General features: G+C 42.8%; 1 protein-coding gene across 1 annotated transcript; it reads left to right on the forward strand.

Moving 5' to 3' along the window:
• The first annotated feature begins 48,018 nt into the window (after positions 1-48,018).
• Positions 48,019-113,254, forward strand: KLHL14 (kelch like family member 14). The gene is made up of 9 exons (XM_005241403.3): positions 48,019-48,078; positions 49,730-50,712; positions 66,848-66,969; positions 95,650-95,739; positions 100,251-100,329; positions 106,673-106,863; positions 107,015-107,173; positions 109,904-110,061; positions 110,539-113,254. The coding sequence occupies exons 2-9, from the start codon at positions 49,775-49,777 to the stop codon at positions 110,677-110,679; spliced, it is 1,878 nt and encodes a 625-aa protein (XP_005241460.2). The 5' UTR covers positions 48,019-48,078; positions 49,730-49,774; the 3' UTR covers positions 110,680-113,254.
• Positions 113,255-134,594: the final 21,340 nt, after the last annotated feature.

Consider the following 134,594-nt stretch of genomic DNA (forward strand, 5'->3'; position numbering starts at 1 on the left):
TGGGGTTAGGGTTTTGGGGTTGGTTGGTTGTTGGTTTGGGGTTTTTTTTGTAAATTACACGTATTCAACTCTATATGATTTGGATTTAAAAACAACATCACCCATGGCCAGTTCATTACCTCATCACTCAGGCCAGCTGAGGGTGCAGGAGGGTGTCTTTGTGCTCTAGCAATTTTCCTATTCTACCAAATCTCCTGTAAGCAAGCAGGAGTGACCCTCTTGTAACAGGTTGTTAGCGATTGTAGAGATCTTAGAGATGGCAGAGATTATGTTTGAGGTGGTAAGTGGCCCCGAGGTGTTTAAGAGTGCCATATACTAGCTATCCTGTCCACCTGAAGCTCAATTCCATCACTTGCTCCCTCCACATTTTTTTACAGCTGAACTTGATGCAAGTAAAGGATAGGGCTGGTTTGTGACAGAGGCTGAGGAAAGCTTGAAAGGCTGTGTGGAAAGACATGAAGACAGCTGTATTCTAAATAAACAGGACATGAGCTGTTCTCAGTCCCAGAGCCATGTAGCGTGGCACAGCTTGCATCTGCACACCTGGGTTCTCTCCACTCTCTTGTCCATCCAGGACAGCATAGCTGTACCCAGGAATGGCCTCTGGCTCATGATGCCACCTCATCTGTGCTGGGGGACTGACTGCCTGGGAGAGCACTCGCTGGCACTACCCTCATGCCAGAGAACAGCGAAACAGTATGGACAGGAGTGGGTAGTGTTGAGCCAACACCCTGGCGCTGATTTAATTACCAGTATAGACATGGCTGAAGCACTACTGTGGAGGCTTTCTTGGTCTCTGCACGGTGGCAATGGGTAGTTTAGATGAGTGAAACTAATGGTATCGGAGGGTAAGATGGCTAGAGCTCTTGGTAATGGGGTAGACTAAGTAAGCATCATCATGGTGTGCTGTTGCTCTTCTCCCTCCTGGCCCAAAGCACTAAAACAGCAGCTGCCCAGCTGTGCAGCAGGTCAGTGTGCTACACCTGTGCTTGTCATCCTTGAAGTCTGTTAGCTTTTTCATATGCTGGTGAGAACATCCACCCTATATTTCCTGTTTCCTGATATCTGCCCCCCCCCCCCCCCCCAGTACAGGAAAAACATCACCAAACTGGAGCAAGTTCAGTGGAGGTCAGCAGGAGGGCTGGGGCTGGAGCACTTGTCCGGTGATGAGAGGCTGCAGGACCAGTGCTTGTTCAGCCTGGAAATGAGACAGCTTTAAGGGCACCTAGCAGCAGCCCTCCTGTACCCTTGGGGAAGTCATGAAGAAGATGGAGCTGGTTTCTTTATAACAGGGCATGATGAGAAGACAAGAGACAACCGGCACAAGTTAAAAGTATGACATCTTCACACTGATATAAGGAGAAAAATTTCCCCAGGAACACAGCAAGACAGTGCCAGAGGCTGTCTGGGGAGGTTGTGCAGTCTCCATCCTCGGAGCTTTTCAAGACTTGAACACAGAAATCCCCAAGCACCTATCTGAGCTTGTGCCTGGGCCTAATTGAAGAAGAAGGTTGGATTAGAGATCTCCTGAGGTCCCTTCTGATCTGAATTATCCTATAGAAAACTTCCTGGCCAAAGCAGTAATATAACTGCAGCAATAATCACGGCTAAACAGACCGCCACGTCATGTTTCCCAAAAAATGTTTTCCAGGATCAGGAAGATTCCAGAATAATTTTCTTTCTAAAACCCCCTTTTTTGACTTGTCCAAACTTTCTAAAAAAAATTTTGCATGGGGTGAAATGGAAACTCTTAAGAAATTGGTTTGCATGGAAAGATGGGGCAGTTAGAAGAAAATCAAACATCAAGCTCAGCAGGTACTAATTGGGTGGTTAGTTGTGAAGAAACTGCTTCCCCCAGGTATTGGGATAAGGCAGCATAGAAATGACTTGAAATATGGATGTGACCCAATACATCCCTTTTAATTCAATCTTTTTCCAGCCCATCGCTGGAATTTACACAACGTTTTATTGACTATGGTATCAGAAGCTATCAATTTGCTGCAGCCTCATAAAAATAAAATAGTGATACAGAAGAGAAACTGCTGTGTCAGACACACTTCAGCTATTACCAGCTTTCCTCGACCCCTTCATCTACCCTCTCATCATAAACATCATTATTCCATTTGCCTCTTGCTTCTCCTAACCATTAAAACAGGGAAACAAAAACATAGTCCAGAAGCTGCTAACACAAGACCTAGAAACGTGTCAGATATTTGCTGTCTGAAATATTTGTTGGCACCTACTAGTAGGAAGGAATGAACAAACAAGCAAGCAAACAGCATAAACCCAGGTGTGTCTGTGGGTAAGGGTGATAAAAGCAGGGCTATATATTTAAAATGGAGCAAGAGTGTTATCTCATTCTATGATTGCTGTGGTAATTGCCCATTTTAACGCATATTAGTGCAAACAGCTGTGCAAAATTCATATAAATGGTGGAACACGAGTGATACTCTTTAATTAAAAAAATTACAAGGTTTTTTTTTTTTAAGGAGTTAAATGCATTTTGCTCATTGTGCTTGATGCCTTATGACACGAATATCTCCCAAGGAATAGTAACGGGGGTGCATAGTAACTGTTTATCTGTTGGTTTAATTCCACATGTATTAAAGAGACCTTGGTATGGTGAATTCAATAGTATGTTTTGGAATAACACCTTTATTTTGGCTCTGAAGGTCACAGACCTTCTGCAATACCAATGCTGTTTACCGTACTCTATACACAGTCACATGTCAAAGGCAGAGCATCTACCAAAAAAATAAAATAGCTTCGAATCAGGAGACTTAAAAGGCTTCTGCTGTAACATGCAGAGTGGCTCTGGTAAAATAAATTTACTAGCGAGAGCTGCAGCTATTTGGGTGAAATCTATGGGACTGGGTGACTTGAAGCCATGAGGAATCACAACATATTGTTTTCCATAAAGGTACAAAAATGTTTAGGACAAAATATAAGATAAGAACCTAGTATTGTATTTTAGGGTCTGTGCCTAATAACAGCTTGAGGAGAAGCCCTGGAGCGTGGAGCCCCTGTTAACCTCATCGCTCAAACGCTGGGGCTTGCAACCTTCCCCAGAAAGTTTCCAGTTCTTCAGTACATACATTTGCTGATGAGAATTGTTCCCTTAAGTATATACCCAAAGAGATAAACTTTATGCTGTATGCCAACTTTATGATGTGATAAAAGTTTGTGTTTGAGGTACCTTACTGATTATCTATTAGGTGGAAGAAAAAGAATAAAACAACCAATTAAACAGTGGCTCTCGTATCTGTATTTTAGCTAACCTGGTAATTGAAAAATGGCCCCCATTTTTCCCTCCCACACACATTTCAATGTAGTATTTCAAGAACTCTGTCCAAGAATATCACTATGTGAAAAAAACATCATCTCAAAATTATTAAAATCTCTGTGGGAATTTATGATTAATTTTAAGGCCTGGCAGATTAAAATACATTATTATGTACACTCTAGTGCATCCTTTCAGATATTTTCAGAATCTGATTTTGCTCTCTTGATACACACCAATGATTCTACATGTATCTAGTAGATTGCAAGGAATAGATTAGCATTAAAGAGGCAGTATTGTGTTGTTAGGTTGTTATGTGTAACTTGTGCTCATACATTAAGAAAAATGTAGCTGGCATTCCCTTGGACATGACCAGACCCCTTAAAAAAGGAGAGAATTATTAGTAGTTGGTTGTAATGCATTTGTAGAGCACTTCTGAAATTTTGACCTTTACTGCATTAACTGGCTGTTTTTATCCAGCTCCCAGGCAGAGTAAGATCTACAGTAGCCTGCTTAGGAAATGGAAATAATGGGCTTATTAGTAGGACTTGTTAAACCTTCATTTCCTGAATGTTCTACCTTTAGCACTGGACCTGGTTTTGCTATGAATCTATCACTCTAAATAGCAAAATCAACAGCATTCAAGAAGACAGACAAAAGAATGTTTTTTATTTAGGACAGGCTGACCAAATTGATCATTACTGCAAAGTCATTCACTCAGAGTTTCGCTCTATCCATGTTAAGGTTCCAGCTTCAGCCCAGAAGCTGCTGTATTTCTGACTAGAAGTCTGAGGACCCATCTAACATCAACTTTCCATCATTCAGAAACATCTTTGCGCTCCGTCCTGACAAGGTAAATATGTGGAGCTCCATAAGCCTTTTTCTTTTAAGGCATGTTTTCTCATGTAATTCTAATGTAATTATCTTTGAAACTCTTCCATGTTTTGCTTACAGCTTGGTATCAACCTGTCTGAATTGTGGGCACATAAACAGGACAAAGGGCTTTGACAGCATTATGGCTGGCATAACCAAATCCCTCTGTCACTGCATGGTCTCCTCTTTATATGCTCAGAGACCACACCAGGTGCAGGACCAGGCTGGAGTGCACACCCAGTAGACCAGTCACCATGATTCCTGTCCTTTTCACCACCTCTGTTATGAAGATGTCCCCTCTCTTTCAAGTATTTTTCATCCAGATACTGCACATGCAGCTTTACTGAAATCATACTGTTTGTTTGTGGCCAATGTCCTAGCAGTCAGACCCTCCTCCAGTAGAGATCTCTCCAGGCCATGGACCCAAATGTCACATCATCTGCAAGCTTGGTTTTATGTCTTCTTCCATGTCACTGATAATGTTAAATGACATACAGCCAAGAACCAACCCCTGCAGAACCCCACTAACAACAGTCAGTGGGGATTGCTGCTTATAACTACATTTTGAGACCTAGATTTTAACCAGTTTTAATGCATTTAACAAGTGCCACATTGGTTTTGTATTGCTGTAGTGTGTTAATCAAAATACTTGGAAGTACCAGGTCAAATACATTACAAAAATTGAAGTATTCTATGATGACATAATTTTCAACCAAATTAATAATCTCATAAACATGTTATGAAGTTAGTTTTATGGGAACTGTTTTCTATAAAACCATGTTAATTGTCACTAATTACACTACATTATCTATTAATCAAATCCTCCGTCAATGATCCTATTTCAAAGCCCTGGTCGGACATTAGTCTGAGAGGCCTGGAGCTAAGGGAACTTACGCTTTTCTAAGCACTGGCACAAAGTCGCCTTTCTGTTCCTCCTCTGCAACATCTGGATTGTTTCAAAAATTATTGAAAATCAATGATAACAATTTAGAGAGCTCCTTGGATAGCTCTAAATAAAACATGATTATTTTGAACATCTAACCTTGGTAATGGCTGCCTTACACGCTGTTGGGAATGCTGGGAAATAGTTCAGCAGCGGTTTCACATCATATGAATGTAGATATACTTTTTTCCCAAAATTAAAAAGCGAGAGATTTCTTGATTCCTTCCACCCTTTTATACTATAAATGTTTATTCTGACATTTTCATCTTCTTCTTTAAAAACACCCTTCGGTTCAGACCTTCTGTTATTCTAAGTCTAAAATTATTCTTTTTTCATTTTTCTCTTAACTCCTTTATCGGTAAATTTTCTCTTCATGTCTATTAGTTTTATTATTCAATTTTCTGTGTTTTTCTGCTTTTAATGTATACTCATAGCTATTGGCATCTCATTTAACATTGTCTTTTTGTTTTGGTGATTGTAGATCTCTATTTCCATGCTTTCTCAGCTTGTACAGCCTTTCTTCTGGACTTATGTGAATTTTGTGGGGAAACTATTTCTCAAACAGTTTACAGTTCTTATTCATATTTTTTCTGTTTAAATTATGTGGCTCAGATATTTTAGGCTGTGTAAAATATACCTTTTCTAAAGCACTAGACAGATGTATTGGGGATTCGGGCTGTATCCTGTTTTCACGTAACAAACACAGCCAATTTACAGTCCTGAGCACTTGTCAGATTTTATTTCAGACATAAATTTCTCTTCTTTTGTTAGATGAATTCCAGTATAACTTTTACCATGTTGGATAAAACCGGCATGGTTTGTTTTAGGTTTTTTGAAGTTATGAAGTTGTCATCCATGCTTATAAAAAATTCCAAGGACATTTTAGTTTTGCCAGGCAGACACTTCCTGCACATGTCAATCAGATTGAAATCTGTTCTTCTAATACAGACTATTTATCCCTACACCTTGTATATACAAAGATGTTCAAAGGACTGTCCACCCTATTCTCTTGTGTGATTTGGTAGCCCAGAATAGTTATTAATTGTGACTTCAGTTTGTTCCTTATCTGCTAAACTTTTGATCATGAGTATTTGAGAACATTTCCTTTAGAGCCGCCAAAGACTCAGAAGCAAGTACTAGTGTTGCTGATGTAGTGTTTTTCTTTCTATTCCTTTGCTCACCTGGTTCTTATAAAAAAAAAAAAAAATCTTAACATACCAAGCATGAAGTTCTTTCTCATTCATAATAACCACTACATCAAATAAAGGTGTTATTTGGTAAGAGGACTGGGATTTAAAATCACAGGTTCTCTTACTATTGATTCACAGAAACATTTTCTACATAGCTTTACTTATAGACTCAGGACATTCCCAAACCAGGGGGACTGTCCAACATGTGCTTTGGTCTCATTGAGCAAAGACCTAAGTAAACAGCAAAGCGTAAGGCAATGCAGAATCAAGCTAAAGTGAGGGTAAATTACACACAGCATTATTTTCAAAGGTAGCTCCCTCTCTGCATGCCTCAGTCCTTGGTATCTGAGCAGTATGAAGGTATCTGCACTATCAGTGGCATCATACATCCCATTCCCACAGTGACTTATTAAGAGCTCTGAAGTGCAAACTCTTGGTCTGGACCTCGTTCCCTCCTTTCTCAACCTTAGGTGTCCCGGAGGTAGAAGTCAAACACCGGCTGTGTGAACTCCACCTCCAAGCCCTACTCATAAACCCAGACTAGAGACTGTTTTTGCTAGTGTGGCTATTTTCCTCCCTACACTTCGATGCACCTGCTTCTATGAAGCAGATTTAAAAGGCGATGATAGTGGGTGTGGAGGGAGAGCACTGTAAGGGCTCTGGAATCCAAAGGGAAGAACACTGCAGAAGTAAGATTATGGGATGTGCTCCTGCAGCTCCAGTGGTACCTTCTGAAAAAATGTATGTCACCTGCTGAAGGTCAGGAGCACTGATGGCACTTAGCATCTTGCAGGACCTGCTGTTACCCACTGGCTCTTCCCCCCCACCCCCCCACCCCCCTTCCCCACTTTCCATTACCTTGTAGACAAGCAATGTTTGTGTCTTACCTACTGCAGCTCTGAAGAAAATCTCTCCCTCCTCTGCCTTCCTGATTGCCTGAAACTTGGAGTTCAGCTGGGTAGCCCGAGCGTTTTGGTTGATTCCCACAGCTGAGCAGATAGAAGGGGAACGGCAGCTTTATATCCTGTCACCTTCCCATAATGACCAGGTTGACTCCGTGGACAAAAGGAGGGAAATAACCTATACCTCTCCAATTAGAGAAATAATGTATGTATCCTTAAATGGGGGTTGGAAAAGCTACTCTACAAGGCATCAGGTCTTGGGTTAGAACAAATCTGTGACACTCACTCGCTACCCAGATCTGAGACTTGCATCCTTACTACAGTTGTTAAATGAAAGACAGAACAACAGGTTGAAAGGCTGATGTGGTATCCTGCACCACAGTGCTCATCTCCTCACCAGCAACCACAGGAGAGCTAGGGAGCCAGGAAAATTGATGAAAGGGTAGGGTTGTGCCACAATCTAGACACAGGAAAGAAAACAGAATAAAATCAACAATCAGGTGCAGCGGTCACTACTGAGATGTATCTGAAGGTTTGCTTTTGAACTATACTGCAACTGAACTGAAAAGGTTTTTTTTTATTATTATTTTCTTGGTTATGTGGGTCAGACTGAAGAAATGTATGCAAAAAAAGTAAGAGGGAAAACTAAATGTAATCAGCCATGAAATGGAAATGAAGGTTTATAAAAGAATTACATGAGAATCTGCCAATAATTTTTACAATCACTTCAATTTATAAAAATAAATAATGAAAATATATAAGAATAAAATAAATAATCCTGGCATTTTATTGCCCTTGAAATATTGTGAAGATATTTTTTTTTCCTTTTTTATTTTTTAACAAAAAACCTGCAAGAATCAGTCTGCAGTCTGGATTCTTTCCTCCACGTTAAAAATGGCTGTTCTATTTTTTTTCTGTGTAGAAAACCCCAAACTGACATACTGCACCATCTATCTGTTGCATGGCCAGGACCCTCTCCACCTCAGGCAGACCTCATCTTCCTGTCAAACATGTGAGACCTCATCTTCACCAACCCGTCCATGCCTTGGTGGAAGGTACTGTTACTTTGTGCAGCTGCTTTGCACCAAATGTGAAGCCCAGTTTCATCTGCCAGGTGGGAAGAAATAAGTTTAAATATCCAGTGTCTGCAGTGACTCAATAGGTGCATTCAGTGCTTAGCAGCTTAAATATCTCCACAAGGAGTTTCATCCTGGGTACTTATCTGTCAGTGACCCAAATGGACTAGAGAGCAGGGATTTGGGCATCGAGGAGGTCAGGGTGTGAAAGTTATAGTACTCGTGTCAGGAGGTGATCAGAAAGCTGATGCTGTGCACTTTCCTGCTCCTCAGTGAACTGATTCACTTTGAATGGTTCATTTATTTATGTGACCATCTAGGGGAAAAAAGTCTTTAATTGCAGGCTCCATAATGTGTTCTTCACATTAAATTCCAAAGTGCTGATTTCAGTTGATTCTGTTTAGAGGTCCATATAGTTTCGTTGGTGAGCTGTGCTCATTCTTTAACTCTCTTGGTTTTGGTGACATTATATTCTTCATAACAACATAAATCACCTTTGGAAGGCAGCTGAATATTATTGACTCTTTTGTACAGGGGAAAAAGAAGTTATAACAATGTAAATTTGCCCCAGTATGATCAATGTAGGTGTAAATTATAACTAAATACATGAATGAGAAGTGAATTCTGTGTTTTGGAGTAGAGATCACTTTCTTAAGCCATAGTATTTGTGGAGAAAGATCCATATTTTGGCAAAGGTAGATACACCTTTAGGGCAACAAAGCTGGTGAAGGGTCTGGAGCATGGAGAAGCTGAGGGAACTGGGGTTTTTTAGTCTGGAGAAGACGAAACTCTGAGGGGACTTTATTGCTCTCTACAACCACCTGAAAGGAGGCTCTAGGCAGGTGGGGGTCAGTCTCTTCCAGATAACAGAGCAACAGGACAAGAGGAAACAGGCTAAGGTTGCACCACGGGAGGTTTAGATTGGATATTAGGAAAAATTTCTTCACCGAAAAGACTGTCAACCATTGGAACAGGCTGCCCAGGGATGTGGTGAAATCATTGTCCCTGGGGGTGTTTAAAAACATGCAGGTGTGTTGCTTAGGGACATGAGTAGTGGTGGACTTGGCAGTTAACAGTTGGACTTGATGATCTCAAAGGTCTTTTCCAACCAAAATGATGCTATGATTCTATGATATATTCCCTTCTCTTCCATGAGCCAAACTTGGACACAGCATGCAATACTTGTTTCTCAGAGGTCTTTTGTGATTAGTTGCTTTGAAATTCCTCCCTTGAGATCTTCAATATCCAGGAACTGTGCAGTGCTGTTTCCTCAACCCTCTTCCCACCCTTCAGCAAGCTGGTTTTTTGGCCCCCGAAGAGATTATCTTTACACATCTTTCCACTGATCTTGTAGCTGTTCTTTCAATAACCAGAACAACTGTGCAAAAAAGGCCGTCCAAATATTTACTGTCTTTCGCTGCAGCCAGAGATCAGTCTCCAGAGCACAGAGAGACCTTCATGAGGACTAAAAAGCAAAGATCAGTCTTGGAAGGTCAGCTTTCCCCAATGTTAGGGATCAGTTCCTCACAAAACAAACTTCTGCCAAGGATTGCTCTGACACAAGGGTGTTTATTATGTGAGCAAACTTGCTCACATCTCTTTTCCAGAAACCTAAATGTTGTATATGACACATGACCCATCTTCTAGGTTGTGAACTACATTTAACCCCCTTTCCAAGGTGCTAAACTCAACGGTAACAGAGAAAAAAACAGTAAGGTGATCTTGCCATGCAGCTTAAGATTTTAAAAGCATAATAACTGCACTTTTTAGATAGTCAGAACTTAGTGAACCATTTAAAGTGACCCAGTTCATTGAGCGGAGCTGAACAGATGGAATTCCAGCCTCGCCATGCTTGAGTGACTCTCTGAACAATACAAAATCTTCCTTCAAAGCCATCTCCACCAGGCTTCCTGCCTCACACATGTAACATTTGAGGATGTTCTGGTCACTTCCCAGTTCAGCTCACTACATCTTGGGGTAAAGTAGGTGACAGACTATTAGCATTAAGCTATCGTTTGAGTTTTTTTCATTAAGCCTTTTAAAACTTGTGCTGTTTTGTTTCAGAATTTAGAAAAGAAGAATCCTATAGTAAGATCTTTATTGGAAAATGTCTCACCAGGCTCTAGCCGCTGAAATGCAATGGCTATTTTTCCTTTTTTCAGTTGACTTGCCTACCACTGAATGCTGGCAAAACATATTTACTGCATTTTTGTGATTTACAGCAAGCCCCTTGGTCAGCAACTCTGACGGACATGGTGGCCATGTGGCTACCAGACAGAAACCACCAGCACCACCTGTGAGCTGGCTGCCACAGCAGGGAGAAGAGAGGGAAGATAAAGTAATTATGAGGACAGTAAGAGTAAATATGGTCAGAAAGCTGCCATCACTTCCTACGGGACAAGAGCAGAGAAGGATGATGGATGGAAGGCTTTGGGTAAGGTATTGATTTACTAAATCAAGGCTGAGCATTAGAGACCTCCTCTTAGAGCTGTAGTATTGGAAGTTCTCTTAAGAGCAAACTGTCCATGGCTCTGCTGCTCATGGACTGACAGCAAGAAGCAAGCTTGGGTGAGGCGGGCTTCAAGCTAAGTGCAGGAAAGTGTACACAGAAATACTGTAGGGTTTTAGTCTTACTGCATGCCTGAATACTTTAGAAAACGGGCTCTATTTCAGATTAATTTTGAAGTGCCTGTAGCAAGCTTTCCACTTCTCTTGGTTAGAAAGGTTTTAGTGTCTCAGTGTTGTTTTTTTCTTTTATAGTAAACTGGGAGTTCATTGGTTTGATATGGCTTGGGAAGAGAAGGACCTGTACTAGTTCATCAAAGAGTGACTATGAAAAACCAGTGTGCCGAAGCCATGCAACCTGGAACCTATCAGATCAAATAGCTGTGGCACAGATGGGGAAATACTCATTCACTGTGCAAGGCAAAGCCATCATCTGAAATAGTGAGGTGATTAAAACCCCAAAAAAGGAGCATGATCTGGGCAGATGCAGAGAAGGTCTGGGAGGCTGGCCAGGGGAATGAAGATCCTTTTGTATGTGAAACCAGAAGGTATTCATTTTTTTAAGAAATAAAGGCTTTTAAGAGATATTTTCCCTCTGGTTGTGCGCATCCACAAGGCAAGAAAAAAGATTAATATAGGGATGGAGAAGAGGTTTAATCTAAAGGACAGTGTAGGCAGAAGCACACATGGGTATAGGCTAGTTAGGAGGATTTCTAGCCAGCTAGAAGGCAGCTCTGAACCACTGAAGAAAGCTGACTGCCTTGCTGCTAAACCGAGGCAAGCAAGACCAAGTGGGGCTCAGTGGGTACATCTGGCATGGCTTCACATGACGGGGGCGCTCCCTGAACCCATGAGACCTTCCACTCAGGTCCTTGAATAAAGATGCCCACACCTGTAGCTAGCCCTTAGTATTTCTCCTAGTGGAGACATCTAGAAAAAAGAGACAGAATCTTCCCTCTTTTCCAGGTTGCTGTGATGGCCCACTCGAGAGGCAATGCAGGCTGGGTTTTGTCACCACCTTTGCCATAGCCCTTCAGAAGATGAAGGTCTGTTATTTAAATGCTTTTCTCCTGCACTCTGTTCACTGACTTTTCTTTAGGAACAGGTCCCTGAAGTCTATGTGGTAAGGGGAGACAGTAGAGGCACCTGTAATGTAACTGACCCCGGCACCAATAACAGTTGCTAATAAGCTTAACTAGGTCCTTTGCATGTGGGCAAATTCCTGTCTTCCTGGAAAGGTTTTAATCAACTTGCACAAGTCTCCTTCTCCTGTTCCACTTCATATGTACAACGGTTAGGTTACAGATAGCTCTGCTGCATGCAGACGGCTGCAGCCACATCTGTAGCAGCACTGTTCATCACACAGCCTTGGTCAGCATCCCCTCCTCGGACAAGCACCCAGTGCTGAGTCATGAGCACATCTGCTCTTTTTTGGGGAGCTGAAAAAAATAATTGCTGGCTGAACCTAGAAGGGAAATAAAATGCAATGAACTTAGTGACCATCAAAAATAGTAACTCACAGGAGAGGAGTTCTCTGGTAGCTGTCAGCTCAGACTGTAAAACATCAGAGGACGCTCCAGTGGCTGGGTGAGGTTTATATCCATCCCCTGAAGTCACAAAGTACTCCTGTTTGGGGTACTCTGGGACTGATAAATGCTAGGTGAGCCACACCGTAGCCCTGTGGTAAGCAAGGATCATACAGGTTTGTTACCATACACTGCTCCGTGGCAAAGCTGAGGGTAACATGGACAGATGGGATGCTGAGGTAGCATGACTACTGCCTCACAGCCCCATTTTCTGCCCTGTCAGAACTGGGATGCTTGACAGCAGGCTATCCTGGCTATGCTGCTCGATGCAGCCCCTGAACCTTGCAGCAGGCACCCTGCAGCCTAGGGGACAGCCATCACCTGCCCCCCACCATTGACACAGCTGGGGTTCAACTCGCTGGCTCGTAACCCCCCAGATGTACTTTCCTCACCAGACAGAGGGCAGGGGAGACGTTGCCCACCAGCCCTGCCCAGAGCACCTTCCCCTCTTGGTAGGCTGCAAATTCTTTTCTGGAGGCAAATAACAGTTGCTAAGCCTCAGCCCCAGCCACAGTGGCATCCATTTAACCAATAGAGAGATGCAAAAAGCAATCATCTTGTTTGATCCAGCGGGAAGCTGGACAAGGAGAAACTATCCCCAGTATATTAATGCCTGGCATGAACCTAGCAAGTGTTGTAATTAGGTAGCATTAATTAGTGCTGGAAAAGGTTGTCATGTTATGTATCAAGCCTTTGGTTAAAAGATAGGAGCAGAATACTTTTCTTGAAAAAATTCCATGTATATTTTCTTGTTTTACTAGTAGGGATTTTTAATCAGTTGAATGAACTTGTATGTACTAGTTAACTTTGCTGGAGTTTAGTGGTTGTATTTAAAGCAGATTTTATCCTAGAATGATATTAATTTGATAGGATCCCTGATCTGTAAAACCATTGGTTATCTTGGTCTCTCCTGATAAGAAAAAAAAAGTGCCGAGGGTTTCCAGTTGGTGAGCACATTTGGGCAGAATCTTTCACACGTCACAAATTGCAGATGGGAGGCAGTGATCTCGAACATGCAGTCACATTGCGTGACCATCTGACACCTTCCATTTAGAAAAATAATACTTTCCTCACAGCATACGCTCCCTGCTGCAACCAGCACCAAAAATTATGCCTGGGAGAGCTGTTCCTCCTAGACTAAGGTCTTAAATATTTCTTAGGCTGCTTTTAAAAGATTCATGCAGCAGCACCACCTCACTCACATCCTGCTAAACCAGAGAAAATACTGAAATTCTTCCCCAGACAGTGTTAATCACAAAATAGCTGAAAAGAACAAAAGGGGGGAAAAGACAGCAGGAAAATTATATACTCACACTAGCAAGGTGAACAATGGAAGGCTCTTGTATGTGTAATTGAAACAATTCCATGTAAAACACCGCATGGTGTCCTATTGCTACCAGTTCCTCAGCTGCATAAAATCCTACAACTGTGGGGAAGTTCAGCTTTCAAGTGCCCTGGTTTTGTGCATAATTCCTTTTGACAATGTAGTGTACTGACGCTCATTCATTTGAAATTGCAATGACCATTTCAGGGTGTCCTTTGCTATATATTGAGGTGTCAGTAGTGATAAAAAAAAGTCTTTACTGTTTAAGGACAAAGCCATGTGAATTTAAAGGCTGACATCTTGCACTAGCCTACTGCATCCTCTTTGTTACTATGTCCCAGTAAATAGAAGAATAAAAATTAACCAACACTCATTTTTTCTACCCAAATTACGAGACTGACTAGGAACACATTTTTTAACCCATGATATTATCAGCAGTAGGGTGGTGTGACCTGAAACAGGAGGCAGCTCCTGCTGTCCTACCTGACCTTACCAACTGTAGCTATCTTAAAGACTGGGCCATGGTTTCCCCTTCATTTGCCAAGCAGATGTGCCCCAGCAGCCATGTCAGCCAAGCACTTAATTTCTGCAGAGTGCCTTCCTCCCCACATCACACCGTCACCGTTTCAAGTCTGCCATCCTGTATCTCTGTTCAGTCTCTGTGTGCCCGAGTGCCACTGATATCCAGGAAAAAGAGGTGCCTGTGTAGCTGCTATAATGTGGGTGTCTTCCTAGAGAGTGGAGCAATGGCTGGTTGTTGTACAGGTGAAATTTATCAAACTGATGGTAGGGCAAACATCTCTCCCCGCTCTGTCCAGGAATATGCCTCTCTGGCTGCCGTGAGTGTGACGTGAGCTGCAGCACAGCCCTGCAAGAGTCTCTTACAGTCACCCCAGAGGGCTAAGTCCTGCCCCAGGGTATGTCTCCTCCTAACACCCTAGCAGGGGCTCCCCCAGCCTCTGGGAGTTTTGACAGTTGTGTCTCGCTGCAGATTGCTGGCCATTAGGGTTGGCCTGAGCCCACCAAGCAGCATTACAAACACCTGTCATGCAGAAATAACAATTAGCGTCTGCCACCATGGGCCAAGTTTGAACTCACAGACCAGAGAAGAAAGGTTGTATCTTCTCTGCTCTTTTCTGCCACATCTTTTCAACACCTTGAGCCCTGAACCAGCTCTTCAAGAAATTAACTTCTCCAAGGCCCTGTCTGGTATTTTCTGGCCCAGGCCCCCACAGACCTCCTTCTTCCCACAGCATCCTCTCTTGTGAGGTCCTTCTTGCCAAATAGATGTGATGCTGCAGCTGTGTGAAGGCTTTGTGCCACTTTCACAAGGCACACATGACAGGTAGGCACAGTGTTACCCCCTGCCTCGCTCCTGGCTGAGGATGGTGAGCTGAGGTTACCTATGCTGTGTAGGTGGTGTATCTGCACCAGGACCCATAGGCTAGGGAAGTATTGTGCATCAAAGCTGGGAGGACGGGAAAACACAGTTCATAGCAGACAGCCAAGATCAAAGTGAGGGAGACAAGCAACCACTTAATGGCTCCTCTAGTCCCTGTTGTGGATGCACACATCACCATGGCTGGTGCCAGCATGTCCCTGTGCACCCTTGCAGGTGGGTCTCACCTGTACGGTGTTTGTCTAGACAGAGCCCCCTTCTGCCCCTTCCACCAACAGCCATGCTGCTGCTTCCTAGCCCCATAATTAGCTCCTCCATTTACTTATGTGGTCATGGGACTGCCTCATCCAGCCTTCTTGTAGAGCAGGGCTTGCAGTTTTAGGGTGTTGCAGGACTAGTCTACTTTGGGTGCCAAGACAAAATTTCTCCCCTTGGAGCCAAAAGTGTCAGATCCTGATGTATCTCCCTTCTGGGACTATGTCAGCAGAATATGCACTTCAACGTTTGTTTTAACACTTTATAGGCACCTGTTTAGATCACTACAACCTGTGACCATTGCCTAGTAAGGACTACAGGACTCAGGTTTAGTTACCATAAGCAAAGAGCAAGTGGTGGTCCTAATGTTTGTTAGAGGGAAAAAAAGACCTAATGACTTCCCAGAATGAGCCCTCTTTCCCCACAGTGATAGTGCCTACAGCAGGGAGCCTGTGGGGACTCAGAATGAGACCCTAGTCCTCTCTGTGGCTTGGGACAAGCCTATGTTATTTTGGGGCAGACAGTTGGATACCCAAAACCCAGACTTTTCCCCCTTGAATTTCCCACATTTCTGATCTGTTAGCTTAAAAGTTGTGACCTGCTGCTTATATCTCATCCTTGTGCTTGCCAGGAGTCATTGCCGTGTCTGGATCAGTAAGAATGAGCCAACTGGTGAACTTGTCTCATTATCTCCTTCCCAAAAACTTACAAGCATTACTCATTCTTGGATACTTGTAGTGTTTATGCTTTCCCTACCCAGAAGATTAGCTCAGGCATAGCAGAGCTCAGAGCACAAACCCATCTTTTGGCATTAACTTAGCCTCGGCTGGCTGTCATTTTACAGTAGTTGCACAAAAAGAGTAACTAGCAACAACACTTACAAATGATAGATTATATTGTATTGGTTTAGCTCATATTGTTTGCTTTAAATTTATATTGTGCTTTAAATGTCAGCCATTAAAATTATTAGGGCAATGTTTGCCCTCAAGTTTACAGCCCCTCTCTCCAGCAGTTCATAAGAGAAGCTGCCGCGCAGTTGTCCTCGTCTCTCTTTAGTTGTACAGTAGAAGTCAGAGGGAGTGCCCAGAAAGTCATAACAGCCCGGAGCTGTTTCACTTCCCGACATGATTTCCTTTTGGAAATCCAGGTACAGAACCAGACAAAGTGCATTAGAAAGCTGCATTTCATTTGAGAGACCTACTCACACCACCCTGACACCCACCCTAAATCCTTGACATCTGTCTGGGTGCAGTGATGCAAGAGGGGATAAGGGACTAAAGAGCCCCACCTTGCCTTTGGTGATGGGTTATTCTGAGTTGCCACCTAAGCAAGCCGAAGGAAGACCATTCCTTTCTGTAGGAGAGTACTTTATTAATACATCCTTTTTGACTGCTATTATTCTCTTTCATGTGTTGCTTTGCATTTTTCTAGTCTGTCCTCACATTTCCTGTAAAACACAGTTCTTAAATAGCTTCAGCTGTGCATACAGAACTTTCTGTGGATGTTCTTAATCTGTGAAAACAAGATCTGCAGCAGAGAAACTAATGCAGCCCTGAGCACAGAGATGCCAGTGACACTTCCTCAGGGCCTTTAAACTGGTGAATATGATCTTATTTTGGCTTGTGACAAATCCCTGTGATGAATGTCAGCAGTGTTAACACAGAAGTCTCCCTATCACAGACAGTGTAAAATTAACCCTTTCCAGCACCACTGTCAGCACAGAACAGAGATGTTGTGTTCTTCTGCAAGGGTCGGGCTGGAGGAAAAGAATGAAACAGGCATGGAAGTATTGCCAAACACTGACCTGGAGGGCAGAGACCCTGTGAAGCTGACCACACTCTGTGTGGCAAACTGGACAAGACATGAGTTGCTTGAGAGTTGTCCCAGGCAGAGTTTTCCAGGCACACTTAGTGAGGGCAGTGTCACAGTTTGTCCAGAATTCTTCAACAGATGTTTGAACCAAAATCACAGCTATCTTCCAGGCTCAGCTTTGCCATTACATACATGATGCCCAGGTCTCTCAGCTTCTGTAGGATAGTTTAGGTGTGAGACAAAGCTGGACAAAGTTTCAGTGGGAAACTTGAATTACGTTTTGCCACATAACCCTCGGACTGTGCATTAACAGCACACATGGTGGTGGAGGGACATAAAGGCAGACAGCCCATCTCAAGGAGCAGTCAGTGGAAAGGAAGCTAACAGTATCCTTCTGTTAAAGGTGCTGACTTTGTTGAACATTAGGTCTATGGTGTATATTATATCACTACAATGACTGAAAACATCCATGAGAGAAGCAGATCTGCAAGAGCAGGGAGTGGGTAGCCAGAGCTGAGTGTGCCGGCAGGCAGCAAGATGGGAGGAATACATGAGTCGTAGAAAAGCACTAACACTTCCTTCAGGAAGAAGCACATCAAAAAGGCCTAGGACAAAATGGGTCCCGAAGATGCAGTTGTAAAAGAACCAGTGGATGTGTCTAAATGCCGAGAGCTGAAGGTGTCTCCGCAGGGGGAAAGCAGCAGGTGACAGGTACAATGGTGTCCTACATGAGGTTAAGGTAAAGAGGGAGGCAGGAGAGGGGAAAACCAAAATGTTTTCTGAAGTCATGATGCAGATGAGAACTTTTTGTAACTGCAATTGCAGAAAAAGCATGAGTAAATAAGTGGATTTTAATAGCATCAGAGAAGGTAAAAGAGTGGAACTGGTCCCCACATGGATCTGGGGGAGCAGAGAGAGGACACTACAGGTTTGTGAGGTGGAGAAGCACAAGGAGATGGCAGGAGCCCAGGCACACTGATGAAAAACTCCTCTGTTGTCTTGCACCTCTTGCTGGAGATGGAGCTGGAGCTCTGGCAATAGCTTCGGCTGGAAACTGTGCTCTGAAACAGAGCCTTTCCTGCACTGCAGCAGGAGCAGTTCGTGAACTGTGTCACCCTGAGGTCAGGAGATACCAGAGGCACAGGGTGCCTTGAACAAAACAAGCAAACTTTGCGAGGCAGAAAGCCTTGTGCAAACCTGACATTTTATTGTTGCTAACTAAAATAGGTGTAAAGCTGAGTGGTAGGAATAGGTCAGCTTTGAGCTTATGTGGCAATACATATACAGGATTGCAGGCTTTGTTGCTTTTCTGTAGGCTTTGTTTGGGGTAAAGAGGAGTGCTAGCTGTGCCCAAGAAGCTGTGGTGATCTCCGCACTGCCAAGGGAGGAAAGTGTTAACAAGGAAAAAAAATTACTTAGTCAAAGCTATTATCCTGGCTCTTTCAAAGACTTTATTACAACATCAACATCTCTCTTCTTCCAGATGTGCTGAGCAATTCTAATTCCTCTGAAAGTTTAAGGTAGGTGCAGACATTTAGCTGCTTTGAAAATTATGTAGTATCATACTCACCATGTGAGCTCAGTCCTTAAATGCTGTATGGACACAACTGCCCTATGGCTCTTGATTCTGAAATGCAAGCTGAATTAAACATAACCATGAAGGACAGTTTAGATACAGCCTCTGTGTCTCAGCTCACGCTTTGGCAAAATGCAGGTACCTTTTACACACAGACAAGTATGATAAGGCATAAAGCTTCATACCTGATGCAAGACGCACTGAAAAGCCAAAAAACAGTGAAAAGAAAAAGAGCAATGGGAGGGCTGACAAAAAAAATGGGTGAGAGAAGTAGAATGAGTATCTTGGGAAAAGACATTTCCTGTATGGGGATGGAGGAGAGGCACAGATAAAGACAATCTGGTGCCAACAGGATCTTGTTGAAATCTCTCCCCAAGCGAGCAGGGAGCGGGCACTGCGGGGGCTGACGCCTGCCACAGGTGAGCAGGTCAGGAGCTCCAGGGCCATCACAGATCCTGGCTGCACCTGGCAGTCACCACACAGACCATGCTTTCCAACAGGGGTTAGCCAGGAGGCAATTCACTGACACAGGTTCATTAAATTGTGTGGTTGTGTATCAAAAACACTCAACAAATCCAGCCAGTTTTCTTTGTGCTGTGTGGTGCCACAAGCAAAAGTAGACAGAAATGTGGGCAGGAGGGGTCTGGATGTTCCTTTCCTGACACGCTTTTCCTCTTTTAGGGCTTTCAAATGCCCTTTATAGAGACAGAAACTGTAGTCCTGTTCCCAAGGCTTTTGAGTATCCAGACTCCTCTCTCCTTGCTTTTTGGTCACTGGTTGTGCTCCTCAGAGGCCATTTCATCATGTTGTAAGGTAAGACAAGGCTGTGACCCAGATTCTGGTCTCGTGGGTGCTGTGGCTCAGCTGTATATACTAATGTTGTTTGGGGTTTCACTGTTTCCACCCTTCCTACTGTTCTTGCAAATTTGATTTCCCACTGCAACACATAAAGAGCAACAATACATGCTCCGAGGCACCATCTCTTACTTCTTTGTCCTCAGCCATAAGAAAAAGTCCCTTTTAAAAGCTCTTTGCTTGTATTCATTTGCCTTCTGCTCTTTTTCATAGTATTCAATATTTTTGTTGCATTTTTTTCTATGATTCTTTCCCCAAGACCTTAGATAAACCACAGAACACTAAACAGAGCTGCAGTTACTTCCTGGGACAATAAAAGCTAAGGGTCAAATGAAGAAGAAAACATCACTTCAAGGTAGGCCTATAAAATCTTGTGCATTTCAGGGGCAGTGCGGGAGTCTGCGGTAGAAATGTCTGACTAACAGCTGGTTGCCATGTCCTACAAACACTTTTCCTGCTGCAAGCATGTTGGAAAGCATTTTAAGGCCGCTGCCAGTTAAGGAAAGTCAGCCCAACAGGCAGCACCAAAAAATTGTGGGAGTTCTGAATGCAGAATTATTCCCAAAGGAGCCTTTTTTGTTTCACATGCCATAGCATTCTTCAGAATTTTGTAGTGTTTTACACTAAATAACAGCATGTTGTGCATGTGTGGTATTCTACATTTCTCACTGGTTCCTTAGAGGGCCCTCTCTGTCCCTCTCCACTTGTTTACTCAAGGGCAAGCAACTGGAATTACATATCCCTTGCACTCATCAATCGAGAGAACAAATTCTTGCCTGCACCTCTTTCTGGTTACCTGTGGGGCAGAGAGACCAAACAAGCATAGTGTCAGGCATGGCTGGAGAGGAGAACCCCCTCTTCAGAGCCGTCGCCAACTTATTGTCATGAGAGGCAATAAGGAAGTAAAAGGTGAAACAGACAACACAGTCATGACAAGTTTATTCCTTGGAAAGGGAGAAAGGATTTTAAAAGCTTCTAAAACATTTTCCGAAGAGATCACTTTGCCCATGACAGAAATGTGGCGATTTAAGTGGTAGGACACCGCAGCTGGGGAATAACAGCCCAATGCTTCATTCCAGTTTCTGGAAGGGACATATGACCAACTGATTCCATTTCAGCAAATCATCTTCTATGCAAAGCTTGTGTCTATTTGTTGTTTCTTTCTTAACAGCAGAACAGAGGCTTCTGAATGCGTGCATCTGCCCCACACTAGTATTTTTTAAAGGCTTTAAGGTTTCTGCCCGACGTCTTCTCTGCGTGAAGTCCCCTTCTTCAGACAACTCAAGAATACTTTGCAAATATTTTTATTGTAATTCTGGTGGCCACAGCATAGGGAGCATTCAGAAGGATACGGCTCGCTGGACTGGAGCGATGAGGAGGGTGGAATTCAGCCCCCCACATGCTTCACCAGGCTGTGCCCTGCCAAGCTTTCTTCTGCTTTGCCTCCTTGGAGCTGCCCTGCGCTTATGAGTTAAAAGAAAACTGCAGCCACATTACAGAGGCCAGCAGCATGAAAGTACAGTGCGAGAAGGACTTGTCACCATGAATAAACAGTGAAATGCATTTTTTTTTAAAGTTGCTAATTCCACTTGGCATTTCTGAGCCCAGCGTTGGAAACATCCATCTTGTTAAAAAGTGATGTCATTTGTGACACTAGTAGTATTAGAAGAGACTGCAAACGAGTTTTCAACTTGCTTTAATAATGATTTAACAACCAGGAAAGTAATCAATATTTTAGGGATAAATTTTCCACTGTGCCTTTAGCAGACTCCATTTCTGCCCATACAGAACCATGTCTACAGATCTGCAGGTGAAAATACCTGAGTGTACATGTCAAAAACGTACACATGAAATATTACACCTGCAACACTTACTGCCCAACACCAAGTTTGTATTGTGAATTTATAAAGTGAATTAAAAATCTCTTTGTCTTCCCCCAGTCTCAGATAAAACCAATCCCACCTAACTCTCTGATTAATCTGTGAAAGAAATCTTTATACCTTTTTTCTCTTACATATTTTTTGTGTTTAAAAACAACAACAACAAGCTGGGGATTTTTTGATATAGTTCAATATCTAGCACAAGGCACCATAAGGTCATTTACTGATAGAATTGGATGACATTTGGATTTCACATCCTGGTCACAAAATGAGATTATGGCATTCTAAACTGCTTGGGTAATTGATGTGCAGATGCTTTTTAAAAAAGTGGATAATCCAAACTGATCGGTTTACAAAGGGGAAAAAAAAAAAAAAAAGAGATCAGGTTTCTTCCTTTTTTAATGCTGATTCATTCCATAGCTACACCACTGAAAGCAGAAGCCTTTCAAATGGTTTGGGGGTTTTGTTTGTTTGGTTGGTTTTGCCAAGTGAATATTTCTTATGCAATTCTACTCCTACATAAGAAATATTCTTAGAAGATTATTTGATCATAGGCAAAGTTCCTGAAGAAGTAAGTGTGAAATCTATGTCCTCCTTTCTTTAGAGTATCAGACTAATATTTCTGAACTAAATAGTTATTAAATTATTTAGTGTCTTAAATTAACTTTTTTTTTGGTGGGGGGGGGGGGGGTTACCAAATAGTGCTCTGAACTTCTAAACATGAGTCTTTCAAAACCACTACTGCCCCCAAAAATCTTGGTCCTGCAGCAAAATTCTGTGTATGACCTCATTTCCATAAGGATCTTTTTAATATATCAGCAAGCTAGATGACTTGACTTTAGACTCCAAAATACTCACGTTATTATTGACAGTAAGTCATACTCATGTTATTAGTAGCATAATGAATTTTGGTTGCTTTATGAGAAGCTTTAAGTAAAGATTATTTTAAAAAATCTTTTAGGTAATTAGAAAATAATTAGACAAAGTACATCCAAAGGGTCAATTTCTGAGGGCCTTGATCCACGTATGTCCAATGCATTGTCACATTCCCACTTTGAAGTTAATGGGAGTTATTTTACATATAGCATTATACCATTTGACCCAAGGTTGTGAACAGCACAATATGGATGAATAATTTTGCCAGCTTTTTTCTCACAATTAAAATCCTTGTGTGTATTTGGCCAGTAAATGACCCATGGTGGTAATGTTAAAAATCTTGTTTATGATTAGCGAGACCAATAGCTACATTTTCATTTTAGAGCACATGTGATAATCACACCTTTGGAAACCGATGCTTAGCTCACCTGGAGCTGAAGTAGTGACCATGATTAGTGGCCAGGCAATTGGATTATACCTCACAGGAGGTGTTCTGAACTTTAGCTCAAAACTTGTTATCGTATACAATAAAATGTAAAAAGAACCAAATGAACTTTTGCTTCTCTTTTTCTTCAGACCTTCTCAGTCTAGAGGTGAACCAGGGGTCATAAACCATACCTGGGGAAGCCACGACCACGCAGCCAGGTTTATGATGGAGAGGCTGGAGGGCAGGGAGGGGATGGCAGAGCTGCCAGGGAGCTGCTGGAGACCCCACCCTGGGACACTGGGCAGAAAGCCTGGTACAGACTGCAGGCTGCAGGTGGGCACTGCTGGGCCAGGCATGCTGGAAAGCTTCACGTGTGACAGGGAAGAGATGTGTGCTCAGGGTGGGAGCTGCGTGCCTCTCTGTCGCTGCATGGCAGCCAGCTTTACAAGGAGGTTGGGTGGGAAAAGAAGTGGTCCCTCACCTATAGGACAGGTGTTGGGTGGAGCAGCATTTCATAAAGTGGCAGAGATGACTAGGGCAGTGGTGACCAGCTGTGGATAGAGCACAGCATGAAATGGAGTCAGACTGCAAGTGACAAGTGAAAACTGGGACATCCCGACACTAGGATTTTGCTTAAATGATGTACTACAGAAAAAGTCAGCTCAGGTGGGGCACCTGAGATGGAAGTTGGAACTAGGAGTCCGAAAAATCAAAAATTTTTCTTTTCTCTAGTCTTTACTCGAAATTTTTCTCAGATCTTGTTTGAAAACGAAACGTTATGGAAAGGACTATCCTTTGTCTGACTACCTTTCACTAGTCCTCAGAAAACAACAGCTATGATGCTACTAGTCATCCGAGATATCATTGACTAGGAGGATTTGTGTGCCCATATACGTGTGTACATGTGTGTGACAGGTGTGTGAGATGACAGTGTGTAGTCCCATCCCTAGTACAAAGCACCAGCCCGATATTTCTAACCTGACAAATCTGGAAATCTGTGAAGTAGAGAAAATGTCTCCTTGTGCATGGTGCAGAGAGACCCTTTGGGGAAGCAGAGAGGTTTAACCAGGATGTCATAGGTATGAAGATAAATGTTTCAGTCATCCTTCTGAGCCTGTTTCCAGTTATTTAAGCAAGTGTTGACTTGTAATCTTGCAAAGAAAAACCTTCAGTACCTGAAGCAGGCAATGGCAGTTGCTCCTGGCAGAGAGGCTGATGCAGCTGCTGGGAGGTGCCACTGGTCCGTGGTGCAGGCTGCAGCACGGTGTCAGCTTGTCCTACCACCCAGACAGGCCCAGCAGCCAAGCAGAGGGGCCCAGTCCACACTCAGATGGGAGATGACTTGGGAATCCTCAGTGCACTGTGATGCTGAGGAAGCTCCAGTTTCCCACTGAATGGGAAAGCAATGCCAGGCATAGGGTGTTGCCCTGGTGAGCTATGCAAGCCGTGCACAAAAAGGAGATGGAAATGAATTGTGGCTGTCCACACTGGGCTGGTGGGGCTGTCCAGTCAACTTAATGCTGCAGTATGATGTTCCAGTCAGCCAGCAACGATGGAGTCTCATTTGTCCCATGAAGAAGTTATACTGAAATTAACCTGACCATAGCATCTACCAGAGCAGGTTTCCACTGCAATATATTATTTCCATGACATGACATCTTCCTACAAAAAATGTCCCAGAGGTTTTCACTAGCTTTTCCACCTTATTTTCTGAACATGTGAACCCACAGCTTCCCAAAGCTACCCATTTGCCCATGTTCTCTCAATCTAACAAGCAAAACATCTGCAAAGCACTTTGCTAAACCAGAACTTTTAAAAAAATTCTCTTCTGCAAGAAAAGAAACGACCCAATCCCACACCCCAGCAAGCACCTCAGTTTGGAATTTTTCATTTTTATTTGGAATAAGAAGTATTTTGTATACATAAGCATCCCTGCATGATTCTGTTGCTAACTTGGAGGCAAATGAGGATATTTCAGACATCACTATTCGTAATATTTCTATGACATATGTGTCCTAGAAAAGGGAGTGGGGATGAAGAGGAGGATCATGTCACACAGATCTAGAGGTTCACTAAACAGCAGAGAACACTGTGGAGAGTGGACAGCCACAAGACTACACAAACATAGACTAGTTAGAAGCTGCAAGGTTCATGATGAGCTTCATGTTTGATTTTGTTGAAGGTGTGCTCAGTCTTTGAAAGCCTGAAAAGTACAGGAGCAAGGGGTGACAAACGGTTTAATGATTATAGGATGGTACGCCGTATCACATGTTCTCAGTCCTTGGCCTGACCCGACTCCTGACCTGTTACATGATTGTAAACAAATTCTTTTACTGTTCCAGCCTAAATCCTGCAGTCTGCATCCAAGCAAAACAGTTGCTGCAATAAAATTATGTCTTGCTGAATGTTTTATGGGTAGCCACAGTAACACTGTTTCCTTCCTCTTGCCCGCAGCAAGCTCTCCTGGTACCATAGTCCCCTGAAGGACAAGGCTAAATGTGGCACAATTTGGCAACAGGCTGTGATCAAAATCAGATCTGAACACCAGTATACAGCAGTAGTGACCCACTTTCACTCTTTATTTCCTCCTCTCGTCTGTGGTTCTCGAAAATCACTTGCCTCTAGCATTGTCACTTCTTTAACTCCCAGCCTAGAAGATCTGCTGTGCCAGAGCACCCCATGACTCAGAGAGATCCAAAAAGCCTGAGCTTAGCAGCATGCCTACTGAACTGAGACAAATAAGATGAGCAGGTCAGTCTGACGAGCTAATCAGAACTCTCCTCTAGGAAAGATTATGCTTCCAGGACATACTCCACATATTGCAGAAAGCATGTGGAATAGAGCCAAGGCAGAGATACCAACCCCAGCATAACCCACGTTCCCTCAGTCTTGCACATCCTCAAGGACAGTTTGTCTTTTGACCTAACTCTCAGAACCTTTATAAGTAGAAAATATCTTCCCTTCCATTCCTTCTCAGTGGGAGAATGCTTCTTATCCCATCACTTTCTCTGGTCCCAACACTGGGGATTCTGCAGCTACTGAAAAAATGCTGCCAAGTGCCCAAGACAGAGGAGGTACAAGACAGACCCTCTGATATTCCTCACATCTCCATGTGAGTATTCAAGACCTATATTTGTGACCCTAGTGAGTCTTGGAAGGTTACTTTGCTATGATGATAGGACTGAAGTTACTACTTCACTTCTCTGTCTCAGGCAGGAAGAGCACATGCTGTGACAGAAGAGCTGTAGACGGTACCTATTGAGTCTACACAGCTTCACGAGTGTCACTTCAATTTCAGTTCCAGTAACACTGCTGAGGCAAACACCCTCAAGTCCGAAACTCATCATCCCTCTAATTTATTTTTTTTCTTAGACCACCCTACAGCACATTTCTCGGTCTTGAGAGCACAACAGGTCTCTGTTGAAGGAGCAAATAAACTGTTGAGTTACATTCCCGTATTTTCTAATCTGAACTCCTCTTACTTAGACAGCCATACCAACACTTACTGTTTATCTTATCTTGTTCAAATATAAAAAATATAGCATATTGGCTAAATGGCACTCTGGGTCTGACCCACCATTCAGACCTAGCAGCACTCATATCCATTCCGTGCACCGTTTGGCCTTCTGTGGCTTTGAGAGAACACAGATAACTGATGAACAGCAGCCCCCCGCTGCCATAGTGCATACTGACCCACATATGTGTGGCTAACACATTTGTGAACCTTTTGGAAAACAAAATCACACAGCCCTCTTAAGAAGAGCTATTAAATGAGGTGGCAAGGGTGGTTTTTTTTTGCTTTGCTTCCCTTATGTTTGGCTTAGGAGAATTAGCGCTAAGTCTCCATTTCAGAATTTCAAAGATTGCTATCTTGCTTTGGGTCACAAATTAAACAGTGTTTTTAGTTCCATTCTTCTTTATTATTTTTGCATTGGACAGGCATAGTAAGACTTTGCAGATCGACACACACATGCTAAGGCCAGATCTGTAAGAAAAATAATGCTGTTGTTATCTGCAATATGTCTTTTCAATAAGACTCACCTACCACTGCTCTTTAGTTGTTGTAGCACCAAATTCATATGCCAGTCTAACACTAAAAATAAATAATCAGTGACTTGTGTGTGCATGTGGTGTGTTTAGTACAGCAGATACTGGGGCAGATCGTCAGCTGGTGTAAATCAGCCTAGGTCCATTGACTTTAATGGAAACTTGCCAACTTACCCCAGCTGAGAATCTGATTATTGTTTTGCAAGTTCTTGCATTAAAGATAAGCGTTCACATTCTGCTTTGTTACACTGGTGTAAGCGGGAGTAACTTCACTCAGGTCTCTGGAGTCTTGCTAGATGTACCTTACCTGGAAAGCAGAATTCAGCTAGAAATCTTAATGACAGTTAAAGCAGTTTTTACCTCTACTACATTTCAACTCTTCTGTTTTCCTTAAAAAAAAAAAAAAAAAAAAGGCACCAAGAAGGGAAAAAAAAAAGAACTATCAAACTATCAGGATGTCATGGAAATTCTCAACTAAATCTTTTTTCTCCGACTCTCATTTCCAGGCTTTGTGCAAATAGTTTATTTGATTTGACACCTACTGCACAAAGGGTTGCCCCTTCTTTTCTATCAAGGCTGGTATCAAGAAAAGAGAGAGAAAAATCACACAGCTGGTAATACAGAGAACCCAAAAATATACAAAGACGTACCAGAGGGAATAGTCATCAACATAAAGTGAACAAGCACCCAGACTATTGATTACATGCTGCTCACAGAACACTAGGCATTTCTGCCAACTTCTTTCCACTCTTACACTGAGCTGCAGACAGCATGTTGTACTTTGCATCATCAGTTTTGATGAATAATGCACTGATAAACACTGCAGCCAATATTCTGGAGGAGCTGAGAAGCCAGATGTCATCTGGACCTCCAATAGTTTTAACCCTGGGTCTCTGACAGACACTGAAATAAACACTAGGCATGCACCGCAGAATAGGCGATGCCCAAATATGAGGTTAGGTACAATATTAAGCTGGCAGGCATATGAAAAATGAAGGGGCATTGCAAGCCTTTGATGAGCAACTTCCAGAGGTGCTGAGATAGTGAGAAAGCAGCACCCTGGAGTGAGCTGCTCACTGGAAACACCTGCCGGGTGCAGCATCCCTGTGCAAGTAAAGGCACGCAGGCAAAAGAAACACTGTTACCTGTGTCAGCTTGACCCCAGGAGTCGCTGCCCAGCTCCATTTTGGAGGGAGCGAGACAAGGGCTCAGCAGACGCAGCCCCATGGGGCAGCAGGATCCCCATCCAGAAGGGCAGATGCTCTTTTCCCATGGCTGTGGGCTGGATGTGTTAGGATGACAATCGGCCGGGCATCTTAGCGATACACCAGAGCCTTGCTGCTCATTGGCAGCAATGCATAGTGAGGTTTCTCAAGCCCTTAAAACTTGTTTGGTATTTATCTTACTTGTATTGTCACCAGTGAGGGCTGGCTTTTTTAAGCAACCTGTGGGGCCCCTAGGTCCCCCCATTGATAAGGTCAGTGCTCAGGGGACCTCAGGGCCTGTGAAGGTCTCATTTCAATGAGTCTCAGCAGCACCAGATACCCTTCAAAATCTCACACGGCTTAGCAATATCATCAGTGAGATTATGCAGCTTTGGAAGTAAACTATTCCACCCACCCATCTCAATAATCTAAGATCTCAGCATGCCACGTAAGAGTAAAACTTACTTTTTTAATAAATGAGGGGAAAGTCTCTACTTTCCCTAGAATTACAGTGTAACGGGCTCATTGCTAACTCAAAATTCTGTTTAAGGGAGATCTGCTTATATAAAAAGCCAAATTAGGCTCTCAAAGGCTGAGCGTATGCCTAAGCAACGGAAGAGTAGTTTCTCTTTGCTGGCACTGCAGCACTGCTAGGGTCAGGAAGCCCCCTCATGGTTTGCTCACCAGGAGGAGGGCTGTATTATTTGAAGCATCCTAAATGTTCTGCTTTATTTTACCTCCAGAATTTCCCAAGAAAAACTGCATGTAGAAAAGAATATATATGGCTTAAATATGGAGGGGAAATGTTTTCCCTCTATTTACTTTCTCCACTTTCATTTGCACCTGAGTAACCATTCTTGGAATAGTTGGCAAATGGTCTAAGACGTGCCCTACTCCCACGTTGAGGGGAAATCCAAAAATAGGTAACACGCTCCTTACAATGCTATTTCTTTTCCATTCAGCTTGTCAAATAACTGACAAATGTGAAGCATGAATAAGGACCTCTTAAAGGTATGAAACAATCCAAGAAGAAAACTGGCATGCACCTGGGAAGTGGTTAAAACAAAGTAGTAGATCAGGAAACGCTTACATAGATAAGGGGTAAGCTGTAAAAAGGCAGAGGCAGTGACTATAGTGGAATTTCAATTATACTGACATTGATGGGCATAGCAGTAGTGGAGTCATTAAGGATGGATGCATGTTTCTGAGTGCTGTACCAAACTGTTTTTTTTTGGTTTGAGGAGCAATCAACAAGACCACGGGCTATTTTGGACTTAGTCCAAGGAAATGAAACTAGGTGAAATGAATAATATAGAAGATAATAAACCCTTAGGGCTAGGTTATAATATCATCAAATTGGAAACACTTCTGAAAATATTTGTGAATGGTTATAAAAGTACAATTATTTTGAGGACAGAATGAGTTGAAGAAAGTTGATTGGAATCAACTGTTTGTGGACAATAATGGAAAAGCATGTAGTATTTAAGAAATGGGGAGACTGCTATTTCTGTTCAGTTTATTAGAATCAAAGTCAAAATGATAGCAAAAACAAGCTAATGTGGCCTCAAAAAATGTAATAAAGGTATCAAAATGCTTTCCTTATTTAAAAGGCCAGGCATCCTTGAAAAATGGGAAGGTTTGGCAGTTTTAAAATGAATGAGAACAACATCGAGAGAATACCAACAATGAATAATATCCATTAAATATTTCAATCAAGACTGAAGCCAAGTTGCTCAAGTGTATGCATGCAATGTAAATGGTAAAAAAGAAGAAGAAAAAAGAAAGATGATAATGAAACATGGAACACTCATTCGTATCTATTTCCACAAATAAAAGGACCAGTGCTCAGGCTTTCATTCAGAGCACAGCTCCTGTGGTGGCAGCAGACTGAGGGTGTGAGTGAGGGCTATTCAGGTAGTGCACCCTTAAGGAAACTGCCGGTAGCGGGAAATCAGGATAACAGCTTCCATGTGGAAGGCTCTGATCCCACTCTCGCGGTGCTGCAGACCACGTAGAAGTGGCTGTGTAAGAGCTGGTGCAGGGTCTATCCTGGCAACAGGGTATTCTCGTGGCGACAGCCTGGAAGATTCAAGAGGAAGAAGTACATCTTTATCCATACAAACTACTCCAAGGGCATGGTCAAGTGATCAGAGAGGTGGTTCAAGCACACGTATTTCATTTCTTAGAGATGCAGTTGGGTACTCTGCCTCTCCTGGGACAGCCACGGCTTCCAGCTGAGGGGGGCAGTAACCTCTCTCAGAAAGCTAACTCGGTCCTTCCCAGTTTACCTATGTTTTCAGCTGCCATTTCTGAGCAAACTATCTTCTCCCAAATGCCATAGTTCATCACACCAGAGAGGTTCCCTTTCGTTCTGCTCAGCTGGCGATGGGAGGGCCAGAGTCACCTGGCTAAATCTTAACCTGAGAAGGAACCAGAAGACATTGCCTAGTAAGAGTCTCAGCAGAGAGACGGACAGATGGCAGAAGCTTGTGAAAACAAGAGGCTGTGTGGTGGGTAAGGGGAATGTGCTGAGGGAGGTACTTTGCCTCTTCCTGAGGAGAAACAGGGTGTCCTTGGTGAGAGCGTGCTGCAGTCAGCAGAGAGCCTGGCCAGGCAGAGACGGGGCTGGCCATGCCTGGCTGAGCAGCACTTCGTGCCCCTGTAGGGATGTGTTGTTCAGCTGGCAGCATCTCCTGCTGCTGTACAGAGCCCGTGACAGGGATTGCTTCTTCTCCCAGGGACGGAGGTGCCAGAGCTTTCCTCCTTCCTTCCCCACAGCCATGTATTTCCCAGCCCACATCACTGGCCAGGCACGCCATGAAGCTGAACCCCCACCTTCTCCAGTACCCAGAAAGGCTGGAATTACTTATTTCGATTCAACCTTGCAAAGTGGAGAGATCAAGATGCCAGGGTGTGCTTTTTACACCCAAGACTTCAAGGTGCAGGCCTCAGGTCTAGCACTCAAGCTCCAAGACCACTCTTCTGATTTTCCAGTGTGCTTAAGCTGAGGAAAAAACGATAACTTTTCCTGTGCTGCACTGATGACTCACAAACAGCCCCAGAATCTAGAAAAGGACCAGTTTAAGTGGTTTTATTCTTCAGCTGCAAATTTTGTACTCCATTCTCACTGGGTACTTTCAGAACACAAGACCACTGTTAACAGAAAGAGGGCTTTTTGGGAGGCACCAGCTCTCACATATAAACCTCCTTGCAAAATGCTCAAATCAGGTGAATCCTGAAGACAGATGGTTTCTGGTTTTCATGGTCTGAAGGACCTCTCATCGCTGAATCACACAATAAACCCCATGTCCAGGTTTCCATGATGAAGGTCAAAGGCAAGAACAGACTGAGGAGGACCATGAATAGTTCCTGAACCACACTGCAATGGTTCAGTGTGAATTGGGAACAGCATTATAGTCAAGAGTTTTACACAGCAGTAAACATGACACAGGACAGAGAGGAATCAGACACAACCCACAGCCTGGTAGTAACTGGTTTTGGCTTCAAAGATAAAGATGAAAAGCAGCTGATTTTTTCCAGTTACATGTTGTGGAAACAGACCCAGCCCAAATTAAGCTTCCAAGTCCCCAAGCTGTAGATGGGGACCTTGCAGTTTTGGGTTGGGATGTGAAAGATGTCCAAATAAGAGCAAGATCAATCCTTTGCGTGCCACCCCTCACCCATCCGTGAGACTCCTTGGAGAGAGAGAGAATGGTCCTGAGTGAAACTGGAGTTTATTGCATGAATCCTCTCCCCTCAAACGCTTTGGCACCTATCAAGGACTGAACATCCCCCATCTCTCCCTGCAGCCTCCTCACCCTGTGGCTGCTGCACCACTGATTCACATGCCCCACCAGAGCTTGCAGGACCCCTACTAGCCTCTGCTGTAAGTTGGCCTGAGGAGATGGTTCACACTGTGCTCACAAAACCCACAAAGCTCAGTGGAAATTTCAGCCCTGTGATAATGATCCAAATTTCCATGAGCCCATAAAGAGCTCTAAAAAATTAGTGGTGAGAGTGCAAGATCATGCCTACCTGTGCAGAGAATTACTTGTCGTCTAGGCAGGGAAGCAGAGAGGAGGATGTAAAAGGAGCAGAAGCAAATGCAACAGCAAGGCTACATCTTTGTAGAAAATTCAGAACTACAGATGTGCAAACAACTGTTCCCAAAGAAAATGAACCCTTTGTTTAAAACTAAAGTCTAGAGAAAGCAAGTCTGAGGGTGATCCATAAAACCTTGGCAAGCTATAAAACCTTGGCAAGCTCAAATCAGGATGTCCTCCTTTTCTCAGAGCATCCATATAAAGTAAGGAACAAAGGCAGGATTGCACAAGTGTAGAAACCAGAGTGATTTTATTTTTTTTTTACCGCACAGCCTGGCCACAGAGAAGAGCAAGACCCAGCCTTTGTGGCGGTAGAACCTGCCACATATTTGCCCTGGGTAATGAGCTCAGAGGAGGAGATTTGAAAGAAGACTTTGCATTGTTCGAGGAGGCTCTGGAGCAGAGGGAGGGTGGAATTCCATCTGTTCACTTCCGCGCGGTTCAGTGAGCTGCTTCACTTTTAATGGTTCACTAGGCTGTGACACTTAGCAGAAATTACGGTAAATGTTTTTTAAAACCTTTACATTATCATTTAAGAAGCTGCATGACAAGATCACTGAAAAGCTAACCCTTTGATCTCTGCATCTTGTGAGGTTTTTTTGTCTGATAATGGAGACAACCTACCATGTGCCATTGAGGCTGGATAATGTGTTTGGTGTGCTTACTTCACTTTTCCCCCTGCCTTAATGGCACTCCGTATGGTGTTTTTTTCATGCCATTGCGAAAAAAGCAGATTGTTGCCCTTAAAATCTATAGTCACCTCAGCAGTTCCCATACAGCTCTTCACATGTTAGGAGAGCTGACAAACAGCTCGCATGCCAGCTCAGGTAGGAAGTACCCTATGTTACCGATCAGGTGGAATTCCACTTTGCCTGCTTGAGTGACTCTGTGAACAATGTAAATCATTAAGTAAGTCTTTGCAACGGTACAGAAAGGTGATGGGGGAAGGGATCTCTGTATCTGGTGCTTGTTCAATGTAATTTCACAGGAAGATTCTTTATTTTCAATAAACCTTTCAAGAAGACCAAGTGGTAGTCAAGAAGTTCAGTTTGACTTAAAGACAGGGATGGGAAGTCATTGTAAATTCCTGTGCACTTCTGTGTTCAATCAGCATTTAGGATGTTTTTTTCTCCCTACATTTTCTCCTTTCCATCAGAGTTTTCAGCACTTTCTTGCATAAATTGGTCTTTTCCATCTGGAGAAAAGTCTATGGAGTGTCTGGAAGACTTGGAGAAACTATTTGGATGTCTTCACTGCTCTGTAGAAATTGGTCTTTTAAGTACCAAGAGAAAAATCTTTATCTTTTTGCAGAAAAGAAGGGAAACACACACAAATGAAGCCAGACTCCCCACAGATCCATGGCTCGCAAAGCTTTCTGCTGCCTTTACTCTAGCCAAAGGAAATGGTTTGTACCTTCTTTAGATAGACCACACTCCTCCATCAACTACACTGCAGAGGCAGCATGTCATAAAAACAGGAAGCCTGCAAAACAAATTAAGGCTACAGATTCCATTAGAGATCATTCTTATCTTCTCTGATCTTCAAGAATTAAATACTAAAGGCTGTTTTGGTGTTAGGGGACAACTATGTACAGATTCAGAACTATTTTTTTCCTTTTATCTGTTGTGTCTGATCCAGGCCATGGGCATGAGTTCACAGCATGAGTTCAAGCCCTTCGCTATATGAAGAGAACCCATAGGAAATAGATATCTCAAAGATATAGATTCTGAACTGGGATGGTATCCACAGCACTGGCTTCATGGTGCTCACATTTTGCCAAGAAGCATGGTCAACACACTTTACAAATAGGATTTTAGCTGTCACAAAGGAAAATTCTGAAGTAAAATGTAGTTAAATAAACCCAGTGAGTTCTCAGTACAGCTCTGCTACTGTGTTGGCCCTCTTGATGAAAAAAATGCCCATTTTCCTTCTACAAGGTGGAATCAACCAGAAGACCAAAAGGACAGTCAGACTGTTTATAAGAAAGCTGACAACTACTTGCTGAGAAGAGACAGGGGTCATCAGAGAGGGAGAGGGAGAAGGAAGCAAGGACTACAGCTGAATTTCAGGTGGAAGAATAGGATACTTTGGACAAGCCAGTAGTAATCAAGAGGAAGGAGGTAGATGGGCTGGTTGGGATTCCAGCTATTGGAATCATATTGGCCCCTCTAGCTGCTGATTTGAGTAAGGCACTACTGACCTTGAGAATTTGCCTGACATCTAAACCACGACAAATAAATTAAAGCAAGGAGTTAAATATTGGCACCACAAGTCAGTTTTGCATTGCCCCTTGCATCATATCCATACTGCACTTTGCCCATGATCCCAGATCACAGCTTGGAGCATCCAGGCTGGGCAAGCCCTCACATCACACTGCTCATATGCCGGTTGCCTCTGGCTGTTTCTGACTTCTCAAACAGGCACAGAGACAGCGAGGCATTCCCCTCTGCCCCTCCCCCCCCCAAACTCTGCTGAAATGTAAGTCCAAATATTTCTTCTCAAGCAGTGCCCAAGCCTTTTTTTCTTCCCCTCTTGGGGATTTGCAAAATCTCATTTGAACTCCAGTGTCCCTGTATCGGTGCAGTGGCCAGTGAATGCTTTATGTTACAGGGACATGCTACCTCTCAATCTAAACATGGAACCCTTCCGGCAGAAATATCCATATCTCATGAAGCTGGAAAAGCATGGCCATATAGAGCAAATAAATCTATCTGCATGTGGACTTTGACTGGTATCAAACTGGCTCATTTATTGCCACAACTCTTTGCTGGGAGATTTTTGTTCTGCTGTAGAGCTGCTAAATTCCCCTTGAGTACTATTAGTGTTGCTGCTTTTTATGTCTCTCTCCATGACACTACTCAATGCAAGTTATAATTAACTCAGAGGAAGTAGAAGGGGATGGACTCTGTCTGTTTAGGGGGAGATAGGTATGGAATGGGAAAAGATGACAAATAACCTTTGGGCTTTCTAGCATCCCCTGAGCACTTGGACCTTGGTTATTTTCAGACCTCGCCTTTCTACTGAGAGGCAGCCCAAAGCCTGTTGTCAGCCGCAAACTGCAGCGATCAGGGCTGATTTTCAGGGCTGAGGGAGGACTTGAATAATTTGACTTGTAAGACCTTTGTACTGGCCTTTTGCACAAGACTGGTTTTAAGCCTTGAAGAACTACAAAAGCCACCCCTGACTGAGATCCTAGTATCAAAGGTGAAAGAGTGTCTGTTGTCCAGCAACACTGGACAATCCAGAGAACGATTTATTGCTTAACTATTAAAGATTTAAATGTCAAATGCAGGACCTATCCTGACTCCCCAAGACCCCCACATTTGTGTATTCACACACAGGTTGGAGGGCTAGTATGCAGCTGAGGCATGCAAAGACAGGCTGAGAATGGGTAGCAGAGCATTTCTGAAGGTGCGTGCACTTAAACAGTGTCCTGGCAAGGTTTCTTGCATTTTTTAAAGTACTGCATTGTGGAAGAAGACAAGGGTAGAAAAACTAGCAAACTAGTGATAGCCTTGCATGTGCTTTGGACACAGAAATTATTCCCTCAGCAGCAAATAGTAAATGCTAATAGGATCTTGGTGACCAGCTCACAGAATCTTTGGAAGTCGACAAAAAAAAAATATACTGACTTTGACATCTCTCCTGCAGGTACATACAGATGTAAGTAACTTTATACGCTGAGTAAACCTACTGATTTCAGCAGGACCACTCTCATGTACACCTTACTCACCTGGGTCTCAGTACTGTATGCTCACAGTCCAAATAGTGCATACTTTTGAACTATTCAGAAAGTGAGTTTCTGAACGAAGAAAACATTTGAATAACTAGTGTGCAATTTTGATCTGCATTCTAATTTGAAAACTCATCATTAGTTACATGATAAACATAAATGGTGCATTTGGAGTTGTTACAGTCCATCATGTAAATCCGTATTTAAGCATTATGAAAAAGAGGATTTGTGACTCAGTAGATCATATTAGCTGTAGAGCAGATATTCCTGTTGATCAAATCTGTTTTCTTCCTGCCCAACGTGCATCAAGTCTATGTGATAAAAAATCCTTATGACATATTTACTGCTGTGTGAAATGATGTGGTCATTTTTAATTTCTTTGTATTTTTCCTATAATAATCCAAGCAGTCTGGCATTCTCTGAGGAGAACAGCAGTCTTACTCTAGGTGATCTCAGCTAGGTGACTATGAGTGATGAGCTCCCAGTTTAACAAAGGTTCCCACAAACACTTTCCCTCTCACTCTGTGATGCCTGCGATGTTCAATGGGCATGTCCTCCTTGCAAAAAGCCATGCCAACCCCATATACTCTTTTCCCATCTAGCAAACATCAGGTCCATACTCTCCTTTCCCCTGTTTTGAGCCATTACCCCACTGATCCATCACACTTGCTCATCCCAATAACGTGGTAGCATTTAGAGCTGGTCTCCTTGCCCAGCAACTGTTTTGCAAAGCTGAATCAGTAGAAATGAGCTTGGTGGTCTCCTGCCACCACTGCTCCCTGGGACACTTAGTTCTCCTGCCAACACTAACCGTACAGTGGTGGCTCTGACAACCGCCAGGTCTGCCCTGCCACAGCAATAGGTATTCAAGAGGCAGACTCATTTTTCCTTCCATTCCTCAGGTTGATAGTGCCATGCAGACAGGTGAAGGCATCTCCCAAATGCCAGAAAGATCTCTACAGCTGATGCTGAAGGGAGAGGCAATAGCTCTTCTGTCTTGTACATAGTAGTACACACATTTTAAGTTCACTCCTCTTGCTGCTGCTGTCAATGCAGCATCAAACATGTGCATTCAGACAGGACTTTAAATGTAAACTAGAGAGATCTGCCTTAGTGTTTGGCCATGAGCTGGGAAATTTCCTTCTTGTTTTCATCCCAGGTGCCATCAGAGGATATATGCAATTACTGTGCCTTTCTATTGCACAAAGTTTTTAGGGACTGTTAATGACCTAATGTTTTTAGAATACTCTTAACTGCCACCATTTTGTATACATTCTTCATGTATGCTTGGAGGGGAGATGGAGGCAGATTTTAGTCCCCTCAGCCTTCTGTAGCTATTCTATTATAGCTATTATAGAACATAGCTAATATTCTATTATATATTCTATTAAACTAGTAGCTGTTCTGTAGCTTCTCTCTATTCTTTCCATTCTTTCTAAGTTAGATCACTTTTTCAAGGCTTGTTTTGCCATCTGAGGGGAAACAAACTTCAGATCATCAGATTTCTAGAAACCAGTATATTTAAGACAGCTGATGTTTTATTATTAAAACTGAGATTATCTTTACAAAGCCCCCAAGGTTGTTGCTGTTAGCCCAAGCTTGCAGAAGATCCCCACAAATCCTGTTTCTATCTCTGACAAGGACAGCAAACAGTGGGGTCCCACCCCATGTGCTGCTGTGCTTTTTGACCGTCTTGGGTGAAATCTACCACAGTCTAAAACTGGGAGATGAGTCAGAGGGAACTGAAGAAACAGGGAGATGGTAAGACAAATTAAATGGGAAAATAAGGGCAATGATCTGCCTAGCAGATATTCAGTATTCCTACAGTCTTGTTACTTTTGTTTAAATGTTTGAATCAATGCTCCTAGTTTAATAAACAAAACAGATGCAAAATCTGCAGCTAAGTGTTAGGAGTGAATGTCAAGGCACAGCGAGCAATCTGCATGTCCCCTGAGACTGTGTTTTTTGGTCCAGGGTGAGAAACCTGTTGTTAGAATTGTTCCCAGATTATATCCCACCGGCCCTGATTACCTTGATGTTGGAGAAATGTCTCGAGGGACGTAAATTGCCTAGAATCATTTGCAACAGCTGCCAGCAACTGCAATTCTATGTTATTACAAAAGCAATCTCCCTTCCTGGGAATTTGATTTGCAAAAATAGAAGAATTAATAGAAATAGAAAGAAAGGTTCTAAAATAAGATAAGTTTCCAAAAACCAGGCACCCTTTTTGACACAAGTATTCCTTATGTTCTCAAATGGGAGTAATTACAGAACTGACTGTCACAAGATGGTACCCTGCTTATGAAAAATAAATCTCTCCCCTGAATTTAGGCAGGCTCGAGTCAATATTTCTTGCAGAAGAAATCTCTCCTTTAAGCTCAGTATATTTTCTGGAACAATGGATATTGAATTGTGTCTGTTAATATAATCACTTGACATCTACCGTTTTGTATATTTCGTGTTCCAGTGAAACCTTCTCTGTATTGCTAATGAAATAATTTTTTTATGTTCTCAATAATCATTATTCTCTTTAATGAAAAGTTAGGGCAGATCTTTCAGTCCTTACATGTGGGAATAATTTCTATTCTCACATTACTTTCTTGAGTAACTTAAGCTGACTTGAGTGAATTAAAGTTTTGTAGGGATGGCTTGTTCATAACTTAAGTGCTAATTGACATCTATTTCAGAACATGACATTCTGGAATAAACCCTACTTTAGGACATTAATGCAATTATGGTTTTTATAACAATTAGTATAATTATGTTTTGGGTAATAACTAATAAGTCATTGCAGTGGAATGTAAGGTAATGTCTCCTGCCAGCTGCCTTCAAAAATCCGCTGCCAGAGACAGTGAGAAAGATCTGTCCTGAGTCACATGGAGCATCTCCCACAAACATGATGAAATGGAAGAACAGGAGACATAATACTTCTGCCTTTTAATTTTGAGGCATGACTAATACTAGTGCTTGGAAATTTTGGAGTTCTAGTGTCACAGACAAAACAAATTGTTTCATTTCAATGCCTTTGCATCAGAAAATGAGTTAGGTCCAGTCTAATAAGTGATTAATAGCTAAAGTGAGCCGCTGGTGCTTTATTTCCAATCCCCTGCTCTGCCTCCTCTTTAACACTCAGGTAACTGTCAGAAAGGGACCCGGCTATTACAGATGACAAGGGGTAAATGCCTTCATGTTGTCCTCCAGAGGTTAAGGTTTACCAACCTCAGTTGGAAGCCACAATCTCCAATAACCATTAATCCACTAAACTCCAGTACGAGTGAACATATTTATGGCTGCAGTCACTAAAGGGTGAAATAAAGATTAGTTTTTAGTTAGGAACGCAAAGCTTTTTAGATCAATACAGACCCACTGCTGAAATCAATCTAAAGTTTGGAATTTTTAAGTAAAGATTTACTGGGCTTCCTTATACAGTTAATTTTCCAAAGGGGGAATAGTCTCAGCAATGTTACATAGTAATCAAATTGAGTAAACACTAGTCAGTTCGTAAACTGACCTCAGTTATGCGCGTAGCAAATGAGTGTACAGCAATAAAAACACCCATAATGTGGATAGTAAATTTGCCAATAAACAGGTAAAGCCAAAATGCACATATAGACTAACATGATAAAATATTAGTAGCTACATTTGCCTATTTGAAAACATAAATAATCAATAGACATTAATAATGAAGTTGTTCGTGCGTTTCTTTATTACTGTGCATATTAAGTGTTTCAATTATTTCTACTTAGTTTGATAGATAAATGTATATGCACATTTTATGCCTTGAAAAGAATATAGGATTACTCTTCAAAACAAAAGCTACTGTTTAGATGAAAGAACAAGTGGACTGGAAATACACAGCTTGTTATACCCCTCTGCTGTTCATGTTTGATGCATGTATACAATTTATTATGCAATTTCTTGAGATTTGACAAAGTAATTGTCTGGCAAACCATAGCTTTAATGATGGTTTTTCTGCTTCATACAAAAGGTCTGAAGGTAGTGTAGGAAAATGACTTAATAGATCAGTGTCTATAAATGCTGTTAATGCGTATTATATATATGTATGCAATGGTAACCCAAGTTATTTTCTGAGTTACCGCACAATATGTTGTGAGATTCCATGTGGTAAATTCGTTTTTTTGTCATCAGAGCTACTGCATGAAATCTTATACATTGAGCTGTAACTTCCAAAATAACTTGGGTCATTGCCCTAGCTTTAGTCTTGGTATCTGTTACTGGGAGTTCTTGACGGTGGACCAAGGGCTGTGAAGAAGCCTAGATGTTATAATAGCACCATGGTAGCTTAAAAAAGACAGAATTTCCATTGTTAATCCCATTTTAAAGGGCTTGTCGCTTAGCACTTAAAATCCATTCAGGTCTGAAACCAAAGTCAGGGTGCAATATATAAATTTCCTTTTAATCATATTCATTTTAAATCATTGTGGCTATTCTTGAGATAAGGAGAACAGAAATCCTAAAATTTTATTATTTTGAACACTTTTGCAGTCTTTTGTAACTAAAATATGTCTAATTTTAAAAAATGAAATTTCTCAGCAGAGGGATGTTCTTCATTTTACCTGTCTCTCTGTTTTATCATCGGTAAAGACTATTGGCTAGATTCATAGCTTGTGTGAGCAAGCACTGGGTCCACTAGGACTGTCCCTTTACATTAGCAATGAGCCTTTGTCTGCTGATGAGCTGTACTCAAATGGAGTTGAAATGGAAACCTTTTCCATTTTTCTCTAGCGTCGATTCTCAGCCCATGGATATTTGGGATGTTTATTTATAACTTGGTTTAAATTAATATGAGGCATTGGGCATAAAGGAAGATGCTATCTTGTGAGTAATAAGTACCTGAAAATCACCCAGGCAATTTGAGCTAAAGAAAAAAAAAAAAAGAGATAAAGTTCTGTGACTGGGCTCCGACATCAAGTATCGCTTTATCCTATTTCATCTCCATTTTTTAGAATTAATTGTATCTACCCTCATACCTGCTTTTTTCCTGCCATATACAGCTCATGGATGAGGTTGTTGATAGCAGGGGGGACTAAAGTCTCCTTTTAATCCTCCGGTACAACAGAAATAGAGCTACTATTGATTTTCTCACACTCCTCATTTGGCACCATGCAAATATTTGAAAAGGTGAGGGGGGAACAATTTCCAGCTGTAAATGGTTGGCATATCCTTCACACCAAAGCAGACCACAGATAATCTTCTTGTATTCCAAGGCAATGTCACTCAGAGCCAAATACAAGGACATTTTTATTATGGGAACAAGATGCTGGCCTGACACAGCTGGCTGGTGACACATAGAGCCCTGCCAGCCATTTAGTGATGACTTCTTTTTGGTTTCTACTGCCTGGGCCAAATTTAAACCAGGAAGCTGGACACAACTGTCCACTTCGCTGAAAGGAAGAGAAACATTTCAGCAAAGGAAAAGGATTATTCTCCTGTTCCCATTTTCTCCACACTCAGGGTATCTGCTACTAAAGTTATATCTTCTCTGACAAAAAAAAAAAAAAAAAAAAAAAAAAAGTCCTTGTTTATCTGGGTACTTAGCTGGGTTAAGTCAGAGCCACAAGTGGGTTTCACCAAAATCACCCTCACCAACTAGTGAGGGTCAACACCAGTTAGGGGAATAAGGCTTGACCTTCACTGGCTACATAAAGTTAAAGATTACCTGGCTTTAATCTCATGAAGCTCTGTCTCAGTGTTTTGTGTCTGGGGTTTTTTTCTCTCAGCAAACTAGCTAACTTGACTTAGCAGGTTCTGACTTTTAAAATGCACTATGGAATAAGGGGTGAAGCAGCGTATTGACTATTTCACAATGGTGAATAGGTCTGGTTACTGAGCGAGCAATGATACGTGATCTCCACAGAGAGATCACCTTTTCCCCCTCTGCAGCAGAACAAGACTACTATTTAAAAACAGCCCTAGTATTTATGCAGCCAGGTCAGTTGGTGCTCTGTGTTATCTTAGAAAGATGGAGTAAAGCAAGGGGAGACCATAAACCTTAACTCGCATTTCCTTTGTCTTTTTATACTCATGTTTAACTTATGCCCCCAAAATTATGTTAATGAATAAGTATCCTGATAGTCAAAGTTAACACCACATTTTATTTTAAATTATTATTTCCTCACAAGGGAGTCGACATGCAATGAGTCCTCTCTGCTACATCCAAAGGGAGGAGACCATCTTGGGCAGCTGAAATGGAGCACTATGGGAGAGATTTCTGTCCCCACAACACTTAGATGTGATGGAGAACAAAAGTCTTTGTCAGCAGACTTTGCTTGAAAGGGAATTAAAAAATTTCTCGCAACTCTTCTCTCCCTTAAAAACTGTTAGTGCTCCCTTGGGGCTTGTGAGAGCCACGTTAAACCTATGGATTATGTATTACTTCAGTACAAAAATGTACTCAAAATCCAGCCATTGCAATTCAGCTAGTTCTTGACGTTCTGAAGCCTGCCCTTTCCCCTGTGTGTCTCAAAATGCTGCCTCAAGAAACCAAGCAACTGGGATGGAGCACTCTCCCACTTAGGGATGGCTCCTTAGAAAGTTTGACCATGACTTTAGAGCAATTGTTGTGCCATTTGCCACCAACATATCCTCCTCCTAGTTCTGCAATGAGTCTTGTGTGCACCAGGCTGGGAAAATTCAGCCAAACTGAACGGCGAATGCAGACGCATGTCCCATGTCAGGTAAGCATTCCCTTTCAAGACAGCACTTAAGAATATGCTTTAAGAAATGCTTAAATGCTTTCCTGAACAAAAATGGACTTAAGCACAAGAGAGTATCCTTTAATTGGGAGTACAGTGCAGACACAATCACTAAAGCTCGTATTATGTGCCTGAAAATCGAGTCCCAGAGCATAAGCTTTTCCAAGTGATGGTTAGAGGGTTCCTAGTTGTCGCATGGTTCTGTACAGAAGGATTTGCTTAATCCACCTTGCTTTTAGATTGCAATTTCCCCAAGCTTAGCTGCTTCTTTTAACAGTTTTGAGTTCTGCCCCCGCCCCCCCCCCAGTTATTTTAATAACTCTTTCAGAGGCAATACCTTATATTTTGATTTTTCAGAAGCTACTGGTTTTCTACAAACTTTATTCAAGTCATCTTGATTGCATAGCACTGCATTGAATGGGGTTTTTTTTATTTTTTATGTAGTTTACCCCATGGCCTTTTTGGGGACTGTGAGAAAAGGAAGAACAGTTTGTCTTTTGATGCTTTTAGGATCACTTATTTAAGGTCCTGTTCAGCAGCTCCCTGTCCACTCTCACCAGAGCTTTGGGTAAGCAGGGCAAAAGTCTGAATACTTAATGTGTTATATTATGACTGTTACTGAAAAAAATCTGTTCTATATACATTCAGGCGCAGAAACAATACTTCACAATATGTCTGTGTGTATAATTAAAACCAGTCAGCATTCCTGGAGGAATCTCAAAGCACTAGGCAAGCACGGATTAACCAGGACACAACCCAGGCCAATCAGAATGCCTGGACATCTCTGGGGGCAGTTGTGCCAGTCTCTAGAGGCACACGGCTGCAGCAGCCATTGGCATAGCAAGCGTAATATAAACATTCAAAAATACCCAGCTGGGGATGGAGCTGGGGCAGATGTGCTCAGCAGGGCCAACGGACCACAAGCCAGGAGAGCTTTGGACTGCACTAATGAAAACTCTTTTTAGCATTTGTTAACCAAAGCACAGAGATATTAAAGGATGTACCTGGGTCAAGGTTGTTACATCTATATTATTAGACCCAAGATAACTTTTGATTTCAGATCTCTTTCCCTCCCAGCTCCTTGCAAAGCCTCACATCTCCTCGGTTTCCAGGGAAAAGGCCCCCTCAGGTAACAACAAGGCACCTGCAGGCTTTGGATGGTTCCCAGGCCCTAATCCCAAAGTGTGCAAGCCGGCGTAGGTACAATCGCTGTGTGCCAGAGGTGGGAATCCAGACATCCAGACTTGTGGGCCTTGGCTCTAACAACCACCACCACAACCTCCTGAAATCTTCCACTCCTGTCCTACTCCTGGACTGACACTGGCAATGGATGAAGTGAACAGTTCACCTGTACTCCAGCAACAGTGCGGCTCTGCTTCCAGGTCTACCTTCAGAAGTGCGAGCTTACAGACTTACACGTCAGAAACTTCAAGGTGGGTTATACAACAATGTTCAGGACGAGGAACAACATTGCTGGTAACAGCTGACACAGCTGCTGGTCATCTATTTGTATAGTACTGGTACTACAGAAAGGACCTATGGGCTCAGATCTTTCCAAACAACTAGTATGGCATGTTGCCCAACAAAAATGATCCAAGTTTACCCATAGTCTTTACCTCCCTGGAAGGCCCCCCACGAGGACTTCCCTCTCCTGTGGTGAGAGATCCCATCCATGTACATAAGTGCTGTCATCTCTGTTCTACTATCTGAAATGCAGCAGTGACAGAAACGCAGACTGTTGAGAGAGTTCAGCAGGCCAGACAATGTGCACAAAGGCAATGTCTGTGCCCCAAACAGGGGAGCCAGCTGAAGCTCTGTTTCTGACAGCAGATTCAATGACAAAGGGGCAGGTCTTCAGAATTTACACTTACTTTTGTTCTTAATAATTAAGATATGGTGCATGTAACTTGATTTCTGAGCTGTGCCAGGATACCAGTGTATATTTCAACAACAAGATCTGCAAAAAATCTGCAAAACATCAGTTGTGCAGAGAGATATTTCATATTACAAGCATAGATAACAAAGGAGTTCTAGATTTCTCTTTTTGATATAATCATTGTTATGGAAAAGTATTTACATTGCTTATTTACTGAGGTTGTTCCCTGAGATTTTAATGACAATGCCTTATACTATCTTGACGAAGGTCTCCTCTGCATGAGGACCTCTTCCTTTAATCACAAGATGTGATCTGGTTCCTTGTGCAGTATTGACCTCCCTGCTACAAGCCTCGGCAATGAGGCTCCGGTAAGTTGAGGAGTCTGCATGGATGGAGAGAGATGAGCTAAAGGAAGACAAACAAAAGTACATCTATGAACCTCTTGCTTTAAAAAGATGAAAGCATGGGACACTGCCTGCTGTTCTTTGGAAATCCTGCTTAGAGATAGAGCCCTATAGCAATGCGGAAGGCTCAGGGAGTTGGTATGTGTTCTCATGCCTCAGGAGAGATGCTTTTTGCTCCCAGTAGTTTCCCTGAAGTCCGTGATGGCCTTAGGCTTATAAACTAGAGATGTGAAGTCCCTGCTTAAACCATGTGGCAATCACATCTAGTTGTGCTCCAAACTAAAAATACGGTTAATTTTACATGATGCAGGTCTAGGAGTAACTGCAGAAAACAGAAAAAACACGGTATCTTCTGCTGACAGCTGCCATTTGTAAGAGACGAACTTTAATTTTCTACTTTGCAGATAAAATGTGTAAAATCTTGAAAAGCACCCATGTGAGTTAGAAACTTTGAAGACTCCCTTCGAAAGTGTTTAAGCTCATTTAGAAAACACCATGCCCAGGACTTTCAGAAATATTTGTCCAAAGTAATTCACAATTGACCACAAATCATATACATAAGTAAGACTGAACTTTATTTCAACCTGGGTTGGTGTAGCAAAGTTAAATAAAAATTAACCAGGTCTTTTCACTAATGAGCAAAACATACCGGTGTGCTAGTCCCAGAAACTTGCTACACATTGGCACAGACATATTTTGGCAGTTTACAATGGTGTAAGAGTCTGTGACACATCAGTCAATGAAAACTGATACAAAACCCCATGGGGATTATTTACAGCCATTACAGCAGTAAAGTTCAGCAGCACAAGCATGATATAAAAATTGTTCTTTCCATCTACTACAGTTGGGAGACAACTCGCATCACTGAAGACACCAGCTACTATTGAAACTGAGATGTCTTATAATCCTTGTTTCTCTTCACCTGAACAGGGTCAAAATCTGGGTGGCCAACACGGTACAACTGGGAGGAAGGGGAGGCACAACAGGAGCAAAACAAAGAAAACGGTTTTTGAAGCAGCATATGGTGGTGTCATTCTTTTGGGAAGAATACCATGCCCTAAAACACCAGCTGCCTAATCTCTCTTGGAAAATTCTTGCAGAAATAATTGACATCCAAGGGAGGAGGAAGGGAGCTATCTGGTGAGGAAAAACAGAAAGGTATGGCAGAACTTCTTTTTTAAGGTCACCAGAAAATAAATAAAAGCAAAAACTGCCTTGATGCCTTTCAGTTCCAGTCCTTTGCATTCCTGAGCAATCTGACTCCAGCTCTGTAAATGCATTGGCATCCTTGGCCAAATCAAAGAGAGAGACCATGAGACCTGGCATTCAAAGTCCCACTCCTGGTGTGTATTTTAATTAACAGGAGCCTGAGTATTATCTGGGAAAGGGGATGGGGCTCATGGCTTTCACACCAGGTAAAACTTTCTGTAAGTGCTCGCTCCAGTCTCATGTGCATTTCACTCAAGGGCACACATTCCACCTTTTTTTTTTCTTTTCTTTTTCTTTTTTTTTCTTTTTTTTTTGTTTGTTTTTTGACAGTTGGAGGTTTGACAGCAGAAGAACAGAGCTATTAATGTGAGGGTGCAATATATCATGAGATAAAGTGTGGAGAATATGTCCTCTACCAAAATGCCCCTTGGTGGAAAGAAAAAGCCCAAAATGCCTACAATGAGAATTCCCTCTGCTTCTTACAACTATAAAGGAGCAAAACCCAAAACAAAGCCCCAACCCACAGGCTGTGCTGTGCACGTTTCTAGGGTATCAGCTCTGGCAGAAAGTTGAAAGGTTACGTTTGTGAAATAGCAGCTGCTTTCCTGCCATTTGATTCAGGCTTCTGCATTGCAAAGTCTCAAAACCGAAAGACAAATCTGACAATATGCTAATCTTCCAATAAAAAAAAAAAAAAAGTGACTTCTGAACCCTTATCTGTTGAAGAGCTGACAGTGAAGTTCAGAGACGGTTGTCTAACCAGACAAAACGATAGAGAAAATATGCCTTCAAACAAGATCATAAATCTTGAACAGTGCAGGAGAACAAATGTAAAGGGAACATTTTACCACTAACACCATTTAGTAGCCTCACTTTCTTTCTCTCCCTGCCACCCCTCCAGCCTCATCATACTTGCAAGGAAGGAGGATGTATCCCGTCAAAGCAATAATATGAATACAAGGCAGGGGGGGTGCGTGACAATATATCGGGTACCAAAATCAGACATTATTTCTATCACATGTGGGGTGCAGGGGGAGAGCAGAGACACAAAACAAATGCTGTGCGACCTGAATACAACAGACTTACCCCCCCACCCCCAGCAACACAGACACACACTCGCACACAAAAAGTTTGCATATTGCACAGGGCGCTTGAAGATCATAAATCTATGCATGAGAAAGATGTAGTGGAAATTTTTTGGGGGATTAGAGTTTATTTTTGTCATCTCTGTGAGACAGCTACTCATTCATCCAGATCACAGCTAAGAAAAAAGCTGGTCACAGAAATTAGCAGTTTCAGCTCAGCAGCAAAGTCGCCAGCCTGTGAAGGCAGAGAGAAATTGACTAATTAGCAATGCGCACTAAAACTTGACGGTTCTTTATAGAGAGAGAGAAGAGAGAGGGAGAGCGAGAGGGAGGGAGGCGGGGGGGGGGGGGGGGGGGGGGTCGCTTTTTCCCCTTCTTTCTTCCAAAGATGTTTGAAATCGCAGTCATTTACGCTCGACAATTTTTACAATAGCCTTGAGCCATAATTTTGCGAGTCTCTCCAGCATCCATCCCCCTGTATGGTCTCTCTCCACTGGCCATGCACGACCGTTTCTCTCCCCAACCGTGGATTTCCTATTACTCTCGTTACGACTCACTGAGCCCCAGGCCCAAGGATAATGATGTGTTGTTTCTTGGTAGCATAATTTGTCACACGTACATTTTTTCTTCTTCTTCTCTTGCAGAAAGCTCTGCGCTCTCTCTCTCTCTTTCTCTCTCTCTCCTTCTCTCTCTCTCTCGTACATTTTCTTGCTGTTGCTAATTCATGGTGATCAAATGATGTACGACAAAATAAATTGTAAAGAGTGACTGCTCCGAGTTGGGAACCAGAAGGTTTTTTTTTTTCTTTCTTTTCTCCCCCCCCCCCTTTTTTTTTTTTTTTTTTTGGAAGGAGCGAGCAAACCTTTAAAAAGGAAGGACAATTGATTTTTTTGGGGGGGAGCTTAAGTGAACCTTTACTTTGGCAGCTGGTTGTGGAGCAGGTAAGTTTCTGGCCTTGTGTCTAACCGTCTCTGTGCATTTTCTTGTGTCTCCTGATTTGTTTGTTGTTGGGGGAGAGGAAAGGGGTGTCTGTGTGTGCGGGGAGGGGGGGGGGCAGTTGTGTAACGAACGCGTTTGCAGAATAAACTCCGATTGCAAGAAATGGGCAAAACGAGGAAGAAAGAAGGGGAGGGGGAAAGAGGAGGAGTGTGTGTGTATGGTGTATGTGTATATATGTGTGTGTGCATGTATGTATGTGTCTGTGTGTGTGTCTGTGTGTGTGTGTGTGTGTGTGTGTGTCTGTGTGTGTGTGTCTGTGTGTGTGCGGTGGGGAGGGGGGGATTGACCGGGTCCACTTAAAGGGAGAGGCTCCGGGAGGTTTCTGTAGCCGGCGGCGGGGCGCGGAGCGGGGCTGAGCGGCGCCGGGGCAGGGGAAGCGGCTGGAGGGAGCCCCTCGCTGTGCCGATAAATGGGGCGAGGCAGGGGTGAAGGGAGGCAGAGGCAGCCCAGCGCTGGCGAGGAGCGACCGAGCGCGCTGCAATGGCAGGAGCAGGTCTCGGCGGGATCCCGCTGAGGAGGAGGAGGAACAGCGGCGGCGGCGCTCCGCGGGGCGGGATGCGGCCAGCGCGGGTCGGTGGCTGCGCAGCCCCCGCAGGTGCGGCCGCAGCTCGGGGCTGCCCGGCCGCCCCCCTCCCCGGGCTGGGCACGGGGGGCGCGGCGGGGCCCAGCCGGACCGAGGGGCGGCCGGGCAGGGCCCTGCTCCCCGCCGCCCCCTCCCGCCTCCCCCAACTTGAACTTCACGTAGTTACCGGAGTTACGGCAGCGGCGCCGCCGGCTGCGAGGAGAAGCGAGCTGGGCAGGACAGCAGCGGGCGGGCGGGCGGCCGGCCGCTCGCCGGGCCCAGGGCTGCCGCTTCCCCCCCGCCCCCCAGCTCTTCCTCCTCCGGGGTGCGAAGTATCGCAAACCCCCCGCGCTGGGCGGAGGAGAGGGGCTCAGCTTCGGTGCCGGCCAGCGCCGGGCCCCCGCCCCGAGCACGCCGGGCCCCCGCCCCGGGCAGGAAGCGGGTCCTGGCGCCGCCGAGTTGCCAAAGCGGCCGGAGAGGGCCGGGGGCGGGCGGCGGGCAGGGCGGCTCGCCCTCCCGGCACTTTCAGTCACTTGGTAGTTTCTCTGGGCATCGTGGAGTCGGGGCGGGGGGGGCTTATCTGGTGTGTGTTTGATCGCGTGGGTGGGTGGTAGGGGGTTTGTTTGGCGGGTAGCTCTCAGCTTTGGAAACGTCCCCGGGTTCCTCCCTCCCCTGGAGACCAGCCCGGTTTGCACCGAGGAGGGAGGAGAAGGGGCGGGGGGGGGGGGCGAAGAGTAAAAAAAAAAATAAAAAATCTCCTCCATCCCGCCCAAGTTGCGGCCTCTCCGACCGAGCACGGCCGTGCCCGGGGCGGGGGGGGCGGCTCGGCGGCCGGAGGGGAGCCCGTCCTCCGGCTGCTCCCCCCCCCACCCCCCCCGGCGCGGCTGCTCCCCCCCCCCCCCCCCCCCCCCCCGCGCCACCCGTGCGCACACGGCCGGGATGCGCCCTCCGGGCCTCTAAAGCTCTGTGTTTATTGTTGTGTCGTCCCGTGTGTCCCCCCACCCCGCTCTCCTCCCCACCCCTCTGCCCAGGTTGGAGGAGGGTTTAAAAGGCAGGTGTGTCGGAGGCCGCTCGCCATGTCCAGATCCGGGGACAGGACCTCCACCTTCGACCCCAGCCACAGCGACAACCTGCTGCACGGCCTCAACCTGCTGTGGAGGAAGCAGCTCTTCTGCGACGTGACCCTGACAGCCCAGGGCCAGCAGTTCCACTGCCACAAGGCCGTGCTGGCCTCCTGCTCCCAGTACTTCCGATCCCTCTTCTCCAGCGGCGGCGGGAGCGGCGGGCACCCCCACGCCCTGGGGCTGGGGCCCGGCGCCCAGGACGGGCTGGGGGGCCCGCCGAAGGAGCCGCCGCCGCCGCAGCCGCAGGAGGAGCCTGGCACCCCGTCCTCCTCCCCGGAGGACAAGCTGCTGGCCAGCCCGCGGGCCATCAACAACCTGGTGCTGCAGGGCTGCTCATCCATCGGGCTGCGGCTGGTGCTGGAGTACCTGTACACGGCCAACGTGACCCTGTCGCTGGACACGGTGGAGGAGGTGCTGTCGGTCAGCAAGATCCTGCACATCCCGCAGGTCACCAAGCTGTGCGTGCAGTTCCTCAACGACCAGATCTCGGTGCAGAACTACAAGCAGGTGTGCAAGATCGCCGCCCTACACGGCCTGGAGGAGACCAAGAAGCTGGCCAACAAGTACCTGGTGGAGGACGTGCTGCTGCTCAACTTCGAGGAGATGCGCGCCCTGCTCGACTCGCTGCCCCCCCCCGTCGAGTCGGAGCTGGCGCTCTTCCAGATGTCCGTGCTGTGGCTGGAGCACGACCGGGAGACCCGCATGCAGTACGCCCCGGACCTGATGAAGCGCCTCCGCTTCGCCCTCATCCCGGCGCCGGAGCTGGTGGAGCGGGTCCAGTCGGTGGATTTCATGCGCACCGACCCCGTCTGCCAGAAGCTGCTGCTGGACGCCATGAACTACCACCTGATGCCCTTCAGGCAGCACTGCCGGCAGAGCCTGGCCAGCAGGTGAGGGGAGCGCCGGGGGGCGGGGGGGGCTTCCCTCAGACGCCCCCTCGGCGGCGGCCGCTGCCCGCGGGAGGTCGAGCGGGGGGGAGACCCCGCAGGGCGCGGAGCCGAGGCGGCGACGGGCAGCGATCCCGCGGGGGCCGGGCCGGGCGCCCTCCGGCCGGGCAGGGGGCGGCGCGGCGGCTGCGGCCGCGGCCGGGCCGGGCGACGGGAGCCCGCCCGCGGCGGCGGCTGGAGGGCGGCGGCGGGGCCGAGCTGCCCGCCCCCAGCACCACCAAACTTCTCGTCCCCTCCCCTTGGCCCGGCGGGGCCGCTGCGGCCGGGAGCAGGGGAGGGCGGGGGGCGCCCGGCCGGCCGCCCAGCGGCGCGGGGGGAGGCAGTCCCGCGGCGAGTCGGCGCGGGCAGGGCCGGCCCCGCGGCGCCAGGCGTCGGGGGCCGGACCCTGGCAGGGCAGCGGCGGGGGCGGAGGCCGCGGCCGAGGGCGGGAGGCCTCCTCGGGGGCCGGCGGGGCGGGCGGGTGCGGGCCGCGGCGTGGGTGCCTGGGCTGGCCGCCCGGGGAGGCCGTGCCCGCCCCGCTGCTGGGCTCCCGCCGGTGCTGGCGCCGGCCGCGGGTGCCCCCGCCATCGCGCCGGGTCCGTGGGGGCGACGCGTGGATGTGCGGCTCCGCCGCCCGAGTGGAGCCCGCGCGTCGGAACCTGTTGTGATTATTTACTACAGGCCGTATTTATTTATTTTTTCCCCCGCGATGTTACTCCTTAACAAGGTGTTGCATCTTCGGGGCGTTTTAAGCTGTAACACTCGGAGTCCTAAATCGAATCGATTATTTTCGTAAATAACTGCGTTACCCACATACACCCCGGTATTGCTGATGTTGGAGTGGTGTCCACATTGTCCATGGAAACTTGGGACTTCATCGTCCTCACATCTATGATCTGCCAGTTATTTTTATTTAATGAGATAATGAATCATGATGTCAAAGATTGACAATACGAGTTTGGTGTTAGGAACCGAAAGCATGCTATGTAATTTAATGAGCAGTAAATATACCCAAAATGAAGGGGATGTTTTATTTTTCTCCGTTTAAAACATATGTTTATACTTAATTTCATTCAAAAATGGGAAGATAATACCATCTTCCAGTGGTATTATTGTACAGTAGCACAGTAGCGCAGAAATCAAAGCACACTTTGTATTTATTCAGCTTCTTAGAACTAATACGTGGATATTATTAATTACTTGAATGGCAGCAAGAAAAACTGGTACATTATTAAATATTTTAGATAATATGCTCTGTTAACATTAATGCAGAGGATTCTTTATATCTTCATGTAATGGGTACCCTAATGATTTAACTTCGGGAATGCTGTGCCTTCTTTTATTATCTCTGGCTAGCTCGCTCTGTTAGTGTTTTGTTGTGCTTATCACCTTGTTGTCTGATTCTAACTCCAAAATCTTACAGCAAAAAACACATACCAGCATTTTGCAGTGTGAAGTATTTTTGAGATGCCTCTGTTGTAGCTGGTGCGGACCCCTCACATTTCAATATTCAAAACTGTTGACTTTCAAAAATGCAAAACCCACCTCCTTCTCAGTCGAGATTCTGCACGCTGCCAGGGGTATGCTAGGGCTCATGTCCTTGTGGATTGCTGAGATACCAGCCGGTTTGGTTCAGTGAAGATACCTTCCAGCTTCAGTGGTCCATGTCATTTGAAGGATATGTAGTGGTGTTCTGACCACTGAATGCTTACAAGTGTCATGGATGCTGCAAGAATCTGATACTCCTGGTGCTGGGAGCTGGCTTTCCCTGTAAGCGGGAGTGTACACAAAAGGATCACACTTCAACTAGACCTAGATTAGATTCTAAGTTGTGATTACTTAAAGACTTACAGGGGACTCCAAATGCCACAAACACCACATTTTTTATTTGTAGTAGGTCCGCATGTCTGTGTGGAGAGTGGTATTTTGGACGCCCTTAACCACAGTGGGTGAAAACGTACCATCACCTCAACTTTAAAATGTGTTTAATGACAGCATTGTAACTGGCTTCCTTTGATTGGGTTCTTTGGTGGTGGTGAAATGGAGCAAAACCATTTAGTTTTCTCTTATTTGTCAGCAGGTATTAGAACTTACTCAAAGTGTTAAAATGCTGAAGATGTTGAAATGCTCTGGGATACAGAATGCAATTGGTATATTTTCATTTGGGGTCTTGGATAATATTCCTGGCAATTCATAAAGGTCACAAAGGCACACCTTTGAATCTTAATCACTTTTAAGATTTCATCAGGCTGCCTAAGTGTACAAACGCCGCCTTAAGCATGAATGAAGAAACAAAAGAAACATACCCAAGACTATAGAGATCTCCAGACTTGGCCTCCCTGTTAGTTGTAATTTCTGTAAAATTGCAATTTTAACAGGTTGACATTCATTCAGTAAAATTTTATTCTAAGGAAGAAAATCTGCAAAGGTTTCCTTAAGTTACTAATTTGCAGAAGGAAATCTTGAAAGTCATAGTAAAATATGTGTGCAAATACATAAAAATTATTACACAGAAAAGGACTTTAAAAATCGATTACCATTTCTGTGAGCAATGGTGATCTTGGTAACTTGGAATTTAAAACTTAATGAAAGGTCATTCACAAAAGATTCGTATGTCCTTAGGAAGAGATTAACTGTTCCTCTTGTGCAGTACAGTATGGGTAAGTGGGAAATACAGGCAGCACAGTGGCATAGCCAGCTGCTTACTGTGTATTGAAATTAGAATTGTACTCAGAATTAGAACTTTCCAATAAGTTTTATGCATTTTTTTAAAAAAAGATTGGTTTTTTGTAACACGCTGCTTTTTTAAAAAAGAGTGTACACATACGTATGTACATGTCCATATGTGCACTGCCACTTTGCACTACTTTGTAATTGGGACTACTTAGATTACTTAAAGAAAATTAGTATAATGGGAAGCTTGAAATGTGGTGGTTCTCCTCTGAAATGTAACTAAAGGTAGCTCTGGTTGTTTCTTTAAGCTTGTTCTTTATGTGGTACATCACATGTACTCACTTTTCTGGCAAACACAAGGTTTTGCTATTGTTAGGGCTGGAGGAAAACGATTTGGGATCATAAGAGCCAGACTGTGTGCTGTGAGCAGAGTTATTTATGAAGTTTGTGGTACAAATGGAGATCCTGCAGCGCAAGTGGTGCTGGGGCTAGTAGGGACCCCGCTTGTCTTTTGTGCTGCAGTGAGAAATACTGTTTACCTTCAGGGAGAGCAGGGTTTTGTTTGTGGTTGTTGTTTTTTTTTCTTTTGTGAAATATCCTGAGAGAAGGTAACACTTGAATGCCCTCATGCAATTTTGTGAAATTATTTTTCAAAGTACAGCAACTAAACGATCATTGTTTAAGAAGTTGAGAAATGACGTTCCTGACTTGTGAACCTTGCTGTACACTGTGAGGTTTAGGACTTTACCACAGGGGGTGGGTGTTTTGGCTCTGATCGGGCATTTGATCAGGTGCTCAGCTCTAAGCAAAGTTAGTAATTCTGTTGACGCTGTGAATCTCACCTATAGCAGGGCCTCAGCACGCAAGCCGCTATTGAAGCCTCTTGAGGCACAGCCAGTTTTGACATCAGTAGGAAAAATCCCAGTTGATTTCAGGACGGAGAGGGTTGGGCTCACTATGGTGACCCTGACCATTAGGCTTAAATGATGTTTGTGTGTCTCTGAGAGACACAGGTAACTGTGCTGTGTCATGTTTTCTGTAGTTCCCGAAAGAAAATACATTTAGCTAGAGGAATGTTCATCTTTGCGTTATTTATTTGACTCTTGGGACTTCACTGGAGTATTGTGTTGATTAAAATGTCTCTGTGCTTTATTGTGTAATATATTTTATATAATACAGTATGTGTTTTCAAATTTTAAAAACTTCTGGGTTAGAGCATTACCATGTTGCTGGAAAGGATTTCACTTTTAAAGATGAGTGAGCTAGTGAGAATTATTATTGCTTCCATGTTTACTTGCCACAATGAAAATGGTTAAAAACACATCACTGCTATGAAATGCCGAGCTTTTAACTTCAATTTTGCTTGTGCTAATGCACAGTATAGCTGTAGACAGGGAATGGAGCATTGTAGAAAAAATATTTAAATTAAGGGGCTTATTATTAAATGTTTTACCTAAATATTGTTGCCTTTTTATAGAACATTGCCATGATTTTATGGTTTCACTCGCCTGTAACTATTTACAATGACTTCAGTTCCAGACAGACATGGAAAGCAGGCTGGGTGGGAAGAGGCAGCCCCTTAACCACCTGGCAGTTGCTCCTCTACTGCAGGACACATGCAGCTCCTCTCGACATCAATGGGCATTTGGGCTGGTCAGCTCCTTCCAGGATTTGCAGGCAGAGCAGCAGTTAGATGTCTGTGCAGCTGCATCAGGTACCTGAAGGCAGATGGGAGTGAGGAAAGTAAGGCTAGGAGAGAGGGGGAAATGCAGAAAAATAAAGGAATTGAGGTGCCCCAGGGGAGAAACAGGACCTAAGTAGCAGAAGCAAGAAAGTACAAATGAGGGAAAGGGGGGAAGAAAACAGTTTGAAAGAGAGAGGAGTGAAAAAAATAGGATACCAGACAGCAAAGGAGGTGAGGGGAGGGGGGAAAAAAAGACCCTGACAGATAAAAAAAGGAGAGGGAGTGAAACAAAAGAAAAATCCTTAATTCTTGGCAGAAACAGGGAAACAGCATCTGTTGTCAATACAGCTGAATATTTAAGTTTCTAGAAAAGCTATTTCAGATGTGGGGGAGGAAAAATGGATGGGGATCAACCAACTGACCTGAGATGGGAAAAGCTGTAGGCAGGAAATACAGAATTACAGAGTAAAAGAGAAAGGAGGAAAATAAAAAGACAAAGAGGTAAGACGGCTAAGCCTGACCATGCTGTTTTCTGGGTTCAGTGAAGTCCCAGCATGTACAGACCCAGGTGTTTTTCTGTACTTTTTTTTTCCCTGGAATACTAGACCTTGGGGAGATTAGAAGTGCAGATTCTGGTCCTTCTGCATCTAATGTAGGTTTTTGGTTTTAATTTCAGCAGAGAGAGGTTGTCATCCAGGCTGCTTGGCGTTAGGTAATATTAGTGAAAGTGTCAGCAAATTAAACAGTGAGAAGTTATGAAGATTGTATGTCCAGTTTTCACTCAGTAGGGAGGTGGTAACTGTTGATGAAGAAGGAAAATATGAAGTGCTGAACAGAGTGAGATGCTAACATCTATGTGGAAGGCATGTCTACCCAGTCTGTTTTACTTCTATGGAGGAAATTAAAAATTTGAAGAAACTGGTTATATTCCTTGGCAATTAAATTATTTCCTTCTTGAATACACTGTGTGTCTACAAATCTCACAGACTGTAGTTCAATTTGACTTCTTTTTCTACTGAGATTTTTGTAGGATCTCAGTAGGACACGTTTGGTGGTTGTAAAAAAAATTGTGTGTTTTTCACTGAAATACATTGTTGTGTGTTCTGGTAATGGCCAACTGCCTGTGCCTTTGTGATCCTGACACCAATACCTGGATTTTTAACTAATATTCATACTCATGGTTAATTGCAAGTGAGAAGTATTTCAGACCCCAAATTAACGTCAGGATAAAAAACATACCTTAAAATGTATGTGGATTATTAACATTTACATTATGGTGTGGATGAAGTGATTGTGAAGCCCTGGTTTATTTTAGTGGCTTTGGATCAGGTTTTACATGCCTGAATTAATATCAGGAAATTGTGCCTGTGCCAGGACTCTCTCAGCTGAGCTGCAGAAGGGAGACTGACACATTAGAGACTGGGGGGAGCTGAACCACAGACCTGTAGTCAGTTTAATCCTAGTTAGTCTCACCTACTTGCCTTACTTGCCTTGTGTGCATTCATTTGCCTTTGGAGACAGGCTAGTGCTGAAGTGTGAGTGGAGCGTTGTCAAGTATCCAAGCGGGAGGAAGGCCTAGAGCTCAAGCTATGGTCAGAGGCAGCACGGTTGTCCTAAATGGACTGTTGTGGGTCAGCACAGTCCTTGGGAGCCTTCTTAAAAGACGCACGTGTCCTGGCTGGTAAAATCCTTGAGAGCTCTGGTGGCATAGGTGATAGCCAATTACTTGGCCCAGCTGTAGTACTCATTAGGGGAAGCATAATTTATGAAGAGCATTTAATGGCCTTTCTTATGGGCAACTGTCTTTCCAACAGCTATAGATGAAGAAAGGATGCCAAGTGTCACGTGCAGGTATCTCCCCTTCCCTTGCCAGCCAGTGTCCTGGTCAGAGGTACCAGTTGGGGTAGTCTCCTTTGTGAATTGGCAGCTGCTTCTGGTTTATGTCCTTAGGCAACACATAGTTCCAATATCTCTAGCTCCTTCCCTGTCTCCTGCCACTTCTTGCTCCAGAAGTTGTTTCTCAAAGTCCCCACCTGAAAGCCTTTTGAATGTCCAAACTACTCATTTTCCCTTACCTAGTCTGCCTCATAAGCTCCTCCTTGCTTCCAGGCCCCTCTGCCAGATAGGGCTCCTCCCCAGATCCAGTCTACCTGAGCTTCACCTCTACCTGTCGCTTCTCTTGAATCCTCTGCTGCCATGGCTCCTGGCCCCTCAGTGCCTCTTCCGCCAGGCTCCATACCTCATGCAGACCACTGTGGACTGCTCCAGACCTCTCAGCTTGGATCTCCAGAGGCTGCTGAAGCTGGTTGGTCTGTGATGCTCCTTGGCTTTCTGTCACCCTGGCCCTTGTAGCACTTGAAGCAGCTCCAAATATCTGCATCTGCATGTCCAAACTCTTTTTCCAAGGGGGAAAATTTTTCACTGGATTTCAAGCTACGTTGTTCTAGAGGGAAAATAAAGTTTAAAAAAAAATAGTTTTAGTAAGCCGCTCAAACTGAGGACAAAGTGCCTGGGAAAATGGGAACTTCATCCTCAAATGCTGTACTTCAGCAAAAATGCCCCTTTCCACCACCCGCAACAGTCTGTACAGCTCATTTACAACTCCTGTAGGTACCTACAAAAATGGAGGTGTCTCCCATGAGGTCCTGTGCTGTTCTTGCGCATGCTTTAGCAACACAATCCAGGATTGTCCAGGGAGAACTTAGGTCACAGGTCATGCAGAGCCTCTTAGATGAGTAATTTCCCTCTCAAAGTCCTCCTGGTATGATTTATACGTAAGAGTATCTCTTACAAATGGAGTGCTGTAGGATCATGGTGGGCATCGCACACACCTGTCTTGGCCACCTCTATGCCCTGTCTGAGGCTCTTCTGTTCACTCTTTGCCTGATGTGCATCCCCTTCATGTGGAGAGAGGAGACAGAAAGGAGAAGGTTTCTGAAGGTGTGTTGTGGCCTGGGGTGACTATGGTTTTTTCCTTATAGCAGAAGAATGTGGAGGTTCTGAGTCTGTAACTGCTGAGCAGTGAGTGGAACAGAGCTGTGATGGTGTAATTGTTTGGATTCGTACTTGAGGAGAAAGTACAGTGAGGCTTGAGGGCAAGGGAGTAAGGAGAGCAAATGTAGAACACAACATCAACAGGAAATAGTTTGCCAGGAAAAAAGATTTGGTTCTGTTAAACTCACATTATGGAAAAAATCCTCGTAATCTGTAAAAACACCATTTTATCTTTTCAAACAGCTCCTGTGTTTTAAAAATCAGAGCAGTTTTCTAAATCACAGCAAAGTTTCTTATTATCCTTAGCACAGCATGGCCTGAAAAGATTGAGCAGGGGAGTTAATAGGAATCCTGAATGAAAGTTTTGAGTTGGACTCCACTGCTCTGCAAGTATCTCTGTTACTGATTTTCTTGAAACAGATCCTGTCTGGTATTACAGTTTTACCAAAGGATCATCCGAAGAAATTAAGGAATATGGGAAGTTGAAACCCATTAGTAGATACTTCCTGGCATAATTTCTTATATTTGCTGTCTCCTTGAAATATTCTTTAAAGACTGTCATCCCTAGTACTTAGTAGTCAATGCTTCTTGCTGTATTCTTGGAAAGCAGACAATAAACTTTGAGCAAATATTATCAGCTGCCAAGTTCAATGGAAGCAGACTGTTTGCGATGAAGCTGGAAGTAAATAGAAGTTGGTGCCACTGTTGGTTCTTACTGCCTTCCCTGACTGCTGCTCCTTTCAGGAAAAAAAAAAAAAAAAAAAAAGCTGTGGAAAAGTTAACCAGTCATAGCTTGGGTAAGACGGCAGCAAGTTGTTGTTTCTTCTTCTCGGCTTCCTAGGGAAAAGGAGGCTCAGCTGGGGTGAACACAGCCTCTGATGCAAAGAACTCCTATCACCATGGACATCTGATATAGAATCAAACAAAAAAAGGACCTTCTTGACTTTTCGCAGTCTGAAAATCAAAAGAAGAGTTGATTGAAATGTCTTAGGAGAAAAATGAGGATTTGACCACCCCAAAGCACTCTATAAACATTTCCATCTTGCCATCTCTGCCTAAACCAAACAAAACAAAACAAAAAAAGTGGGGAAGGGAAAGCACATTGCAAAAGCATCTGGCTTTGACATTTTCTGTAGTTCTATTTTTAAAAGTACTAAGGAGGAAAAAAAAATTCTTTTAAGGTTTTTCAGAACTTCCAACAATATGGAAGATCAGTTGTTTGCATAGTTTTGTCAATAAGATTCATGACACAGGAGGTTTTGTGATTTCATTTACCAATATAAGCTTTGCTAGTAATTCCTCACTTAAAATGCTTCAGATACTCACTGTAGGGCTAGGAAGGATATCTTTAGCATTCAGATCTCAGTGAATTTAAAGATATGTTCAAATCATCTATTTGTGTAGATATTGTCACTATAGAAGTACTGTTCATGATCTCACATAGACAACACATCTATTAAAAGCCTGTCTCAAGCTATAAGGAGCAACAGTGTTGTGCACAAATACAGCAACCTTGGCAGGACTCCATGGGAAAGCTACTGAGCATCTTTCTGGGGAACTGCACCAGTCTCCTGTCAACATGAAGAATAAGCTGATAGTACAGGGAGACAAAGGTGAGAAGGACATTCCTGTGTGTTCCTCCCCAAGGAGTGCTGATGGTAGATGCCACTCTTCAGGATAGTTTCCCACCCCTAAACTATGTATTAGTTCTGAGATTGTTATCCCAGAAGGAAGGGACATTCACTTTAAAAATCTTCCAACTGAAAAAAATACCCTAAGTCTTCAAGATTTACTTAGAGGCCATTCTAAAATAGTAACAGCACTGGGATCAGATTCATAAAGAAAAATTGGATATCCAGAGCTCCAGATAGATTGTAAGTTATTTTAGTACAGGGGATGGAAAATTATCTGGCAACTGTAGAAATAAAGGAAACTTCGTCAGGTAACTTGGCAACAGTTGAGTGTGGCCTGTCAGACAAAGATTCACTTACCCTTAGCTTTCTGCATTTTAGATAAGAGACCAAAAAGAAAGATTGTTGTTGGAGCAAACAGTGACTCTCCTTTTTTTCTGTGTATTTATTTTAAAAACATGCTTTGGACAAAAAAAAAAAAATCTAGTAGATTCAGAGGACAAAGGCAACAATCAATGTCTTCAGCAAATCATTCCCAACTTAGTATTTATGTTCCTAAACTTCAGTCTGTCAGTGGTCAGCAGCATGCATTAAATGAGCAGGAGAGCAGGTGTCTCTTGGGCATCACAGAACCTCTTCACTGAACATTACGGTGAGCTTGCTGCAATGAAGACCTGTCCTCGGGGCCTTCTGCTAAGCATGCCCACGTTGAGAATGAAAAGACGAAAACCAAAATCTTCATGGCACTGAAGTGAAGGATAAGACTGGTTTTCAGGTAAATTATTAAATGAAGACTTGTCCGCGGGGCCTTCTGCTAAGCATGCCCACGTTGAGAATGGAAAGATGAAAACCAAAATCTTCATGGCACTGAAGTGAAGGATAAGACTGGTTTTCAGGTAAATTATTAATAGAAAGTTTTTTCACGTTGTTTCAAGTGTGCCTTGGGCAATAGGTACCTTAGAAGAGTCACAAAGTCCATTCATAAAGAAACATTCATACATTCAGCATATTTGGGAATGTATTTTGAACCTAAGAACTAAATAATTTCTTGGTTGTAATTTGCAAGAGGCTATAGCATGCTTTAGGTTTTGACAAAATCAAGATATCCTTTTAGGTCTGTACTTTGCCCATAAGGAGAAAGATATTTATGGTGGGTCAGAGGTCCATCAGAAGTCTGATCTGCAGGACTTGATTGGGTGGCTGTGAGACCTCAGGTCCTTTTCCTGGCAGTGCTGTAGGGTTAGGAAGATACTCTGGATGCCTATTCACCTGCAGATTATGATGTTCAGTAGTTCATTTTATTTGATAACAAAACCTCACAAAAATTCTCCGTCCAAGATAAATTTCACATTGTATCTTACAGCTTTCATCAAGTTCATGGTTTAAACTCCTGGATAATTATATTTCTCTCTATTAAACGTGTTGCTAATCATGGCTATCTTTGCAGTCAACTGTGTAAGCCAAAATCTATTGAAATAATCAGTTTTCATATGACACTTTTGTTGCACTGAAATGCCTATCCAGGAGCAGGGAAGATAATTGTCAAAGATCTCATCAAATGTTTGGTGATGGCAAAACACTGTCCTCGGTCACAGGCAAATGGATGCCTGCAGCATCAGTTCAGATTTGCAGACTGCAACTAAAATCTCCATTACATTTTTGTTGGACACAACACTCCTTCAGATACCTTTTTAGAAGAAGAAGGTTGCAAAGGACCATCCTGGTTTCTGAAGATTAAATTACATCTTTAGTTGTTAACAAAAGGTTGGCTACCAAAATGCTGATTGGGACAGTTGCCTGTTACCTTGAGGTTGGTATCTAAACCTCTTGTTTCTGCTGCAGGTTAATACGGCCTCTTTTTCTGAGATTCTTGCTACTTGTTTTGACAGTATCACTGTGTGTTTGGCCTCCAGTTTCTCAAGTCCTTTGATGTAATGAGGGGTGTGGATGTGATTGAAATTCACCACCCATTCATCTGCTCTTGTTGGATCTGGGCTGGTCTTCTGGCTGGCTTTGTTCGTGCCTGAGTTCAGTGAGCAAATGCCTGAAGTTCAGTTTGGCGCTGTTGCGTTTAAGGTCAGCGCTCAAGCAGGAGCAAGGCATCCCATGTCTGTGAGATCCCTGCTCTGACGAGCCACCTGGCTCTCTCCATACTCAAACCTATGGTGATAGCCTATATTAAAAGAGAATTAATAATCCAGAATTGTGGTTTTATTGTAGCTCTGAGTTAAGAGGAAAGTATAGTTGCATAGTCTTTTTTTTTTTAATAGATTACCATGTTCACCTGTAGTTTTCTTTCTGATGTGTAACACTACACCAAATGCATTAAGAACCACAGAATTGCCACTTCATCATTGCATTCTTTATGTTTCTTTGCATTTGCTAATGCAGAAGGGGAGCCTTATTGCATTGTTTAAAAAATGGAAAGAGTGTGGAGCAAACCTGTTGTTGTTGGGACTTGTTTTCTTGCTTGCCAGCCTTGGTAGAATGAACTTCTACTAACTGCCCAGATAAGGAAAATCCATCAATGCAAGATTGGTGGATATGCTAGTAAAGAAGAACAATGTACAAGAAGAATATTTCTCATTTGTGTGTTTTCCATTAACATGAGGCTATCAAGGTTGCAAAAGAGCAAAGTTGGGGGTCATTTTCAGGAGTATTGAGATCTGTTACTGTCTTTTCTACTGATTACTTGTGAGTTGATAAACTCTTGGGCTCAGCATTTTGCCCTGTGTATTCATGGTTAGTTTAGACTATGGATTAGTGACCTGAGTTTTAGAGTTGATGTACATCTGCTGCTGCCTATGAAGTGAGTAGGATTTAGGTATGTTGATGGGCATTAAACATCTCTGAAAATCTGAAGCCACTTAGAAGAGCTCTCAAATTCCTGGGTTTGTGTGCCTGAAGGAAATGATACAAGTTTGAAAATGTTGGCTTTAAAATAGACTTTGGTTTCCAGTCTTGTAAGTAGACAAAATAAATTTCACACCACATGGGGTACCCATGAACTTAATTAAGGTGAATTAAGTTTTTCAAAATCTTTGCAGAACAGAAACTGCGAAGTGTGTGCAGAATAACAACACGTGTATGTCCATCAGTGAGAACTAGAGCTGTGAACTCTTGGTATAAGAAGTGCTTTTGGGGTAAGATATGGGTAAGTTTATCTCAGCTTTTTGCCATGACATCAGCCTGCCTGGTCATGGTTAACATTATTTTAGCCTTTCCTGACCAGGACCCACTACTGTTAATTGAACACAAGGTGATCATAATAGCCTTGCTAGGACTCCATGAACCCCACAGTATGTAACTGTGTTACACTGTGAAATAAGGACAATGAAAAGAGACTGTTTCAGGTATAATGCAAAACATTTCACATGGCAATCTTGAGTTATGCAAATAGCAAAAGTAATAATGCAAGAAAAGGAGAAACTTTATTTTGCTAATATATTACACACATTTTTAAATCCTGCCTTCATCATAGTATTTCACTGAATTAATTTTATTAATGTTTGGAAAAGTTTTCTACATATAAGCAGCGATCATTTCCATGTCTTTCATATTTTAGAATGTATTGTAAGGTTTTGACAGCACTGCTCAGTGCAATACGAAACAAAAATAATATGTAATAAAGAAATTTTTTTCAAAACCTGAAGTGTAGCTTTCACACCAAAACTTAAAAAACAGAATTAACTCCAAGAAAACACATCAGTTTAAAATGTGCTGTTGTGGTTTAACCCCAGCCAGCAGCTCAGCCCCACACAGCCACTCACTCACTCCCCCTTGGTGGGATGGGGGAGAGGATCAGAAAAGTAAAAGTGAGAAAACTCATGAGTTAAAGACAGTTTAATAAGTAAAGCAAAAGCCACAAAGTCAAGCAAAGCGAAACAAGGCATTGATTTACCACTTCCCATGGGCAGGTGGGTGTTCAGCCACCTCCAGGAAAGCTGGGCTCCTGTAGTGGTTACTTGGGAAGGCAAACACCATCCCTCTGAACATCCGCCTGTTTCCTTCTTCCCGCAGCTTTAGATGCTGAACATGGCGCCGTATGGTCTGGGACATCCCTCTGGCCAGTTGGGGTCAGCTGTCCCGGCTGTGTCCCCTCCCAGCTCCTGGTGACCCCCCAGGCTGGTGAGAGGCAGCACAGGCCCTGGCACTGTGCCAGCGCTGCAGGGCAGTAACTGCAACATCCCTGTAAGTAGATGTTGCCAGCACAAATCCAAAACATAGCTCCATACTAGCTACTGTGAAGAAAATTAACTCTACGCCAGCCAAAGCCAGCACACATGCATATCTTTAGTCACTGTATTATCTTTGCTTGGTTCACTGGAAGAGCTCTCAATACAGATGAATTAGAGACTTTGAGTAAAAGAGCTCATCTTTCCGTTTCCCCTGCAAGAGTTCCTTGTGCTTTTGGTAAAGACTGTGCTGGCTACAAAGTTCTCATTAAATTTTCATTAAGGGCTTCTGTTCATGCTACATCTGATTTCAAACATGTAAAAATACAAAATACTTTTTAAACATTCCCATATAGCAGTGCAGTGCCTTCCTAAGAAACAGTAGCTTCTCAGATTGTTTAGCTGAAAAAGTAATGTTAAGGATAGTTGCAGCTGCCAAAGTCTGGAAACTCAGAGTTGTATCTGACATTTCATTCTTCACCTTAACTATTGAGCCTTGGCCATTCATTGGTTTTTCACAGTGTTTTGGAGTTAGAAGGGAGTTTTACAGATGAAAGATGAAAATCAAAATAAACTCCTTCATCAAGTAAACCTTGCAAGGGCATTTTGAATTTTACAATACACAGGGAGTTGATTGTGATATAACATACAACACAAGAGGGTTGGAATAAACAATTTATTCTCTATCGTTAGGGATGACCATGCATAACTGACTTATGGCTCTGGTTTGCTCTGCCACTTGTTACGTGTGCAGTCATCCCTAACTCATACCAAAAACAGTTTATCATGCTCCTGTGTTGCATAGTTTTTATCAAATGTTCTCCCATTAAAAACTTTACTGGGGAGATTGAACGTTTCAAGACGCTGGCAATGCTTATGAAAGCTTTCTCCAGAGCTTGGTCTCACTTAGTGGAGTCTGTGCTGACAGTGATCATGAGACAGTTCCTGACAATCCTACACAGATACAGTGTCACGGGCAGGTAGCAGTCATCATTTGATGTTACATGGCAGATTCAGTGCAGAGGTCAAAGCCTGGATTGTCAGAAACACTGAAGGACTGCAGGGGTTCTCACCAAGTCAGGAGCGAAGCAGGGGAGCAGGACAGTGTGGGACAGTGTCACTGCCCCTGCAGCGTAGCTCCTGCCCTTGCAGTGAGGGTTTTCTCTCTTCCACTGCCAATTCAGGACCTTCCCTGAGCCCTAAATCTATTTAAAAACAAACAAGGCCATCTGCCAGATAATTCCCTGGCCATCCTTGTGATAGATGTATCTGCAGTCTGTAGCTGTCTTTTGGATAGCCATTTGAAAGGTTTCATTCCTACGCGTCATGTGGATCAAGGCTTCAGCTGCATGCTCCCTTCCTGAAGGAGGTTTCTTTTGGGTAGTGTGTGTCTACATCACAATCTAGTTCATTTTGCCCAGTCTTCTCAAAAGAGGATGCAATCCTGATACAAATTGGTGGGTCCCCAACGCTCATTCTAGGTTGCAGTTGGAGCTGAGCCACTGGCATGCCTCAGCAGCAAAGCACCTGCTGCCAGAGTGCACTGCTGAGGCTGGAGCTCCTGGGTGGTGGTCTGAGCCCAGTGTCTGCAGTTGTGGTGGTGGCTTTTCATTCATGGCATGCTGTACCTTTCCTAGCCGGGAGTGTTTGCTGCAGAGTGCTACAGTGATGTTGTGCTTGGAAAGATGTTGGGGTTTGGCAGGGGTGCTTTCCACCGAATGCACGGTGGCCCTGCACATTCATTCGTATCGATGCATGTTTTCCGGGCTACCTCACATTCCTACTTGACAGGAACATTTTGAGTGTAGACCTTTATTTCAGTGTTATCACACCCAAGCTTCGTACAACTGATGAAAGTTCAATTATATGTGAAGTGACTATTAAAGCATCAGGGCTCATCTGGGGGTCTGGGCCTCCCCTCCCCTTTTCACTTAAAATTGTGCTAAATCCCTTAATGTTGGGAAGAAATCGTACATTCATCAGGTGGAGCGTTGGAGGCCAGGGTGCAGATAACCGCTTTTACTGCATATGAGACATTGCAGTCCTGTTCTTAAGAACTGCCAGGCAGATTGGGAATCACGGTCACGGTTAATAGCAGCGAATTGCCAGCTCTTGATGGGTGGGTAGTCACTCCTTTCAGTGGTTGCCCCCTGGGGGAGAAGGTAGAAAAACAGAGGGAGGGAATTAGAGTGACTTTGCACAGTTGAGCAGGTTCATGCCGCTGGATCAGTGGCAAGCATTGGCAGGGCTCCACTCTGGGGAGGCTCACAACAACATCACAGTCTCATTTTTACCAATTGGTGTTGCTATAGCCAGTGGTGCACAGGGGGAGAGCAAAGAGAAAGGGGGAAGCCAGGGGGGAGAGTGAAAGCAAGAGTCTGGACTAAATTAAACAAACAAAAGTGCTTGTAAGTAGCATTTAACCCATAACCATTAGCCCAGTGCTGCTAATTGTACTAAACTATATATCTGAAGTTCAGTGTGTGATTAAAGAGTTGGCTCACAAACTCTCTGCATAACCTTAATTTTTTCAAGGTTCTTTGAGTGTAGAATGGCTTATAATAATGATTTTGACTAATACGATTTTTGACATGCAACTTTAATGCTTAACCTTAGTACAACTCCAGAGCATTTCATGTGTATTCAGCTGTAAAGAGTGATGATTTAAAGGGATAATATAAGAAAAAGGTCGTTCTAGAATGAACCTCTAACAAATTGCATAAAGGAAGCTTATTATTCCATGAGTAGAGAGATATGCAGCTTTTCTGATCATTTTTTCTGCTTGGTTCAAAAAATTGTTGAGACATGATTGGGAAAAGAAACAAAAAATGAAATAGAAAACTGCAAGCAGTGAACATTCTTTTGATGGTTATGATTTTGTTGCCACTAAAAATACTCCTCAGTAATGTGGTTGTTCATCTTTCCTCTTGTTTTGGGTGAAGAATTCGTTCCAATAAGAAAATGCTGTTATTGGTTGGAGGATTGCCTCCCGGACCTGACCGGCTACCCAGCAATTTGGTTCAGTATTATGATGATGAAAAGAAGACGTGGAAAATACTGACAAGTAAGTGGTTTATTTTTGTACAGTTGTCTTGATGAATTTAAAAACATGGTTAATCAAATTAGACACTTTATTGATTTGTTTCTCTTCAGAGATTTGTTTATGTATCACAAGGGGCTTCACAATGGAGCAATAAATTGAGATTGCAGAAGATGCTAATTTTATAATAGGTTAGGCCTAAATTAACATTGGCTTAAAATCATTCCAGTAAGTTTTTTAAGTAAACTTGTAAGTCTTTCATACTGCAACATGAATACATGAATATTGACGTACATATGAATAAAATCTGCTGTAGGAAAATAAAAAAGGCACTGTTCGAGACAGTTTTCTCAGAGTCAGATCCCTGGTAAGCCATAGTACTAGAGCACACCTTTGATACTCTTTTGCATTTTCATTTCCTTCTTCCAGCTTTATCTGTTGTCCACAATCATTAAAGAAAGGTTTCCTCTGTACTGCTCTGCATCCATTGCTGACAGAAGCATTGGTGGAATATACCAGCTACAATAAACAGTGCATGGAGGCTCCTATCACAAAATTCTTTCCCACCTTCTTTTAAAGGTTGATTGTGTTTTAGAGTAAGTATTATGCCTCGAGCATCGAGATTTGGAACTTATTGTTATGTTGGTTGCGATTCCGAGTCTGACTTGGTCATGGAATCAAATCATAGCTTCTTGAGTGCAGCAGGCTGTGTGTGCATTAGTCCCCTTGTGGCTAAACTGGCTGCATTGGTCAATAAAACTAAATTTTAACTGTCAAAATTGCCCAAAGCAGTATAGATAAAATAATAAATGAGCAATTTTGATCCATAAATCAAAGCCATACTTCTAGAACTGGACAACTGGTAAAACCTGGTTTTCCTAATAGACCTGCTTTTTTTCCCTAGTGAAATACATTTTACAGAATTTTGTTATTCATCCCTTATCCAAAGTCCTTTAATGGGATACATCCACATTAATATTATATGCACAGGTTGGGATTAAAAAGAATTAAAAAGGCTGCTGTGATGCAGGACTTGAAATGATGCCTTTGCAAATTGCTTTCTCCCATGGAAAATTTAGGAGCTTTTCTCAAAGTGCTGCAATGTAAAGACTGCTTAGGTATAGATACCCTGGACTAATATTTGAGGGTATTGTATAAGAATGGCAATTACAAAAGGCCATATGAACTGTACGTTAGAAAAATCTACAGCATCTGTACTAGGGAACATACACGTTTTTCACAGTTTTCAGAATAATGAGATCTAATGCTCACCTCTGTATGCTACTTCTAAGAAAATTCTGAAGATGGTAAGTCGGTGAAAAATCAAACATGTTACGTAAGGCAGAAGTGTTAAGTTTTTTTTAATTTGTTGCCTCTAATCCAGTGGCTCACCAGGAGGGGCAGGAGAAATGGTTTTCCTGCTTCAAGATCTGAACTCTCCGCTGAGTTAAAGTAAAAGCCTTTACTCTGAATCTCAGTGATCTGTAGATGTGTCAGATTTTTAAGAATGACATTTACTCAGTTTTTAGTTACTTACATTGTGATTCTGTCTTCAAGACTGGAAGAAACTGGACCAAGGGGCACGATACCTAAATGTTACTCTGGTTAGAAGTCCATTGCTAGTATTTGAGTAACACCACCATCTATGGTGGTGTTGAGAGATGTTTCTGAATCATTTTATGTAATATTACCAAAAGATTGTAGCCTTTTTTGTGTTACCCCTAACAAAGAGTAAACAAAAATTCTCTTTCCATTCTGGCTAATGCATGTAACCTTCTGTGCTGTGATTAAAGGATAATGCATCTGTTACAGTCCTAGCTAGTTCATGTTCAAGTACTTGGTGCTCAGAACTGAAAGTCCTGAAGGTCCCAGGATCTTTCTCAGTGTTGGCTGAGAACGGCTGTCAAATATACAGCCCCCTCGTGACATGAGTAATCCTGTTCTTACAAAACCTTCTAAAAAAGGATGCCCTCTTGGCCTGGACTGCTGTTCAAGGAACACAGAGAAGAATGCTTGTCTTTTCAGACTGAAAAAGACTAAATGTTAGCAGCGTGATTTCTTAGAAAATATTATTACTACTCACTAAATAGTAGCAATAATTATTTTTAAAAAAAATTGAAAAAAGAGTTTCAAGTATCCCCTGCTTTATTTTCCAACTCAGTATAGGAGAGAATGGGAAGTGGAGACAAGTTGGAGTAGAACTTTTGTCCTGTCCTTTCCATAAAACGTTGAAGGACTCCACAGCACAGGAGTGCAGGGACTTGAAGAACTGTGACTGAGCAGTTTTAGGGAAGACAACAAACTAATCACCTTATAACATGATGATAGTTGAGGGTATTGTATAAGAATGGCAATTACAAAAGGCCATATGAACTGTATGTTAGAAAAATCTACAGCATCTGTACTAGGGAACATACTATGCTTCATGTTTTTCAGAATAATGAGATCTTCCAGTGCAGTCCTAGTGTTGTATCAACACAGTATGACATTTGTGGTGTGGGGAATATCTTTATTTTTCACGTAGTTTTTGCAATTCAGGAAGAAGTAAATTTATTTCCTTTCTTTACCCTTTTACCTTTGTCCCAGTCCAAAGTTTTGGAAAATAATTGGTCTGTTTATTCTTATCAGAGACGTACAGTTAGCAGTGAAGGAGGAAGATTTTTTTTTTCTGTTTCTTTTTCACTTGTTTAGGCAGTGCTGTCAGTCCTGAGGTTGCAGTTCACCCCCAACTCGTCAGTGCAAACGAGGAGTTTGCTCCCTAGTGAACAGGAGCAGAGCAAAAGCCATGTCCTGCTCATAAGATTCTGTGATGGGAAGAATCTTAGTCCTTGAAGCCTGGTTATTTTAGGCTGCTCTATCTTATTATCACCTTAGGTGTATTTGGTTTCCTCTTGTACTAGCAAAAGTTTACAAAGTCTTTTCTTTAACTTTCTGTCCTCCAGTAGGCTCCCCTACGCACCGACAAAAAGTCAGGTTTTGCCCTTAGAGGCTTACTGATCCAATGTAAAATGTGCACAGAAATTCCCCTTTCCTTCTTCCAAACCCACCTACATTACTGGTTTTCTGCTGTCTGTTCCAGTGGCGTTTGGAGGGTAGGGAAGGTGGGAAAGAAGCTTGCAAACACTTAGCCCTGGGTGCAGTGGCAGGGTCACTGAGGATGAGATAGATGAGAGAAGTCTGAATTTCCTTTCGTCACCCTCTGCTGAGAGAAACCCCAGAAGTTACTCAGCAGGGCCTGCAAACCCATTTGAGAGGGAGCTGCTTGCCTGTTGCCTTTTTCCTTCTCGGCGCGGAAAGGCTGTTGCAAACCGTTCAGTTGCTTAGGGGTCTGTGTCCTGCCTTGTGTGATGCATAAGGAACAGGAGAAGATCAACCATCAGAAACTACTGACTCTGCGTAAGCCATGGCGCTGCAGTTGGAGCTATGAAGACAGTTGCAGGTGGAACAGCACAAGCTATCGAGTATGACAACTCAGCAGAGTAGCAATCTCATTTTGTTCCCACGACAAGAGTAGATCTATTGGCAGGAGATACTGCCCACCTCTCTCTGCCTGGCTAGCCAAAGCACCAAATGCATCAGTACTAATGGGAGTAATTCTAAAGGTATCAGGAAAACAACTTGCCTTGTTCATAGACCCAGAAGAGGAGGGGAAGCATGCACCCATTTCCAATTTTTTAATGTCATCATCTATAGGCAAGAATGCTATGGCTCGAGGGATCAGTAGATTTTTCACAGTCTAGTATTACTGTGTATTTTTCCTGTCTGGTATTTCTTAGAGAGTTCTTTTTTTTTCTTTTTCTTTTTTTCTTTTTTTTTTTTTTTTTATGTTGGCAACAAAGGATAGAGTCAGAATAAAGAAAAAAAAAAAGGAGAAAGTAAGTGGCATTTTGCAAACATTTTCTGCCACCTAATTTTACTTAATGTGGGTACAGTCCTAATCTGAGATCCATAACATGCACATTGCTGTTTAATTTGAAACACTCCTTATTGCACAGTCATGCCTGAGCAAAGTAGAGGCTTTTAGAGACTGTATGGCAAAGTACAGTGAACGTATCTTCACTGTGTGGTTTCTTTTCAGGCTTGCCTACACATGCACAAACACCAGTTCTTTTTTTAACTGGATAATACCTATGTCACATAGCAGGAACAGGCTACTACTGCCCAGTGGCACAAACTGAATGGCTGATGGGTGTTTGACAGTCCTTGGTAACAGCAAAAGTTCTGTTCTATTAATGGGGTTTCATTATTCTATAATATTTCGCAGTCTTCATAACTGTGTACTGAATGTGGGGCAGTGGGGGGGTTCTCTGTGTCACCACCTCATGCCTCACTGCTCAGAACCAGCCACTGCTGCTTGGGTTTTAATTACCAGCTTCGGTCCTGCCAGGAGTCCTCGTTTAATCTTAGAACTCCTTTAGCTGTTTGTTTAACTGCAATGTTTAAGATTAATTAAACTTTAAGGAAGTGAAACAATGTTTTGTTTGTTAGAATTATTGTGTAATAATTGCAAGTTTCAAAATCCAGAGCCTATAAAGATTTTTTGTGTTCAGAATTGCACAGCTCTCCCAAAAACCCTACTGCTAAGGCAATGATGTATTACTTTCACTTTCATTATATGTTTTTAATCAGAGCGTGACTTCACACTAGACAAAGCGATGCTTTATGCATGGTCTCCCTTGTTTTTTGCTAAAATCTTTTGACATGATTAATTTTACTTTAATGCTTTTGTCTTGTTGTAATGGTAAGGATGATGGGTATAAACCAGGGCAAAAAATACATGCTCTTCTGTCATAATGCCTCAAAGCATTTAAAAAATATATTAAATGAAAGAAAAAAATATCACAACAGACTGATCCAACTGGAATTAAATTTCTTGCTACGTGAACAGAGAATGCAAGAAATAAATAAAAATGATGCAGTCATTGTTTTAGTTTTATTTTTTCCATAGCAATGTATCCATCTGTCTGATTAGAAGCGATGAGTAGGAGAGAAACTGTGTCTTACAGATTTCTAGGTATACAGCAAATCGTTCTTTCAACCTAAAATTCCTTTTTCTTTACAGCACAAAAGGGTAAAATATTGGAAACGTTACTGAACTTTTACATGGCACTTCCCATCCATGTGAAGCTGCAGCTGCAGCAGGTCTTTCTTTCATATCAGTACTTTGTTTTTCAATAAGATGCTAATTGTAACCTTCCTTTACCTCCCTAGTTAACCGTATCATCTGGGTAAACCAGTGAGCACCAAAATAGTGGCAAACACATGTATGGGCAATAATGCATTTATACCTAGGGATTGCACTACATTTGGGTTTTAAGCCAAGGCCAATGTCATTGTCCAATGAGAAGTATGACATGGATGATATATTTGGATAGGAAGGACAGGGAAATGTCCAGAAGGTCACTAGACTGGAGAATTTAGTCAGTATGACCAGCACCTCATTTCTGGTTACCTCTTTTCCTAGTTATTCCTTAGTCTTATTTTTGTTATCTTGACCCTCCTGCCCTTTGCTGGGTGTATTTAAGTCTGTTGTGTTTGTTCAATGTCTAAGGACAAACAATGAATCAAGCACTTCGATTTCCTTCTCCATCCGTCTCCTTCATGCCAGCAGCAATCACACAATATCAAGGAGTTGTCATTTATTTGTCTTCCTCTGACTCACTGATCATAACAAGCAGCCAGTAACCTTTTCATCCTCAGTGCTCTGTTAAAGGCAGTCTGCCTTCTCCTTCCTTCCCGAGGTTGGCTGTGCTTTCATTTTTCCATGAGGCAGTCTCCACTGCAAGTAGTCTGGTCTGAATGCAACATATTTTCATTTCTGTCATTTTGACTTTTTAAATTTTCCTTGAATATGTTCTGTGGCAGTACAGCCTCCTGTACAGCAGTCCTCCATCTTCGGTAAGAACATTTTGAATGTCAGCCAGCACTTGGGCATACTGGTGGTTCTAGAAACCATTTCATCATCATTATTTATGCATTTTATCCACAGAGAGCTCAAGTAAAAGGAAGGTACAATGGTTTGCTTCGTGTCACAAGTCAGCATCAGAGAACCTGGGTCAGTCCACTCGCTAGCCCACATCGTTTCTGCTGGTGTAGGTTGTATTTCTTTTTTCTCTGTTTTCTTTAGCCATTCTTTGGTGCTCCATTGTATCAGACTTCCCTACACAGCATGATACTTGGGCAAATTAATGACAAATCTCCTGTTCCTCTGTTTTTCTGAGATGGCTTTGGAGTCACTAAGAGCTTCCTGTGTTGGAGTGCTTTATCCAGTTTTCTCTTTTCCAAGCTGGTCACTTACAAGACAAACAGTATGATTTACATGCTTACATCAGAGGTTCTTGGGAGAAGTTTCTGAAGGCTTGAGTGTCATCTTAAGTACCTCTAGATGGCTAGCACATATTGTGCCTTTGGAAATATTACATCTTCTAAGTAAATACATTCATCCACTGTAGAGCTTTTACTTTTTAGAAGAATGATAGTGTGTTAGGAACAAAGGTTTCCTCCTTCAGTTTACCCCCAGTCAATTGGTAACTGAATAGAAGTGATTTGAGACAGATGGACAGCTTCTCTTGACATATGCCAGTTATAATTTCTTCCCCCCCTTATTTTGGCACTTGTGAGAATAGTGCACACTTATGTTAATCAAAACTGTGTCTTGATGAACACTTCTTGGCAGCCCTGATAGATTTCATCTCTCTTACTCCATTTGTCCAGCAGTCAGGGATGCTGCAGCTTCTGCTTCAGTGCTGTGTTGAGGATGTTTTCAGCACTGCATTGAAAACCTGAGCAAGCATTAGCATATTGCTAAGGCAGAAGTCTTTATATTACCTACTAGACAGATTTAATAAATGTGGTATATGTATGTAGAAGTTCAAGTACATGTACATGCATGCATGTGATTATATGTATTCTTCTTCTTAAACAAACACACTGATTGCACTAAAAGCTAATTTTAAATATAAATTCCATCTGTATTTTCCATCCTTACATTTAGGCCCTTTTAAAAGTGTCAAAACTAGGAAAATATGGTCACAGAAGAAGACAGATTCATACACAGAAAAGCTGACTGGTACGACTATCCAACTTTAAGATTTAGGAGATTAATTCAAGGTGGTCAGACACACTGCCAATAAGCCACATGTTTTACACATACAGGGAAGTGAGAATATAGAAGTGAGAAACAGAAATATAGTGAAGAGTATTTTTTTTATGTGTGACATACTAGAGGTTAGCCTCAACTCACATTCTGAGGATGATGCATGGGAATTCAACCATGCAAGTGCCATTAATGGTGCATACCTCCATATCTAAGAGCAAGACAGAGCTCTCAGAATGAGTTAAAAACGTAGCATGTTCTCACAATGAACGCTCTATTTGTGCGTTAAATATCATTTTCTTCTGCACTCCCATTTGAGGTAACTTTCAAGAAATGCCAGCCCTCTTTCTGTGCATTTTTTTTTTTGATTACAGTGTTGTTAGCTTCTGATTTTACACGGGTGTTACTTGACTCTGTGCATCTTATGTGATAACCTCTGTACTCTTTGCCTTATTTGCGAGTGTGGTGTCTTGCAGATTCTGGATAGCTTTCTCTTCCTGTATTCCTAGTCACTTTATATCTTGCTGTGCTGTGTCTTTGAAATATTCTTATCTCTGCATTCAGTCTGTTTGTGCTGAAGCCCTCAACAGTCTTTCGTCTTCTCTTGGCTACTTTGTGCCCTTTGTGAACATGCACCTCTCTGGAAACCAGGATGTTAATTTTCTTCTGCATATACAAAGATGCCTGAATCTTCTCACCCTTACGCTCAGAAACTTCACTGGCAAACAGTTACTTTCAGGTAGTCCAGAAATGTTACGCCAATGTCCTGTTCCCTGGCTATGCTTAGACAGGAGTGTTTAGGGTTGAGAACCTGAGAGGGGCAATGGAACAGGACAGAACCGCATTCCAAGACATCCTTAGACAGTACAGAGCTGAGCCATGAGTGGCTGCAAGTAAGAAGGCAGCAGGTGTAAGACAGATGAGTTATCAGATGATCTGTGGCATTTCCACAGCAGATGCTGATGTCAGGCTTCTGCAGAGACATCTTACAGAGAAAGCTTCTGGTTTGTGGAGATATAACTCCCTGCTATATCCTTGCAATTACATCAGAACCTTTGACTCAAAATCTTCCTCCTGGATCACAGAACATATCTTCTTCTTCCTCATCTTTCAACTTGAGTTATGTATCTTTACAGATGGCTTGAGGATGACTTCCATTTTGCAGCAACTTGTACTGCTTTGTTCCAAGGAAAAATGAAAACAAATTCCTTTAAATGTTTTTACAAAACCAGAGTTGTATCAGAATGTCCCTTCTCATTTCAACATCTCTTTGGTTTGGGGAAGAGGCAGGAACTGAGGTTTGAGTCCCTGCTTTGCTTAAGTCAGAGTACAGTCTTTTAATTTATGAACCTCTCATGTATGTCGCAATGGGTATTTCACAGCTTCGTCAAAGAAAGTTTTGTCCAGCTTTGCAAGGCTAACTGCAAACCAGAAACTGCATAGGTACAAATTTTAAGTTGCTATGACTTCACCAGCAAACCCAGGTGAGCAACACTTGGGCCTAATGCAGCCGTAGAGGATCTGCAACATTTTGAGTCATCTCAGCCTATGGGCGTCATGTGTCTGCTACAAATACACATATCCTGGTCCAGTTGGAACTGGGAGCTGTGTTGTTCTCTCTTCTGTCCAAACCAAGTGTCCCACCTGCCTAGGTATAGATTTCAGTATTTTCACATATTAGAATATTCACATAATAGAAATTCACATAATTTCTAGTGAAAGGGAATACTGCCAAAATTGTTCTCACCAGATCTGTTTGTGTAGGTCCCTTAATACTGTTTGGCCACTGTCTCTAAAAAGTCTGCCATCTGGAGTAACTTTCACACACTGTTACGTGGTGGTGTGTGAATGTAGGGCTTCCTGCAAATGTGGCTGTCTGCTTCTTAGATGATTTCAGGTAAAATTTATGTGTTTATTCTTATCTAGTTGCTCTAGGATTTATGTAGCATTAATGGGAGCTAGGCATGTATGGAGATGAAAATGAACTCTGGTGTGTTTTTAGTTGCTTACTTTAGAAAGCATTCCCTTTTTTCAGTATCTAATGTGACATGTTATTTATGTACAAATGGGTTGCAAACAGGATGGCAAAGCACTGCTAGCTGGGCAAAATGCAATCATAAAAAAATCTCATATAAATCCACAGACTTTTCTGAGAAGCTGATACGTGGTTTATGAATTTTCTTCTCTCAAATGTTCTTAAACAAAAGGCAGTTTCCTTCCAAGAAGTGTTTTGTACACAATTATTTGCAATACAGATTTCAGAAGCCTGCCTTAGATTTCTCGGTTTTGTAAGTGCTATTAATGGCAAGAGATGCACATTTTGCATCCTCAGCTTGTTGTATGTCCTTACTGCGTTGTAGTGGCTCATTGTTTGTAGGAAGTCTTTCTCTTGTCAATTTTCCTCTATTTTCTCACAGCTTGATTAAGGTCCTTTCTCCCTTCCCTTCCTCATCCCTTCCCCCTTCCCTACTGGCTTCCCTGCTCCCATACCTTTCTTCTGCTTAAGACAGAAATAAAATTTATTACGGAGTTTTTCTAAGCTTTCTGTCTCATAGCAGGTGTTGTATGAGATACTGTTTTCATTTAACTGAATGCTGAAGTATCTGCAGAAGCAGACTAATACGTCTTTACGGGGATGGTCTTCGGTATGTTGTTTTGTCATATTTATATATTGTGATTCTACTCCCAAATGGAGATTGTGCTACTGTAGGGTATGCAACTGCAGAATGACTGTTCACACCGAGAAAAAAAGTGTTAACAAATTGAATAGTAATGAATTAACCTGCAGAAAAAGCATTTTGCCCTAGTACACAGAAACCCTGCATAACTAGAGCATATAATTTTAAATGAAGCAGGCTCTAGGAATGCCTCGATGGGTGTGATGTCGATAGTAGCTCATAATTCATGGATATGAATTATGGCTGAATATCAGGAAAAAACTTCCTGACATTGAGATGTATTAGGTTGTGGAATAATCTCCCATGGGAAATGGTGGAAATCCCATTGCTTAAGATCAGACTGAGCACTAGGAAAGGAACAAATCCTGGCCTGGCCTCAATCTTTCAGGGCAAATTAAATAATTGCTTTAACATACGCCTTCCTGTCAATCTAGACAAGTGATGTCTTCTGGTATTCGCTGGGCAGGAGCAAGAGAGGCAGCTGTGGTAAGAGCTACTCTACCTTGCCCCATGACTGCCCCCTCTGCTTGTGAATAGATCACCCCCAGGGGTAAGAAAAAGGGGTGGCTTCGGGCTCCTGCAGAGCTGTCCTGGAGAATCACTGTGCTGCCTTCTTGGGAGCCGTGGCTTGGGACCTGAGGCTCTCAGCTCAGCTCGCAGCTCTGCTACCGGGGGGCTCACACCCACCCTCTGCGTGTGATGCGGGATGCCTCCAGTCCTCCACCTCCGTCTCCTCCAGTGCTGCCCTAAGATTCTTGCTGCTCTTCTGAGTTACCTTAAACTAATGTCCATGAAGGGGTGGGAGGTGCTCTCACAGTCTCCCCAGGTGGTCTCTTTATAACAGGGCACCAGGGCAGGGTGTTGAATGCAGTAAGTCTTGTCACAAGAGTGTTTGAGCATGCAAAGCCTAATCAGGTGGTGTTGGTGGACTGGGGTGAGTGGCAAAAGCCCAAAGCGGGGTGGTCTTGTCCGCAGTGCCTGCAGGGAGCAGTGTGTGAGATTAGCTGGGCTGTCGTTTTGCACAGAGGGGGTGGCTGGTTTCCAGCTGTGGTGCCCTGAACTAACCTGCATCCATCAGAACTGCACATCAGGGCTGAGGCGTGGGAGCGAACCCGGCACCTTTAGCGTGAGAGACCCCCGCTCAGCATCCTTGGGAGCCGGTAAGAGGGACCACAAAAGGGAATTGGGTTTTTTTCTGCAGTGTGAACATCTGTTTTCCGTGAGCTGGGTAAGCCTACCCAGATGCTCACTGAGCTCAGCAAACACCCAGAAATTATGTAAGCCTGCCATTTTCAGTACCAAATTATCTGTGACTGAATCATTTAAAAATGTCCCATTTTGTTACAAGTAGATGATGTATTTAATGCACACGATTTAGCTTTAATTTGGGGGGGGGGAAAGTCTTCAACTCTGAGATGGCTGCAGCTAAAACTATTAAAACAAGCTTGTTTCCTTGTGAGTAAAAACTAGACAAATGCAAGTGAAGTGACAGGTTTTCAGTGATGGCAATAACTAGCACCTTAATGTATACAGGTAGGTCAATGTTTTGACTTCTGATTATTAAAAAAAAAAAAAAAGGAAAAATAAAAAAGTTTTACTCTAAAACTTGAAACTAGGAGATGTTAAATGCTCCTCCCTGGGTTAAGCATGAAAGAAAATAATGAGAGATGCTTTTGCATCACTTTTAGGTGGGGAGGCTTGGCAAATTATGTCATTAGAAATCATTAAAGTAGATTTAAATAGAATTACCATGATAAGTGATGTAAAAGCCATGTTTCTTCTCTTCTCCTCCCTCCCCCCCAAGTTTTACAGGCAGAAGAACAGAACGTGCATCTCTGATCTATACTCACCAGCAGCTGCTTGCTTGCTGGTCAAGAATTACAGCTGCTCTATGTGCACAGCTTTCACAAACATATATACCATATGTAAAAGATACTTTCCTGATTGAAATTACATGAAAGGAATGTCAAAGAGCTGCCAGATCAGAAAGAAAGAACCAGATTTTTTTTCCTTGACATGTCATTAAAGACTAACAAAAAAGAAGTCCAATTAAAGGTCATGGAGCAGTCTTCTGCCCTCATGCATGTGAAAGGCATTGTGCAGGCATAACTAAGGCAGAATTTGACTCCCAAATTAACTCATTTACTGGATGTAAAACTGAAAGAAAATCCTTATGACCAGCTTGTAAGTGTGTATATAATGAAAAATTACAACAGCAGAAAAATGTATTCATATCATATCTCTAATTCAGCAAAATATTAATCACACTGATGTTCAGCAGTGTGTTTAAATACATGCTTAAGTACTTCACTAAGTACTGCCTGTAAACAACTCTATATGACAGTGCATTAACATAGGACCCAGTTTATCTGTATACTTTCTCCAGAGAACTACAATTATTTAAGCACTGCGGCAGCCAGTAGCACAGTGCTGGATAACTTGTGGTGTCCAAATCCCAGCCTTCTGGCTAGTCCCTGTGCAGTCCTTGTCTCCCACCTGCATTACCACTAATGTCTGCACAAGTTTGTTTAAACTTTGTTGTATTCAACAGAAAGACAACTGCTGGAATCAGCTGGGCATTTACTAGCTCCCATTAACTTCAGCTCCAGGAAGGAAAGATATGTCCAGGGCAGAATTGTCCCATGTAAGGGTTTATACAGTGCTCAAGCTTCCAACTTGTAAGTCCTGTTAACGTGCAGGGTGTTTCAGGAGCTTTCTGCACTGGGGCACATTTCACCCAGCAAGGTTGGAGCCACTGTCCTCCTGTCAGCTCTCGGGCTGTCTCCAGTGCAGCTCCAAGAAATTATCATTTCAGCACTCAGAAGTTTGATTTTTCTTAACTGCAAAGATTTACAACAGCAATAAAGCCCTGACATAGCATCCCTTTTCTTGAAACCATGATTTGGCTTCACTCCAGCTGCTTGATTTTAACAGCCTGGCCTCCTCTCAGAGAGGCAGGGCTGCTGCTGTGGAGAGGGGTTTGTCCCCAGGTAAAACAGTGCTGGTACCCGCCTGAAGCAGTTGCAGTCACTTGAAGGCTTTCATTTGAAACTTTAAATACTGGAAAATAATTCATTGTTCTCAGAGAGAATAAATGATCTCTTAGAGAAAAGTCCTCTGGCTTTACATGGCACAAAACATTAGTGTTCAACAGGAATGAAGATACATCTTTAAGTAATAGAAGAATTTGTCTGAATAATGCTAAACTCACTGATTTTGGAGGAAATGTTTTTCTACAGAAAGCTTCTATTGATCTATCTCCTATTGATTTTCACAAAAAAAATTCTTCCAGGGCTGGCCATTTAACTGTATGATACCACAGTGATTTGCCTTTGCTTCTGAAGTCACTATTACCTTTTTGCTGTATGCAGGAAGTGTTCTTGAGAGCTCTGTCTTTCCCCTGATGCTCAGAGGCTTTGCAGAATCCTGCAAGGGTTACGTAGCAGTGGGATGCTGGAGCTGCCTGTGGGTGCCCAGCCGGCGACAGAAAGCCTCTTCCTCTTTGCAGAAGCAAGGCTGTAGGGGTAGCACCAAAGTACTGGAAGACTAATGAATGCGAACCAATTCTGGGTGTAGGGAACCCCGTGGAGGGTGCAGGCAGGGTTGAGGAGTAGGTGGTTTCACAGGGGTTGCATAGTTGGACACGGACTGCAGATGGCCAGAGCTGCCCACTGAGTCCGCAGCTGGAATTCGTTCTGGGTGGGCTCTAGAGGCTAATGCAAAAATGTCATGCAATTGTCACAGGAAAAAAATGCAAGCAGAGTCAAGTCTACCTATTAGGGGTAAGAAAGGTGAACTGTATGGACCAAACTCATACCACTCCATGAATTCTGGGGTGAAATCTATTACGAGTTTAATGTCTGCTCTACTAAAAAATTATTTGTGATTGTCAGACAGATACTAAGAATCTGGAAAGAAGTATTTGATTTGCCCATTTGTTGATTGTTTCTATATGCATTTGTAACATGCTGTTTCCTTCCACCACGGGATACACACCTGCTGAACTCAGGCCCCAGACCAACTGGGACCTTTAAAACAAAAAGAGAACCTGAAAGTACACCAGTTGGGGCTAAGTCAGTAGCATGAAGTTAGTTCAGGTATCGCCATACCATACCATAACAGTTTTGGTACTCACAGTTCTACCCTGGGACTGTCCCTTCAGAGTGCAACAATACTGTCCTTTGTCACGTGTCGAAATAAAGTCCAACTGAGTACCTAATTCTGATTATTTCAGGGAAGTTGCTGCAGAGTTACATTAGCAGTGTTGCCAACAATTTTATCTCTGATCTTGCACATTTAGTATATTAAGACAAAGCTTTGTGAGTCTACTGATTATTTTTTAAATGGGAGGTTTTGATCTTATGGTTGAAATTTAAAAGCAAATTGAAAGTAAATTGAAGACAGTAAATTGAAGGGGCATCAAACATATGCATTGTCTTGGATTTAGTGGTCTGGATTGTAATTTTTGAAAACGTTTTGGGTTATCAGCACTTGTGCTGTAGAGTAGGGAGCAAATAACTAAGCCCATGAGATTTGTAATGCAATTTGAAGACAAGATTTTTGCAAAAATGCTTAGTATTCATGTTTATCAAAACTATGTTTATGTACCCTGGTACTGCAATAGGAGAATACGTATTTGTGAACAGTGACATGGATCTCAGCAAGTATCTCAAACAGGTTTTTGTAATCACTCAGGTTACATCCTCTACATCCTGCAGAACAGCAAAAGGTACTCCTTTACGTCAGGAAACAAAATAAATCAGACTTAGCATTCGAAAGCCTACATATTGCTGATCATATGGAGCTGTCTTTGCAGACTCAGTGTCTAAAGTTCAGCTTTAATGACTCTACAGAATTTTAGCAAAGTTATTTCTCTAATAAAAATGCCACCTTGCTTCTTGGCATAGTTACAGTCAATGCAAAATTTTTGTGGTTTTTTACTGTGTAAATAAAGTAGACGGTTCTAAGGGGTAGGCTGATTTCACCAGCTCATTTTGCAGGTAGTTGTTGTTATATTGTTTGTCATCTATGGAATTTTTTTAGTTTAAATTTTTTGTAATTTTGTTATGGTCAAGAGATTGCAAGAAATCCAGCTCATCTTCTTTTCTCCAAGGCAGCACCCACCAATTGAGCCACCATGCCTGCTAGTTCTCATGTTCCTGGGTGGTTACAAATGTAAGGTAAAATGTGCTCTTTAAAACAATCTAATCAGTGCTTTAAGGTAGGTTAAGCTAGTGGCTTTTTCTAATTGTGAGAGACTAGAAGCAATTTCTGCAGCCTAGCTGATAAGTGGTGACTTTCAGAAGCACAGTGCTAAACCAAAGCAATTGCGTTCATCATCTGTTCCTGCTTCGTAGTATGAATCAAAACTGTATCAACGGTAACCTAATTTGTGTAAAACCACATTTATTTTAGCCAGGTGTGGATCGGCAGTGCCCGTATGAATATGTATATGATCAAATGCACTGCATTTGGGATTATATTCTGTCTTTATTAATTTATAGGAAGACTGCAAACTTCTCAGACAGGATCGGTCTGCAATAATGTCAGGTAATGATGCACTGCACATTTTGTCTGTTTTTGCAATGAATTGAAAGAACTTCTCAAGTGCACTTTTTTATTTTACTTCCTTTGTGTTTCTTTTTCTGCCATGTTTTTTCCATCTGTTTCTCTTTGTGAAAAATGCAGATTCATCAGGAATGAAGGTTGAGTTGAGTTTTCACCTGCAGGGTATGTGACAGGACATACTGTTGGGCAGCCCAAATCTGTCTACCCATGCTTGTCTCCCAGTTCACAGCCAAGATGTAATCTTGCCTAATCAAGTGCTGCACTGCCACTTGGGTGTTACCCCTCTGTGTGTGGCTCTTTCAAGGTGGCTTTTGAGACAGTAGCAGGGATATAGGCCTGTGAAGTGCCAGCCGTGACAGGCTGCAAAATGCAAGTTATCCCGTTGCTGGGGTAAAGAGTACTTGAGGGTGTGCTTCCCCCTGTCAGTGCTGCCTGCCCCATGTCAGGAGCATCCGCAGCAGCTGCCCTCTATAGTCTTCCTCTGCTGGGCAGGAGGAGGACTTTCTTTACCTGTGCCAGACAAGCAAAAGAAAAGACTGACTTCAAAATGATCCTGGCTTTTTACTGTTCTTCTCTTGGCCATGGAGAAGAGCAAGAAGAGGATTCTGCAGGAGCTTACAGGGCTGGGCTGGGTCGTAAGAAGGTGCATTGTAGAGGATCTAGGGTATCTGCGTTTTCATGGGAGGCTAGGAGAAGCTGGGTGTTGGGAAGGAGACCTTGGCTCTATTTTATATACAGGTTAAATAATAAGTAGTGTTGCTGGGATGGGTGATGCCTTGAGAACAGTTCCTTCTTGTAAGCGGTTGGGAAAGAGAGGTGTAATTCAGCAGTGCCTTCAGACATTCCTGATGGAATAGGCATTCTTCAGCTTTTCTGCATGCCTTCCCCAGAAAATCATTCTTTAGGGAGGTGAGAAGAGAGCTGTAATCTGGCCACCTTTGTGCACTGTGTTTCCATTGGAAAGGAGTGACTATTTCAGAAAGAATTCTTTATTTTCCTTTCATTCCGTAGGTTATTTTTTTGTATCACTTGTTTCCTCACCTCCTCATTCCCCTTCCTTACCCCTGTAATGAGGAAGCACGCTCTTTGTCAAAAGCGAGCACGTCGGTTTACCCAGCTTCCAGATCATTATTAAGAGAGAGAGGGAGAGAGATTTGGCGGCGTATTGGTGAGGAAGGGAACTGTGCCTGCTATATTTCACTGGGACTGGCGCGTGGAGTAGAAAAGCAGATGTGTGTGGACTGCCAGAGAAATCGCTGACTGATCCTCGTGCAGTCTGGGTTCGGGGAGCTGAGACAAGACAAGGCAAAGCAGGTATGACTGATAACCGTGCCAAAGCCTGAGCACCTGCCGTGCCTATTGCAGGCAGCGGGAGCCGGGGAGGGCTCAGCATCTGCCAGGATTGATGCACCGAGCATTTGCTGGGGTTTGCGTACTCCATTTGATTTCTTCCCTTTCACGCCGAACACGAGGAACAAGCAGAAGTTAACTGCTTGGGAGGAAGCTGGCTATGTCTTTTTTTGTGCTGCGTTTCACCTCTTTTGTTTTTTGGTTGGCTGCAAAACCCGAAGCCAAAAGATGATTGAAATGCCTCTACCGGGGAGGGGGGAGCCGAGCACACCGCACCCCATCTAGTGGCTCAGCCTCGAACTGCCGGCGAGAAGGAAATGCGGCAGGAGGAGGAGGAGGAGGAGGAGGAGGAGGAGGAGGAGGGCTCCTGCAACTCCTGCCGTGGGCTTTCGGACTCCACAGCACCTACCTGGGTGATTCAGGGATGCTGAAGCAGCTGCAGGGTAGGCAGGCGTTAGCTGCCTGTCAGACCTGGGGTGGATCACCCCCAAGGGGCTTGCACCAGGCTTGAGAAGAGCGTTAGACAGACAGCAATACCAAGCCCTCCAGAGTTAGGAAGTACGAGAATTAAGCTGCTTCTGCAACCTTGATTTGGCCTCTGTTTGCATAAGCATTACGATGCAATCTCTAATGATACCACACACTATTCTTTGTCACATGTCAGTGCACAGAAGGGACCGTGCTGAATTTCTGCTTGCAGTATGTCTTCTGTTGTTCAGCGAGTAGATCCTGTCTGTCACACATTATTGAAATCTTCTGAAGACAGAAGTTTTCCACAAGGTTCCCTTCACAGGCTTCACAACAACAGGGGACAACTGCTTCACTGGCATCCGTTGTGGTATTTTTGCACCATCCTCTTTGTGTGGAGCATAGGCTGTCATTGTTTCCGTTTTGCAGGTGAGGAACAGAAGTGCAGTGAGGTTAAAGTCAAAGGTATCCTTTATTTTGGGGTACCCGTTTCAAGGCCCCTCAGACTGTGCTTTCCAGACTGCTTCTCGCACCTACTTCAGTTACAGCAGTGAACATGGGGCGCTGCTGCGTATCAGACACAGGGATCAGATCAGGCTCTCTGAAAATGAAGCACACGTAATTAGTGTTCTCAGAACAGGGGAAGTGGGTAGCTGTGGAAAAAATTAGCTTAAGAGACTTGTCTAGCACCACAGCAACATCATGCAGCAAAGGCAGGGACAGGATTCCATCCTCCACCTCAGGGCACAGCTGCCTTAACTGTGAGGAATCCCATCTGCTCCTGCAGCCCCCAGACTCTCCCTACACGCCTTCCAGAGGTAGAGCAACCTCTCACAGTCAGATGTCTCGTTCACTGTTACCTGCTTTACTCATAGGGTGGCTTCATCCCCTGTGCAGGGGTTGTGGCTGTAAGGTAGGTGAAGCTGTTGCTGTTGTTTCAAGTTCCTTTCTACCCAAACCACATCTCATGGTCTTGTCTCCTCCTTCACGGCAGCCCTGGAACTTGTTTGACTTCTGGGTGAGCCTGCTCAGGGCATTAAACCAAAATGAAAATGTACTCGTTTTCTGGGTTATTTTTCCACCAGATTATTGCTTTGAAAGGGCTCACTGAGGGGTGCTGAGGACAGACTGTGGTAGCATGAAGAGGGGCCTGGATTGCACGGGCTGTGAGAGGAACAGGGCCACAGCAACACTGGGTTAGACCCATTTGAATGTTTTGGTATCGTGTGCAGAGGTTGTAGTTTCACAGTCACGAGAAGCTGATGCCAGCTGGTGCTGCTGCTGATACATCAGTCCTTCCCTTCTTCTCATGGCCTGGCTTTTCTGCTCATTCCCATTTGTGAGGCGAGGCAGGGAAGCTTAGTGGGGAACAGATCTGGTTAAATTCAATGCGCCTTAAAAAAATAGTGTGGTTTCTCGCCTGTTTATTGCTTGGCTACATGTGTCCATCAGCCATCACAGGGAGTGATGGGACCTGGGACAAGAAAGGGCAGAAATGTTTCTTGCAGTGGCCACTTCTGCAGGCCAGGCCTCTGCTGTTCATGGGACTGAACCTTCAGTTCACGGACTGAACCTTCAGCAGTTGGGAAGTATCACAGGTACTGTGTTAAGGGCCATACCAACATAAACAGCGAGGTGCCAGAGGAGACGTGCACTGCAGTCTCTCGTCATGGCAGTCCATAAGTTCTGAATGCCCCACATCTCCTCAGCATACCTTTCAAGGTATGCTGAGAAACGGTGCGTCATGTAGGCTGGCTTTGTAGGTCTGCCATACACATCCCTGCCTTTTGAATTCAGGTGGTTGCTGGTGGCAGTGGAGGCTGTGTGTCCTGGGAACCAGGGGGTGTAAACAGCCCGAATTTCCACCCAGATGTGCTGACAGCAGAGTGTGAGGAGTGCAGGACTTGGGGCTGTGGATCAGTATGTGCTATTGTGCTTGCAGATTTTGCTCTCTCTTCCTCAAGTCCTGGTTCTTTCTGCCTTGCCCCCTCTGACCTGACCTGATCCAACTCATCTCTGTATGTTTGTTTCAGTTTCATTCCCGTATTGAATTCAGTCTCCACCAGAACCTGGTCCAAGCCACGGTTACTAGCACAGTGAGTCCCAGTTTTGTTCATAGAGTCCCTGTGTCTTGGTCCTCGCTTCCCTCCACCTACCTAACTGAAAATGATACTTTTGTGAACGCTACTGTTTGCAAAATTAACTTCTTCAACAAAAATATAAGCCAAACGAGGATACTTAGTTAAGTATATTTTAAGTATTTGGGATTGATCCCAACAACTTTAATTTACTCTAGTGTACGTGTCAAATCCTGCAGTCCCAGCATGGCCAGTGATTTAAATTAACCTGACCTTTTATCCTGTTTGTCAGCAGTCCATGACCACGCACTAGTGTGTGATTTGTGAATTATTTGTGATTCTGTGTGAACATGGTTTAGCCCATGAGTTTTGACACCACTTGATTTAAGTAGCAGCTGCTTGTGCTGTGATACTCAGCTTGGTATTCAGTTTTGAGAAACATAGTTTTGCTTCTGTTTTCTGACTGGATGCTTTCTAAATCCCCAAAAAGTTTTTGAGGAGAGAGAAAAAAATTTCTGATATGAGTGCTTATATAGAATGATTTTTTCTCATTGTTGTGATTAAGCATCACAACACATTTTTCATAACAGTTTTTCTGAAAATAGTGAGCAGTTGTGTTATTATAGAAAACAGAAGAAAATTAACATAAATTTAATCCAAATCTATTAATGGATATTTTTTTTTCAGATATACATTCTCATTTCATCTTCTGAGAGTATAGATTTACAAAGTGAGTGATCTGTGTCAATTTTACCTAGGTATGTGGTCTTGCTGCCCAGGTCATATTTCCTTCCCTGAATTTGAAAATGTTCTGTGGGCCTGCCATTTTTCCCTTCCTTGGGAGCCCACCTGTGAGGAGAAGTCTAGGAAAGCTGCATTGCTGCCTGGTTTCTGTTGGAGAAACCAGTCTTTGGTATTACCTAATTTACGTGGATTGATTCCTGTGTTTCCCTCTGTATTTGTCTACCTAGTGGTTAGTACATTTTAGAACGGGGTCTTATTGTCCATCCTGAACAAAACAAATACTATAAATTGTGTTTAATTCTGTCTGTCATGGAAAAAGTGTCAACAGTAGGACAGTCTTCTCCTGGTACTTGCAGTGATCACGGTGGTGGTGATGAGAACGTTAAGCTCTGCTAGGACATCTTCAAGTGCCTTTTTTGCGCAGGGTGCTGGTGGGGATGTGCAGAACGGGGGTACAGTCTGGGCTGCAGTCCTCACTCAGACAGCAACATTCCTACTTACGGGTGTGTATCAGGGCGTGGTGGGGCTGGTGGCTCCATGAGAGCAGACGTCAACATGCATCCAGAGTCCATCCAGGAGATGAGCCCAAAGACAGGACTTGAGACGCGCTACAGCGTACCTACGTGGAGTCCCTCCAGGCCAGGTCTGGGTACCTAGGCTTGAGCTGAAATGGGGCTCCTGTGCCTGTGGGCGAGTGGTGTTGGCGGAGACTTCAGGCCAGTCAGGGCCGTTGGGTCCTGTTGGTGTCCTCAGCACCCTGGCAGTACGTTGTCAGTGGCCTGTCCATTAACAATTCACTCAGAGCCACCTTGGTGGTCACTGGCAGGGACTCCTGAGCTTCCTTTAGGCAGCTCAGGTACATTAACATAATGCTACATGGACATTTCTGCTTCTGCATGCTGTGCCTGGGCATGCTGGAAGTTAGGCATATTAGAGTTTCAGACTCTTCTTCAGATACCTGTACAAGGTATATACCTTCTGGGAAATGAAACATTTTTTGAGCTTGTTTCCTGGTGGTAAGCATTGGGCAGAACCTTCTACCCTCTTCTGCTTTATATCTAGTGTTTTAGGTATGTGCTGGATGCTCTTATATACAAAATCTTTCGTTTGTGAATACTGAAGTATTTAAAAGGGAAAATCCTAAAATCCATAGCAGTGAAGGTTTCAATTTATCTATTATGAGTGAACTTAAGTGTATTGAAACAGCTGTTTTAATATGGTGAAATATGGGCACATTCCTCCTCCATGTAGAGTTTTGGAAATGGAAAATCATGTTTTTCTTCTTCTCCTGGAATAACTTCAAGACTTAGTGGGGGAAAAGAAACTTTTGGTGGCTCTAAAATAATACATTGTTTTAGAGTGGAGAGCAGGATAGGAAGTACTGAGACCAGGAGAGAAAATAGTGAAAGATTCAACTTTTGGGGTAGTGGGGGCCAAGTAAGATCTTGCTGCATGTGACGAATTCTTTTAAAAACATGGGTCCCTGAGCAACACCAACAGAATCCAGCCAGGAAAATGGAAGGAGTGGTTGTGGTTGTCCTGAGCTTGGAAGGTTACCTTCAGAGAAGACCAGGAAAATGCATGCATCTCAAGGTCAGGTAGAAATTGAGCCACAAATGGACACAACTGGTCACAAGCAGTTGGGTGTTAACAAACCCCTCCTGGTCGGGGTCTTCTGTCCTGTGGCACTGTTAGAAAAGGGAATGCATGTCCTTGTGTTGACATCTTGGAGGATCTGAAAGCCTCCAGTGGGACAAAACAGTATTTCTTTCTGGAGCTTTCTGGCAACTCTGCTGTGATTTTCTCCCATCGGGGACTACTCATCACTTCCCCCATGAGGAGATTTTGTTGTGCGAAATGTCACACATGAATGTTTCATCATGAGACTGTTAGATGTGATGAGATGTCATTCCCCAGTAATATATGTTGGGTTCTACTTTAGAGATCATAAATCCAGGCCTGAGTAGGTACACAGCACATTCTACTGGGGAGCAACCATCATTGAGGTAACAATGCATAACTCACGATGGTGGACAGTAAGTGTCTCCTGATAAATGGTCTGTGGGAGTCAGTGGGGCATCTGGGTGGCTGGGGGCAGCCTTCAGCAGGTTGTCAGGTAAGTAGGGGGTAACAGAACAATATGAATTATCGCTTTGAACCTTCCCACAAGATCGTGCATTACATCCCCCTGCTCCGCGTCATGCCAAGACATTTGGTGTATTGTTACATGTGCTTCTCAGTTGCTATATGGGCCGTTCAGCCGCACACAGTCATTTCCATAGGGAAAGTGGCAGGGGGAGCACAGCAGGGTGTGCGTCACTTTGCTATACACTGCATGGGGAGGATTGTGCCAGGATTTTGGTAAAAGAACATCACCTTTTAAGGTGAGAGTGCAGTATTTTCCTACTTTATTTAGACACTGTTGATCTGAGTAGGCAGCTTTATTTTATTGTTCAAATGAAATCCAAATAGGTGCTTGCAGCTTTGAAAATATATGGGTAAAATTTGTTCTTGCAAGCAGCCAAATGTATGTGTTGCCTGAAAACCAATAGAACGATCTGCCATAAGGGTGAATTTCACCCGTAGAAGCAGGCAGGTCTGTACTCAGAACTTGCATCCAAGTAACTTCAAAACAATTTAATTCAGGGGGGAGCTGAGCATGCCAGATATTCCTGATGTTTGCCTGATGTGGTGTGTCAGCATGAATTTAAGTGTCTTATGTTAGATGCTCACATATGAAAAATGTAGCCCATTAAAACAATTAAACTGATGATCCTGCTGAAAAAGCCTGGCTGGTGTTATTCCAGAGAATGTATCAAAAGAGTAACTCCTGACATTTGAATTAAAAAAATAATATTTTCATTAATAAGGAATATCTTCATAATGTGAAATGTCTTCATTAATTTGAAATAATTTTATGAAATGTCATTCACTGTGTTACGAATGATTCCAAGGACTTTCATCTCACCTCTTTCTTGGTGCTTATGTTATCTTGACCAGAGGATACGTTTGGGGTGGCATTTTGCTTTTGCTTACCTGCAGCCTCAGGTGAAGTAGTGACTGTGTCCTAGATGAACTCAGATATCCTGTGCCCGTCCTACCTGTGATGGATTGAATGGAGTTGCCACAAAACTGGCAGGGGGATGAAGAGGTTGTGAAGTTTCTGGCTGAGCTGATGGAGTTCTCTGTGGTGCAGCTGGACCAGAGCTATAACAATTATTTGCTCTCAAAGGTGACTTTGAGGCACAGTGCTTTATCTTAGGATTTTCTGCTTATGGTGACTGCTGTTGGATTGTTCCAGGCTTCCTCCACTGAGCTGAGCTCAGACTCAAGATTGGCATTGGTGTGTTGCTAGAAAAAGTACTACACATGTATTTGCTTGAATTTGAGGTTGACAGGGTACAGTTTGGCCTCAGGAATGTTAATAGAGGTATTTACCATCTCCTGTTGATGTCTCCTTTTTTAACTTTGTTTCATTACCTTTTGAGCAGAAAATACCAGTGGGTGAAAACCTGATGCCTTTGAAGTCAATGGCAAAACTCCCACCATGTTCACTGAGGCTAGAATTCCGTACTTAAACTGTGGTCAGTCTTTCCCCACGGTTATTAAATAACAAACAATCTAAGTGAACAATTCACAGAGGAATCCTAGTGTTTATTTATATAACCTCCTGGGTGAGAAATAACAAGTAGCGTTCAGTAATAAATGCATAGCCTTCCTGAACATGATGTATGAACCAAAGAAAGGTGAATAGTATCTGATACTCAAGAAATAATTGGACCAGCTGTGGTCTGCCCAGCCTTTTGCAGAGGGGGCTGGGAAAGAAATTAGTATTGTATCTCTGCCATGAGCAAAATCAGAGTCTCCTAAAGTGAGTTTGTAGGTGCTTTCTGTATGGAAAGAGACATCTTCTCATATTACTCTGCCCTCTGGAGAGCTCTGGAAATAACCAGTTTTCAAGTAGCAGCAGTTGAATATTATGTAGCCAACAGGTTAGGCTGTTAATATTGTGGAAGGTCGTTATTGACTCCATATGTCCTCTGATAATGACGTCCTGGTTCTGGAAACACACTCTTCTCTTGCGTCATCTGCACAGGTCATTAGAGATGATAAGCTTGACTTCTTGGTGTGTACTGAGTTTTGAAGGGGCTATGCTCAAGCTGTGCAGTAGCTGAGGAAGAGATTTCTTGGCTTTCCTCACAGTACCTCCTGTATCCCAAGCAGCTGAACGGTTCAGGGCAGTGAAAAATCTATGAGGGTTTTACATGGTTTTTTTAAATTTTGAATAGAAGAATCAAATGCCGTTTGTGAAAGGAGTTTTTAGCAGAGCAGGGGAATGGCTATGGGCTGTATCAGCTTTCAGATCTCCTGGGACCAGAACTCATCCCTCCTCCTGTCCTGAGAAATTCCATTCCTGTTCCTCTTTCTTTCCTGCTAGTTACTGTTGAAGTGGCGATAGACAGGGGAAGGTGTAAGAAGAATGAGGAAATGATGACCCCTTGATTAATGTATGGAGAACAACCAGATGCTGTTTCCTAAATGCACAGTTGTTGGCAGAAACTAAGCAAAATAAACAGCACACATTAATGTGTTAGGTGAGTGAGGTGTGTCGCTGTCACCCCCATACAAAAGTTAGAGGTGCCTTTGGAGTATCATTGCATCTAGCTGACCTCATAGGTGTTATGGTTGTGAGTGTTTGGTTTCATGAGCATTTGGCTATAAGCCATAGGCTCTGTTTTTGCAAGTAGGTCCCAGAACATTATCAGGTGCCTTTCAGCAAGTAAGGTTTGGCATATGAGAGGAGTTTTTGCCTGCAGCAGGTATGGTGATGTGCAGAGTGCTGCTGTGTCTTCCACCCGCGTCTGCATCTGAAGAATGTCCATGAGTGTCACCTCCTGCACAATGTCACTGATTTTGTGTAGTGAAGTATTTCGTAGCAAACACCGCTGCAGTCTTGGACTCCACTGCTTTCCAGATCATTCTCAAGAATAAATCACCCATTCAGTTTTCACCTAGAAAGCTCTGCATGTTACGTATCTGTACCTGAGAAATTGCCTCCCACCTTACTGAGGGTCTGCCGCCAATCATGCATAAATGGCATGGGAAGGGGGCTGGTGGGGTGGTTGCCTTCTGTAGGGCTGCTTGGATTCGTTTGTGCTCTTGGTCCAGGGAAGCACAGGTTTGTTAACTGCGGGCCTCCCGAGCTTTGCGAAGTGTGTGTGAGGGGCAGGGGCCCAGAAGAGGTGGTTTCTGCCCACTCCAGCTAATCTATTTATATCTGTCTGTCTCACGTAATTCTCTGGCACCTATCACCTTGGTAGCTAAGCGTGTTTCTCAGATGACCATGGCTTTTTTTCATCTTCTCTTTTTAATAATCTTTTCTCCTTCCTTTTAAATTGATCTTTAATAAAGTTGAGAATTCTTGCACAGGGTTTTATAAACATGTGTTATTAAATTTTAAATCTGTTTTGAAAGTGCCTCTATCCTACTCCCTCCTAGTAAAGTGACCTTTTTAAATGGAGGGAAGTGGGTTTAGATGACAGTCATGATAAATGCGGTCATGTTCACTCAATAAAATAAGGCCCAGTGCATTTGAGGATAAATCAGTGAAATGTACAGCCCCACCTGTCTGTCTCCATCATTCATTTCCACTGTCACTTTCACAGTGGCTGATGGATCACAGTTGCTGTAAAATTAGACAGCCTTTAATCTCATTTCATCCTGATTAGCTTCTCCTTACCCTTTCCCTCTAACTCACTGACTGACACGCTAAAAACTCACACCGGGCTGTGTTTGAGCGTGGCGTACAAACTTCTCTTCAAATACCCTTTTTGCGGGGCAGGCATGTGTTCCACTGAGTTGAAATCGAAAAAGAGAAGATGGGATTTTCACATTATTAAAGCAAAACAGCAGACAAAGGCTCGTATAAAATTAATGGAAGCAGCAGCCTGGCCAGACTGTGTGATGGGCCAAATTCTTCCTGTTACACCCTGACAGGCCCAGTGAGTTTGAGAAGATTGTTCCTACTAGAGGCTAAATTTAGCATGCTCGTTGCCGTGTAATTTTGACTGTATCTACGAAAAGTTAGGTCCTATATAGTTGTGTGTTTGAAAGGAATTACAGTTCACATCATGTTTTCTGATGCTTTTAAGGGGCATTTTATGGTGGTAAAAAAACCAAAACCTGTTCATTCCTGTTGTTTTGATCTCTGTGTATAACTCATGATTCTGAGGGACCCTAAAAACAGTCAGCAAGATTGACTGTGATGCTGGCTGTTTCACAATTTTGATGCCAAAAGTCCCTTCTTACTAGATGTCCACAGTGTTGCTGCACCCTCCCTGTTTTGTCCAGCCCCCTCCAGCCCCCTGGGCAGATTCATGAGACCAAGAACAGAGTTTTCCCCAAAGCTCTGTGAGAAACAAAGATTATAGTAATGGTTTGCAGTGTTTTATTGCAATCACCTTTCCTTCTTAAGCCCCAAACCCAGCCTCCTTTCCAAGGCAAGCTTCCCTTTAGCTTTCCTGTGGGTTACTGGTGGTAGTTTGGGTCATTTGGGCCCAGTCCCATATCAGTGGGAATGTTGCCATCAAGTTAAGTAGGAGCCAGGATTAAGGCCTTAGTTTTCAAGGTTTAATTACCATCGTAAGTGTGGTAGTCTTATTGCATAGTTTATATGCATAGGAACAGCAGAAAAGCTTAAAATATAATTTCTTCCTCTACTGGCCCTGTTTGTGTCAATATGGAGGATAAATAAACAACAGCCTTTGCAAAAATAGAAACAATGTGAAAAATAAGCATGTGTGCTGTCTGCAGCCATTTGTTTTGGTAAACACTAGATCTCCTCCGACTGACCAACAGAAGAGCCTGGTTGAGGGTACAACCACTGGCTTGGACCTAATATGGAACCCTAACACAGAGCATTGGATTAGGTAAGGATTGAAGCCCCTCCAGAATGATCCTGAGGAGTTTCTTCTTGAGAGGAGGGGTCCCAAAAAGCATCTAAGAAAATTTCCCATGGGAGATCCAAATTCATTATGTAGTACAAGCATCCACAAAATCAAGGAAGGTGCTGGCGTTATGAGAAAGAAGATTTTAAAATAGGAAAATGTCTTGAGTTAAAGAATGAGATAAATATGATATGGGGGCTAAGAAGATAACAAAAATCTTTTTCATTATCTCATCCCAGTGTAGGAATATCTAGGTAGTATAAAATCTTATGCAGTGCCTGGTATAGGATTACTTCTCAGTTATCTAAAGTATACTAGTAGCAAATAACTTTAATTAATGAACTTTCACTGTACTTGGCTGCTCAATTTAAGAACTGCTTCACTCTACATGACTTGTAAGACCACAGACTATGGAAATGATATTCAACCTTTACTAGAAACTAAAAACATACCTTACTTATTCATCATTGCCTTGGCAAAAACTTTAGTGAGAAGCTTAAATGAGCCCACTTGATCTTTAAGAAAATGTGTCCTAAATAACAAAGCTGTGCATATTTCTTCTTATTATTATTTGCATATGCTATACTGCACAACTGCATTCTGAGAAAAATAAAAGATAATAAAACAAATGAAATGAGAGATATATCACCCAAAATAATCCAAGTGTGAGATAGGCTGCTTTTTTTTTTTTTTTTTTTTTTTGGCATTGGCAAAAGAGCACAAAGTAAGAGCTGGCCCTGAGTCATATTGATTTCCCACTGCACTGGTTTCCTAAGTGCTCTGTTGATCCGTGTCAAGCAATAAGTTCCCTGCCTGTACATGCACATCACCTCCCCATTTGTCCTCACCTAGATTTAAGGTGCCCATATGATGAGCTGAACAAGGACATCATTTTTCCTACTGGTGTCATTGGGCCAAAACTACTCTATGTGGTACGATAACTAATGCTATGTAAGTTAACATTTACCTATCACAATAGTGCTGTATGGCACACTGCAATAATATAGGCATGTTATGTATATATAAGTCCTTATTTTTGTGTCTTAGCATTTGCAGTGGAAAAGGTAAATTTAAAAAATAGATTATTGCAACTGTAGTTGGTCCATAGTAATTGCGACGCCTCCAAAAAAAAGGGATATTGCAAACCTAATGCCACAGTTTTGATCTTTGTTAACAAAGGGCTTCCTGATTAGATGAATAGAAAATGTGTGATTGTGCTGCTAATGACATTGTACAGGAAATTAAGCGTATACATTTGGAAAAGGCATTAAATCAGCAGGACCTTAATTTAAAAACTTAAAACTGTATGGAAATGCAGCTTGTTCATTGCTGTGTAATAGAAAGCTACTGAACATACTGACTCTTCTTGTGGAAACATTACCAGCAGAACAAAGCTGGGCTGAGGTTTTTTTAATGTTTCCTAGCATACCAGGATTCTTAGCATCTGCTTATTTTCAGGGAAATATCAGGCAACTTCCCCTTTTTACAAGTTGGTTTTAGAGCAGCATATATGGCACTTGGGCTGGGGGGGAGGGGGCGCTGAAGGTCCAGAGAGAATTCCAGCTTTTTTCCTTCATAATTTGCAAGATTGAATAGTGTAAGATTACTGATTAGTGGCTTTTTCTGCTGCTAAGTCAGTGGACATACATGCTTGGGGTGATGCATTCCCCTATTATTTTATACAGATGTAATCTCAATGTTGTATTTTGTACCTTTGGAAGTATTTGATGGAATCAGTGCTCTGAGCTGACAAAGAATTCTTGCTTTACTTACAGTTATGCCATATAACAGTGCCCATCACTGTGTCGTGGAAGTGGAAAACTTCTTGTTCGTGCTGGGAGGAGAAGACCAATGGAACCCTAATGGTATGTATAGACTATTAAGAGACACAAGCAGCATCTGCCTTCCTGTGTCTGTGTCCATCCATCAGGTCAGCTGATGTAGTCATTAGCTAGGGATTTTGAGGACCCTCAGCCTAATTGTTGAAGCTAGCAAAGGCTACTTTTAGATATTGGTGTAATAAATATCTGGTACTTTAGCATTAGCACTTCCGTCATTCATCAGCTCCCACATCCCCTGAGAAATGCCACAGGCAGCAGAAAAGACTCTTTCAAGTGCATGCACCAGGCAGCAGCTGTTAAGAATTTTAACCTTCATTTCCAGTCTCCTTCCAGTCATAATATAATAATGCAATTGCAGTAGATGAATGCTTCTTTTCTATTGTCAAACAAGATACTCGCAGCTAAAGTTGTTAATGTTTTAATTATCTAGTCTCTGAGATTCTTAAACTGGTCCTTTTTTTAGTCTTGTGCAAGAGCTTCTCATACAGATTATCTGCTGCTACCTTCTTTGATTTGATTACTTCATAAATTTACCGCAAAGAGAAATTAAACAATTTAACAGGCTTCTGAGCAAAGCAAAAGGAGAATACCATGCCTTGCAAAATTCACAAAATTGTCAAGACATTGTTAAAAAGCTTGCACACAAAGAAAGAGTTGTAGTTGTAGCAGTCTGTGTAACAGAGATAATTATGACTGAGAAACCATAAAACAGCTTGCAGGTACACATTTTTACTTTAAAACACCAGAGGATCCAGCTGAAATTACATATACTGCATATATTTTATTGTGAATGCCCCATTTCAGCATCTGCACTAAACCAAATTATAGAAAATTGTTACATCTGTTCACTTCCTAAAACCTGAGACAAACAATCCAGTCCACCCTATAAGCATATTTCCGGTGTACTTAAAAATATCACTAAATGTCTTGGGGGAAGAGCCCCTTACTTCTGTTGTTGAATCTCCTTTATATTAAACAGGAGGTAGTGTGGTGTCATTATTGACTATTATTATTAGGACCATCAGCCACATCTAACAACGGAGGGCCCCTTGTGCTTGGTGGTAGGCATATGTATAATAAGAGGCAGACTTTGTTTTAGACAGTTTGTAGTTAAATGGACATGTCACATGAAGGATAAAAGAAGTATGATTACCCATAACGTAGAGATGTGGAAACTGGGTCTCAAGGTGAGACGTTACCTCATGCAGAGATGTTAGAAGGGGCACATACACTGCATATGCGACAGGAGTTGAGCACAACTATATGGCAGGTGGATGGTGCCTAGGTCTGAGGTCACCTAGATCAACTCCTGAGCTGAAGATGTTGCTGAAGACATCTGACATCTTCCTTGTTATGTGCATACTAGGGTGGCAATTTTTCTGTAGAGAAGATAGTAGGAATAAAAGAGGTAGGAGCATTGCTGATACTGATCTCTTTACAAATTTACTGCGAGAGAAATGGATCTTACTTGTCACAAAAAGCAGACCTGAAATCATAAACTACACCCAGTGCTATTGCTGGGCTAGTTCTTTCTTGGAACTGATCTCTAAATGTGCAGCTACATGAGAGCTGCTCACATGTACCTGCTTGAATTTATGTAAAGGCCGTTGTCTGCTGTTCTCATAGACAGGAGGGGCTTCAGACAGACCTAGCTGGGACTGTCTTGCCAGAGAATTACAAGGCTTTTGATTTGAGTGAGAATGTGCCAGGTGTTTTTCCAGTGGAAAGAATTACCCTTGAGATGGGGGCCATGGAAGGAGCACGACACATTTCTTTAGCCATCAGACTGGCGGATTCTTGAGAAGCTGGGTGGACCCTGAGGGGCGCCCATGCCCCCTCCATGCTGCCCCTGTGACTTCCTAACAACTTAGGGTGCACGGGACACATTTTTTCTCACTTCTTTACATCCTTCTGTAGCTATGCCTTTCCAGTCACAAGGGATCCCTGCATGAGTAAATGCTGATGAGAGCAGGTTGAAGAACACAGGCATGGATTTAAGACCAGCCTTCTTAACCTTCAGAGCCCTTCACCTGTCAGCATGGCTGCAGAGACATTCCTGTAGAGAGCAGAGAGCAGCATCTGCCTCCTTTTGTCCCATCGTCCTGATTTGCAAATCCTGATTTCTGATCACTTGTCACAGTTCCTATGTTCTGACAGGTGTTTCCTAACATGTAACCTGACTGATGAACAAGGCAAAATAATAAACTATTCTCCTTCAAACTGGAGTCCAAAATTAAACTGGAGTCAAACCAGTTACACCAGGCAGCTTAAGCAGGTCATCAGGTCCTTTTTCTGCCATCACAGGCATCATGTTTTCCCATTTTGTAAATTTTCTAAGCTACATTCAAAAAGCAGTTGGAATTTTAGCCCCCACTACTCCTGTTGGAAAGCTGTTACAGAATCCAATGGCTCCAAATGACTAGAAACCTTATGCTAATTTCCAGTAAAATGTATTCTTTGACTGTCTAAATCACCTTGTTCTCATGCCAAAGTTGGCCTTTAGCTTAATAGTTTTTCCCCTGGAGATTTGTTCTTCTGATGTATTACAGGCAGTGCTCCTATCCCCTTTCAGCTTTTGTTTTCCCAGGTGCAACAAGCCAAGTTCTTTGTTTCCTGCCATAAGGTAAACTTTCTGTTCCTCCTGTCTCCATAGTAGCTCTTCTTTGTGCCTGTTCTGGTGTGATTTCATCTCCCTTCCTGTGAAGTGACCAGATTTGTATCCTGTTTTCCCACTCTAGGCTCACTAAACCCTTCTCTTTCTACCATGCACTATAAAAGCCTCCACATAACATGGTATTTGTGCTGAATATGTGTATGACACATGTTCTGTTAAGAAGCTAAGGTCCCCTAATGAAAGGTTTGTATGACAAAAATTAAAAAGTTGTTATATGACCACTGAAATGCCTAGCAACTGAAAGATGTAGTGAATATGGCAGCATTAAAACCTCCTACATTGTTTTGAAATCCTGCTTTTTGGAATAGAAATAGGTTAATAAATGTCTTAAACAGTGAGATGTAGGGCCAGTTAGATGCCTGCTGTTACTGTTTTACTGTTTATTGAATCTATAGCTCTCACTGCCTCTTTTTCTAAATTGTATAGACTAAAGGAATTCAGAAAAGGGACCAAAAGCAAAGCCTCGCTTCACTAAACCCAGCAGTAAAATGACCAGTTGCCCTTAGTGTATGGGGATCTCACCCTATGTCTTGAGATGTGTTTGCGTGGTGCTCAGCATAAAGGGCTTTGCGTGGTGCTCAGCATAAAGGGCTTTGGTCCTCATTAGGCACCACGCTGGATTTGAAGGGAAATGCTGCATTATTCATCAGTCTTCTGCTTTACCCTCCTCATATAGAACACACTTGCAACACAGCGAGCGAATGAGTTTGCTTCCAGACAGAGTGGTCAACATGGTTTCTTTCTCTGTTTTCTTGTAGAACATGATCTTAAATTATTAGAAATATAAATTGTAGCTGTATCATTATTCTTCTTTACAATCTTGATAGTCTGTTTACACATGCTGAAGTAAGTGTGGAATGAAACAAGCAAAGCGAGCCAATCCTACAGAGGCTTGTCTGATGCAAAAATTTTCACCTTGTAGAATACCCAGTGACCATTTATAGAACTGTGACATATGCAGTTGGGTTATTCTGCTGGCCTGTGAAGCCTCTAATTCAATTTTTTAGTCACACATACATAAACAAAGGTTTCTGTTTCCGAGATCCTCATCTGTTAGAGTCTCAGGTGTTACAGGAAATTGCCATACACTCTCTTGCTTCAGTTTTCTTGCTTTGATGTCAATCTGCATGGAAAATAAGGTGAAATCTTAATATCGTGAAGACATGAATACAGTTCTTGGGCTTGACAGCAGGGATAAGCTAGTTAGCTGGTGTATGTTGCTCATGTTTCATATTTTAGCTAACACACTTGGAATAAAACTCCAAGAGTGTATTCGCCCTTCGATGCACATGTGTAGTTTCTTCTAACTTACACTGAAAGTACATGGTAGAATAAACCATCTAGTGCAAACACTGCATACCCCATGCTGATGGCTTATGCAGCTCCGGGTTATTTGCACAATGTTTTTTTACAGTGTTCCACATAGAGATGATGTGAGGAGAAAGAAAAGCACATGTTCTCCCTTTGATTTTTTTTACCTGACACAAAATACTCTACTTACAAAAAATACTGTGGGGATGCCCTCTTTTGGGCAGTAATTGTGTTTAGTGCTGTGATTTATGGTGGCTGTGAAAGTACCACAGCATCTATAAGTAAATTTAAATACACATTTTCAAGATCTTATTACAGAGAGAAAGAATAATCTCTATCTGCTTTTACTGCTAGCAATTGCTAATTCAAACCTTGCAGTGCCCCATTTGTTGAATTATTACTGTACACATAGTGTAATCATACATTGTTGTAAAAGGGGGAACCCTTCATAAAAGCTGTCAACTTGCAAAGTGTATGTAATATATATTACAATCATGATGTTAAATACATGAAACAAACAGCTGAGTGTCAAAATAATCTATCTTTACAGGGAAACACAGCACAAACTTTGTTAGCCGATACGATCCCAGGTTTAACAGCTGGATACAACTTCCACCCATGCAAGAGAGGTAAAACCTGCTACATGTTTTTCAATATATGTTTTATCATCCTAGGAACAGCTGAAGTTTGGCTTAGTTCTGGGAGTAAGGAGGCCTACAGAAGCATTGAAAATGCTGAGATAAAACTGCAGCATGCAGTTGTGTCCCATTTGTCTCCTAATTTTTTTGAACTTTCCAAATTCATAACTCCAGATGCCAAATCCTGCAGTGCTAACTCATGCAAAATAACCATGGACTTCGTGCAATTACTGGTTGCCTGGGTACTGTCTGAAGGATTTTTGTGAAGCCTCCATAGTGTCCTGTCACATTCCCTGACTGAAGTGTCATGATGAGTTTGCAGTAAACAAGCAGTAATTATAGTCAGATATCTTACAGGGAACGGAAACCTTCACACATTGAATCCATCCCGTTTCACCACGCCAGCCAGGAAGAGGTCTCCAGAATGTCTCCCCTTGTCAGAGGACTCTTAATCCTAGCTGGTCTTTGAGTGAAGTTGCTGCCAGCTAATGCATATTAGAGTAGCACACGCTTTAATCTTACTGTGTAAGAAAGAGCAGAGGTACCTGTGGACTTGAGCAGTGACCCATAAAAACAGTGTAAACTTCACTCTGGATCCCAAATCCTACCCTGGCAGGGACAGTGTCCCCCAAAGCTAAACTGAATGATGCATGTTTCATATGAAGAATCTCAAAGGCAGAAGATCCAAAGTTACAGTGGTTTATGAAAAAATATTCCATGTCCATCCTTCAGTTCAACACCTGTCTTCTCATGGGTCCAGCGTAGAAGAGATCGCACAGCATCTTCGTAAGATGCTTTCCTTATTCCATGTGCTGTCAGTATCATAGCTCTTTTTCCACTGGTTGTCCACAACGTTCAGGTGTCTGGCAGTCATAAATATATTGAACTCAGTGCAAATTTGTGATTCAAGGTGCATATTACAAGATGCATGGAAATATGCTGTCTTTTCAAATTTCCAGAGGTACATTATCTGTCTGTAGAGTCTTTGAAGGGTCTTTGTTCAGAATTCAGTTCGATTGACCTAAGTCCATACTCAGCCCCACGTGCAATGCTTGTAACCCAAAAATACTGCATTGTACCAGTGCATGAAAAAGCACAAGTGGAACAGATCTGAGCAGGTTCCCTGTTGGAGCTGAGTGAACTGATAAAATTAGCCATAAAAAAGAGCATCATAGTTCATTATAGTCTCTGGCTTTATTAATAACTTCATCCTTTACTTTAAAAATGCTTTACTAGAGTTCCTTTTTTCTTTTTTAGTTGTTAATAGAACTAGTCCATCAGCAGGCTTTAGCTAAAGAGGTGGCCCTGGTTTGGCAGCCCCCAGCCTTATCCCTCACCTCTGCCAGCACTGTGGGATAACCCCACAGCTGAGTTTTTACCTTAAAACAGAGGGATGCCTCCCCCTCTGGTTCAGCATCCTGGGCTGAGTCACCGTCAGCTCAGGTGTTGGGGCAGGCAAGCCAGGAGGTGCACGTGAGATTGTGCAGGTCATCCTCAGTGAACCGGGAGGCTGACTAGTGTCTGTATGGAGCCTGAAGCTCTTCTGTGGAGCCTAATCTGTGTCCTAATTAGGCCCTCTGAGTATCTGCAAGCAAAACTCCCGAGGGGCACATGCGGCTGGCTGAACGGTTGGGTTTATTCGGCTGACAAAGCTCAGAAGGCAGAAGTAGGTAGCTGAAGGCTGAGGAGAGCAGGCAGCAGGACTTTGGCCACCTCCACAGTGGCAGTTGCGTTTTGCTTAGAAAATCAGTTTATAATCGCAGGTGCGGAATGTGACTTGCCTTGTATTCCGGTGGAAGCTGCCGCCTTCAGCCAGGAGTCAGAAACTCTGCTGCCCATTGCGATTGCTTAGCAGCTGCATGGTGATAAACTGTAATGTATTAGCATCTCAGCTCCTTACAGTGTTGTTTAAATGTAGTGGTCCACTCATACATAGTTCCTTCTGCAAGGGGTCTGATGACATTAATTGTCATCTCTTTTGTTCAGGATATGTAACTCACAGGCTTGCCCATTATTTTCCTTTAAAGGCTCCTAAGCATTGGGGCTATTGCTGGAAAACAGGGATATTCAAATCACTTTCTAAAATGTTTGGAGGTAGAATCTGGCCCAGTTTTTGGAAGATCATACAAGATAGAGCTTTTATGCACTTTCCTTCCCCAGCTCCTTTAGTGAGATAACGTTCCCATTAAAGTCAACAGGCTATTTTCCACCCCACCCACCCCCCCCCCCAGGAGTACAGGGTCATGCCCTGTCTCTGCTGGCATAATGCAGGCACCATTGACAAGACAGACTGTTTAATGGGTTTTTCTGAGTCATAATGGTCCATCGAGTCAAAACGTACTTAGGATTTTTAGTCTGAGAATAATTGGCTGGATAGACTATAATAGCTCCTTTGAAATGACTGCCAGGTAAATGTGGGTCTCATTCACAGGCAGCATATTCTCAAGCTGAAAATCTGTATGAAATATTTGTTGAGTAAACTTTTATCTCGTATGCTAAAATCCATATCTAATTGATTTTACTGTATGAGTTACAAAGAAAAGTCTAATCCCATTATGAATTCAGAGCCATCAGTGTGTTTTCTTTAAATCCAAAGCTTTGGTTTCTTTTCATTTGAAACATCTCAAAAATACATGCTTTTGAAAAGTATGTACTATTTTCAGACGTGCGTTGTTTAGAGAAGCAGCAAATGACTCATGAGCTTTTGAAATACACATCTGCCTGATGATGCAGTAACAACGGGATGCTTTTTGGAGAGCAGTTCAGTTAGACTAACATGCTTACTGAAGGAGCGGTCTTTGTAGCAGACGTGTCTGAATTTGTGGCATGAGCCCCAGCTGGACACCTCAGTCAGTACTGTTGCATCTTCCCATCTGAGCCCAGAGCTGTACAGGGTGTGTGGAACATAACATTTAAAACATCTTATTTCATCTTGCATTCCAAGTTAAAAGTTTTTGTTTAAAGACCAGCAAAAAACATGGCATAGTACCAGGCCTGAAGAAGCACAAGTGGAAGTAAGCAGGTCAGCATCCTCACTGAGGCCAAGTGAACTGAGAAAGGAAGCCACAGAAAAAGAGAGAAAGCAATTTCACATTTTATTTTAGTCTTTGACTTCAATAATAGTAATGTTAGCCCTTATTAAGATGGTCTTAGTTTTTAAAAAGCAAAGCATATACACTCTAGAAGTGTCTCTGAAATCAGGTCCAGATATTGTGATGATCAGTAATAGCACTGATAGTTTTAAACCCGAGACTGGTAGTTGTATTTCTTGATTCAGGACATAAAGTCATGGTCTGTGGAAATCAGAAAAAAAATTTTCCCCTTTGTGTGTGTATACTTACATAGAAGAAGTTAGTTGTATTGATTATTGAGTGAAGGAGCGTGAAAGACAAGCATTTCAAAGCCCAGTGAATGTCAAGTACTTGCAAGTCCTGAAGAAAACCACAAAATAATTCTTACTGTCCATGTTCAGATCCTGAAGTGCATTCCAGTTATCTGATTAGAATGGATAGTGTCTTCCCAGTTTTGTGGGGAAAGTTGTCATGCAAAGATTGCTGTATTATATTTTAATCTGAATCATATTTTACAGCAGTTTAAAAAGTCATCATTTAACAGCATGCCCCTTGCACACTGTATCACTGAAAAGTAAAAAAAAAAAAACAAAACAAAAAGCTTAAAATATTTGTGACAGAAGCTACGGAGTGAATATCACATCCAAGCAGAAGAGTGAAGCATGCGACACTTTCATTTTTGCTCCTTATAGTGACACTGTGTGGATGAAACCAGGAGTACACGTACAGAATAATGTCAGTGAAATCCTAGTTAAGAGAATAATGCCTGCAAGTTGTACCTACCTCTGTTTATTAAACCTGAACTAAAAAAACACGCTGAAAGCAGTTCATTAACGGGTTTGTCAGAGGAGGTGTGTGAGGACAGGCGAGCAGATGCATGAGCAGCCTAAGCATTGATGACAGACACTCTGTGTATTTGAGCCTTGCAGCTGCCGGACACAAGGGAGTTGGAGAACATGTGCCTGCCCATGCAGGCTCTCTGATGTCTAGTAGAATGTGACCTCTGCAGCCTTTCCCACTTTCGGGGCCACTATGGGCTGTCTTCACCTCTGGCCTGTCACATACTCTGGGGAAGCATATAGGCACTTGATGGTCTGTAACACCTATACCCTCTGTCAGATTAGAGTGAAATCAGCCAGCAGGTTTTTGTTGAGGAGACAACATTCAGGCAGACATGGCTACATGTACAGTGTAATCAAATAAGCTTTTTTTCTGTAGAAAATCAGTCTAAAAACATAGATGCACAATTTGCTGCCCGACCATGCAGAGCAATATATGCCATCAGCTGCTATCTGCCCATTGACAGATAAATTAAATGGTCTTATTTAATTCGTCAGTTGAGCTGAAGGCACTTAGCAATATTCCTGTCCTCCTATTTGTATCTTTTTTTTCAGTAGCCTTTTCTCTGTGGTGGTGGTCCCACTCAACAAGGGGTGCTGTCCTGCACTGTCCAAGTTGCCCACGTTCTGGCAAGGTGAAAGCAAAGAGGTAGACAGGAGGTGCTCGGTGACCCTGGCTGGTGAGGAGCCCTATTAAGTGTGCACCAGATCCAAAAAGTGGTGCCAGAAACCCGCAGCGCTGCATCACATCTGCTCCCTGAATGGCCTAACAGCCCTGCTGTTTTCTTAGCTGTATCTTCATGTCTGCCTGACCTCTCCTCCAACCTAAAAACCACCAGCCAGTCTCAGCATCATTTAACAAAGAGGGAAATTTCTCCAAAATGTTCCAGCATACTACAAATTCTGTGAAAACAGGCAGCTGGGTAAGGGAGAGAGATCTTATTCGTGCCTTTGCTGAAGGAAATGCTCCTGAACATGTGCCTGGCTAGATAGCAGGTTAGAGGCATGGCACACTGGGCTTTGCTAGCTCACCTGGTCATGGGATGGCTATAGGGAGGCCTGGGGAGGAGCTGGGACGTACCAGAGCTGTTCATTGCAGGATGTTGCGCTCTGTACGTGGACCACCACCATCCTGAATGTTTGCAGCAGTCTGCAGGATCAAGCCCTTGATGATGCAGGTGACTATCAGGCCCCCAAGATGTACCGTGATTCAGCAGTGTAATCTGCAGCCACTCCCAAATTCAGATTCGAGTGCCTGAGCAGGAACCGGAGCACATTGTGTCAGCCACGGAGCAGGGTTTGGCAAGCTGCAGCCGCGCTCCAGTGTGCCTGCTTTGCAGGAGCTGTCAGAGCTAGACCTTGCTGTGCCTGACCTGCCTGCATGTCTCTGGGTTCCCACAACACTCGGGTTTCACCCTGGAGAAAACACCAAGTTTGGGACTGACAGTTCCTGTTGTTCAGTATTTTGTACAGGTCTTCATCCTAGCCTAGCTGTACTCTTTTGCAATTCTCTTTGTCATATCATTGCAGCTTAAAATTAAAGGCCTCTACCCTAGCAAACCTTCCTACTGCTGAATAATCCAGGGAGCTTTCCCTGAAAGTGAATTACACCAAACAGGGTCTCTCAAGATCATCTACTGCTCTATTTTTACTTCAGCTACAGAGACCCGTCATTAATTTTGGAGGCACAAGGAAGATGAACTAATATATGCCTAGCAGTCCTGGCCAGAAAAATTAATTCTTCTCCTGCATACCTGAGTTGCATGCGAAAGCGGACAGATGGCTAAAACTTTTCTCAGAGTTAGTTGGATAGAGACAGACTTCTTTAACTCTTGGAGTTAAAGGGCAGAAATTTAATACTGTGCCTAGCATAAGGAAAGTTGTTTTATTTGCAGTATTGCAGAAATAAGAAAAAAATAATTGAAGAAAAATTTTGATGATGTGGTTCTCTTAGTAAATTGGGAACAATGACCCTTGAAGGACCATAAAGAAAGTGAATGTCAAGATAATTTATTATTGTTACATTATCTACCTCATTTTTCACTTTGTCTTACTGAGTTGTTACATCCTTACAAGGTAATGCCCCAAACATTAATGAGCACCTTTTTATCTTTCACGGCTTTAAAAAAGTAACAAACAGCTTTTAAAAGGGGGATTTTCTGCCAGGTTTATGTATACTTAATTGTTTTGACACCAGAAATGAAGTATTTATGTGATGTGGGACATGTATTGGATCAGCAAAGCGGCCACCATCTCTAGGATAGCTGTAAGCCTGTGAAGCTCCTGGACACTTCTCTCTGAAGTGGCATTTGAAGGAGCCGCTATCTTAGGTCAAGGAGTCAGCTGAAGAGGAAAAAAAAATGGTTGATGTGGCTAATTGGTTTGTTGTTGGCTTGTTTTGTTTTGTTCTGCCCTGTCCTCCAGGAGAGCCAGTTTCTACGCCTGTCGCCTTGACAAGAATTTGTATGTAATTGGTGGAAGAAATGAAACTGGCTATTTGTCCAGCGTGGAGTGCTACAATCTGGAGACAAACGAGTGGCGTTACGTGTCTTCACTACCACAGCCTTTGGCAGCCCATGCAGGAGCTGTTCACAATGGCAAGATATATATTTCAGGCCAGTGTCTTTTATAATTCCTGCTGTAATAACAAAAAAACCAACCCAAAACTACCAACAACAAAAAAAAACCAGAAACGTAGAGCTAAATTCCTGCTGCAGTGCAGTGTCTTTATGTACAGTAATTAACAGATGTATATTTGCTTTGCAGGAGGTGTTCACAATGGAGAATATGTCCCCTGGCTGTACTGCTATGACCCTGTGATGGACGTCTGGGCCCGAAAACAGGACATGAACACAAAGCGAGCAATCCACACTTTGGCTGTAATGAATGATCGACTGTATGCAATTGGAGGAAACCATTTGAAAGGTCACATTTTTAATAGCGAAAAAGCATTTCACTGTCCCCTATCTCCTGATAAAGAATATCTTTGTTAGACAGTCATTGCTAAATACATTAAAAACCAGGCAACGCAATTTAACAGGACACTTGAGCCAGCAATTTTTAAAAACATTTTATGCAAATTATTTTAAAATTACAACAGTACATTAAATATATGAGTAATGAATGCTTTAGATAATAAAAATGGGAGCTTCCATTACTCAAAGGCATTGGACAATTTGTCACTACCAAGAATTCAATGAAACAAACAGATTATTCTTTGACCCAAGAGTACCAGCAGTATTTTCCTCTGTAAATCATTTTCCAAAACGTGCAGTTAGAGAGAGCTTTTTTCAGACCAACACACAAAAACAAGGTCTTGATTTAATGAAGAGAAAGAAAAAAAAAAAAACCTCCAGCCATTAAATATTAGGACTAGGTTCTTTAGATCCCTCTTTAGTATTAAATGTAGCTTGTTAATTATAATTCATTTTAGCGGTCTACTGTTTTCATCTTTTGAAAAGGTCTCATATTAAAATAACTACTGCTTAGGCATGTGGTATTTTTTTCTTAATACCTACATGCTGTTGCTATTATTGCTAAAGAGATTCTGCTTAATCCGTCTACTTAGACAAAAAGCACAGCTCCTGCTCCTTTTTCCCATGACAATATTTGACAGTTTAAATTCACATTTTTTTCTTCTTTATCCTTTCTTGCTTGAAAAAAAAAAAAAAGCCTCTCAACAACAAAAAAGAAAATCGTAATGCAAAATAAAAAGTGATGTTAACTGCCAGTAACACCAGGCCATGTGCTTGCATGATTCCAGCACCCGAGTCCCCATGAGACTCTGAAGCCACATGCTGCTTTTGAAGATCTGTGGAGCATATAGGGGAAAAAGTCTCAGATGTAGATTTTCCCTGGTAAATAGTAGTGGTGCATAAAACTCTGCAGCCAGGTGCAGGGCTGCTGTGCCTCTACTCCCCATCCCTCATTGTGATGGGTGTTCCTGGACTGGACCTTACACAGTGAAGGAGGTAAAAACTGCCTGCGCACCTGCACCTGCAAATTTTGTAGAGGTTGCAAAGCTCCACGGTGTTTGCTTTTTTGCCTGTGAAAGTAAAAGTTAACATGTCACAGCCCTCCTACTGCTAAAGCACATGCTTTGGTTTCCGTAGGCTTGAATTGCTTCCATCCTCCCTTCTCCTTTTTTTTCACTCAGTTTCTCCTACCATCCTCTGGGAAAGAAAGAGCTTCTAATAAATGTTGTCGTTTTTGCCTCTACAACTGTTACCCGAAGGTGCCTTCATTATGTATGAATTGCTTGTTGTTGTGAGAGGTATTTAACAACTGGGCTTCTGGAAAGCTGCCGCTGTCTGGTAGAAGGGCCTTTTGGAAAACTGGTTTCTTCTGTACAGTGAAACAAAAGGAGCAACTGCAAGGAGAGGAGGAGGGAGGGGACTGAAGTGCAGATAAAATGCTGCAAATTCTCCACCCTGGGGGAACAGCCGGGCTCCATGGCAAAGCCCTTTTTTGTGAAGCTGGATCTGTACACTAGTGTTAGTGCATTTACCACATCACAGCTAGTCATGTGCCTACTGCAGTTTATTAAAGAGCTTTTGACAGATTCTGGGCACGCTGCGGTGGCCTTTCTATGGCCCCTTGAAAACTTTACAGCAACAAAAAACTATTTCATCATAGCTGTTCATTCCTGATATAAATAATACTCTTACAAGCAGCATCATTGTAAAGTACCAGTATCACCAAACACCCTTTTCCAGAAAATCTAACTTCTCTTTTCTGTCATACCTTGATGGAGAAGACAGCAGTGTCAGTAAAGCATCCCAGTATATTAAGAAAGCCATAATTTTACTGCAGTGCTCTGATAAAGAAGGTAATTTGAAATAGGGAAATGCCTAAATATTGCAGCAGGAACCAGGACTCCTGGGTTCTAAGTCTGTGTTCTGCTCACTTAATTGATACTAATTAATACAGCTTGAGAGTCTTGAGCTGAGACCCATCTGCCCTTTGGTGATTACAAACCAGCCATTGCTTTGAGCCTTTTTCAGTCTGTCAGAGAAGGATCGTGCCACCTGTTTTTTTGGTTACATTTTCTGTTGCCTTAAAGATTTTGTTACTTCATGGCTGCATGTTTAGAGGGTACACCTTAAATCAGCTTGAAAATTGAAACTGGTCCTGAACATCATGTCTGTCATGCTAAGCACCTTGTCCTTCTGGAACAGTGGCATCAGTTGTCTAAGATCTACTTTGACTTGTTGGACATAGATTTCTGAGCAAGATTTAATCTGTTGACTTTTGAATAGATTATATCTGTTGGCCTTTGAGAAAGACTGCCAGGACAGTCTTTTGCTACATGTGCAGACTCACATTAGCGCTGATAGATGAGGAGGAATATTGCTTGAATCTGCTTGCATTGTTTATAGATTATTACTGAGTGTAAATTTCTGATCTGTTTGGGTTTTGTATGTCCTTATGATTTGTAGAAGACTGTAGAACCTAATGGTAAAAGTCTTCAACAGATTTATTTGAACTGAATGAGACATTAATATTAAATTTATGTGGCAGTATTTTCTAGAAGTTTAACAATTACATTATAATTGTAATTATACAATCGTAACTATAATTTAATAAATTTAACAGTAAAACAAATAATAAAACAGTGTGTCATCATGCATATTCTTTTTTCTCATTGCCCTCCAGGTTTCTCACATCTCGATGTAATGCTTGTGGAATGCTATGATCCAAAAGGTGACCAGTGGAATATCCTCCAGACTCCCATTCTGGAGGGTCGCAGTGGCCCTGGCTGCGCCGTCCTTGATGACAGTATTTACCTTGTAGGAGGCTACAGCTGGAGTATGGTGTGTATCTGCTTTCTGCAGTGACCCTTCCATTCCTCCTGAGTTCTTGGAGCCAATCTGTATATCATTGATGGGATGGAGAGGAGACAAGGGATGAAGTAGCTGCAGGAGCAGATTTTGCTTTTGGTTTGGTTTTCAACTTGTGGAGAGCATGGAGTATTTTTCACCTTTGTGCTTTTTCTGTTTAGATGAGTTGTTATCAGACTGTATTCACTGATATGGAGTAATATAAAAATCAGATGAAATTTGGCAAAAGTGATTGACAGGACTATATGCTTACAATTCTGCTTGTAAGGTACTTGTAAAAGAGTCTGATTTGCAGAGGCTGGGTGCTCAGTCCATATGAAAACCAAACCTCTTGAAGGGCTCCTAAATTAGAGCTCAAAACCATGAGACACTTTTGAACATCTTTAAAGCTGATGTGTGACTTGGATTTTACTAAAGCAACATTTAATATGAATTTTCGTTCTACTACAGGGAGCCTACAAGTCTTCAACTATTTGCTATAGTCCTGAGAAAGGGACTTGGACAGAACTGGAAGGAGATGTTGCTGAGCCACTTGCCGGACCTGCTTGTTCAACTGTCATATTGCCAGCCTGCGTACCTTACAACAAATGATAGTCAAGGAGCACTGACATGAACACTGGTCGCATTTGGGAAAATAATAACGGGTGACGTAAATATTTTATTAGAACAGGATTCCTGTTAAAACAAAGCTACCATAATTGACCCCTTATTCCATATTTATGCTTTAGGAGTGAACTAAAAAAACAAAACCCAAGTGTTGTCCCATCTCAGATAGATGCCGGTGTCTTATGAAGCAAGTAGCTAAAACACACCGAATAATACATGCTGACAGACTGCCATTTCAGACTGATTTTAACTTTTTCCTGCTGCAGAGATATTCCTCACGTCAAATTTAACTTTAAAACAAATGAAGGCTAATTGTTCAAATACAGCCTGAAGAGAAAAGATCAGTATTGTGCATTGTATCTACCTGCATGTGATCTGTGTTGAAGTCATGAGGATGTTGTTTTCATGAATGCTTCAGAATTCAGATAGTGAAAAACTCACACTGCATTGCAGAATTGTCTCCTCCTCTGTAATCCTAACCTACAGCTACTTCACATGCTCTGCAAGCAACACAGCATCAGAAGATTATAAAAGGTAAAGAAATACCATTCAGTTTTTGCACAGCTTGGCAACTAATGCACTCTGCCTTCAAAGTCCCCATGTGTAAGTGCAGCGGAAACCAGACTACAATGAAAGCCATGCTTTACAGAGCACTTCTTGCAATAGCAGCTTAGGGATTAGGATCAAATTCTTTTAATCACACTTGTGTAAAGTCAGAGTCATTTCACTGAAATCACATGGAATGACTGTTTTCACATTAGTATAACAGAAATTCGGTCCTGCACCTGAAATTCTGGGTTCGTAAAGTAAGTTATTTCTGACTACTTAACGAAGCACCAGAACCCTTACTTACTTTTCACTAACCTGTTAGGTAGGAGCATCCATGCTAGTTGCTTCCAAAGATGAGAAGACTGCATTTAACTATGAATGTATTACTTTGGACTTTTACATGATTATGCAGAATTTTGGAGAGACGCTGGTAAGTAGTTAAAATATTCCTGTGTGGTTGATCTTAAAATGTACTATGAAAGATTTTTACTATTGATCCAAAGTAATACAAGGCTAGACTTTCCACTGCCATGTAGTCTGTGTAATTATTTACACATTGCAAAGCAAGTTCAGAATGCTGCCACGTGGGACCAGTAGCATTTAGGACTCACTTCATGAACTCATAGCTGCTTGCACAAATCAGCCTGTCTGTGTTTTAAGCTTATATCTTTCTCTCCTGGCTTTACAAAAGCAGTGACAACATCTGAGCCTGATTCTTCACCACCTTGCAGTTAACATAAGCGTCTACACCTCAGTAAAGTATATGCATAATTATTCCATTATGGTTTGCTGGTGCTGCATCCGTTGCCCTCAGGACCGTCCTCTTCACTGGTGTAAACAGACAGTGCTCCACTGAAGCCAATGAATGTACTTTGATTTATGTCAGCTAAGAATCTGGCCTTTAATTTACCTAGTTGTAACTGGCTGCATACCAGATAAAAGGCAAAAGAAATTCAGATCCTGCATTTTCAAGCCTGCACATCTTTCATGATAGGACTTAATGCTAGTGCATTAAGCAAGGAGCAGGCAACTACCGGAGGTTGGTTTCTGCTGCAGAGGCAATAGATGGGAGAAAGAATTCATTGTTTGCTTTGCAAAATAGAAAGAGGGCGAATGTACACAGAAATTACACTATATATTGATGCTTGAGAGCAATATAAATAATGGAGACCAAATACCATGGGACTGTTTCTCTCTGGCATCAGTCCAGTTTTATTGCAATGCAACTCCCTTGCTTGCAGCAGAATTACATAGTTGTGAAATTGGAGTAATGCAGTAAAGACTGATACCATACAAATGCAATAACCTACTTGTTGAGGTAGCTGCACGCCTGGAAAAAAATAGTTTAAACAAAGTAATTATCTGAAGATGCTAATATTTGAATGTGCCGTTGGGCGGTTTTCCAGTGAGCATCACTAAGGAGCTCATAAAGGTGGAGTGTATATCCTAAAATCTCAATCCATTTCTACTATATAGTGCAATCTTAGTTGGTTTTGTATTTATTTATATTGTTCAGATCCAAGGGATCCCTTGTAAAATATATTTGGTGCAATCATGATTTTTTTTTCCTTTCCTGTTGAAAGTATATAAATATAAATATATATAAAAAGGAAACTGTTAAGATACTACATGAGAAAACCTTGAATGACATTGAAGATCAGGATAAGGTCTGCCATTAAACACTGTCACCTGTCTCTACTAAAATGTACCATTTGTAAAGGATATTTGTTGTCCTTTGAAGTGGTTCTTTTTTTTACCAAGATAATTTAAAGATTTATGAAGACTGTATGTAAATCTTTCTTTCAGGAAGGCATGACCAAGGAAAGTGAATCAGTCACACAAAGAATGTAAATTTTGTACAGTACTAGACTGTGTAAATGAAGCTTGCTTGTAGGGGGGGAAACTTTAAATAAAACTTTATGTACTAATACAACTGTCTGCCATATTCCTACTTATAAAGTGTATGTATAAATAATATCTACATTAAATTCTTTGGAAGTTTTTTTATCATGCAGATGTGTAAACTTCTTTTATTTTGTGGCCATACATAACAGCCTCATTGTTCTCCAAGTGTCATTACTCAGTGCTTGTAAATGCAGTGATGCACTAAAATGTAGTGAGTCAGTCTTCCCCTAAGCCCACGTGCCTGGCCTGTGCTTCCAGCAGGGAAAGCCCCACCTGCCTGTCAGCGGCCAGGGTCTGACCTCAGAACCCTGCGGATGCGATCGGATGCCTCTGAAATGCCTCTGCCCTGCATTGCTCTGCCCGTTCCTCTGTCCCATGGTAAGGTAAGTGAAATGGACAGTGCTCCATTAAACATGGTCTTGCTTTGGGGAACTTGATGTTAGTTGTGCCAATTTCTTCCCTCTGTGGCAACTGACCCTTCTAACGATTATTTCTGTTCTTGGAGGGGAGGTGCTGGCACAGGTGAGCAGCAGAGGAGCTGGGATGAGGTATTGCCAGGCCGAGAAGACAAGGTAAAGGCAGGAGGTTTACCAGAAGCAGAATCGTTATCAATACCAGTTCCTGTACTACTTATATTAGTTATTCATGCCTACCAACCTTCGTCAGGGACCAGAACCTTCCTATGCAAACCACGTGGGTGCACTGAGCAAACAAAAAGGCAGTCCTTGCTCCCCATGCTTACAGCAAGTGTGAGCTGTGCTGGGGGCTGGCTGTGGGTGCAATGAGAGTCTGGTCTAACAAGAGGAGATCAGTCCTGTTCAAGTCTTCTGTGAGGAAGGGAAAGGTGAGCCAGCAGCAATATGGTAAGATAGCGCAATGAGTAGGACTGTTTCATTAATGAGTTTATTTCAGAAGAGGAAGGTAAGAAGAAAGATTTTTTTTTTTTTTTAAGTAATGTGGGAGAAGAAGGAAGAGGAGAAGCTGGAAGCAGTGGGCAGAGTAGAGAAAGGAAGGGAATGAAGCCAAAGAAGAGATAAGAATGAAAGGAAAAAATAGAAAATGAGAGCCTGCAATAGGGGAAAGTGGGAATTTCTTGTGGATCAAGGGCACAGAGAAAGTAAGGGCTGGAGTAATGAGGAAGGCAAAGATGGTTTCTGAGAAGCACACATCAGAGCAAGCCTGGAAAGAAATGAAGGAAAGGCAATAAAAAGAGCAGAAGAGAAACATGAGGAAATGCAATAAAAGAGGACATGAAATAAACATGAAACTAAATAAGCACGTGCTGAGGGTACCACTCCTTCAGCTAATCATTTACAGTGGTCCAGCTGTCAAGCAGAAGGATCAAATCAGCAGAGTACTTAGGTACTTTAGGTGTTGCTTTCAGACTTCAGCACAAGGTACTTAGGTACTTTAGGTGTTGCTTTCAGACTTCAGCACAAGAAAAACCATGAGGGATGCCCAGCAGCACTTCTCTGCAGTGCTGGGCCTGCAGCAAGCGCCCAACTACAGCCAGCACCTGTGGCAAGGGAAGAGAGCAGCAGCTGATGGTGAGAAGCACAAGAAGAGCAGACGTATCACAAGTCTCGGTCCTCAGTCCCTGCTGGGCGGGAGGGAAGCATCCTTTCCATTTCTGATTCTCAGATGAGAGTTGTTGTTGGGAGTTGGACACCTGGACTGTTTCTCTGCTGTCCTTCCTGCCAAACATTAATTTTCTCCTCTTTGTCTTCAGCATGGCAAACTTGCCCAGGTAGTTTTGCGGAGCTGGGCCTGGAAAACAAGACCAGTTAATGGAGCTATTTCTCTGGTCCTGAGCTGTGGTCCTATCCACTGCCTGAGAAGTGTGAGAAGTCTGGGTTGCTGCTGACTTGCGACCCATATGCATGCCCTTAAGGAGAGCAAAGATGGCATTTCAGAAATACACTTTTCATTTATTATAGCACTGTCTTCAAAGGTACTGTGCCCCCACCTCCCAAAAGCTGGCACTGCTTTCCTTGATGTGGTTGTCCCCAGTCCTGCTATTAATACAACGATTTACTCTGCTAGCTGCATCTGTGAGCCAATTTCTGAGAAAAATCCATGCCAAAACTTACTATATATACCGATTTGTATTGTATTATAATCACTCACCAATACTAGTACTCCAGCTCTCTTGCTTTTAAGGCACAGACCATGTTTCAATTTAAATGGAGCTTTCTGGGTACAGACAAAGGAGACAGAAATCCCACACAGTACTGAAGAGGCCAGGAGGGTAATTGCCAATATACACACTCATGAGTAGTTTAAGATACACGTTCTCATTTCTGCTGTTAGTGTGGCAGTGGAAAAGAGTCAGTGTTTCAGCCTCTCAGGTCCAGACCGAGGAAGCAGCGACAGCAGCGCTTGAGGTCAGAATGGTTAGCGGGAAAGGAAAGTACGCTAATGAATTCTGGAGGGCTTGTAATGCCATAAAAGATTCAGTTAATCTGCAGCATAGATGTTGATCAGCGAAACTGAACCTAACTCTCTGGACCTTGTCAGATGTATTCTGTGCGTGTCAGTGTTCCACACCAATTACAGATTTTAGAAGATGCTCTCATGCAAAACTATGTGCCCTAATATATAAGCCAGCTCAGATGTAACTAAAATTAAAATCTGACTGTGGCAAATCTCTGTGATCCTGATATATGAAAATCCAAATAAATTATTTGTTCCCAGAAATGAAAAATAACTTCAGCAGGAAATTTCAAAATTACTTATGCAGGATTAATCCAGTTCAATGAATGCATCTTGCGTTGATTAATAAAGCAATCCTGAATTGCAAACTAAAGCGAGAGGAGACTTCTGGTGCTGATATATTTGTGTATTTCTGAAGCTAGAGAGAAATGCGTGCTTGCAAGAGATGTGGTCAACCAGTGTAAACAGAGATTGAATACAAATAGTGATTTTCTAATTGTCTGTTTTCTCCCTGCAGCAGAAAACTACCTTTGTGTCATTGATCCTTTCTTGAAGAACACAGGTACTATGTTACCTGCCACAATACTGAATGAGAACAGGGCATCTAACACAATTGTACAATGACTCCAATTAGCATCCTGATGACATCTACTCTTTTGCCTAGCAAAGAAAAGAAAAACTTGAGCTACTTTGTGCTAATTGTCTTGCCACACGGAGTAGAAATTTTGGTCAAGTAGCATTAGCTTTTGTGGTCTGCTGTCCTTGAATTTAATTGGCCTTAGAAGTGAATAGATACAGATATTTAGAAAGTGAAAACAAGGGAAGAAGATTTAAACAAATGTAGCATTTTTGCAGCTTTTTCTTCAGCATACACACACACACACACAAAAAATTGAATTCATTTAAAGTGGTCTCATCACTTAATCTAGAAACCTGTTCTTCCGTTTGGAGAACTACCTTCGATCATTGTAGTGTTTTCAAAAAGCATATTTATTAATGATTGATGTATTTTGCAAAATATCTCTAAAATCCTTATAGTTTTATCTTTAATAAACGGTTCCTCATACCACTCAAACATCTGCCAGAAAACCACACTGGAAGGATTGTGTTTGTAAAGCTGCTTAATATCTTGGTATCTTGTGTGGTATTCAGTTCCTGATTCTTTGCAAACTCGCTTCCATTTTTGCTTGCATTTGTGCAAAACAGTTCAGTTTTCAGAAGACTTTGGCTCATCAAGAATATTTTGTATGAATGGAGTAAGTGAACTTTGAAAATGCTTACTGTGAATAGTGAATACTGAGACTGATGATCCATTGCGCAAACTGTAACAGACAAATTGTTGCTTCCTCTGTATTTAGGGGTTTTGAGAAAGGTGTATAAATACACACCTACACATTTGGACCTGAAAAATGTCAAGTTCATAGACCATAGCAAGTACTGCTGTGCCATTGTTTTTGCTAAAACTGTAAACTCGGTAACAGCACTGACACTTGGATGTTTTTTTCTTCAAAACCACCTCTTTAACTGCAGAGATGCCATTAGTCACAGCAGGGAGCATAAGCAGAAGGAGGACGTCTGTAACTATAGCAAGAGAGCACATTAAACTGTAGGTCAAAATCATGACTGACTGATTACCTTCAGGGTGAACGTAAATCTTCAGACTTGCCAGAGTAATGGGAAACAGGACTAACGGGCTTGCTGAGGTCATCCCCTGCCTCCCCTATGCCACGGCGGGGTCGGCGATGCCCAGTGCACTCGCAGCAGACGTTTGCTGACTCGCTTAACCTTTGTAGTGATGTGTGACGGGATGTAGTCATCGTCATCATTAGAAAATGCTTCTTAATGTCTATCTTAAATGTCTCATTAGTTTAAAAAGATGATTCCAGGAAGAACCTAAAAGAGAAAACAAATATTTTCCGAAAATTTACATCCACAACGAAATAATCTAAAACTTCCACAAATGACAGAACCTTCAAAGCTGCTTTTCCTTCTCCTGCTCTCAGTAGATATGAAGAACTTTTGATTCCCACTCTTTTTGCAGCAGCTTTTTTTTGCAAACCTGAAGACTACCAGTCTTCACTTTTCTCTAGGCCAGTGACTTGGTCTCTCCTCCCTGACTATGGTTTTTACATCTATCAGCAGTCTGATTTTTTCCTTTTTAGCTGATCTCCAGCTGGCCCACATCATCTGTGCACTGACCAGTGCAGAGAAGACCAGAAGATTTCTGACTAACCTGCAGTAACGTGGTGCAGGGTTGCAATGGACTGAAGCTTCGCAATGAGGTCTTTCCATTCCTAGTAAGCCTCCCTGTAACCTGCCCAAGTCGGAGCTGATCAGGCTGATATTTTGGCACTATTCAAGATGAAGCATCCACTTCTTAAAGCACTTCCACTGAGAATGGGAATAAAAACCATAATCTGGCTGGGTAGGACACAGGTACAGAGTCCAATCTAATAATCCATAAGTGAATGGATTTTACATACAGAACTGCATGAAAAGCAGTTAACCTGCTGTAGGAAAGTGTGGCACTTTTATCAGTGACTGGGCACTCAGAAAAAAAAATACTGTTGCCTTTTAAGCTCTTTCGCTTCTTTCAGTGGAATAAAATGAAAGACATTTGTGAAGAATTGTGTCAGGCACACTATCACCTCTTGTGAATTATTCTCCAAGCATTCACTTTTGCCATGATATATTCCACTGGTTTCAAAAGCTATTGAGGACTGCCAGTACCTGAAATGAAAAGATCCAACATTGCTCCAACAGTGGCCTATTTTGACTAGCACAAGGCTGTCATGCTCTGGATTCCCTCCTCTTGTTTTTAGATGTGACTCAAGGCAGAACAATTTTCATAGCTATATGTATTCATAGCTATATGTATGTATTCATGCTTCCAATCACAAAAACACCAGCTCTCCTGTTTGTCCTGTGAAAAATGTCATCAAACAGCAACTTCAGCTGATTCCAGCACAGTTACTTTTTCTGGGTGCATGTACCATCTCTCTGTCCATCCCTGGCCCCATAGTTCAGAGTTTAATCAGAAAACCTTTTGTTGCAATCCTTAGCGATACTGGATGTGGTAATGGGTCTTTGCATTCAGGGTTGCAATAACACTGGCCACTCCTCTTACGGTGGGAAGAAAAAAATAAGGGGTTGTCCCCTTGGCCTGCAAAGTGAACTGTATATTAGACTCCATGTCTAGTCCAGCCTGAAATGTCGGTGAGTGAAGCCTCAGACTAGCCTACACCCTGATCACTACAAACCTCGCATTTCTATGCTAGCCCATCGGGCAGGCCACAGGCTGTGTGGCTTCACTCCCTCGTCTCTCCTGCATTCCTTGGAAATGTGTGACAACCCATCCAAGCCCCCCCCTCCCTGCTGCACAAGGTATTCCCAGGGCTGTGCCCAGCCCTTGCCTTCCTGAGGACCCATTGCCCAGGGCTGGGCAGCAGCGCTGGCACTAGCCACGCAGCCGGGACTGTTACCATGCCCTGACCCCGTCCCTGTTTCAGATTAAGCAATTAAACTATGCCGTTTAGGGAATTAAATGTGCAAACATTCTAGGACAAAGCTGCAGAACAGAGTCAGTACTCTCATACTTCACACACATCGAAAGCTATGGAGAGGGCTCACAAAATCATTGTTTAGACCCAGAACAACACTTAACAGATGAGACAAAGGGCCTTCATTCTGTACTCATTGGTTCCAATTAGAGGATGAACTGCCCCTGTTTTCCAAAGCATGTTTAATTTTGAATGGGTTTCTCATGGACAGTGGGCTACCATAGGCAAATCTCATTTTGACAAGTACTAATTATGGACAACGCAGTGGCAGGCTGTAATCTCTGTCATGAGAGCTATCAACAGGGATGCAGCGAAAGCTTTAACAGTGGGTGGCAGTACTCTGGGTCAAATTAATCACCACCATAATGACAATGAAATCAGTAGAGCTTTGGGATGTTAAGTTTGATAAAAGAAGCCATTCTGTTCTCTGTCTGCCTGTTTACATTGCAGCCTGGCCTCAGCTTGAGCTAATCCTTTGTCACAGTGTTCAGGGCTGGCTATTTTTTTGGCATGGGGTAGAGAGAACAAAGAGCTGCCCCCTTTGCAGAAGCAATGTTTTCATGTCCAGATCTGAGTTGCTGCAAGTGGATTACCTAAGTGTGAAGCAGACAGCCCCAGCTTTGCACAGGCTGCTGTTTTGAGGCACATGAAAGGACTCAAAAATCTAAGTGGAATTTTTAGGGGATGCAACCTCAGAAGTGCTGAGGTGTGTGAAGCCAGCTCCATTTGGCTTTGGTTTTTGTCAAAGAGCTTTAGGAAAGTCCGTTCTGCCTCCTTTGCCCCCTTTCGCCATGGCCACAGAGCTTGAGGTCTGAGCAAGTACCCCACTAAGAGCACGATGTAGGCAACTGCCAGGATGAAGAGACACAGTGCATGCAGACACAGCTAAAAAATGAGGTTCCTAGGAATAACCAGGTGGACCAATTCTGCATGTAATGATGCTACACTAAACTCTGTCAAATTTTAGCCCAAGTCAGCCTTGCCCTACAGCTATGGGCTTGCTCACTGAGAGTGCTTCATACTGCTTTATTCTGCTTCAGATACACGTTTCACACTCTGCTGCTAATGGCTGTTTCTGTAATACTGAGCCTTGGAACATTTCTCAGCACTCGTACCAATGTGCATGCTCCCTCTGGACCCCCAGAAAGGACACGTGCAGAGGCTGGACAGGAGCTGCCACCTTCCCTAAGAGCTCTTCAGGCTGCACGCCCAGGGCTGCAGGGCCCAAGGCATCATCCAGCGCATCCCAACTGGTTTGTGTGGACCAAATATATAAATATATATATTTGGAAGCCATTCTGTTCTCTGCCTGCCTGTTTACATTGCAGCCTGGCCTCAGCTTGAGCTAATCCTTTGTCACAGTGTTCAGGGCTCGCTATTTTTGTGGACAAAGCTATAGGCTGTGCAGCTTGTGTATCTGTGTGTCATGATCACAAAACACCTCCTCATTTTGCCATGCAGGCCTCCCCCATCCCCTTCCTACCCCACTCAGGGTTATTTCCCCATGTCCTCTGCATCTTCTGACAACTAATCAAATACTGTTTTGATGCGGGTGATGTAGCCCAGCTTTTTGTCTGAGGCTAAAATGGAGAATTTTCATTCCTACATCCACGGTCCCATATAATAGAAAGAATCAAATGTAAACCAATGTCTTTCCATTCACCTGTTTAGTACCAGACTAGTCACAGAAATATACAGTTATCCTAAAATCCAAATAAACTGCCAACCATCCATTTTGTATCCATTTTGTAACTATGCAGAATAATCTATTCTTTTATTAGAGTGGTTAAAGGAGATTTAGAGGGAGGAAAGAGCATGGTGACTTCCAAGGGAAGAGTGAGTGATTCAGTGCAAAAAGGGTAAATTTCATCTGCACATTCTTAACTGCGAGGACATTCTGCACATCTCAGGAGTGCACTAAGTGGTGCAGTAAACCAGTAAATTAGAAGAATGTAAATTCTTTAGTAGGAATTGCACGCAAGGGAAAAATGCTTCCTCATGCTCATATTTGTTTTCATGAAAATAATGTACACTATTCCTAAAATCATACTGGTACAGAGCTGAGTAAGACATCAAAACCAGTAATAGATATTACACTGGACTAAGAAATGGCAATGACACAATTATCTTCCATGTTTCTGATGATCACTGCGATAAAGTGAGGAGCTGGCGTATGTAGAGCCTGGCGCCGAGTAGGGGGCCTTATAGCTCCCTTCCCCTCTTACTCTGTCTGTCTTATTTATCTCTCATTAAACTAAATTGTATTCTTATTGGCTGACTGACCTCTGATATTGTTATTAATTGATTTATATAGTGCCTTTTGCAAGCCTCAAGGCACTTCAGAGAATTGCAAATATATATAGGGATCACTTCACCAATCATCTGAGTGCAGCCACCGTTGGGGTGGAAACCAGTGGTCATTGCAGTGGCCCTGGGAAGACTTTGGGTTAGAAAAGAAGGCAGACTAGCAGAGCCAGCACTCCTAGCAGTCCCACTGCCAAACAGCTGCCTTGACATCAGACCGGGACAGTTGGAAATATTTAAGACAAAAGACTAGTTCTAGCAAATGATGAGTTGATAGACCATGCTCAAAACCAAGCATGAGGCAGAATTCATGGTGACTTCAGTGCCCAAGCGTAGTTGTGGTAAGGCCTGTATTTTTAATGAGGTCCTCATGACCACAGAACCCCCTGGGCATTATGCTCTTAGAGCTTCTGCCCAGCCTGACCTCCCCACTGGCTCATACACACATGGAGACATGGCTTTTGTCCCTGGCAGCATGCATCTGCAGGCCCCATGGTGCCCAAAGGACTGCTGGAGGTGCTGGCACAAGCAAACACCATGTACAGGCATAATGGTTGAACAGCTACAGGGAGCCAGGCCAGGTGCTTCCTCCTCTTGCCACATCAGGCACCTGAAAAGCCGACAGGGACTTCAGACTGGAGACTGGGGCCACCTGGCTGTCTGTGTCATGTTTAGCTCAGGACCTAAAGTATCCCAGACAGCATCCGATGGCTGTTAGCACCACTTCTGTGTTTCCTTGGTGCCTACACTGTTACAAGTGATGGAGAGAAAAAAGGTTAAAATAGAATAACACAGAGATAGCAGGTAGCCACCAAGAACAGAAGGGATCGCACACACCAAAAAAATGGCAGAGATCTTCTCCACAGAAGGGCACCTGGCCCTCCTTTCCTTACCCTCGGCAGTGACTCTCCGCACCACAGCAGGACCATGTCTGTGGTCCCTGTGAGCATTTATTACTTCAAATGTGGGGAGACTAGTTTTTCAGTGTAAGAGCTTGAGCATTCACAATAAACATTTTTAATACTTTCCCATCAATTATAGATGAGAGGGCTTTGTGTTTTTTCAGAATATTATAGTTTTGTCTTCATTTGAAACATCTGAATGCCTCTAATTAAAAAAAAAAAAAATAGTCGTCTTTCCAAAGGTGCAAACATAGCAGAGAGTATCAGAAATATCTTTGTTATGTTAGGTCATTACAGCTACTTAGACCTGAGTGAAATGCATTGTACAGATCTGAAGGTTTGGAACCCTTCCCCACCAAAACAAACCCTGAATATGAAAAAGTGCACCCTTTCCAAAGCAGAATTAATTTCACTGGCTCCATTAACAAGCAGGTCTGCTCTCGTCTTATCTTTCAAGAATTCTATGCCTGATTGCATTTATGTTCTCATTTAGCATCTCAAAATGGGCACTTTCTTTCAAGAAGGGTTAGTGCATGACTCACCCGCTTAGTTAATCTGACTAATTAGCATACTGTCACCCATTAACAGCATTAGAACAACAACTGTAGCTCTGACTACCTCGATGTCTGGAAAACAGACCTCTTCTAGTTTGCAAGGACATCAGTTGCTCCCCATCTTTTGGTAGCCATGGGGTTATTTATCACACCAGCACAGGATTTGCAGATGACTCTGGAAGTGGCAATATAATTCTTAATATCCTGCAAAAACCCTCAGCCCATAATCTTTCCTGATGACTTATTGGAAATCATTCTAAAGTTCAGTCCTCAACTGTAAGAAACCTCTCTGGCACCTGAGCTGCTCCCATGCACCTCTTCCAACTTCTCTGAAGGAACTGATGGTGGAAATTAAATAAGTTTTCCTTACATATAAGTCACAAATATGTGTATCGATATTAAAATCTTTTGTACTTCAACCAGCCATGACACTCTTGGATGTATTTCCCACAGCTATTCTAGGTGTATCAAGCCCTGCTCGGACAGAGGTAAGATTTGTGAGTCCTTAGAAGAGTAATTTTCCAAGAAGCATGCCTTGCAGACCAGGAACACTTTTATTCATGGAGGTGATGCTGGGAACAGCAGGTTAAAAGACTGAACTAGGGAGGCCAAGCCAGCGACTGCCAGAGCTCCTTAAGACAACTGCAGAGTGCTCACCGTACTCAAGCAGATTTACACACCTAATTTCAGCCCGTCCTAAATAGGCTGGAAAAGCTGTAGGACCCAGATAGGTGTGAATTCCTATTATTTATCTCAAAGGACTTTCACAGGAAGCCTAATTACAGTCACTTAAACGCCAGGACAGTTAATCATTTCACTGCTGCTTACCATACCAGAAATACCTATCATCTAACAGGCTTCCTCTGTGTCACCAGCACACAGGTGAGACCCGCTGGCGCCACACACCTTCACACCACACTCCCAAGGAGTAAACCTGCAGCTTATGGAGGCCAACGCAGCCTGCACAGCCCTTGGATGGTCCTCAAAGCACGACAGAGAGTATTTCATCTCCCTTGCTGTTAGCATGGAGATGTTGGATGCCAGTGTTTGGCTGGCTTATTCGAGTGATGCTGGCTTTGTTGGGTGCCTCAGAGCCTGCAGGGTGTGCCTAGAGGTTTTGTAGGTAGGGCTCCTTGCCTCCTTCTCAGCCAGCAGTGAGAATTAGCAGACGTAGCACTTGAAAATACTTGAAAATACTTCAACAAAATACCATAAGCTTTAGAAATCTGAAATATTTAGTGGACCTGCACGTTTTCCCTGATGGGAATGTTGCTGATGAAAGCAAACCCATTTGCTAGGGAGGCTCACATTGGACAACGTCAGAGCTCACGCTAAGTGAAGTTTCCATCTGCTTTGTGTAAAAGCTGAGCAACAAGATCCCCTGACCAAAAATCCCTCACAGAGCACTGGTCCCTGCAGGAGGCGATGCTGCTTGTACACCCCTCCCGCTGCGCAGTCACGCCACCGCCGCTCCTAATGACTGTCCCTGCTTACAGCTGAGGCTGAAAAGCCGGAGCTCCTAGCACAGATGGAACACCACCAACATGTCTCGCGCATCCGAGCCTTGGTTTCAAAGTGCCCCTGATGGTACTGACAACGATTTTGTCCAACTCACATTAGCAGCTAAACTAGTTTCAGGACCAGTGGAGGGCAATATTGCTTTGGCTTCCTAGAATAAAGGGACCTAGGCACCAGCTAGGGCACTGAGCTGGTGTGCACAAGGCAAAGCCCTTACTCTGGGCACAGGATGGCTCTTTTCGCTCCACAAAAAGCAGTCCCCAGGGCATACGGCCGCCGGAGCACCAGCACCACCTTGTGAAATGTCTTGGTCCCTAAACACCAGCTTGCTGTAGAAATCAATGTTTTTGTGCAGCTATCATGATCCCAGACCAATGCACAGAGAAAGTCAGAGGTGGAAGCAGTTCCAGGGTGAAAGAGATTCTCTGTATGTACCAGTACTCTTATGACATTTGTTATTTTCCTAATTATAAGCTTGACTCAGCATTTTACAATTCCTCATGTCCACAGTCAGCCCAAGTTCAAGTCTAAATAAATATATAAAGGAGGTCAAAAAAGAGATACTTAGGCCATATTTTCTGGAAATAGTCTAGTTCACGTAGGATCTGAAGTACTTCTGGATTTGAGCAAACTGTTCAGAAGGTGAAATCACCAAGCCTGCAAATGTAGCAGGTGACTTAAAACCTTTGCCCTTTTTTAAAATAGTTCCTTAGATTCCTTTCATAACATTAAATCCATTATTTTAACATTAAGAAGGACCATTCATATTTTGTGTTAACTGTCTTAGCACTTTCAAAATGATCTTGCAGTGATACGACTTTGCTATAATTTCTCTCTCCTGTTTGAGATTTTGATTCATTTAGCATTTCCCTGGAAGAAGAGTTTCAAACTTGTGCTCAGGGAAGAGCTGTGGTGTGTCTCCTTTTTCGTCTTTGGTGTCCGTGGCAAGCAATGGCTGCTAATCAGTACCTGCAGAGCAGGCGGCTGCTGGGTGACTAATGGTGCTGGGGTGGGGAGCAGCCTTGCTGGAAAGATGGAAGTAGAGCAACGGGGCTGAAAGCTGGTCGGATACGGATGGCAGGGGCATTGTCCGAACTAGGGGCAAAGCTGGGGTGCCTGAGGGCTAAGGGAAAATTAAAGCCTGATGGTGTTGCAGGTTAAAGGTGGGCTTTATGGGGGCAAATGCTGACGTTTTTCCCTTCCTCGCCCTGCTCACCTCCTGCTGCCACATTCCTGCTTTGTTCTACTTCCATCGTGTCTGAGGGGACCTGCAGTCTCCATGGAGGCTCCCACAGCAGGCACTGGTGCATTCCAGGGACACGCTATTAGCAAGCACTGATGAGTCCTGCCATCCAGGCTGCAGTGGGGCAAATCTGTCAGGAAAGATGACATCTTTGGCTAGACCCGCTGGTTTGGCTGTAAAAACACAGGCAGGCTTTCTAGGTTTTTTTTTTGCCTGGAGAGAAGTTTGTGCCTGAAAACTTGGCTATTTTTCCAGCAATATCAGATGCTCCAAGAAAAAAAAAAAGGTAACATTTCTTCCTGCAGTCTGTCTCTGTCATATCAGTAGATAACCACACCAAAAACATGATTAGGAATTTGGCACATGCCATTCAGTGTGGGCTGCAGGTCTGTGCCTGCTGAAATGCAGTCCAACAACCAAAAGCATGCACCTCAGCCCATTTTTGAATTGCGACCTGTGTGTGTTCAACCTTGCCTTTACAGGGAGCAGAATTTATTACCCAGCACAGAAAGTGATAGAAGATTGGAACTGAAGCCTGGAGAGCCTTAACGTGCTATTGGGGTTCCTTTTTGCATGAGAGAGGCATCTATATCATTTATACATAATTATTAATGATAGGATAGCAGCAAAGACGAGTGACTCAGTGAAGGCTAAATAATTTCTCAAAAGCCATGGATTGACAGAAAATATCTCCACTTTATCTTTAACATGTGACTGCAAAGAACAGGTTGGCAATGCAAAAATCATTCCTCTTATTGATCCATTATCCATCCATCTTTCTGAGAGAGTTTGGTGTTAGAAATATTATCGAAAGCTTTAGTGAAGACCTGAAATCTCAATCACCAAATAGGTCCTTCAAAAGCCTGAAATCAATTCAGGCTTTGAACTTTCTGTCTTGTGATTGTGCCAAGGGCCCAGTAGAACCACAAAGCTTTAGATGCTCTTTTATCATTTGCTGTGATACTTCTGGTCCAAGGAGTCCCATATTATTACATGTACCACGTTTCTGGCTTCAGAAGAAAGGAGGGAACTCTGTTGGAAAGCTTCCACTTTTAATGACAAAAGAGGGTCCTAGACTTCAAGAAAGACATTTACTGTACTTATGAAGACTTGCACCTTTACATATCCACAACTCTGATCAAAATCAGGGAATGCAAAGAGACTGTGCAGTTATACGACTGTTGGCACATCACATGGCATGAGAATGTGTTGGTTTGACTGCTGATACTGGCTAGGACCTCTTGTAAAACCATGCCTGTCCATCTGCTGAAATACACATACTTTCCAACAGCCTGCTCAAGTCAAGCTAAGCATACAGGCAGGATTTTACAGGGTTAGTCTAACTTAAGTGTGAAAAGCTGAGAAAGAGGACATTCTTCTCTTCTATTACATTTAGTGTTACATTACCAAAAATATTGAATTAGAACTTTATTTAGATAGAGTTATTAACTGTCACATGGGTCCTTAGCTCATTATATCAGTGCATCCAATTATCTTCAGTTCACAACCCAATTGGCTTATAACACATGATTACAGTGAAGGACTTCATACATCCCCAAATTGTCTTCTGAGGCATCTGTATTCCCCAGACAAAGGTGACTTCAGCAAAATAATTGCTAAAATTTTGTCTGTTGAGAAAGTCATGGAGTGAAAGCTTCTTGGGAATAGTATCTTCCTCTTCTGCAAAGTTGGCACAGGCTTCTCAACAGGGTGAGTAGCATACAAGCATATTTCTACTCCTGCCTTGGGAAAAGCAAAAGAAACGAAAAGGGCAGTGCTGGATTGCAGACAAGGTGTCGATACACTTTTCTTCCAGAGGATAGAGACGATGCTCCTAGGAAGGGTACTTCACCCCAGCATGAGCTTGGTCTGTCTGCCTTGCTTTCCCCAGCCTGGCTGCCTGGCTGAGGCGTAAGCAGCACAGAGAGCAGGACTGTGCTGTTTTGCTGGGCTCAGTGATCTGATAGTTTAGCTGGATGCCTACACTGCCTATGCAAAGGGTCAGTTCCTGCTCTACTTTGCCGAGGACAGGAGATTACAACATTGATCATCTGATACTGAAATCCTATTATCACACCTAGTGGTTGAAGACTGTTTTGAGTTCCTTTTATTATGCTGATATTTAATAAAACACATATATAGAGTCTTCATAAATAGGAAGGGACGTGGAAAGACCATCTATCCACTCATCAGCTACAGCTAATCTTTCCTGAGAAAGTTTGCTATCCAGATCCTACTACAAACAATGAAGATGCCAGCATCTGCCCAGATAACCTGTAATAGTGCCTCATCATTGTTGCTCTCAGACATTTCATAACATCTAAACTAAATCTCTCCTGATACAATGTAGACTGCTTAATGCTTGTTGACAGGTTATTGTTGACCTCTTTGAGGTTATTTCTGTCCTCTTTGCCATTTATGTTTTTGAAGGTGGTTAATCTGTGTGCCTTAATTTCTTTCTTCTTTGGATCAAACACCCTGGTTCCCTTTTATCTTGCCAAAGAGTTTAGAGGAGAGCAAAGAAAATGGCTAGATCCACCTTACCTCATCTGCATCTTTCTTTAAGTGCTCAAAGTGTTCAAAAGTGGACACCATTCTCCAGCTGAGCACCACACCTGCACTGAGCAGATGAAGGAAACTTCACGTACATTGCAAAGTCCCTTTTTTTATACAGCCCAGTATACCTTTTTGCCATATTATTAACTCATATTCACTTTAACTTCCAGATCTTCTCCATGACTTTTATGCTGTTTCAGCTGTTCCCAGTTTTGTGGGTTTTGGAGTATAGATTTTCCTTGGTGAGTGTAGGAATTTTCCTGATGAAGCCACACAGTACTTTGTTCTCATTGCCTTCTCCAATATACTAAGTATAGTCTGGATCCTAGTTGTGCCTTTCAAAGTGTTTGCAGCTCTCTCAGCTTGGTGTTGTCTGCAAATCTAACAAATATACTCTTTATTTCATCAGCAATGTTGTTACTGTAATTTACTCTGAATGAATATTCAACACTTTGTATTACCAGGTCCAAAACAGACCTCTGGACATTCCCCCTTGAAACATGCTGCAGTGTGACAGTGGACTACTAATTATTCCCTTTAGTTTTTGAAGTGATTTCGGACTAACATATCCAGACCATATTTCCTTTACTTGTGCATGGGGATCCCACACGTAACCATGACAAAAGTCTTCCTGAAGTCATGATTTATGGACTCTTATTCCTTCTTCCCTCATCCACAAGGCTTGTTATTCTGTCACACAGAAGGAAATTAGTCTGGTTTAATACAATTTGTACTTGACAAATCCAATTTGTCCTTGCAGCTAGTTAGATTATTTGTTCCATGGGGTCTTTCTTTCCCTGCTTTCTAGAGATAAGCATTATGTTTATCATTTTCCAGGTTTATCCCATGTAGCTTATCTGCCCCACATTTCATTACTTGTTTTCACCTCTAGCTTCTTCTGCAGGTAAGATTTGGCCAACTTCACGGGTCATCAAGCAGTACTCTTTTAAACTCATGCACTCCTATCCGTTTTGTAATGTGCATGTTAAATGGCTCCAGAAGAGTTTTGGAGCACTCCCCCAGTGCAACTATCCTTATTTCAGAGAATATATCGATGCTTACACTTGTGGATAAACTACAGCCACATTTGGCTCAGTCTCTACAACCATAGCACCGCCAGTGACTTGTCAGTTCTGCTTTGGTTAGGCACAGACTGCATTAGTCCAAGGTAATTTTGTTCCTCAACCTAAACAACCACAAACTTCAAATTTCAAATTAATTCACCTTTAAGGCAGGTCACTTCTTGGATTTTGATTTAAGAAGAGTCATACTCCCAGTACAGCACAAACAACTGTAGTCTGTGAAGGATAGAAGAGTCAAGTTTCACAGCCTGCTTCAATTTTCTAACAACTCACCAGCCCCTGTGTCGTCCATTCTGGTTTCTCTCACTTCTTTGGTCCTCTCATTACACCAGGTCCTATCTACACCCCGTGAAGCATGATGCTGGAGAGATAAGCAAGGTGGAAACTCCAAGTACGACATAAATGGATGAGGCAGCTGTGAAAATAGGTAAGCAGAGTTGTACAGAGTAGCATACGGAGAAAATGGCAGCGCAACATCAGCTCCCTCAGCCATACTCCTTTAAAAAGTGCTAGCAGTGACTTCAAAACGTCTGGTGTACAAATAACCAGAGGAGAATATTGAGCAGAACAGTATTGCCTGAGAAAGCACCGATTTCATACTGTTGGATTGTTCTGTGGCAATATTAAAAAGTTTCCAGGCACACTGTGAACAGACATATTTTAGAAATGCAAAATTGTTTGTTTTCTGTTGGAAGGGGAGGTGAGTTTGTCACGCAGGTGTGCAGCCTGTGTCCTGCTGCAGGAGTGTGTTTTGCTGAACAAGGTATATGGGCCCTTCTCAACATTTTTTTACTGTCTCTCCAAACGACATTCAATTGCTTGATCAATATTTCAAATGATGTTCCCAATCACTCTTTCACCTTTGTGTGTGTGTGTGGACCTGGATAGAAGCTTGGTTTGTTCTAACTCTAAATCAAAGAAAATGTCCTTGATTTAAAACAAAGCTTTTACTTAAGGGAGGCATGTCTTCAAGAGGATTAGGTTGAGTTAGAACTGAGCATTGATCATCTCACACCTTTGGGGCAGAACTGCATCCTCTGTTATGTCTCTCTTCAATGGGTACTAAACATTCATGTTCATATAGCTTCCCCCCTTTCTACACCTCCCTCAGATTTTTTTTACTTTTTTTTAGAAGGGAGGGGGAAGATATCATCCGTGTTCCTTAGGAAGATGTAGAGGCCCAAACACAATTTATTTATTCCTGCTTGTCGTACAGTTACTGTTTTAATAGCTCATCAGAGGATGTGAGCTACTTAATTACGTTTCACCTTCACAAAGTGTTGTTTGAGTTTTTTTAAAGGAACAGCACAAGAATGCTAATCCCCCAAGTAAGGCTAACAGCTTGTGAATCAACAATGTCACCAAAAAATAAAACATGAGATAAACCATCACATTTTCTCAGGTATCTTCCATCCTAAAGGCACATTTCAGGCACTCTTGCTCCAGATTCCCAAGGAGCGGTAACCAAACTGATGGCAGGTTGTCCTGGTTTCAGCTGGGGTAGATACAGTTAATTTTCTTCTTAGTAGCTAGTACAGTGCTGTGTTTTGGCTCTGATGTGAGAACAATGTTGATAGCACACTGAGGTTTTTAATTGTTGCTGGGGAATGTTTATACCAAGTCAAGGACTTTTCAGTTCCTTGGGCCCTGCCAGCGGGAGGGCTGGAGGGGCACGGGAAACTGGGAGGGGACACAGCCAGGACAGGTGACCAAAGCTAGCCAAAGAGGTATTCCATAACATATGACGTCATGCTGAGTATATAAACTGGGGGAAGAAGAAGGAAGGGGGGGGCACCTGGCATTATGGCGTTTGTCTTCCCGAGTAACCGTTACATGTGATGGAGCCCAGCTTCCCTGGGGATGGCCGAACGCCTGCCTGATGGTGGGAAGCAGTGAATTAATTCTTTCCTTTGCTTTGCTTGCATGCGCAGCTTTTGCTTTACCTGTTAAACTGTTCTTATCTCAACCCCTGAGTTCTACATTCCTTTCTGATCCTCCTCCCCATCCCTCTGGGTGAGGGGGAGTGAGCAAATGGCTGTGTGGTGCTTGGTTGCCGGCCGGGGTTAAACCACGACACAGGTATAAGACACTTTGCATCAAGGGGCAACCTGCCCTCACTGGTGGCCAGGGCTCAGCTGTGCTCCCCCTCTGCAGCGTCTAGACCACTCATGCAAGCTCCCCTAGCTCATGTTAAACATCTTCATCTGTATCCAAATTAACTCACAAAAATAATCAAAATGGATTTTTTTCTGTGGATGCATGTGGGCAAAAATATTTTCTTTCACCAGGGCAAGAGGGAAGCCATCTACCATCCCAGTCTCCAGCGCCAACTAACCTAGAGCTGCCTAAGTGGCAGCAAGCAGAAAAGATGCTGTGACCACAGACTCTCTCAGTCCTTACAGGAGCACCGTAAGGGCTCAGAAGTCTGTGACCAGATCCAGGCCCCAAGGCCTTTGATCCTGACAAATTCAAACTACAAGGAAACCCCCTACACTTGTGTTCCCCACTTGAGGCAATACATCACTTTCCAAGATAGAGAAGGCTACATTATTTTTTTTTAATTCTCAGCATGTTTAAATTATTTAAAAACTTGTAACCTGAAGTTATAAATTTAAAAAAAAAATTCTAAAGCAATAGCTTAACATTCTGAAATTATTATTAAACATTTTACAATTTTGAAAAGCTTGAATAGTGTGATTTGGTGAAGAGTTTTGTCTGCTTTTAAAGGTAGCCTTAAGCAAAAACTACATAAGAACTGAATAATAATAACTTAAAAATCACTGTCTTCCCGACAAATACTTACCACTCAAAGTTGCTTCTGCGGACATATTATTATACAAGAAATAAATAGATTGCATTTGTTCATACTAACAAGACATTGTCTCAGAAACACTAGCTGTCCAAAAAGTGCAGACAGTGATAACAGGGAAAAGAGCACTTCCAACAGTCAGACTAAGCCAAGGGAAGCTAGGAAGGAAGGGAGACAACAGCAAAATAAAAAGCAAAGAAAGAGATGAGGAATTAAATATATTCCACAGAAATCTTGTGTTTCAAGGGCTGAAGTTCTCACGTCTAGGATTTCTGCTTCAGACTAGTGGGGAACAACTGAGGGATATAACAGGGGTGCTGCAGCAGAGTTACTTTCTGCCTTTCTAGCAGATTATAATTTCATTTTTACAGAACTGTCAGGTTCTTCAACTTCTTCTGTGCTGACAAAATACATTTCTGTTCAGCTGAATCATGCAGTACAATACATGTATGCTTTCTTTCCAAGGCTGCTTTCTGCATCCAGTGCTTTTATGAGACTTAGATGAGGTTTTGGTGATTCATAGTACTTAAACCACCAAAGAGCACTTTTTCAATTGGAAAATTCAGTTGAAGTAAATGCATCATCAGCATGATTGTCCATGCATGAAAGAACTACAAGCAAAACAATGAGACCATTTTTTAAAACCCACACTTAAGCCAAGAAAAACAGTTATCATGAACTATTAAAAGACCTTATTTTTCAGTTTCCGTGAATCTCTTATGGAAAACATGGGTTATCCTTGTCTCTGCATCTCTTATTCTGAGAATCCCAAATTGCAAACGAAAAAAAAAAATATAATGTGCACATTGTTTTGGAGTTGTTAACATGATACACAGCAACATAAATTATATTATCTACAACAGATTAAGCTACTACTGATCTAGCCTTATTCTTGTAGCGATTTTTTCCAGGAGGATACCTATAGGATCTAGGCATTGAACACTCTCATTATTCTATTTTGTGCTTTTGGAATTCTTAATACAAATAAAATGCTATTTGAGTCTTTTAAGAATTAATAGAAGATGCTCTGATTGCCAAGCACACTGTGGATTTGAATATTATGTCAGATACTTAAATGAAAATGGACACCTACATTTTTGACGCTTAGCTGAAGGAAAACATTCTATCTGTGGGTTATGTGTGTGCATGTGCCTATATGGCATTTTCACAGATGATTTGATAGTGGTGCTTCCAAAATATTTCTACTCCTAATAGCAGCAATGCAATCTTTCACTCTTACTCCATTGTGGCAGTGTTTATTTATATATAGATATATATATATATATATATATATATATTTATATATAGATTTATATAGTACATAAAAAAGGTCTGTCCAGAACTCTGCATGCTTTTGATATACATGAAAATATAGTCAGACTGGTAAAAACAAGTATAAAACCAGCAACCTCCATTAAATCAGAAAAGAGTCACAGAAAAATAAATTTAAAACTATTCCCTGCTCCAGACAGTCATTCAGATAACCTGCACTAACCAAGACCACAAGGGCAATTTGAGAAGGTGACTTCAAATCATAAAAGCCTTTAAAAAGGGAGCCCATGAAGCCCCCAGCTCTAAGCATACCCATCCCAGTCCCAGCTGTGTGCCCCGTGACCAGCAGGGACTGGAGATGGGTCCAGGAGATCTGAAGGTCAGAGGAATCAGGCGATTTCACAGGAGAGTGGTACAGCCCAAATGTGAGAGCTCCTCACTGGGAGCTCCTTGCTGGCATTGTTTGTTCCTGGTGAAAAACGAGAGGATGTGTGCTCATGTTGCCCTTTGGGTAGGGTTTGGGGGTAGCTGAGTGCTCTTGGGCATGGAAGAGTCCCACCCTGGGGAGATGCCAGCTGCTGTACCATTTACCAATCAAGGCTCAGAGGACTAAACACCACCACCAGTGGCATCTGTCTTCCAAAAACAACAGTCCACCACAGGCAGGAGGGCTTGCCTCTGACAAGTTGACAGCCACCTCCGGGCTGGAATGGCAAGTCCAGATGTGGAAGAGAAGCTTATCTGGCATGGGAGCTAGAAGGACTGGCCATGGCAGGACACATGTCAACAGAAGCAAGCTGGTGAATGACAGGGGAGGTGAGCTAACACCTACAGGGTAGATGGAGCTTCTTCACTGGTTTACTCCTCTAGCAGCTTTGCCTGATGAACTTGAACTGAAATACGAGTATTTCTATTAAAGGTGATACAGATGTGTGTTCTCAGGCTCATCTATAAGCAGACTGCTTGCATAGTTTCCTCTTTGTTTCCATTACTAGGTAAAAAAGTAGCGTGGAGAGTACGTAGAGGCTTCCCATCAAAGCTCTCATGGCTGCTTGGCCTTTGGTATATGACCTAAGCCACATACTCCATTTTGATCTTTTAGAAGTGCTGTAGGAAATCATTTCCATAAACAATGCCTACACGCCCCTACAAGGATGAATTCAGTCCTTCACCTCTACATCTGCTGTAATTTTCTACTCCCCGTCCCCCTGAT

Source organism: Falco peregrinus, chromosome 3, assembly GCF_023634155.1.
Source record: "Falco peregrinus isolate bFalPer1 chromosome 3, bFalPer1.pri, whole genome shotgun sequence".
NCBI lineage: Eukaryota > Metazoa > Chordata > Aves > Falconiformes > Falconidae > Falco > Falco peregrinus.

Coding starts and splice junctions, on each gene's coding strand:
- KLHL14 (XM_005241403.3), top strand. CDS start 49,775: ATGTCCAGATCCGGGGACAGGACCTCCACCTTCGACCCCAGCCACAGC. Junction 95,740..100,250: donor AGACCAATGGAACCCTAATG/GTATGTATAGAC, acceptor CTATCTTTACAG/GGAAACACAGCACAAACTTT. Junction 110,062..110,538: donor GAGGCTACAGCTGGAGTATG/GTGTGTATCTGC, acceptor GTTCTACTACAG/GGAGCCTACAAGTCTTCAAC.